At 45.5% G+C, this 123,582-nt stretch overlaps 4 protein-coding genes across 6 annotated transcripts; 2 read left to right on the top strand and 2 right to left on the bottom strand.

Moving 5' to 3' along the window:
* The first annotated feature begins 3,804 nt into the window (after nt 1-3,804).
* On the top strand, nt 3,805-14,269 carry B9D1 (B9 domain containing 1). Its single transcript, XM_054042606.1, has 7 exons — nt 3,805-3,958; nt 4,363-4,431; nt 5,737-5,848; nt 6,552-6,648; nt 7,290-7,352; nt 11,932-11,999; nt 12,193-14,269. The coding sequence occupies exons 1-7, from the start codon at nt 3,884-3,886 to the stop codon at nt 12,336-12,338; spliced, it is 630 nt and encodes a 209-aa protein (XP_053898581.1). The 5' UTR covers nt 3,805-3,883; the 3' UTR covers nt 12,339-14,269.
* Nucleotides 14,270-17,574: 3,305 nt separating this feature from the next.
* LOC128843943 (melanin-concentrating hormone receptor 1-like) lies at nt 17,575-30,008 on the bottom strand. The gene is made up of 5 exons (XM_054041086.1): nt 29,950-30,008; nt 27,527-27,790; nt 26,204-26,286; nt 25,817-25,819; nt 17,575-18,614 (listed from the first exon to the last, which is right to left on the bottom strand). Exons 1-5 carry the CDS (start codon nt 30,006-30,008, stop codon nt 17,575-17,577), a joined length of 1,449 nt encoding a protein of 482 aa, XP_053897061.1.
* A 16,110-nt stretch (nt 30,009-46,118) lies between these two features.
* EPN2 (epsin 2) lies at nt 46,119-107,369 on the bottom strand. 2 transcript variants are annotated; one of them, XM_054041896.1, is made up of 9 exons: nt 107,261-107,369; nt 76,842-77,611; nt 67,663-67,775; nt 65,884-65,976; nt 65,468-65,624; nt 58,528-58,701; nt 55,443-55,535; nt 54,140-54,355; nt 46,119-50,219 (listed from the first exon to the last, which is right to left on the bottom strand). In XM_054041896.1, the coding sequence occupies exons 2-9, from the start codon at nt 77,434-77,436 to the stop codon at nt 49,882-49,884; spliced, it is 1,779 nt and encodes a 592-aa protein (XP_053897871.1). In that variant the 5' UTR covers nt 77,437-77,611; nt 107,261-107,369; the 3' UTR covers nt 46,119-49,881. The 2 variants fall into 2 exon arrangements, with proteins under 2 accessions (XP_053897871.1, XP_053897872.1); XM_054041897.1 differs by lacking the exon at nt 65,884-65,976.
* A 7,004-nt stretch (nt 107,370-114,373) lies between these two features.
* On the top strand, nt 114,374-121,177 carry LOC128844822 (uncharacterized). 2 transcript variants are annotated; one of them, XM_054042843.1, is made up of 2 exons: nt 114,374-115,026; nt 118,768-121,177. In XM_054042843.1, exon 2 carries the CDS (start codon nt 119,398-119,400, stop codon nt 120,781-120,783), a length of 1,386 nt encoding a protein of 461 aa, XP_053898818.1. In that variant the 5' UTR covers nt 114,374-115,026; nt 118,768-119,397; the 3' UTR covers nt 120,784-121,177. The 2 variants fall into 2 exon arrangements, with proteins under 2 accessions (XP_053898818.1, XP_053898817.1); XM_054042842.1 differs by having other exon boundaries at nt 114,374-115,118.
* The last annotated feature ends 2,405 nt before the right edge of the window (nt 121,178-123,582 follow it).

Raw genomic sequence — 123,582 nt, 5'->3', positions numbered from 1 at the left:
TAATAAATATTTAGGGTAAGCTTGAAATCTTGTCTTTCACCAACAGAAGTCAGTCCAGTAAAAGATATTACCTTACCAACATGGCTCCAACAACACTGCAAATAATAAATAGAAGTGAGGCCCTGTCCAGCTTCTATTAAAGTCAATGGGAAAACTTCCATGCAAGTTGGATTGGACCTGTGGTACCTAAATGCAAGTGTGATTCTACATACTGGATAGGGTGACTAGCTGTCCTTTATTTTAAGGGACATCCCTTGTCCATTTTAAATGTTAAATTGAAGCTTGTGATAATTGCATAGTATACATGGGGGCAGAGGAAATGTACACGTGAGAGAAAATTCATGATATGCTAAGGGAAGTGGTATTTACCTAAAATGTCCCCTAAAATAAAGTGGTGTCCCTTATTTTTCATGTGGTTTTCCTTTATTTCCATCCGGCAAGGTGGTCACCTTACTACAGGATAAATTAAATAAACTAAAATCAGAGCTGATTCGCATGTTCACGTGGCTTCATCGTGGTCTAAGCACTCAATGGCATTAAGGGGTGAGGTCAGTTTATTAAATAATCAGATTTCTACACATCAAATCCAGGCTGCCAAGCAGGAATCCTGATGTACCATGCTGTCAGTGGTTAATAGCAGGATGGATTTTGGGGGCCTGGTGAGATAAGGGTCACCTCACTTTCAAGCATGCCACATTTCCGATACCTGAGCCCCAACCTGCAAACTTTCTCTTTCTCCTCCTCCCCCAGCCGACATCCTCCCGCCCATGACACCCACTTTGGTCCATCCCATGTGGTGCACCAGCTTGTTCAGGCTGGGGGAGATCTATCACCGCAGCATGGGGATAACCCCCAAACCATCTTTTCTGACTAGCTTATGGATGGGACTAGACTGGCTGTACCTGGAGAGGAGGAGACAATCCAACAACTACAGTACTACCACCTAAAGCCTGCTGTGATGATTCAACTTCTCCACTGGCCACCAGGCAGCTCAAGAAGTGGGAAACCATCGCAGAGAACTGGTTTGGTTTACAGAACTAGAGAAAACACTTTTTTGAAGTTCTGACCAAAAGGCTAAGACAGATCCCAGATACCAAGAGATTCCCAATTGTCTGGGGTCTCTAAAACAGCTCCTCAGTGCTTACCAGGTATAAAATCACTCCATGAGCTTTGTAAATATTTTATACAGGGCTGGATATTTCTAAATGTCACAGGAACTTTCCTGAAATGTTCAGCTGCAAAAAGTTTTGTTCAGATGAAGAATTAAGCCTCTTCCCTGCCTCAGCTGTGATTTTTTTTTTGGAGAAGAGGGAGGGTCATAACTGCTATGCAGGATCAGATCCATGCCCCACCTAACCCAGTATCCTGTCTCTGACAGTGCACCAGTACCAAATACTTCAGAACAAGATGCAAGAAACCCTGCAACGGATGATTATGGAATAAATCTCTTCCTAACCCCTGACAGTGGCAGACTAATGCATGATTGGAATTTGCCCACACGTGGGGTAAGGCAGTTTATGAGGTATAAAAAACACAGTGCAGGTCAGTGATTTTAAAATCAGGTCATGCCCCTGATAGCCTTAGGGTTGCATTTCAAACTTGTGTGGGGTAACTGTGACATCTAGTGGCCTCCAAGGCTCATCACACATGTGCGTCCCCATGTCTCCGCTAGCCACCTGAGTGGAGCCAGGGTCCCAGGCAGGCTTGGTCAGCCCGTGCTGTCTGGACTTCACTGCTATTGTTATTCAAGATAGCTAGATGAATAGCTCTGGTATATCTACATAGGCTGCAGTCACACCTGTGTGCAGCACACATATACTCTATCTCACTGCTGTGGAAATCGCTTGGGCGAAAGGTACCCTGTTGATTGGAATTTTCCTGGGCAGAGAAGCACTGCACCCAGAGTCAGAGGTGAGATGAATGACAGGGACTCTGAGGTCTATGGAACACAAGGCCCTGGCTATGGTAGAGTAATTGGCACTAGCATAGTGAGGTGTATGGATCTGGTGCAAAATCACCTGATGCAGATGTACCACACCTTGTAAATCAGGTTGGAAGGATTAGATTTTTATCGGTAAAGGTCAGTACCTGTCAATTTCACTGAACACACACAAACAAACCCATGAAAAATATTTCCATGGATAACAATCGAAATTTACACATAGGCAAAGTGAGAAAAATGCTGCTTGAGAACTTATCAGAGTTTGAGTTAAGAATATTTATATGTTGTATATTCTGACGCGCAACGTTGACAATTTGTGGTTTTAACGGGTATAAAGCTTTAATCTTTTCAATCCCAGCATCTACCTCATTAAATAATTACTCTCTGACCCCCCCCCAATAATTTCCTGCAATTGTGAACATTTAAATGGATAAAAAAAGCTTAAACCCCATAATTTTGCGCAACCTGGAAAATTGAAATGGTTTAAAAATAGAAGAAAATGCTTAAAAAGAAACATCAGTTTTATGAAACAAAAAAAATGAATTTCTGCCAAGTCAGCCTGTAGAGTAGGGATCGCGCTGGGGCCCTTTTGGTGCGTTTGCAGTGGCCGTGTCACCATGTGGGTCCCAGGATGCTAGAGAGACACAGTGGGTAAGATAATATCCTTTATTGGACCGACTTCTGCTGGTGAAAGAGACTAGGGTGACCAGATGTCCCGATTTTATAGGGACAGTCCTGATTTTGGGGTCTTTTTCTTATCTAGGCTCCTATTACCCCCCCATCCCCTGTCCCGATTTTTCACACTTGCTGTCTGGTCACCCTAAAAGAGACACGCTTATGCTGAGTGACAGCCGGGGAGGTGCATCAGTGCAGATTGCCCTGCTGTAGCCAGGGCCCCCGCCTGGCACCACCTCCCCCATGCATAGGGTTACCATACGTCCGGATTTTCCCGGACATGTCCGGCTTTTGGGGGCTCAAATCCCCGTCCGGGGGGAAATCCCCCAAAGCCGGGCATGTCCGGGAAAATCGGGAGGCTCGGCCGGGGCCTCTTTGTGCGGGGCCGGGGGCATGGTGCCCGGCCGGGAGCCGGGCCGGGGGCCAGGCCGGGCCAGGGTCGCAGTGCCGGGCCGGTCCGGGCCCGCGGGGCTGGGAGCCGGGCCGGGCCCGCGGGGCTGGGAGCCGGGAGCCGGGCCGGGGTCGGGGAGCCGGGAGCCGGGCCGCGGGGCTGGGAGCCGGGAGCCGGGCCGGGGTCGGGGAGCCGGGAGCCGGGCCGCGGGGCTGGGAGCCGGGAGCCGGGCCGCGGGGCTGGGAGCCGGGAGCCAGCCTGGGCCGCGCCTCCTTCTCCCCCCCCCCCTTCCCTTACCTGCTTCAGGCTTCAAGCAGGGGAGGGGGCGGAGACTTTGGGAGGGGGCGGAGTTGGGGCGGGGGCGGGGCCGGGCCCCCCGGGAGTGTCCTCCATTAGGAGGCACAAAATATGGTAACCCTACCCATGCACCCCCCTCACTTAGGGTGACCAGACAGCAAGTGTGAAAAATCGGGACAGGGGGTGGGGGGTAATAGGAGCCTATATAAGAAAAAGATCAAAAAATCGGGACTGTCCCTATAAAATCGGGACATCTGGTCACCCTACCCTCACTGGGCAGGGGAAAGGGCCCCCCCTTCTGTTTGGGGTGAGGGACTGGGGGGGCTCTCCTCGTAGGGGTAACACCCCCGTTCTCCTGGGGAGGGATCCCTCCCTTTGGGGAGTAAGTGAGGTGGGGGAGGGGAGACCCCTTCCCCTTTCTGGAGAGGCAGGGTTCTACCCTTTGACCTCCCGCCCCCTTCGCGCTGCGCTCCGTGGCAGGAAGTTTGGCCCGGCCGCCTCGCCGTCCGCCGGGCCGGTATCCAAGGCGGGCCGGGAGAGCGGCCCTTAGCAACGGGCCGGGATCGGCCCCCGGCGCCATGGCAGCAGCCGCCGCCGCCGCAGCCCCCACCGTCTTCCTGCTCATGGTGAACGGGCAGATCGAGAGCGCCCAGGTAAGCGGGGGCCGGCCGGGCGCTCGGGGTCTCCGAGGTCCTTTCCCCCGGGCTAGGCTCAGCGCGCTCCCCCGCCCCGCCCCGCCCCGCTTCTCGCCCGGCTGGCGGGATCCTGGCAGCCCCCCAGGCGCCCGCGGAACGAGGCTCTGTGGGCGAGAGCGCGGCCGGGGGCCACGGTGAGGGGCGCGCTGGAGAAGCCTCGAACAGGGGACTCCAGGGAGGATCGGGGGCCTTGGGGGGCATTTCCCGGTGCCATTGCCCGGCGCCCCCTCCCCTGCCTGTCCCGGCTCTGCTCCGGGCCAGGGCGAGCCCAGGAAAGTCCCCAGCAGGCTGCCAGGGTAGGGGGGGCAGTAAAAGGACGGGGCTCCCCCAGGCAGTAACCTTGTCTTCCCTTTCTTCCCAAGTTCCCAGCGTTTGACGATCTCTACTGCAAGTACTGCTTCGTCTACGGCCACGACTGGGCCCCCACCACGGTAAGTGCCCCCCGAGCGCCCGCTGCATCCGCCCTGGGCTGTGCCTCCTGGAGCCGGGGCCCCAAATCCCATACCTCCCGGCTGCGTTGAGTTCAATAGGTTAGGCTTGTGGGTATTGGACATGGAAGCTCCCTGGGGCAGGGACTCTGTTCTGTGTTTGTACAGCACCTAGCACAATGGGGTCTTGGTCCAGGACTGGGGCTCCTAGATGCTACCCTAATACGAATAATACAAATAACTCAGAAAATGCACCCAATAGGATTTGAGGGAGGGGGATGACTACGAGTGTCTTTCCCTTTCTTGTCTTGGAAAGGTGGAGTGGTCTAGTGCAGGGGTTCTCAACCTTTTTCTTTCTGAGGCCCCCCCAACATGTTATAAAAACTCCACGACCCAGTTGTGCCTCAACTACTTTTTTTCTGCATATAAAAGCCAGAGCCGGCATTCGGGGGTAGCAAGCAAGGCTATTGCCCGGGGCCCCACAAAGCGAAGTTGCTCAGGCTTCAACTTCAGCCCCAGGTGGCAGGGTTCAGGGCCCTGGGCTTCAGCCCCACATGGCAGGGCTTCGGCTTTCTGACCTGGGCCCCAGCGAGTCTAACCCTGGGCCTGCTTGGCGGACCCCTGAAACCTGTTTGTGGCCCACCAGGGGGCCCCAGACCCCTGGTTGAGAACCACTGGTCTAGTGAATTGAGCACAGCCCTGGGAATATATCCTGAACTCTAATACCATCTCTGCCTCTGAATTTTGAGCAAGTCATTTCACTTTTCTGTGTTTTATTATTCCCTCATTTAGAAAATGAGACGAATTATTCCTTCCCCACTTCACAGAGGAAGTGCAGAGATCTATTAATGTTGGTACAGTGCTTTGAAAAACTAGAATGCTGTGTATGTGCTGTGTGTTGTTGGTTTAGTTATACTTATCCCTTGTTTTGTGGTTTACATATTCAAAACACTTCTGTTAGTTATTATGAATCCAGTCAATGCTTTTCATAAATGTTGATAAGATTAGCTACTTGCAAATTAGTAGGAATAAGGGTCAGATTTTAAATGGGTTTAATTTTGCATCAATTTGTACGCCCAACCCTGCATTTGCACATGCAAAATATTGTATGTACAAATTGAAGGGAAGGAGCTTTGGTTATTAAAAATGTAAGCTCTTTGGTGCAGGGACTGGAACTTGGCCCTGATGGTCTGTCTGTAAACGTGCAGAGAAGTTTTATATTTGCTATAAGCATATGCACTTTCCACTCTGTAATGTGAGTAAATATCAGCAGCTTGTATTTGTACAATATGTAAGCTCTTGTTTTAGGGTTTGGAAGAGGGAATATCTCAGATCACCTCTAAAAACAGAGATGCACAGCAAGCCCTTGTGTGGAATTTTCCAATTGACATCACCTTTAAAAGTACCAACCCCTCTGGCTGTAAGTAAACCACAAAGAAGATGTATGGCTGAATACAGGTATTTGGTACATGAAGATTGTAGTTCTGGAATGGTAGGCTGAGAGTCCTTTGATGCATCTTCATAGCATATGCTGGCATGACCTTCTGAATAAGGGAGACTATGTTCCAGGAATTGTTGGAGAGTCACAAATATGCATGGTTCTGCATGTCACCTTTTACCTTGTGAATGAAGGAAAGCCCAACATTATAGATTAATTTTTGACTTTTGTTCTATTGAGTCCAGTTTGTGTTTTCTCTTGATGGTGCTTTTAGGCAAATCTTTTTTTTTTTTTTAAAGTTTCCGAAGATGAAATTACTATGGGCTACCCCTTTATCATTTCTGGCAATTAAACTTGCTTGGAATAGATTCTGTGCACTCTGAGGGGTGCCAGATTTCTTTTAATCTTTTAAAATTATCTTTCCTGAATGAGACTATTTCTTAGAAACCAGAAAGCTTTACTCTAATTCAATAATACAGTTAGCACTGTTTGCTTTCTTATACCCACTGGCTTTTAGTTCCCTAATACAGGTAAATAAATACATTTTTGGACCTGCAGTTCTTGACACTTGCTTTCAGGTAATGTTAAATAACAGTAAATTAGGAATGAGTTTAAGAAATTATAGGGCCATCTCCATCCCCTTCCTTGTCCTTGCCCTTATATTAACTTCTATTTTCTTTTTAAGGGCCACAAATAGTGGTAAGTGTCTATGGACCTGATCTTTTTGGAAATGATGTCGTCCGAGGTTATGGAGCTGTTCATGTTCCGTTCACACCTGGAAGGTGGGTTAATGATGGTTATTGTTTTGGTTTCAAATATTCCTCCCAAATACAATTTGATCTCGGCTCCCTCTTGTTGTATTTTCTAAAGTAAAATAATCAGAGCCAAAATAAGTGCCGCCCAAGTGTCTCTCTAATTTGCTTACACCATAGGTATGGAATCTATTCTCTGGCACAAGCCTTGGTCATTGGACCTGAGCCTTGTTGCTTTTTATTTAGTGCAGGTTTAGTTTTAATTTGTGGATGGGGGAGGGCAGTTGAACAAACTGGTCCAGATTCTCAAAGCGATTGAGGCACCAAACCCCCATTGCTTTCAGTGGGAGCTAGGCACCTAAATGCCTTGGAGGATCTGGGCCTGCAAGTCTTCACTTCAGCACTGTCGTGTCTGTCGGGGGGACTGCACCACTTTGGGTTTGAAGGTGCTCCCCTAGCTGGCCTCTCTCTTGTGCCCTTTGGAAGTTCCCCATGCAAGCTGTACATAGGAGAGTTTGAGTTCATTACTTACAAGTTACCTTTTGGATATCTCACATTTTTTAAATCTGTATTTGGACTTTCATTATCATAATAAATACAGGAGTATTGGAAATTGGCATTAGGTGTATTTCATCAATAAGTTCTCTCTCTCTTTATCAATTCCATTTCAGTCATAGAAGAACCATTCCTATGTTTGTTCCAGAATCCACATCTAAGCTGCAAAAAATTACAAGGTAATAATTAAAGGTGTCATTGGTAACATGCGAAAGGACATTTTTGTTTTAATTGCTGGTGTCTCTGACTACTCAGTATGTGCACAGACTTGTGAGTTTTTGTAAGGTTAAAGACATTCCTGTGAGTTTCATGGACAATGTGGCTTTATCCATCAAAGCTTTACTCTAAAATTTAATTTGCTGTATTCCTGCCAAGATAGACCTATGTCTTTTTGAAAAGTAGCCACCAAATGATAACAAGGCAAACAACCACACGTTCCCTTCTATTCTCTGAAGCTTCCAAAAGAAAAAACATTGACACCGATGAAATTGTGCGAGTAAGAGTTCAAAGCAAACTGGCTTCCTACGTAGAACTGAAGTAAACGCGTTCATTTCTTTCTAGAATAGATTTCACTAGTATTACACTTATTTTTCTTCATGTAATTCAGCAACATCTGCTGCAGGAATTACTCCATAATGAAAACAATCATTATGAGGATGCAGAATGTTAAGTACAGCATAATATGTTTTAAAAATATAATTGGACTGTTCCACAAGGGACATTTTTACATTCTAAGAATGAGTGTCTGAATTTATTGGTTGTAGTCAGTTCTTTTTCTTGAACGGTAACTGCCTCTTTTACCTATATACATGAATTTTTATTGTTTTTCTCCATCCTTTTTCCCCTCCATCCTGTCATAAAATATCAGTATTTAAGAGCCAGAACTGGTGGACACCTTGGGCTTCACAGGAAACGCTTGTAGAAAATAGGACATCTCATATCCAGCTGCAGTGGGCACGTGGTTAAGGTGTTAGTCCTGAAACCCATTGGGATGTCTTTGTGCACGTCTGAGTCCTGTCCACAGTAGCTCTGGTTTAGGGAGCAGTGTGTCCTAGTGGGTAGAGCACTGGACTGTGTCTCAGGAACCTGGGTTCTATTCCTGACTTGGCCACTGGCGTGCTGGGTGACCTTGGGCATAGGCGCCGACTCCGTGGGTGCTGCAGGGCTGGAGCACCCACAGGGAAAAATTAGCAGGTGCTCCGCACCCATCGGCAGCCAAGCTCCCCCGGCACCCACCCCCTCCTCACCACCTCCTCCCCTGAGCGTGCCGTGTCCCTGCTCCTCCCCCTCCCAGCGCTTCCCTCCCACCACCTAACAGCTGTTTGGTGGCGCTTAGGGCTTTCCGCGGGGGAGGGGAGGGGGAGAAGTGGGGACATGGCACACTCAGGGGAGGAGGCAGTAAAGAGGAGGGGTGGGGACATGGGGGAAGGGGGTGGAATTGGGGCAGGGCGAGGGTGGGGCAAGGGCGGGGCCAGGGGCGGGGGGGAGTCGAGCACCCACGGGGCAGACGGGAAGTCGGCGCCTATGACCCTGGGCAAGTCATTTCACCTCTGTGTTTCAGTTTCCCCATCTATAAAATTGGCATAATGATGCTTATCTCCTTTGTAAAACACTTTGAGATCTATTCATGACAAGTGATGATAAAATTATGATGATGAGAGCTAGGAATTATTATTTAATTGAAGGGGACCTGGGCATTGAAATCCATTAGGCAGCTATGGAAATCAGCCTTCATGTGTAAAGAATGGGTTTAATTTTAAAAAAACTCTTGAGTTACTTGGAAGTACAAGTCTCATTGACAGTCACTTACGTGCTTTTGAAAATTCCTTGCAATGGCAATAATTTGCCCCATTTTACAGTTGTGGAAATCTAAGACACGGGGACTACAAGACTTGTCCTTCATTGTGCAGCAAATTAGGGTCAAGACTGTCATTAGAATCCAAATTTTCTCTCTCCCAATGTGGGCTGTGGGAAAGGCGGGCCGAGGGATGTGCTGGCCGCCCTTCCCGCAGCCCCCATTGGCCTGGGACGGCGAACCACAGCCAGCGGGAGCTGCGATCGGCTGAACCTGTGGATGCTGCAGATAAACAAACCGGCCCGGCCTGCCAGCGGCTTTCTCTGGCGGGCCACATGCCAAAGGTTGCCGATCCCTGCACTAGACCTAACAATATACATGCTGTAAGAATCTACAATATGCTTGGCTACTGTGCACCTTGGCTACTTAAAAATCTAATCTGTTTGAGTAACTGTATTCCCTTTTGTGCAATAAAATCAGAAGGCAAGATGCCTTCAGTCCATAGCCACTGATCTTGCGCTGCAGATGGTTCTTTTATTGGTTTTTAGTAAATTGTCAGGTGACATCCTGATAATAATGCATTGATTGCTGGAAAAACTCATATTCACTCTCCCTCCAACTGGTTAATTCTGAATTTCTGCTACTGACCAGCTGTGGTGGGTGGAAATTACACATTGAAACAAGCTGTAGGTGATTAGTACATTGTCAGAATTTGGCTTCTTGAAATTGGTGATGAAGTGGGACTGTTAGGGGTTTCTTGAGACCCAATACTACTGCTCCTGTTATAAACTTTATCTGTTCTGATTAACTTATATTAACTATTGCATGGTACATGGAATTTGGTATGGCTTTTTGCAACTCTGTTAAAGGAATGGCTCTTTGAGGTTATGTGCAGCTGGTCTAGACACTGCATTGTGCAGTGAATCCAGATTTGGTCTGTCTGTTCTTCAGAATTGTTCTAAACTGAATTGTCCACTAGTCCCTTCCTCCTTGTGCAGGAAAGGGCCACACACATTGGCGGAATTCCCTCTAGTCTGTCTTAGTGAAGATTCCATCATTCATACTCCAGAAGTAACTGTTTTCTCTGAGCTAATTGAACATTTCAGACAGATTTGTCCATCTATCTTAAAAGCAGTGATCCAGAGGGGAAACATTTTCTAGAGTCCCAGAGTTCGTTTGTGAAATATCACAGGGTCCTGAGTTAAATTCAGCTGTTGTAATGTCTCTGACAATAGAGCTTGAAATATACCAGCCATGCAGGATAGAAACACCTTATGGGATGATTTGGGCTATTTGTTGAATAGGCTAGTAGTGCATAACGTGGAGTTAGGATGTAAAGTAGCAGGGATATAGCTGAGTTTAAAGAGAGAGAGTTGTAATCAGGTAAGGCAGGTTAGCCTCTGTATGTTTTAATAAACACATCAATGTAGTATAATCATGACAGCACTGCAACTACTTCTCTTTTTGCCAGATGAAAACTTCTGGCACCAGAGAACAAACTGTACTGCCTCAGATATGTATATTAAAGAAAGAAAAAACGGAATTCTTCCCAAAGTCTGGGCAGCTTTTTAACCTTCTATTGGCCTATTATATATTGTGTTAGATATTGCATTATGGTAGAGTAGCGTAGAAATGCGATAGATAATGGGGATTTTAAAATATGAGTGAAAGGATCAGGAGGGGAGGCAGGAAAGCATTTCATAATATTTCGATGGCTGAGCGTTTCCTTTATGAGGCAGCTAGAATAGAACCAGCGGTGTGAGGACTTACATTATTTTAATTTGTGATCTGTGGGCAAATTTAAACCCTGGTTTACTGTGGTTCATCAAAGAACTTCCACTGAGAGTAAACACTTCCTAATTTTAGCATGCTAATCTTTAACGATCAGATTGACACCTCAACATTAGTGGTACCGTACTCCACAAGTAAGTAGTGCCATTCATTTCAATGGGACTTCTTGCAGCATAAGATATTACTCTATGTGCCTGATCCAATGCTCAATGAAGTCAACAGAAGGACTTGCATTGCATTCAGTATACAGTGTGAGCAGGTGTATCGCAATCTGTCCTTAAATTAGTCTTAAAATACTGCTGTAAATAACAACAGAGGGTCCTGTGGCACCTTTGAGACTAACAGAAGTATTGGGAGCATCAGCTTTCGTGGGTAAGAACCTCACTTCTTCAGATGCAAGACAGGTTCTTCAGATGCAAGACAGGTTCTTCAGATGCAAGACAGGCAAGTGAGGTTCTTACCCACGAAAGCTTATGCTCCCAATACTTCTGTTAGTCTTAAAGGTGCCACAGGACCCTCTGTTGCTTTTTACAGATTCAGACTAACACGGCTACCCCTCTGATACTTGCTGTAAATAAGTTAGCCAAAGGCTTTTATTTTCTGTAGGCCAGCCAGCCACCCAAAGGATGATCTATAAAGGAATGGTGCAGCATATACTTGCACAAATTTCTCCTGAATGAGGACTCATGGACATAACTTTTTCCCTGTCCAATGTGTATTTGTTATAGCTGTTAGGTCTGTCCCACCCCCGATCCTTAAAATTAGGTGTTATTAAAATATCTTTGACATAAACTGACCCTCCCTAACCCAGAAATAACTTAAACTTAACGTCTGACGAAGTGGGTATTCACCCACAAAAGCTTATGCTCCAGTACGTCTGTTAGTCTATAAGGTGCCACAGGACTCTTTGTCGCTTTTTAAATTTAATAGAATGTAGGTGAAATTAGGAAAAAAAAGGAAAACTGGTCAATAATCCAGAGGTGACATTTTTCTTTGATCAAAGTAGATAAGTAGCAAGGGGAAAAAAATGTATCAAGCTTTAAAAATTCCTACTATGAACGGGGGAAACATTTTTTTTATTTCTGTGCATACAATGAACCTTTCTTATAACAATTCTAAATGCTACCAAGTATGACACATCATTGAGTTGTTTTCTTTTCTCTTTCTCCAAGTTGGCTTATGGGAAGACATCCAGAGTTCACTGACCCAAAAGTGGTAGCGCAGGGAGAAGGCCGAGAAGGTAAATGATCAGGAATTACTGTCTCTAACTCCTCTATGACTATGGACCAGTTGTTGGCCAGTCCGTTTCTTTGTTAATGCTTTAGGAGGTTAATTGAGCGTATTAAGAACAACCACATCCTGGTATTCTGTGGGACATCTAATGACTGTTCAACCAGCTTTACTGGCTAATGGTGTTGTCCTCCTATTTCTAGTGATCATGGTGCGATCCCAAGGCTTTGTGACCATTTCCTTCAATGTGGTGACTAAAGACATGAAGAAACTGGGCTATGACGTAAGCCCATCAGACATGCAGAACACTTCAGTGGTGTCTCTTACAGATGGGATTCATAACCATTGAAAATCTCCCCCCTGCCCTCCCCAATCATTTAAAGGCACACGTGGGAGGCGAGCACCATACTTGTACTGATTTTCTATTTTCATATGACAGCTCAAGCCATAAGGTGTGTTGCAAAATACCTTTCTATCATAACCTTTTGTACATTTTTTAGTTAATGAATAGCCAGTTTACATTTGTTTCAAAAAAATGGTTTCATGTATTCCAAACATCAGTGCAGGCCTAAAATTGTTTACAAATGGTATTGATGTGGTAGTGGGAAATTCAGATTGCAATACCGTCCAAAAGGAAGGGAATCGGAGATTATTTCAGTGGCACATTCATGCACGTTCTTCTGCCAAAGCGACAAAAAAGTGGTTTGTTTTAGGGGGAGGGGGAAATTCACAGAGAGTTAAGTGTTTAATATCCCCTTGCTTCATGCATTTACCTCTCATTGGCACCATTGAGATTTAAGTGCAGCTGTTGAGGGAGAAATAGATCTCCGTGTGAGGATCTGGAAAAGAGCACACAGCCTGAGTAAACAGGACGTGCACTCAGCCATAAGCAATGGGGAATCCGCTGGCCCACCCTGTTACAGATCCCCTCTGCTGTACGGGATTGCCAGGAGTAGCAGTCAGGGCCACCTCTTCCTGGTTATGCAACTTTCTGGAATTTGTGCATTTTCTTTGTAATTGCTGAAAGTACTTCTCCCCTTGTCCTCTTAGCCCAGCTCTTCCATTTGCTTCATTCCACAGTAAGCTAAAGTAATAACTCTGTGATGATGGCAATGAAATGAGTGTGCTATCACAAATCCAGCGTTCTAGTGACAGTCCAGGATAGGCCGTGAGGCAGGTAATTGTTTATATGGGTCCTGTGCCATGGCTTTCAGTAACCAACAAACATGGTAAGGAAAATAACGTGCTGAATTTCAAGTTTGATTCATGAAGGTTTTCCTCACTGTTTGTGTAACCTTAGAAATTGTCATCATGTTGTTTCTTGTTACAGTACATGGCAACAGCTCCAAAGCTAACACACTATTCTCAGCAGGCTGCAGTTTGAGGGTACAAAGAAAGGCCTTCATTCCGAGGATATGTCTACACTGCAATAAAAGAGCAGTGAGCAAGGCCGCAGCTGGCCTAGGTCAGCTGACTTGTGCTGCGGGTCTATAAGGTTGCTGCGTAGATGTTTGGGCTCGGGCTGGAGTCCTGGTTCTGAGACCCTGCAAGGGGGGGTGGGTCTCAAAGCCCAGGTGCCAGACCGAGCCCAAACATCTACGCTGCCAATGTTAGCCCTGCAGCCCAAGCCTGAGTCAGCTGACCCGGCCGCTGAGACTCAGTGCCGTGGGTTTTTTACTGCAGTGTAGACGTACTCTGAATGTCCTCCCTTCCCTGACCTTTCACATGACTGTCCGCTTAGCTGATATTGGAGCTCTGCATTTGGAGTGAATAAACCCAAATAGCTAAATATTTATCTTTTGTGTGCTTTTTTTTCCTTAAGGGAACCATTTATTAGTCCAAAGTAACACAAGCTCTAGTCTTCTTATGATCTTTCCACCATCCTTTGGGTCCAAACTACAGAACTTAAATCCATAGCGAGACGTGATTATTTAGTCAATTTGAGAGACTATATTTGGGTACATGGTTTGCAAATTTTGATTTCAAATACCATGAGAAGACCAGACTTAATATTATTTCACCCTATTTATAAGTCACTGAAACATTAAAAAGCCTTTGGAAAAACAAGCACAAAGAAAAACAAATTTTGAACCACTGCACATCCACAGTAATATTAAATAAAGTGTGCTATTTATAGTACTAGAATTCCTTATGCACGTAAACCTGTACACTATGAACACTGTGTTTTGTAAATATAAATGATGAAGATCTTGTAAAGCACCTTGGAATTTTGCTCTGTTCCTTAATCATTTTGTACTTTTATAAATGATTTTACAAATGTATGGTGTACAAATTATTTTTCATACATTAGCTCTTGTTCTCTATCTTCATTGTGCTTTTTGAATATAACAGTAACACCCATTATAATTAGCTGTTCTACAACAAAGCCACAACCGAGCTCAAATCAATCAGACTATTTTTCCTGTTTATTGGCTGCTGTAGGAGAAAGAGAGAGTGGTTTGTTTTTTTTTAAATAGCTAGTCAGTTACAATGGTGAGGGTAGCCATATAAGTACCTTGATGGACCAGATTTGAAATGTATGAAAAGCAGAGATAAATAATGTAGCACAAGTGAAATATAATACACTGGAGATTTTTACTCACTTGAGATGATTTAACATCCCTGTCCAATTAGAGCAAAACTGCATGATGATTCAATGCATGGTACCCTATTAAACTGAGGGAAAAAGTCCAAACTTCACTCCCACAGTGATACAAGGAGTTTATTCACATCCAACACTATAGGGCATTGTGGATACATGAGCTCGTATAGTTAAAAATTTTAAGGGGATTTCACATACAAATTTCACATAATAGTTTGGAAGTTGCCATTTCTGTTGTTCATTGTTCCCTCCTCCTGTTTCCATCTTCCGCTGTCTTTTCTTGGCTGAGATAGGTGAGGGCTACTTCGGCTAAGGCAATAAGAACGTGCCTTGTTGGCCATGCTCTCCAGGTAAAATCATGTCCTGATGGATTGAAATAATTCTCTCTTGGCATTAATGACACGGAGGAGTTAACCACTCTAAACTGCGGGGAGGGAGAAATATTTTCCAGTTCAATGTATTTTCAAAAAAATAATCTAATCACAATACCTCAGAGACAGTGTCTGCATTTCAGCTGATACTGTAAGTGAGTGTCACATTTGTCAGCTACATTTTTGTTATGTTCTCTATTAATCTTTGTGCTTCTTGAGGGTCCCTCAGTGTCCTGGTAGACTCTTTAAGATCATCCCATTCTTTTAATCCTTTCTTCAAGATTGGTGTCCTTTGCCTTTAGTAGGTAAGCACTTCAGAGCAGGGACATTTCAATGTCTGGTAGTTTGCCTGTTGTGCTGCACCATGTTCGTGTCTTGTGCTATCAAAATACCAGTTACAATGACTCCTGGCAAATCCTAGAACGGCTACTCCTGGGGGCATTCGGCACCAAAAAAATAAAAATTCTGCGCACAATATTTTAAAATTCTGCAACTTTTATTTGTCAAAATAATATGACATAATCACACCAGTTTCAATTATTTTGGTAATTTATTTCAAAATACCTGTCAGCAAGTATGCTTGTAACAATACACACACACACACACAAAAATTCCCCCAGGAGTAGAATTAAAGAAACACTTATGACAACCCAGTTCCTGTTTCTCTGTCCCCTTCCCCCACCCCCAGAGCCCAGCTGGGGGGCCAGACACCCACAACACCTCTCCCCCCAGAGCCCAGCCACAGGGTGCCCCCTTGCCCAGATAACTGCACCCCCTCTCCCGCCACAGAGCCCAGACACCCCCCCTTCCCCCTCCCAGAGCCCAGACATGGTTCTCCCAGCCCAGGGATCCAGAGGGAGAAACAGCCTGATGCTTGATCCCACGCTTGCATGGAGTTTCCTGTGCGCTGCCATCACCTTCTCTCAGGGCATGCTGGGAACTGCAGCTGCCAGAAACCCTCTAGCTCCCCCCCCCCCTCCCCCGGTGTCTTCTATGTGCAAGCTGGGCTCAGCCGGGTCCAGTGGTGGCCAGCAGCACTGCAGCCCATTTGGGGAGGCAGAGGGAATTCTGCACACACAATGTTCATTTCTGCAAAATTCTGCATTGCACAGTGGTGCGGAATTCCCCCACGAGTAACCTGCAATCAGTGTCACTCCTTCATTACCTGTAGGGGGGTCAATACACTTGGCTCCAGAGACTATGTCCATTACCTCCCCAACTTCCTCAGCCGTAAGCCCTGGAAATCAAACCAAGATCGCCTGCATGCATATGCTAAGGCTACATCTACACTACACACCAGCTGTTGGTGTGTAGTGTACATCTCGCTACACGCCGCAGTGAAAAGCAGGCTGCGTCCACACTGCAGTGTGTAGCTACCTGTGTCAGTGAAGTGTGGAAAGGCTTCAGCAGCTCCCCGCTCCCTTCTCTCCGCCCCTCCTGCCCCCCCGCCACCAGAACCTTTCCCTACAGGTGTGGGAGGTGTGGCTTAGGCAAGTAGGGAGCCATGTAGGTATGTACTCAGGTACACATCTACACCCTTCAGGTGTGTCTTTACTCTTCCCACCTACGCAGCTCCTCACCGTTTCCACTCCTGTTTATCCCTATGCCAGGAGGACTACCCATGTTTGTTCTGTACACACTGCTGAACGAAGTCGCAATGTAGACATACTTTGTGAAGAAGGGTACATGCTCCACTGAGGACAGGGAGAGAGGCTTTGTTCTGATAACATAATGAGGATAAGGAAGAGAAGAGACCACACCCCAATGCCCAGAGGGTGACAGAACAGAGTCCTAGACACACACGCATTATATTTAATAAGATAGTTACAGTTTGCGAGAAATCTATTGAGATTTCATCTTTGCAACTAGTACCGGTACAAATTTACTAAATATTAAAGAAGTCTTGTTATAAAAAGGTCACCATACTATAATAGATACCTAAAGCCATTTCGTTCTGCTCCCTCCTCAGTGAGTTGGAACAATGCCAGTGATTTTATCTATTAGATCTGCATTCTCTCTGTCCCAATTTGCTGGTCACCTTACTACCACCAACTGTGGCTGTAACCCTACGCTTACAGACTGATGTCATCCAGACAGTCAATGTGCAGGATTGCTAATTGTTAACCACCCACAAGGTTAAAAATACACATAGCTCGAGCCAATCAGAAACCAGCATGTCCACCCTGCCACCAATGGGAGCAGCATTAGAAAAATACACTTTCCCCAAAGCCAGGTGGGTGTTCAATGAGCTTCAGCTCCATAACAACCGAACCAGAGACCTTAAAGGTGGATAAGAGCGACATTGGCCAGTGCTGAATCCTTCCCTTCAATGTACTCTTGGGTGCTTTGTCAAGTCAGGTTTTAGTGGCAGTGACTCAAGCAATGGGCTTTCCAGTACATCCCTTACACAATTACCATCCCACCCTGGAGCAGGTCTTGCTGTAAGGAATTCTTTATAGTCAGCCTCAATGATGGTCTCCAGTTCACCCCATTACTCCTGGATATTTGCCTTAAGACAAGGCTAACCCCTTCTTTTTGTCTACAACCTCAAAAAGTTTTTACACCTATTTGTACCACCTAGCCATCACTCAGCTAAATCATGCAGGTTACCTCTAAGGAACCATGACCGAGAGAGCGATACAATTGTCTATATTATGAGCGTATGTCATGCTAAGATCGGTCTCCTGATTTGGCCCAGGACTTATTTTCACAGAGGGACTGACTTTCCCAGGGGCATGTCTGTCACCTCTTCTGGCCTGCTGGCCTGGGCAGATTGCCTTCACCAGGTTCCTTTGGAAAGTGTCACTCAATACAATGTATATGAATGGGTTGATGCAGCTGCTTGCGTAACCCAAGCTGATAGCTACATTATAGGCATAGAGGAACATAATGGAGGGCTGGGTGACTTTGAGATGGACCAACTGCAGGATGTAATAGGGCGCCCAGCAGATAAAAAAGGCAGAGCAGATGGTTATTGCCATCCGCATGATCTTCTTAGTTCTGGCTCGGAAGTTTCTCTGGGGCAGCGGCAGCACCTTGCATGAAATGTGCTTCTGTATCTTGAGGTACACAATGCAGATGACTGAAAGCGGGATGACAAAAGCCAGGAAGAACTGGTACAGCGTGTACCAATAGATATCAACTGAGAGGTTGGGTAGGATGATGCCACACCCAGCTTTGCTGCCAGGCAGAACAATGGACTGGGTGTACATGAACACCGGCACAATGGTTAGGAGAGACAGCAGGTAGAGCAGCAAGATCACCAGGGCGGCTGTGCAGGGGGTGCGCATGTAGGCAGAGCGGATGGGGTGTACTGTGGCCAGGTAGCGGTCAATGGCCATTGCCGTGAGGATGTACGTGCTGGCGAACTGGCTGTTGGCATCTAAAGCAGTGATGATGGTGCACATGGTAGCCCCGAAAAGCCAGACCCCATTCCCTAGGAGCTGGTGGATAAGCAAGGGCATGCCCAGCAGGAACAGGAGGTCTGTGATGGAGAGGCTCACGATGAAGACATCTGCAGTGTTGTGGTTTCTCTTGGGTCTTTTGGTGATGGTGTAGATCACAATGCTGTTCCCTACAGTGCCCACCAGGCAAATTATGCCAAAAATGACAGGGAGGACGATGCTACTGTGGTCTTCCATTTCCCTGGTGCCTGCCGAGAAAAAGCACAACATATCATTTGGCCACACGCCTCCCAGGTAGAAGACGGAAGGGTTGTGAGCCATTCCTCTGTGGATCCATCCCGCTACACATACATTACTGGGAATTAACTAGCGAAAGGCAGAATAAATAAGAACCAACCTCAGCTTCCCCCAGAGAATCAAACCAAACCTGCTTTGTGGTTGGAAAATGTTTAGGGAGCCTTTTAACATGATTATTTCTTAGCTGTATGGTATAACAGGCCCAGAAGCAGCAGATACTATTATTTTGGGGGTATTTCCAGCCTTATAGAAAGCAGGCCCTGTTGGCAATTGCATGAGAAAAATAGTTCTTCCTGTCTCCTACCTGGAAAATGGACCTTTTCAAAGGTTACTGCAAGGCAGTTCTCCTGCCCTTTCCCCGCCGCCCCGGGATGATCATCTGCCCAGCTCCCTAAGATACTAACTGTGAGAGCACTTTGGAACTACCTCTGCCCTGGCATAGAACTGCAAAAGTCTATGAGGGCTGTTGGTGAAGTTTCAGCATCGCACCATGAGTGTCCAAGATAAATCTTCCAAGGATGTTCTCAAGGGAGGGGAATATTCAAGGTCAGCTCCTCATCCTTCTAGCCTTAAATTGTTCCTCCAGCAGCAGCAGTAGCCTTAATGGATGGGCGTTCGTTCATCCCCCCCACGCCATGCGCTACTCGCTGGCCGCGCTACTTGCTGGCCACGCTAAGGCACCGCCAGCCTTCTCTGGCTTAGCACAGCAAACGCAAAGTGACGTCGTAGCCTGCAGACACAGGGAGCTAATTGGGCACATCAATGAGCTGTCGCCTTTGAAAAATGAACTTTTGACCGGAGCCAAAATGTCAAGTTAATTAAAAATAAAATGCAAGCTGCATCTGTCAGAGCAGACCCACCTCCAGCCCCGTGTGCTCAGTGCAGACAACACTCCCTGCTCATCAGCCTGACCCATGCTACTCAATCGCTGGTTATTCCAAAGGTGCATGATAGCTTTGTGCCCAAAGGCCAGACCCAACTGCCATTGGAAGTAGCTCCCCAGCCTTTGCTAGGAGCTGGATTGGGCCGTAAACCTGGGTTCTTTTGGTCCTGACTGATTCGCATCTCAAGGAGACTGCACTGTCATCATTTAATGCCTTTCACAGCATCCGTGTTTAATCAGCCAGTAATTATCCTCCATCTGAGAACACTGTTACTTCAGAATGGCTAAAGATCAAAACAAAACAAAAAACCAGAGCTGCTTTTCCTTTTGAGGTGCAGGAGATTAGCGTAAAATGGGCCATCAAGTATTCTGTTGGGTTTTTTTTTTTTTAATAGAAGAAACAAACTGTATTTTCCTTCATAAGTCAAGTATAGGCCTCCTTTAGATACGGCTTTGCTAATTGGGCAGCTGACAACAATAAGGAAGGGGCATCAAGCAAAGAAAACAAAGAGGCTCGGGTTCATTGCAGAGCTTTGGCGAAAATAAACCTAAGAAGCAGGAAAGAGGTGAATTTACGAACCTGCCCACTTTTATTAGCCAACCGGCACAGCATATCTGGGGCCAAATGTTCAGGCAAGCGCTAACCCCTGTGCACTCAGATGACAAGCTTCTAACACCCATGAGACAACTTACACATGCAAATCCATCCAGGGTCAGTGTATGTCAATCCTATGTCCTGTGTGCACAGAAAGGTATTATGGTGACATGTGTTTTGGGCATAGGGATTGAGATGACCCGCTCTACTGTCACCAAGAGGTCATGAAAAAAAAAAACCCTCAAGGGCCACTCTGACTGACGTGATGCACTTTAAAGGGCTTGATCCAAAGCCCATTAAAGTCAATGGAACTTCAGTGGGTTTGGGATTAGGCCCAAAAGATGGGGTCAAATGCTTATGGGACATCCTGAAGCGTTCCCCTTTAGCCTGCATCAACTAAAAACACTGAAAGGCTGGCGCCCACACCGGTAGGAGTGCAAAGCTAGCATTCTAATGCCAGGCGATCCTTCTCCCAGGGGAGCACCATCTCCCTCTGCACCCCAGAGTTTTCAAGGGCAATTCCTGCTTGCTGTGGTTCAAAGCCCCCCCCACCCCCCGCCAATAAACAGCAGCTTTCTAACCCTCTGTTCCATCAGCCAGTTAAAAGCTTGAATTGTGCCATGAAAAAAAGTCACCAACGCATGGATTTGTTCAGTGATTAGGGATGGGGAAATCAACTGGCAATTCATTGGCTACAGCACTTTGCTTTTAAAGGGCCTTTTACACATTAGCTGCCTGGCAGGGCGGAGAAGGGTATACTTGAAATTGACATTGGCCTAGCAATGTCTGGCAGGGGCGTGAAAAATCCACACCCCTGACACATGTAGTTAAGCCAACCTAACCCTGGGTGTAGACAGAATTCTTCCATCAACCTAGGGGAGGTGGATTAACTACAGCAATGGGAGAACCCCACCCACCACTGTCCCGCGGGTCTACACTGCAGCACTCCAGTTCTGCAGCACCGAAACAGAAGCACAGGGAGGGTAAGGGCCAAATCTTCAAAAGTGGCACTCTTTGAAATTCTGCCCTAGGTCTCCAAAGCTGAGTCCCCATCCCCCACCCCCAAAAACCTGAGACACCCCCAAATTAAGGGCCACTTTGGAAAACATGGGCCTAAAGGACACTGCAAGTCAGTGCCAGAGCCAGAGCCAGATGCAGGACCCAGGAGTCCTGCTGCCCAGTCCTTGTATGTCTATCGGTGAGATGGTGAACCAGACCCCCCAAAAAGCCCCTGAATCTGTTAAGTCTGTGAAATGGGTGAATCTCTCCCTTCGGCCATTGTCTCAGTCAGGACACTTGGGCAAACCAGGAGCTAACTTGTGGTGTCAAACACCAGGCCCTGTCCATGCAGCAGAGCATTTTCAGAGGTGCCGCCAGCTGTTTGTGACATGATTAATCACCGTAGTTACATAATTGTTTTTCTTAGTTAGTAGAAACTAATTACATGGTTTAGTTCCGTAATGCCATCAACACTTGCACTAATTACAGTGCTGGGAGGTGCAATTTGGGCCACGAACACTCCGTGAAATGTGTGTGTGTACACACACACACACACACACACACACACACACACACACACACACACACACACACACACACACACACACACACACACACACTTTTCAGCAGACAGGCACCATGGGCCCTGCTTTAATGACTCTTAAGAGCTGGAAGGTCGGACGTTTCTGTATGTTTCCCTCTTTGTGCCCTAACCTCAAAGTTCTTGTGATGCCAAGTTTGCTTGCGTGGGACTGATGTCAGCCTTGTCTGGGGTGGTGGTCCACGTCTGTGACAGCTTGGGCTTAAACATTTGGAGTCTGAGCCAACACCCATTGATGTCAGTGGAAAGTTTCCCATTGACCCTAATGAGCGTTGGATTGGACCCTTGGCAAGAATGTGTATTCACCGTTGGACTATACAAGAGGACCTAGGGTTGCCAACCCTCCAAACTTGTCCTGGAGTCTCCAGGAAGTAAAGCAGTGGTTCACAAACTGTGGGGTGTGCCTCCCTTGGGGGGGGGGGGGGCATAGAGGATCGTTTGGGGGAATGTGGCAGGTCCTAGGCCAGCCCCCACGGTGCGGAGAGCGGGAGCAGGGTGGGAGCACCACCCAGCCCTGCTCTGCCCCCAGCTCTGGTCTGGCCCTGGCCTCAGCTCCCAGCTGCAGCTGTGCTCCCAGTCCCACCCCCCACCCCCTGGGTCCCAATCCGGCCAAGGCTCAGCACCTGGCTGCAGCCCTGGCTGCCAGCCCCGACCATGGCCCAGCCAGGAACTGCAGCCAATGGGAGCTACAGAGGCGGTGCCTCCAGGCAGGGGCAGTGCGCTTCCGTGAACGGCGCAGGGTCAGGGCAGGCAGGGAGCCTGCCTTAGCCCTATTGCGGTACCAACCGGGAGCCGCCCAAGGTAAGTGCTGCCCAGATGGAGCCCACAACCCTCACTCTCTCCCACAGCCCAACCCCCTGCCGCAGCCCTGAGCCCCCTCTCGGAGCCAGAACCCCAAACCCTCCACACACCCCAACCCCCAGCCCTGAGCCCCCTTCTGGAGCCATCACCCCACCCCCCCCATACACACACAACACGCCCCTGCCCCAGCCCTGAGCCCCCTCCAGCACCCAAACTCCCTCCCAGACCTTGCACCCCACACCCCCTCCCACACCCCAACCCCCTGCCCCAGCCCTGAGCCCCCTATCGGAGCCAGAACCCCCAAACCCTCCACACACCCCAACCCCCAGCCCTGAGCCCCCTCCTGGAGCCATCACCCCAACCCCCCCCACACACACAACACTCCCCTGCCCCAGCCCTAAACCCCCTCCAACACCCAAACCTTGCACCCCACACTCCTTCCTGCACCCCAACTCCCTTCCCCAGGCTTAGACCGGAGCCCCCTCCCTCATGCCGAACCCCTCGGCCCCAGCCCAGAGCACACCTCCTCCCAAACCCCAAGCCCCTGCCCGGTGAAAGTGAGTGAGGGCGGGGGCAAGTGAACGACAGAAGGAGGGGGGATGGAGTGAGCAGGGCCTCGGAGAAGGGGTGGGATCTTGGGGAAGAGGGCAGGGCAGGGGCAGGGCTAGGGTGTTCGGGTTTGTGTGATTAGACAGTTGGCAACACTACTCTCAACCCCTGGCCCACCCCCAGCTGTGGCCCCAACCTCAGACCCTGGCTCCCAACCCAGCCACGGCTCCAGTCCCAGCCTTGGCCCCCTCATCCCTGTCCGTGCTCCCTCTTCCACCCCTCCCCCGGGAGCCACGGCCCTGCACCCGGCCCCAGTTCCCGACTGTGGCTCCCGGGGGTGCATTGTGACAAGTTTGGGAACCACTGAATTAAAGTGTAACCTTTAATTAAAGATTAGTTCACGTGACAAAACCTCCAGGAACACAGCCAACCAAAACTGGCAACCCGATGCGGCAGATGCTCTTGTCTGCACGCCCTAGGAGGGGAAGGCAGCCCTGTGGCATGCAGCCCCCTGGAGTACAATTCGTAATATCCTGTGGCACACCATTTCCTACGGTGAGTTAATGGCAGAACCAAGCTAGGGTAACAGGTAAGACTCCGAATCCTGGAGCCAACCCACCCCCTCAGAAACAACATTAGGGGTTTTTGAAATGCTAGCCCACTAAGAGATGGAAATTAACACCCTCCTTGATATTTCCAAAGGCTGCTACTGTGAATAACGCTGGTAGCTGGGTCTGGGTGAACGGCTTGGCCAGGATAGGTGCACATTTCTCATGCCAAGCGAGGCCCCTGGCTTTGACAAATAGGCAGAGGCCGGGCCGGTGCAAGGAAGTTTCGCGCCCTAGGCAAAACTTCCATCTTGCGCTCTCCCCCCCCCCCCCCCCGAGGCACGCCCCCTGTGTCAGCTCCCCCCTGCCCTGAGGCGCCCCCCCCGCCCGCGGCAGCTCCCCCCCCTGCCCTGAGGCATCCCCCCCCCCCACGCAGCAGCTTCCCATCCCCCGGCCCGGGGATCCGTGTGGGGCTCTGACTCAGGGGTTCCCTCCCCTGGGCTGCCGGCGGCGCACTGACCCGGGGAACCCCTGGGCTGCCTGCCGGAGGCTCAGACTCCCTCTCCCTCCCAGCGCAGCGGCCGCTGTAAAACAAAACAAAACCAAAAAAAATTGGGGGCACCGCTTTTTGGCGCCCCCAAATCTTGGCACCCTAGGCAACCGCCTAGTTGGCCTAAATGGTAGCACCGGCCCTGGGCAGAGGAGAATGTCTGCGTGGCAAGCGCAGGACTTGGTTAGCGGGGGGCTGCAGGGCAGGCTTGAGGGATATCAGCAGAGCAGGATGTGGGGAGACCCGGGGGCTCCAGGTCCGGGTTAAAGCGCACTGGCAGAACTGTTGAGCCCAGCACTGGAAACCCGGGGGTTCAGATTGAGGGGCGTCAGCAGAGCTGTGTGTGAGGAGCCCAGAACTTGGTTCCTTGCATTCCTGAAACACCCTTAAATATCAATTAACAGCCACATCAGAACAGTGTTTCCATTCAGCCCCCTGTACTAGCCCACAAATAGAATGAAACGGGAGATGCAGGAAAATACATGGTCACCTGACCCGAGCCTACTTCAGTAAAGCAACTTCTATTGCTGGTTCCTTGTAGCTGATGATTTTGCCAGAGGTAGCGTGTAACCCTTGACTGAGATGACCTGCCCTTCCCCATATGGGTGCACACAGCTTTCCTGCGCCTCCGGAAGGCTTGTGGCTGCTAAAGAAGTAACAAACTGCCAAGCCAGTTGTTTCAGGTCAGGTGACTTCCAAGTTCCAACAGCAAAACAAGCCCTGATATTGTTGCATGAGAGTGGCAGCTGGTTATAGTCAAAGGGTGAACTTCACTCCTTTGCAGAGGGCCTGCAGAAAGACTAGACACCACTTCGCTCCCGCTTTATTGCCCAGGACTAGCACAAACGTAGAGGTTGGATTAGATGTAGATAGCGTGAGACCAAACAAATACAAACAGACCGGGCTCTTTGCCTGACATCCCAGGGTTACTTCGGAATGAGTTGAATTCACAATATTTCGCCGGTTGTTTTCCACTCCTCCAGCTGCCGCCGCATTTCCTGGCTTTGGCTGGGGCTGGGAGCACAAGACACCCCCAAACTACCATGAGAATGTTTCAAACATTTCCCGCTCCCCATTGGGAGGTTTGGATGAGGTTTCAGGAGCATCTGATCATTTGGTCCTTCTCCCAACCAGCCCCACACCTCTAGGTTCAACTCCATTTACTTAACTCCTCCACAGTGTTTGGGCAAGGAAAGACAGCACCTGTGTGATTTGCAAGCAACCCCTGCTTTTACCTGATTTACCTGGGGGGGAGGGGGAATCCATACCCCTGAGCATTGCAGTTAAACTACCCGAATTCCCATTGTAGACAATGCTATGGCAATGGGAGGGCTTCTCCCATCGCTATAGCTACCATCGCTCGTGGAGGTGGAGTATCTATGCTGCCAACAGGTGACGCTCTCCCGTCAGCGTAGGTAGCATCTTCACTGAAACACTACAGCGGGGCAGCTGCATCAGTGCAGGCATTGTAAGTGTGGACAAGCCCTAAGTCTGCGCCTCCACATACAGATGTTATTTGTGGGTGTGTACCTAAACTCATATGGGCCTCCTGGCTGCCCTTGAACAAGTCACTCACTGCTCTGTGCCTCGGTTTCCCCAGCTGTAATATAGGGATAATGAAACTGACCTGCTTTGGGAAGTGCTTTGAGCTCTCCTAATGAAAAGTGCTAGATAAGAGCTGGGTCATGATAGCCAGGGTCTAAATGGCGTTAAACGTGTGACTTAAAATGCCCAATGTCAGGCCACAAGAAGCGTTGAATACAGAATGTTAGCTCTGAGGCAACATTCTGGCGCCAGTGATTGTGGGGCTGCAGGCAGAGTGTGGCTGTGCGTGGACAGCGCACGTGTGTGCAGATAACGTCGCCGATACACGGCAATCTCACTGGGATAGCAGGTAGCCGTGTGAGTGACAGGCCGCAGCACAACGTCCCGCACACAGTGACATGTCAGATATAGAGCCTGGGGGCGGGACAGGAAAGGGAAAGAAACACAAAGCGAAAGGAAGGCCCTTTACCTGTCCAAGGTGCAGCTGTCACGTTGGACTCATTCGAACCCCACAGGTTGCTGAAGAAATCGCTCTTCGGCTCAGCCATCTCCCTAGGATTCAAGAACAAGCAGCCATAGATGAGTCCAGGAGCTGGGAGTCCCTCAGTAACACTACAGGCTGTGGTCTAACATAAGTGCCTGGTCCTTACTCTTCATGCCACTTTCCCCAGAGGACGCCAGACGACTCGGCTAGGATCTATACACGCAGCGATAGTACCCGAGCCATGGTTGACAAGGTGATCGCACCAGTCACGATGGCTTTGTCTACACTCGCACTTGTGTCGCTCACGGGTGTGGAAAAAACACACACCCCGACCGGCGTACGTTTCACCGACAAAAGCACTGGTGTAGCCAGCCCTATGTCGGCGGGAGATAGACCTACTGCCGCTTGTTGGGGGTGGTTTAATTATGCCGGTGGGAGAGCCGGGCTACACGAGAGACCTTACTGTAGTGTAACCATAGCCTAATAGGCACTTACTTTGGAGTAACGTCACCATAGAAAAATCTAAGCACACTAGCGCAAGCCACCTACATAGAAAACAGAGCCGGCTAATAATCCATTAGCTCTTTCATAGTTAACTGTCTCACTGCGCACCGTTTAAACCTCTCTATGTGTGTGTGTTCTTTCTTACTCTGATCTATTGGTTTAAGGTACTTTGAGTCATCACATGAGCCCAGAAACATACTTAGTCATCTTTCCCAGCGATTAAAGGCTATTCTTCGGTATAAAATATATTCTCAACTATAGGGAAGCTTACAAAAGATGGGGTGGAAGGCTACTCGCAAAGAACCAAAGCCACAGTGACCTTCTCATTTAGAATAGTGCTTTTGTCTGCAGATCAATTTGCGCTGAGCTATGCTTTCATTTAAACATATGTAAATAGCTAAAGAACGGACTGATCAGTCAGAAATGATTTGGCCTGGAATAGACACTGTGCTTCGCAGCGGTGAGTGCCTGGGGTATCTGCGGTGCGTGGCGTCGGTGATTTCAATGGAATAGCTGTTACGGTTGGCATGGGCGCTACGTGACGGTTAGCCCCAGTGCTTAAATGAACTCTGCGTGGTGGGTAGCACTGGTGATGACGCGGGTGATTACATGGGCTATACATCATAGTTAGTGTCGGTGTCTGCATGGGATGGATGGCCCGGAGAGCATCAGGCACAGGACAAACTCAAAATGGTACAAACTGCACTCGGCTCCCACCCCGTTCCTAATCTGCCCTCTCTAACGTGGGGCTGTTATCGGCCAGCAAGGCCTTGATTGTAAAGAAAAGAAAGCAATCAGCAATACCTGGGAAGCTGCTTGGTGCGTCCTCCGTTTATTCTCACCAGTGGCCACGGCTGCTGCTCCCCTCCCGATGCCTTGTGTGTCTTGCTGCCGAACAGAGCTGCTTTGCTAGCGCTCCACCAGCCAATAAAATAACAGCTCGGCTGGAGCGATGCTAACACAAACCTGCACAAAGCTCGGTTCCCACTAGTCCGGCAGTGGTTTGCCCCCAGGTAAAAACCTTTGGGCTTGAAACACCCACAGGCCGGGGGTGTTTTCATTAGAGATCTTTAAAGCAACAGGAATAATTGCTATACACAGGCGTCACCGGCAGATCGAGGTAGAGCCGTGGGATGCATCCACTTTCTAGCCCCCCAGGCTGCGCTCGGACCCAGTGCGATCCAGCAGCTGGGATGGGGTGGGGTGGAATACCGTCCGGTAACAGCGCCTTCTCCCCAAGGATGCGAACATGCTTTAAGGGACAGCCCCATCGCCGTGCACTGCGGGGGAGACGTGCAGGCCACCAGCACACCGCACAGCACCTGGGGTTTAAGAACAACGCATCCAAACAAGCTCCACCCAGCGCTGTGTGGCTCCCGACGCGCCCTGAAGGGACCCTCTGGAGCTGGCTCTGGGAGGACCCTTTGGTCCCAGGCCACGTGGCATCACAGGGTCTGTGAGGCCGGTCTCCACCCTCCGAGCGCGGCGAAGCAGCCCCCAATTCAAATCCCTGCTGTGCACGCCTGGGAGCAGAGACTTGACGCCAGGTGTTCCCTATCCCAGGGGAGGGCTGTGACCACCAGGCTGCTGGGTGTTTGTGGGAGGGTGGAGGGGGGCCTCTCTTGTTGAAGCTGTTCCGCTTTGTATTAATCGCTCCTTGCGCTGGAACGAGAGCGGGTGAGTACAGGCCAGCGGTTTGGGTGCTCCCGCGGGAGAATCAGGTCATGTGCCTGCTCCATGGAATAGTTACGTATTTATAGCAAGTGGAACAGCTCAGATGGAGAGAAACCCACCCCAGGCTTACCCGGAGGTGCCAGCCCTTGCTTCTGCTCAGGGAGGCTTCAGTCCTGGCTCGCCCAGCTGAGTGGCCTAGCCCCTGGGCTATTGGTTTCCAGGCTACGCACACCAGCCAACCCCAGAAATCCTCACTCCGTGCAGAGCCCAACCTGGGAAACTTGCTCTGAGACCACCTGCTGGCTCGGGCCCTGCTGTGGAGACAGGGAGGGGACCACCAGCTCTGAGACGCCCAGCAGTACGTAGGCATGAGCTAGAGCTCTGAGCAGCTTGTTAGTGGCAGGACGGCATCAGGACATCAAGCGGCTTTGCACGCTCCTGCCAGCGGAAACGGGCACCTAGGGGTCTCTTTAGGCACCTACAGGGCCAGGCAGCCGCTGAACGCTGGGTTTGAGAACATCGGTGGCCCCTAAATGGTGATTTAGGCGCCTGAAAAGGATCTAGCCCTAGGAGCCGTAACGCTGCAGCCCTTCTGGCCAATGCGGGCCTGTGGCTGGCATGAGAAGAAGGCTGTTGTTGTGGTAGCCATCTTGAGAGGTGTATTTGTAAGCCCTCCATCTCTCCATCACCTGGGGGTGGACTCGCCCCCACAGGAGCTGATGCATGTGTCAAAATGGGCCCCCAGGAGCTGTAAGCAGAGGGTCCAGTCTGGGGCCAGAACGTGTGAGCGGCAGCTCATCCCAAGCCACAGGTCAAACACTGCAATACCTCAGCGATAGTCTGGCCTCATCTCACGCTGGAGGACAATGCTGTACGGCTCCAGTTAAGGCATGTGTATGGGGCATGCCGGGGGGGGTGGGGAGGCTGTTTGAGAAGCCCCACACCTGGGACTTAGAGGGTATTGAAGGGAGACCGTCCTTCCTGCCGCTCGTCAGGGGTGGGAGCTGCCGGTGGGCGTTGGTTCGTTTCTATCGCTGGCCTCTCAAAGCCAGGGCAACCTGCCGGCTGGCGCATTCCTCAGCAAGCAAACAGGACTCCGAGCTAGTCTCACATTAGCCGCACTAGCCACTGGCACTAGGATTTAGTCCATGTAACGTTAGGTGGAAGATGGGGCTCGTAGTGAACGCATGGGCCCAGGAGCCTGGGGTTGTGCCACCGAGGCGTTATGTGATCGCGGGCAAATCACGTCCCCTTTCTCTGGGCAATGAGCCCCGTGATAATTACCTGGCTCAGGGTGATGCATTTAAAACCCTGGGTGAGATTTTCCCCAAATGTTTCTTACCAGCCCCGGTAGCAGCCCCTCCCAGCAGGGGTTATGAATTTAAATACCTGTTCCACTCTGCGTGCCCACAGCTGTTTGCAAACCTACCGTTGGGCTCACTGCAAACCTCACCTTCACCTCTTGCATATCCAGCTGCTTTGCACTAGCTAGCGGCAGAAAGCCGGTGTAGTTGGCTCAGTTTGACTCGCTGCCAACCCCAGTCCCAGCTCACGCTGACCCATCGTTCCCTGTGCCATGCACAGTTTGGCTGGCCCGGAGGATCCGGTCCATGGCGCCCTCGGATCTGCTAAGCACGTCTTGCTATGGCAGTGAAAACACGCTGTGCTGAACTCTACCTGTACAATCCTCCCGCCACCTGAATGGCCTTCAAAGGAGTGACAGGGTTCAGGGCAAACCACCAAGCTCTAGGACCTCCGCTATGCCAAGCTGATGGTGGCCTGTGAGAGGAACTAGCGACACTGATCCACCTCACAAACACACACATGCCAGAGAGACACGACTCAGCCTGGGTCACGTTCACAAGCGAACGCGGCAAATGTCTATAACTGAGGCACTTAGAGCTTCGCTGGCTACGACGTCCTTCTCCAAAGAACGTCCAGATGACGTGTCAAGTGCTCCAAAGGTCTACACGGGGCTTATCGCCTGTCGTTGGATGGGTCCCGCTCACATGCTGCGTGTGTAAGGACGCACCATGCCGGGATTTAAGTCTGAAGCTGGGCACTTGTCGGGTACATAGGGTGGCCGTGGCAGAGTTAAGGTTGGTTGGGTGGCTTTAGCTGTACTTTGCCCTGCTTTCCAAGGGTTGTTTTTATAAGGGGAGCCTTGATTTTTAATTTCCTGTGTTTCTAACATGCTCGTTAACTACATGCTACATTTAAGGCCGTGTTTACAAGCTGAACGCTGCATTAACGTCAGCATACAGAGCTGCCCGTAACCCGTTCCCGCAGCCTCTCGAACGCACAGATTGAGGGCAAGCGAGTTCCCTGGGGTCTTTGCAGTCCCAGCCTAACCCAGGTGCCCATTATCGCTCCTCAGCCTGGCTTGTGTGGCAGGAGGGAGTGGGTGGTAATTTTCATTGACGGAGTGTCGTTAGTCTCACATGTTGCTGCCCAGACTCTGCAAAGGCGCTGAGCTGCGTGGAGCCCTGGAGAACGAGGCCACAAGTGTCCACCCGGAAGACGGCCCAATTCCCGGGCTGGGTTTGCCAACTTTAGTGCATAGCAGGGCCCGAGACCTGGTGCATTTTCTCTTGGGACGTTGGGTCAGTGTCCAAAGCTCGGTTCTTGCTTGGGCAAAGTTCCCAGGGAAGTCAAAGGGGATTTTGCCTGCACAAAGACGAATTGAAAACTGAGCAAGACTTTGTAGCAAGGGTTGGCCTAGCTCTTTGCACACCCCAGGGGCTCCTTGCACACACACACCCCCATGGGATCCCTGGGTGCCACCCTCCCTTCTCCCTCTATTTCAGGAACCCACTGCAACGCCTCCCCCCCCCCCCTCATGCCAGTGGCTGTGTGTGGACCCCAGTTCCCTTACCCCCTATGGCTAGGGCTCCATATGACTCTCTCCTTCCCCCATACCAAGTTCCCCCATTTCCCTGCACCAGGAGCCGTGTGTACCCCCCATAGCAGGGGCTCTTTGTTCACCCCCATACCAGGGTCCCCCAGTTGTCTCCCCTGCCAGAGGTTCTGGCTGCACCAATCCCCCAGTCCCCTCACCTCCATGCCAGGGGCTCTGCATGGTCGCCTGTCCCAAGGTCCCCAGTTTTCCCTTCATGGCAGGGGCTCTGTGTGTGCCCCCATTCCCCCCTGCTCTCCATATCAGGCTCCTCCATTCTCCCCACACACACACACCGCTGCCAGGCGCTGTCTGCTGAGTTGCTAGTCGAATTCAGGCTCCCTGAGGTGCAGTGTCCTACCCACTAGGTCACGCTGCCTCTATGATTAGCAGACCAGGCCCTACAGTGAGACTGGCCGGTGCCGTCATGGCAGCCCTGCATACCGACCCAGGACCCACAAGCGCCGTGGTAACAAAGCTGGGTGCTGTGGGGTAGGCGTGTCGGGGGGAGGGATAGCTCAGTGGTTTGAGCATTGGCCTGCTAAACCCTGCGTTGTAAATTCAATCCTTGAGCGGGCCACTTGGGGATCCAGGGAAAATCAGTACTTGGTCCTGCTCCTGAAGGCAGGGGGCTGGACTCCATGACCTTTCAAGGTCCCTTCCAGTTCTAGGAGATAGGTATCTCCATAAATTAAAAATAAAAGTGTTGCCACGGGCCACGTCCTCCTAGGATCATCCCCTCTCTTGGGTTGCAGAACTGGGAAATCTGTGAGGGTGAGTCCGCCCGGCCTGCTGCTCAGTTTGATGGGCTCAGGATCAACCCAGAGGACCTGTTTTTTTGTACCTCAGAGGTGGCAGCCCCAAGCTACAGTTAGTTACTGAGAGCTCCTGGAAACCGGGTCAGTAGCTGGCCGGGAGCCCAGCAACGCACCAGATCCGTGGCACTTTTGTAACAGGTGGTTGCAAGGGGCTCTCGGCCCTTTCCAAACATTAATGGACTGTCCCGACAGCTAGGTCAGGAAGAGCAGAACACAGCTGTCGTGGCTACTGGGCCTACGCTCCAGCCAGCCAGGGTGCTGCAGGAAGTGACGTGGGTGGCTCAGGAGGGGACAGGCTTCCCTCGGAGACCCTCCCAAGCCACGGCGCTAGGGGGCATTGCACAGACAGTGGAGCTCTCTTTCAGCCCCCCTGCAATGTTCTGCCACTTCCCGGGATAAAACTGGATTCAGCGGCCTGTCCAGAGAACCCCTAACCTCTGCCTGGCTCTGTGTCCTTCTCCAGGCTGCTTCCCGGGAGATCATAGAATCATAGAAGATTAGGGTTGGAAGGGACCTCAGGAGGTCATCTAGTCCAACCCCCTGCTCAAAGCAGGACCAATTCCCAACTAAATCAACCCAGCCAGGGCTTTGTCAAGCCGGGCTTTAAAAACCTCTAAGGAAGGAGATTCCACCACCTCCCTAGGGAACCCATTCCAGTGCTTCACCACCCTCCTAGTGAAAAAGTTTTTCCTAATATCCAACCTAAACCTCCCCCACTGCAACTTGAGACCATTACTGCTTGTTCTGTCATCAGGTACCACTGAGAACAGTCTAGATCCATCCTCTTGGGAACCCCCTTTCAGGTAGTTGAAAGCAGCTATCAAATCCCCCCTCATTCTTCTCTTCTGCAGACTAAACAATCCCAGTTCCCTCAGCCTCTCCTCATAAGTCATGTGCTCCAGCCCCCTAATCATTTTTGTTGCCCTCCGCTGGACTCTTTCCAATTTTTCCACATCGTTCTTGTAGTGTGGGGCCCAAAACTGGACACAGTACTCCAGATGAGGCCTCACCAATGTCGAATAGAGGGGAACGATCACGTCCCTCGATCTGCTGGCAATGCCCCTACTTATACAGCCCAAAATGCCGTTAGCCTTCTTGGCAACAAGGGCACACTGTTGACTCATATCCAGCGTCTCGTCCACTGTAACCCCGAGATGCGGGCCCACAGGATCTCTCTCTCACACACACACACACACTCTCTCTCTCTCCCCACTGGAACTGGCATTTACTTGGCAGCTGATGAGCGCTGTCGAGAACAGCGACGCCATCTCCGCGTCTCCCCCCAGCGCGCAGGGGCCTGGGCTTTGGCTCCTGCGATCAGCCTCCTTTGCAAACCCTCAGTGACAACAACAGAGCTGAGTTTTTAATGACTGGCTTCCCGGAGAGACCGTGGTCAGGGTCCCTCCATTGCTGCTCTGAGGCCCTTGCAGTGGACGGCTGGGGGAGTCCCCGGGGCTCCAGGGTACTTTCTCACGGTCCCCAGCACCATCTGTCTCGGGCAACCACCCACGGACAGCATCAGCTGGAAAACTTCATCTCCCAGGGACCCAGCAGCTGATGTGGAGTGAGCCCTCCCCATCTAGCCCATGACAGAGGGACCAGGCAGTGGTGACTCCTGAGGGGAGCTGTTCATCTGCCTTGGTTATTTCTATTCGGCGGGAGCAAGGCCAATAGCGCACAGACTAGGGGCTGCTGATAAAGTGGATTCCCAGCCAGACCTGGCACAGGGGCACTTGCGAGCAGCTGCAGCTGGGTTTCACACTAGCCAGAGATCGGGGTGGGTTCAAGCTGGAAAGTATGGGCGCCACCGGTGAGTTTGGATTTCTAACCAAGCCAACTGCCAGGGCTGGTGGGCTCTGGGTCATTGGGAGAGGGCCTGGGGGAAGGGGCTAGAAACAGATTCCAAAAATGGAGAGAGGCAGAGCGGAGGGCAGATCTGTGGCCATCTTCCCATGCCACGGCCACATCACAGCAGCGGCAGGCTCCAAGATACCAGGCCCCGAGCGCCTGAGCTGAAGGCGAATCGCCGTTAGCAGTACGGAGCCTGTGACACACAGCGGAGCAGCTCTGGTTCCATGCAGCAGGGGGCAGTGCTGCACCTACCCATTGCTAGATAATCAGATTCAGCAGCCCTCGAGGCTGCGGCTTTCCCTCCCCACCTCTCTTTCATCTGCCTGTGCGTCCCCTCTTCGTCAATCCAGCCCCTTCGGTACTTTGCGCGCTCTGCCCGCCCGGCCAGCACCCACGGCTGGCTGCGTTTGCCCCCCTCACTGCACCATTGGGGCTGGTACTGGGGCTGCGGTGCTGCCCCTGGTTGTGTTGTTCCCTTGCCGCATATGAAAAAGCTGCCTGCTAAAATTGTTCCAGACCATTCAATTATGCACAACCCTAGCAACCCCCGTTTCCATGGCGAGAAGAACATCAGAGGGGCTGCTCGTTGATTTCAACCCTCGGCTCCATTCGGCTGACACCGAGCACCTGCTGCTCCGCGCCATGGGAGCCTGGGGATGAGGAGTGAGGGAGAAAGGCTCAGACCGCTAGGGAGGGCTGCAGCCTGGCTCGGGCGGTGGGATCTGCCTGCAGGAACGGGGGTGAGTGCAGGCCAGGAGCAGAGCAAGGACGGGGCTGGCCCTTAGAGGTGAACACACGGTCCCTACAGCCAGGGCTAAGAGCCCCAGCCCAGAGAGCGCTCCTGTCCTCCAGCCGGCACCAAGCCCCTGAGCTCTCCATAGCAACTAACTGCTTTAACCTGCTCTGCCTGCAGCCAGCCCCGGGGCTGAGCACGTGTGTGCGGCTCGTGCAGCCCGGCTCCCGGCAAAGCCTCCTTCAGCGAGCGCCACGGCCTCGTGTTCAGGGCCCTGCCTCTGCGGCCAAACTCAGGTCACGTTCTCAGGCCTGGGAGCAGCAAGGGGACAGAGCTGGACTTAGCCGTCCGCTTGTAAAGCCCCCGAGGGACGAGCCAAACCACGGAGGGCCCTGCTCGCAGCTGAGGAGACAGTGTCTCATCCAGACACCTTCGCGGTAACACGTGACAGGCTCGTGGGCAAGGCGGCTGCTTCTGAGTTAATCACTGGCTTGTGCTGCCTGGCCTAGCCCGGCCCCTCACCTGCCCCCAAGCAGCCCCACGCCCCGAGAACTGAGGGGCACCCGGTAGAGCCACCAGCGCATCAGCTTCTCGGTGGGCAGGGCTGGAGGAGCCCTCCGGGGGGCGGGGGGAAACGAGGGACACGCTGGGGCTCGCCAAAGCTGGGCAAAGAATTCCGAACCGAGCCGGAACTTGCTTTGAATCACAGCCCCGTTGAGTCCCAGCTATGTCTACAGCTGGCCTCAACCTACCCACGCTACCTCTGCTTCGGCGAGCATGCTACGAACAGGCGGTGACTTGGGAGAGCCGGTTGGCACCTGTACCCACCCCCAGACCCAGTGGGTATGCTCACTTAGATTATGAAGCATTCAAAACTAACAGAGCTATTATTGGCCATAAAGTTATCTGACCTTTTGGGGAAAAAAATCCAGCCTTAGCATTTTAGGTCCTGCAGCAAACAGTTCCACAGATTAACTTTGTAACATTTCCTTTCATTTATATTTGCTTTAGCAGCTGTCAGGGGAGAGGGATAGCTCAGTGGTTTGAGCATTGGCCTACTAAACCCAGGGTTGTGTGTTCAACCCTTACAGGGGCCATTTAAGGAACTTGGATAAAAATCTGTCTGGGGATTGGTCCCACTTTAAGCAGGGGGTTGGACTAGATGACCTCCTGATATTCTAATAAATGTGTGAACAGCTGTTCCAGTAACAGGGGACAGGGTAAAAAAACAGGAGGGCCTGATCTATTGTCATTGTAGTGGTGTAGCAGTTGTATAGTTTGGTTTTCACACCAACATGCTCCACACACAGGATGGGACAGACCATTTGGGATCTGAAGGAAACAACCCAAGCTGATCATTTTTTAAACGGAGGCCACATCTCAAGCTGCATAAAGTACATGTTCTTAAAGGGACACTTTAAAAATGCCATGGATGTGAACAGACTCAAAGGCCTGCTCCAATTCACCTTGCCTTTAACAAATGCTGGCTCACGGCCCTGCAGAGCACCAGGGGCAATGCTATGGTACCCAGAGCGCTCTGATGACGAGGCTGTAGACATCCCACAGCCAGTAAGAAAACACGATTTAATGCCAGTTCATCGCACCCCTTCTTGGTTCGGAGCCTTCACTGATTGCTGGAGCAGGCTGACTTTCCAGAGCCTGCGCGGAACCAGCAGAGATGATGGATCAGGTTGTGAGAGGATTCAATGGGTCACTGGCTTGTTACCACATCATTCGGGATGTTTGCACAACAGACTCTGCTGGTGGATTTCAGGCTCAGGTACTGGTTCAGAACCTGGCCAGTGGCCTGCTGCATAGATGAAGGCCTCCAGGTATTACAGGTGCAGAGCTCATGGGCCCGCTACCTGTGGGCATTTACAAGCAGGAGGTGGGAGGGTAACGGGATGACTGTGTGGCTCAGGCACTGGCCCGGCCACCAGGAAACCTGCGTTCAATTTCCAGCTGTAAACCTGAGAGAGTCACTTCATCCCTGCACCTGTTCTCAAGCTGTAAAATAGGGGTGACTATGCTTCTTTCCTCTGTCTACTGCAAGCTCTTTGGGGCAGGGACTGTGTGTCACCATGTATATGTACAGCGCCTAGCACAATGGGGCCGTGATCTCAGTTGGAGCCTCTAAGGGGTAAGTACTGCTCCCTTGTCCTCAGAGTGATTCATCCGAGGCTCTCCAGCCCTCTACAAACCTTCATTAGCTGAGTCCCAGCAGGTCCAGGGGCACCTGGAGTTCCCATTTTACAGAAGGATACACTGAGGTGCAGAGCAAATCAGTTCCACAGGCCAGAACAGAGCCCAAGAGTCTTTGTGCCACTGCCCATGCTCTAACCACTAGACCTCTCCCTCCCCACTTCATTTCTGCAGGAGCATCGGCAATTTGCAGGTCGCCATGGCATCTTGGGAGGTGGTAGGAACCCCATCCGTGGGGTCTGTGCCATGGGAAAGTGGGTGGAAATCTCTCTCTACACCGTGAACGCTTGTTTCATCCAAAGCCGTGCTAGGCTCTTGACAGGAGATACAGCCATGGCCCCTGCCCTCAAGAACTCCCAGTCGAGACCGCAGGCCTGACCCACCCAAGGGTCCTTTGCCGACCTGAGATCATAGCCCCGACGAGTAGACCCTTTGAACCAGCGAGAAATCCCACAGCTCAGGTTTGCCACAGTGTTTTTCAAGACAAAACGGGAATGTTCCTGTCATGACTAGCGGGGATCCAACGGTTCAGTCTTCTATTTGCAATGTCTGGATTAGGGATTTTTTCTTCGCCCCCTTGTTCCTTCTTATCTTTTCCCACCTATTTTGCCCACTGGAAAAAGGATGGGCCATCAAAAATATCTCACCATGGAGAACGTCCCTCTTCACCCTTATTCACTGCTCCCCCACCCCCGCTACAGGAAGGTTGTGCTGTTAGAGTTGCCAACTTTCTGATTGCAGAAAACTGAACACCCTTGCCCCACCCCTGTCCCCCCCTTCTCTGAGGCCCCGCCCCCTCTCACTCCATCACCCCTCCCGTGCTCGCTCCCCCCCACCCTTGCTCACTCACTCATTTTCACTGGGCTGGGGCAAGGGCTTGGGCTGCAGGAGGGGGTGAGGGCTCCAGCTGAGAGGCTTGGGGTCGGCTCCAGGCCGGGACCAAGGGGTTTGGAGTGCAGGGCATGGGCGCCAGGAGGGAGTTTGGGTGTGGGAGGGGGCTCAGGGCTGGGGCAGGGGGTTGGGGCATGGGAGGGGGTGTGGGGTGCAGGCTCTGGGCAGCACGTTCCTCTGGCGGCTCCTGGAAGTGGCCGGCGTTCTCCTCGGGCTCATATTCAGCAGTGCAGCCCGTGTCCTGGGCACCAGCTCCCCTTAGCCAGGAACCACAGCCAATGAGAGCTGGGGAGCCAGTACCTGGGGCAACACACGGAGCTCCCTGGCTGCCCCTGCCCCTTGGAGCCGGAAGGGACATGCCAGCTCCAGGGTCCCTTTTTGACCAGGCATTCCGGTAGAAAACAGCACGCCTGGCAACCCTACGTGCTGTGCATCTCTCTCTTTCCTTAGCCAGGGGGTGATTGGGGAGATACGTTCACCCCCCTCCAAGCCGCTGAGCCTGCTAATATAGGATCAGGTCCGACAGACATCTGGGCCATGCAGGACGCAGTCTAGGACCACATTCCTTCGTGGGTTACGCCACAGGCCACAGCAAGTAGTGCCAATTTGCACAGTTCTGCTGCCCTGAGCTCTTTAGAAGGGTTGCTTCTCCCATCCGGATACCGTTCAATGGCCCTAAAACCACCACCTCGGCCCCCTGGCCTAGGATCAATGCAGTGTGAGCCGTCTTCTCTCCCTGCCCTCTCTCACCTGTGAATCCTTCCTAGCTGCTAACTCAGAGGTGGGCAAACTACGGCCCGCAGGACCCTCCTGCCGGGCCCCTGAGCTCCTGGCCCGGGAGGCTCGGCCCCAGTCCCTCCCCTGCAGCCTCAGCGGGTTGCGCTGCCGGTGCAAATGCTCTGGGCGGCCAGGCTGTGAGCTCCTGGGGCAGCGCAGCTGCAGAGCCCGGCCCGATGCTCTGTGCTGCGCGGTGTATGGCTGGCTCCAGCCAGGTGGCGTGGCTGTAGCGCCACCAGCCACCGCTGCTCCAGGCAGCGGTAAGGGGGGAGGGAGCAGGTGAGGTTGGATAGCGGACAGGGGAGTGGGGGGGAGGGAGATAGGGGTTGGGGCGGTCAGAGGGTGGGGAAGGGGGGGGGTTGAATGGGTGCAGGGATCCCAGGGGGCAGTCAGGAAGGAGGGGGAGTGGGATGGGGCAGCATGGGGCCAGGGTTCTGGGGGGCCATCAGGGAACGGGGGGGGTTGGATGGGACAGGAGTCCCATGGGGGGCTGTCAGGGGGGGAGAAGCAGTGGGGGGAAGGGGGAATAGAGAGCAGGGGCCAGGCCACGCCTGGCTGTTTGGGGAGAACCTAAGGCTTTGTATCAGAGGCCTGGGCTAAAGTAATGGTCAAAACTTGCTAAAATAAAAGGAAGTTAAATTGTGAGCAAGAGGCAGGCCCTGCTCACAGAATCTGGCAAGAATGGGACTGATTGTAGAAACACACATTCCTAAGTAGTGCTGGGCATAAGAATATATACGCAAACAAATTGCAGAAAAATGGCACCAGCACAACCAGCACATCCCCCAAAGATAACAGGAACACACTGACCCATCCTAAAGGTAAGGTCAGGAGGACAGTGTGATAGAAATGTTTTGATGGAACCATCACGTACAAGGTAACGAGTGATGGTTAGCTACGTCAGAGGGTGGCACCTAACTACGGCAGAGGAGTGATAAGTAATTTGTTGGTATCTGTGTATAAATATGTATCTCAGAGGAAGTGTCTTTGTCCAGTCGAGGGGCAGTGGAAAGTCCCACCACGGACTGAGCTACATCCATTGTCACAGGCATACTCGTGTTAGTGTCCCTATAACCATTGAGCTGGGGCATGAGCTCCCTGCTTCGTTGGCAATAAACCTGACCAAGAGCCTTTGCACCTTAACGGATCTTGTGGTCATTGGGCAGTTCGCTCGAGATCTGCTGTGCCAGCCGTCTGCACAGAGCTGGGGCAGCACACAGGGAGGACAAACATCTGACGCCAGTTAGGAACTCACGCCAAGCGTTAATGCTCTCAAACTCTCCAAAGCCCTTGGGGCAGAAAACAAAGAGAAAGGAACTTAGACACACAAGCTCTAACTAAAGCCTCATCCGCAGAATCTGCCAAGGCTTCTTGCTGATTATTTTAAATAACTAACACGACTAAAATGAAATCAATCCTTTTGGCTAGAACTTCTCAAAAGGGCAAGTGAAGTGTTGCCTGGATAGTGTAACAGTTAAATCCACCTTTCTAGGACAGATCTCGGCAGTAACTGTGTTCCGTCCCTACGTTGTTTTCACATTTGATTTTCTTTTTAGGACGGTGGGTCTTCATGAAATGTGGAGCCCAGGTTCTGGAGAGGCTTCAGCTATACTCATTTACTCCACTAGGGGGAGAGCGTTGTCTCTGGAAAACAACACAGGACAGTTTTAGGGAAGGCTGTTCCAGATCTCAAGCCTTCAGAACAAAGTGGGCCACGCAGGTTAACATACCAGAAACTACTTAATTTAGGCCAAGATTTCCAAACCTTGGGGCCCAACGTTAGGCTCCGTAATCTTTATTCTCCACCCCCAGGAATTAAGGCAATGTTATTTTCCCCATTTCACCGCTGGGGAACTGGAACACAAAGACTCAGCCCTGGTCTACACTGCAGCGTTAGGCCAACATAAGGCAGCTTCCATCGACCTCTCTCTGTAAGCGTCTACACTAAAATGTCACCCCTGTAACTCGCCCACGACACCGACTTAACTCCACCTCCGCGAGAGGCGTAGAGTCAACGTCGACGCAGCTTGATCGATGCAGCGTCCACGTAGACCAGGGGTTCTCAACCTGTCTACCATCGTGGGCCTCACAGGCAGCTGTGTGTGTGTGTGGGCCACATCCACATACTACCACATCATACATACTACCTATAGGGCCCTGAGGATGTCACATGGGCAGCAGCTGTGTGCTGATTGGGCCGCAGGTTGAGAACCACTGCGTTGCTTACATTGACGGGCACTGCCTGTCAGAAGCCGTCCCGCAATGCTCCACACTGACAGTTCAAGCGTGCCTGGTGAGGACCCGCACCGCCCACACGAGGAGCGCAGTGTGGAGCTGCACAAGCAATGGAATTACTGCGGTGGCCGTACGTCGACGTAACTGAAGTCCACAATCTTGCAGCACAGACTTGCCCTTCGGTCCAGCTCCTCAAAGGATTGACTCCAGTGGAAGTGAGGAGGTTGAGCACCTTGGAGGGACTGTGCCTAAGTGGCTTGCCCAAGGTCACACAGGAAATCTGTGGCGGAGCAGGGAACTGAGCCCTGGGGTCTCAACTCCCAGGCCAGCGCTCTAACCCCCGGGTCGCATTTCCTCTCCAGGAGCAGGGCTGGGTTCTGTTCCTAGCTCTGCCGCAGATCTCTTGTGTAGCCCAAGCTATTCAGGCTGCTCTCTGCCTCAGTTTCCCCATCTGTAAAATAAGTTCTAGATTCTGGACTGAAGCAAAGGAAGGGCCCCCTCCTATGCTGCAAACACAACAGCCAGGGTGCCCAGTTCTGTCCCGGGACCTATTCAGGCACAGTTAATATCCCGAATCCGGACAGGACCCAGCCATGCTGCAAGTAGGAACCATAACCAAGGTATTGCCTAGTTATGGAGCGCTGCTGAGGTCCCATTTGCACTGCAAAATTTTACCTGTGCTCTAACAGGACCCGGGCTTGGCTATTTCTGTAGTGTTGATGGGCACTGTCGCTAATCATATTATTCTGCACTAATCGAGAGTTCAAGACAGTCAACGCCTTGTAATATTGCTGTAGCATTATGTGCTTTATTCCATGTCTCAGCATTATCCACAGAGGAATGACAATTGGTGGTTCTAATCCATGGGTCCCAATCCGCTTTCCTTTTGAGTCAGTGCAGAGCCAATATCCAAGCACGGCCCCAGGAGGCACTGTCTTGCTAGACCTACTGGATTTAGGTGAGATTTAAAAGCAAAGGTCCTCACACAAAAGTTAAAGTTCCCATAGCTTTATCCGTCAGCGCAGAGGTGCGAACACTGGTCACATTTCAGGCCGAGCTGGGCTGGGAGCTCAGAATGCTAATCCTGACTCTAGCACTGACTTGTTGTGGCCTTGAATAAATCAAGTTCTCTGCTGATTTTTCCATCTGAGAATGGGAAATCACTTCCCTCATGCACTGAGAAATTATTGAATGTTTCCAGTGCTTTTAAAATACATAATGCTAAAATAGCATCAGGTAATTATTTCCTGCTTACCTGGTTTTCCCCCGCAGTTTCGTCTGTGTTCAGTACTATACTCCACTTCCTGTCCCAAACGTGCTGTGCATTGGTAAATAGCTGCGGCATTCTATTCTAGAGGTGGACGTTACCATCCTTAATTGCTTCTAAAGTATATTAGACTAGTCCACTCAGATGTGCTACATAGAAGTGCAAAGCATTACATGGTTAGCCAAGATTTCAGTAATACATTTGGTTTACAAGTGAAGTGAACCTGGCTCATTCTCTTATGAGAGAGACGGTGGGTGAGGTACTAACTTTTATTGGACCAACTTCTGCTGGTGGAAAATACAAGCTTTTGAGGTACACAGAACTCTTCTTTAGTTCTGGGGAAGGAAGCAGCATGTCTGCGCTAAATACAAGTTGGCACAGACTATGAAGCAGAAGGGGTCACGCACGTGGGAGGCAGGCACTTAAAACTAAGTTTGATCGAGTTTGTACCATCGCAGTTTCAGTACACACACCCAGTAATTGATGCACATGAGCCAGGAAAACTTTTTTCCTGCATCACTTAAAAGCTCTGAAGTTACTCCTCAAACATTCCCTTGAAACTGTGAGGCACAAGAAATCACAAATTGTTTTTTCATCAAATGAGATTTAAGGATTTATTTGGATAAAATATTACAGAAAAGTTATAATTTTGAAGAGGTGGTCACTTGTGCCATGAAAATGGTCCATAACACACTGTTCTATTACAATTATACTAGTGGGAGAAAATCATGTCAATTACATCATTGCATATCTCTAGCAGTTCCTTTCTTCTAGCCTTCCTGGGCCCACCTCTGTTGAGGCTAGAAGATGCCCCATTCCAGTAGCCTCATCTCAGAACTGCTTCCACATTCCCACTCAGGTAACTTGAGAGCAAAAAGTTAAAGTTATATTGTTGCATCTTTGTGATTATAGTTGTTTTAAAAAAACATCCAGGGAATTGGAGATCTGCACACTTTTACATTCGTGTTATCGGAACCTGATTGCTCTGTACGTGTCATTTCCAATTCCCCTAGCCACTTACCATTTACCATTTTGACTTTTGCAGATAACTCTGCTGGATTGCATTGGTTGATTGCCAATCCACTATCGATCCCAGACTGCTGCCTATTAACCAATGCACTGGGTAATTGCCAGGGATTTTTAAAGCACCAAAGGGAATGGGGACAGGGTATTTAAATTCATTGAAACGCCACGTCCCCAGCAATTACAGTTTACAATCAATTGACAGTCGTGCATTACGAGCTGGAATAGTTACAACCATGTACAACATTGGCGGTGAGCTATTTATAATCCTTAGCTCTAAAATAAACTTCCTGTATTTATTAGATCAATAGTGTCTGAATTCAAAGATGTGACACTGAAGTATATCTGGAAGAAGGCTGGCAGCCTACTTCAGAATAAGAAGCTTTTAATCTCAGTGATGTATGTGAACTGGGTTCAATGGTTTCAATGTAGATTGCAATCAGCTGTGAAAGTCTTGCCAAAATACTAGCTCACACAGTCCTAAGGCATTTTCGGTTAGCTCAATGCATACGGACATAAGGATAGGATACCGAATGCAGCAATGCGTCAAATCCAATTTTAAAATCAACAGAACAATGATGCTAATGTCACTGTAAGGGAGGAAGATATTTTAAGCAAGAGAAGTGTTAATGAGGGGGGAGCTTTATGATAGCTCAGGGTGTGCCCACACAGCAAAGGGCTGGCCCGTGCCAGCCAACTCAGGGCTCGGGCTGCAGGGCGGTTTCATTGCTGTGTAGATTCCAGGCTCAGGGACCCTCCCATCCCACAGGGTTCCACACAGTCCCAGTCGGCTGGCACGGGCCATCTGCAGGTGTCTAGTTGCTGTGTAGACAGACCCTCAGCACTTTGCTTCCATTGATAACATTTTTCATTGGCTTGGGCCTCTGAGGTGCTACAACAATACACATGATCACACACCCCCTTTTACAGAAGGAGAAATGGAAACAGTGGGCAAGTGCCTTGCCCGTGGTCTAAGAGCTGGAAACAGAACAAAACTGACCTTCGTTCCATTGCCTTAGCCATTCAATCATGCTGTCCCCAGCAGCCCCTTTGGCTTACAAAGGACTGTGGTGCTCAGTTGCTTTTTTTAAAATGCTCTAAGCCGTCATCAAATTTCCAGTTCAAGCCCGTCCTAAATAACTGGGACATCTCGCCTGTTGGAGGAAAGATTTAACAAACAATTTAAATAGACCCAATTCCTAGCTGATGTGCATCTAAAATGTATTCCCACAGTAGAGCACATGAAAGAAGTATCAGGGGCCGGGATGGGCACCAAAGCAAAACAGCAAACAGTATTCACAAGAAGGGGAAAATGGCCAGGGGAAATATTATGAACACACAGAAGAATCACTGTCCCTAGGAGCAGAAGGTAAGTGACATGTGAGAACAAGCAGCACCAGAAGTGAAAGATATCTGGGCTGTAATCTTTCGTAGCAGATGGCTTGTTCATCGGTTCATTTCACATGCAGAGACTGAAGTCAAATGAATCAAAAAGGTAAGCAGAGGTGCCACAGGGGAATTGCAATGTCACTGTAGTGATGGATTTGTGGAATATTCACATCTACGGGCACAGGTGACAGCGGCTTTTAATGGCCTACCCACTACAAATGTGAGACAAGATGTTACATAGAAAGCTGACATTTCTTCCTCCCCACCCCCGCCCCTTCCTGACAAGAGAATTCCTGACACGACAGCAATTTTAACATTAGCTGATTGCTGCTGATCAGCAAACAGCGACTACAGGAAACATGGAGGGTTTCCTGCCAAAGAGCTCTTGAAACGGCCTGGTAATGAAGTAGACTTCCATTTAGAACATCCCGCATTAGAAACTGAAATCACCAGCCAAATGGAGGCAAGTTCGGGGCTAACAGGTCTGCCAGGCCACTTCAATTAAGGTCATCAATGGGCAACGCCAACACTAAAGACAGGCTAAATACAAAGGACAGCAAACATGGGAAGCACAGGTTCACAAGGAATTGCAGAGCTTCCGACAGCCACCAATGGGAGTGCGCGCCTCATGCCCACCCTTAAATCTCCATGCATTTCTTGCACACTGCGGAGTCCAGTACAAAGTTCTCCTTTGCAGCCTTCAAGATGCTGCATAGACTCTTGCTGAACTTTCCGTCCCTTCTCTACACCCCTCTTGATTTTGCATCTACCTTTGCTTCAACATACACCCTTATTACCCGACCTTCGGGCCTGCTTGATAATACTCCTTTTAATCGCACATCGTGTGTACAGTGCACGCACGGGGAGACTTGGGAAATTTTCTAGGCTATCAGTAAAGTCTCTGACAAATCCAGCAGTTTGCCTCTCTAACTTACTGGTGCCATATCAATCACACCAGTACTCCATCCAAGTCCCGCACCCATCCTCAGCCACAAGGATATGGTACTGGCCACTGAGAAAGGTGCATGTTGTCCCACAGTGGACAATTATGGACTAGCCTGTCCAATACGGGCAGTTTTTTCCTACTGCATGTTGGCTTGTGCCCCTGAAAGATCCCTGGCCCCAATTCTGTGAAAACAGATGGGCCTGAACAAGGCTTCACCAGACTTAACATTTCACCCTTGGCATATGAAGAACTATTTTCACGGCTCTTCTGATGTAACAGGTAAATATCCCTTTGAAAATGTTCTTTAAAAGATGGTGCAATTTAGAATAGCATTTTAGCCACATGGCTGGGGCCAAGCTACCAATATTTCTGTTTTACTAGATTGCCAAGGACTCCATTGAATCTGAACTAAAGGAGGCTGGTCTCTTTAAAAAATACCCATTTTCCCAGGGCTTGCTGCTTCTGACCATGAGAGAGACCAAAACCTGCAAGGGAAGCCAGACTCACAAATCTCAGAACTATTACTCTAAACCATTGTTCAATTTAGCTTGGGATCTGGATTTTTACCTTAGGCCTTTCAAGGTCAGCTCCAACCCATTGGCTTCCATGAATACTGGAGCACATCCTAAAATGTATCCCTTTTAAATAGGATGCGAATGCTACACTTGAGTAGAAAAGATACGCAACTCTAGGATATAAGCAATACAATTTTAATTCTGACCAGTCACCTACAAACCCCTTGTCTTTCCACTGTTCTGATGGCATTATTAAGTATCACATTTGTGTGACGTCGCTAGGGGGAAAAAATGACACGAAGATACAGAATATTATGATACAATAGTACAAATGATAAATTATATTTATACAGTAAATAATGTCAATAGTCAGCACAAATTCATAAAAAGCAGCGTGCTCCCAGTATTATGAAAACAGTTTGGTAAATATTTCAATTGTAACACTTGTAAAGAAAGCAAGTTTTGTGAGATTCTGCTGTGAAAAATAAACCGTCTATTTCTCCACAATTTGTGCAATATTAATACGTACAGTACACATTAGAAACGGCAACAGTAAAGGGAAGATGATAACAAAAGCGGTCTTAGCTATGGGACTTCAAAGAGACTGTAAACAGCACAATCCACTATGGTCTCCCTTCCCGGTCCCCTCAAGACATTTTAGTTTTTACATAGTATAAAACTGAATAAATAACTGAGCTTATTTTTGGGCTTAAAATTATACCAAGATGCTTTTACAAAATAATTAACACTACTTATCTTTGGTCAATTTGACCAGTAAGGCTATTTTGGGATACTAACATTTTAAATCAAAAGCACCGTATTATCTGGGAGAGAAGGGGGGTGTGGAGAAATGAGAGTGTGAATGAGATCAGGTACACACGATGTGCTCCATCAAAAAAGGAAAGAAAGAAAGAAAGAAAATCAGTTTAACCACTATTCAGAATATGACCATGAAATGGATTTAACATTCTGGACACAACCGATGCTTTGATTGGCAAGGGCAGAAACAACCTTTCACTGTTGTTTATATGCCACCGGTATGCATGAGATCTTTGCAGACACAGGTATGCCTGCTATCCAAGAAACAAAAAGGTATTTACCAAACCGGCTGCGTGTTCTCATTTTTATTTGATTTCGTATCTCAACACACACTTCAGGCTGGGGATCTTAAGGTCATTAGCTTCCTTGGCTGAGTGCTCTGTAGCACCATGAGACGCGCTTATCACTGCTCAGACACGGTGTGCCTTGTCATGGTTTCTTGTGCAATGTATGTAAAAAGTAGTATCGCTCTTACAAAAGTGGGCTGGTAAAATCTACAATTTGCCACTCAGGAGCTTCATTCAACCAGGGCATGTAAGCTCCCTACCAGGCCAATAGTAAATGTGTATCACTCCATGAGGATAGCTCATTAATCTGAGCTGCAGAGGGTTTTACAAGAATTACAAGTATGACCAGCTCCATCCTGCCTCCAAATGAAGCCATCTAAAGTCTTTCAGAGGTTGCAGTCAGAACCTGTTGGCTGAATGAATAATGACCTCATTTACTTTTGCGCATACAAGCAACTGACTGACTAAAGTCTGGGAAAATATCAAATGAACTAACTCCATAGTTGAGAAAATTAAACTGAAAACAACATGGAGTGGAGTGATCTTGCCACAGACCAACTGGAAATTATTTTTTTTATTTGCTTATATCACAACCCGTAAAAGTGCCTACTGCTAGCAATAATTATGCTCTTCCTGGCCTATATTGATTAATAACGTCCAAAAAGTCTTTTCTTCCTTATTTTGAAAGACAACATGAATGATTTGGTTTTTGAAGACTTTCCGGGCGTGGACAGTCATTTTTCCTCCTATATAAAATATGAGCAGGTTAATATTCTGAATCCTACTTGTAAACCCAATAGCAACAAGAGGACAGAACAATCTGCATAGAAACACCCATGCATTTAGCTTTCCATACACCGAGGAGATCTACTCCAACGTACATATCTAAAATGTGTGACTGTACCCTAGTTAGGATGGTTTTTCAGCCAGTTTTACTCTGGCAAAAGCATAGAAATCCAGGTCCTCTCACACCAATCCATCCTTCCTTCTTATGGCACACTAATGGGGGCTGTTACAATCCACATATTATCATTACACCAGAATGCCATTAATTTGTTTCAGCTTTTTCGTAATCCAGGGAAAGGCCACCAAAAAGTACATCAGTTCATATGCAGAGATGCCCCAATTGAAGAAGTTACAAGCTCTAGGACATTCCCCTAAATGTGTCCGGTGTATGTCTGCATACCATGTGAAAGCAGAGCTTTTAAAATGTTGCCATCTTCGAGAAGGTCAGGTTTATACCAGTAACACTGACTGAAACCTGTGCACGGTTTAGTGCTGATGAATCCATGCGAGTTAAAACTGTATAATTCAGTTTAAATTAACAGTTGTAAATGGAACCAGTCATTGACGTGGAGTGCACCTGTAATCGGATTTTTTTTTTAATTAATGAGCCACTTTCATAGATTTAAAATTTTTAAAGTTTCAAGAAGTCACTATTACAAAAGAAAAACAGCCTCATGATTTTCTTAAAGAGGGCAGCAGTTCGTCCATTTTGGTAATTATCAGACAATGGGGAGGGAATTAAAGAAAAGGCAGCATTAGTGTTTTCTAAATGTAGTCTTAAGTAATATGTTCAAATTCATTTCCTCTAAAAAGTAATTAGTCATGAGAATTTGTTTTAAATTTCATTACAAAGTCTTAATTCAAAAATAAAATATTTTAGTGTTAAACTTCCCTTTTAAATTTTCTTTACAGAAACAAAGAGCTAAAACCATAAATAAAAGGAGGGCATTCAACCATAAAAATGACATCGGCCAATATCTTAATTTTTCAGCCTGACCTGATAAAAGTCTATCAAAACTAGACAGTTAAATAAGAACCACATTATAAAAATTAGCAAAAAAAAAAAGACTATTAGGTTATTCTGCAAACTCAAACATGAAACTGTACTAAAAACAAAATATGTGCAAAAGTGTACAAGAGTAAATGCATATAGCAAGGTTAAGCCTGAATTAGTTTTAAAGCTTGCCCTGGTGAAACTGAATTCAAAGTTGTCCCACTGTATTTTGTTTTTCTTTCATCTTACATTGTAAGTCAAATAAAAATAAAATACACACAATCACTTCCAAACGGAGTCACTACTGGACAAGCACAGAGCAGAACACTCATTGAGCACGAGTGCAGCATGCCACTCACAGGAAGTTCCTTTATAGTCCTTAGATAGTAGTGTACAAATTCAACACTGCATACAACAGCACACGTTATACTTGACAACTTGAGAATTTTCTTCAACTTTTTTTTCCTTTCGAGACAAGCTTGCTTTCTCAGTCAAACCGCCGATAAAGCGGTGAGATTTTGTGTTGCAATGCTTAATGCGTAAAACCAGCCTTCTGCGCTCTCTTCTAAGAATAAGGACTATGGGTGAACCAACAGTCTAGAACTGTATATACTTATGTGCAAAACCATTCACTAGCACGCCGAGTCTCAGGTCTATCATACGAACAGGGGAAATGATAGCTGTAGAGAACAGTCATTTTAGGATCCAGCACATCATCGGACACCTACAAAATAGCGAACGGAGTTTAAAATGGCAGGTTCTCCCTAGAAAGTGTATTGAAATGGTTACAAAGTAACAAAATGGACATAATCTAACTTTGGCGAAAAGTCTGACATTTCATGTAATGCTCAACAAGCCAAAGTAAGGTACCATCTGTAGCAAAGACTAGATTTAGATTAACTGGTAAGTATAGACAACTCTTCAAAGTTCGTAACTGTAAACTGCAAATCTACTTCCAAGTCGCTTACACGTCATTCAGTCCAAGCAGATCCTGTTCGTTTTTCCCCAAAGACTTCAGCTTGGAAACATGTAAAGGAAGTTCCTTTGATTGGGTCTTTATAGGAGGAAAGGGTTAGTTGTATTTGTGGGCTGGGATGCCGATGGAGGAATTCCCGTACTGTGAAGAGGCTGGGTCATTGATCCTGCAATGCTCATGTTCATCCCCTGGCCCATTCGAGTGATAGATGCCATGGTGCCCATAGCTGGTAACGGCGCCATTCCCACAGCCACTGGTGCCATGGAAGACAGAGGTATTGGCTCCATGCTCATTGCTGGCACAGCATTAAAAGAAGGACTTGTGCCCATCACGGGACTTGCTCTCATCTGATTTAGTGTGAGGGGCTGGGGCTGATTCACTTGGAAGGGGTTGATTGGAGTTGGTGCTGTAGCTGCCCCTAATTTGAAAAGAGAAAAAAAGAATGAAGCTCCAAAAAGGTCAAGGTTTTTCAGGCATGCCATGTACATATGCAGATTTCTCCCTCCCCGCCACAAAAAAAACCCCACAACCCCAAAAGAACAAACGTCACTTCTAATGAAAATCTCTTTTACACGACCCTTGACATATCCTGGGCCACATGTGTCTCTCAGTGGCACAAATTCCATTTACTTCGGTGGCTATCTAATGATCATTTGTCCCACTAGATCTGTATGAATGCCAGCAGAATACCACAACACCGATGGGTAGTTTTCCATTTTCTGTGAGACGAGCTGTACAAACAGAGTCTGAATTCAATCAATCAGGAGTGTGCCTGCACAGGACATTCGGAGGCTATACTGCAACAGATAACTGCAGGTTATTTTTATTCGATTATTGCACTTCGACTACTGTAAATTTGTTCTCCCTCCCTCTGCTCCCAAGATTTCAGCCATTTCACTCCGGTTTAGAAGCTGTTCAGGTATTTGGCTCCGAGATCGGTCAGGAATTCATAATGTAAACAAGCCAGTTCCGAATTACAGTAAAGCTGGGAAAAGCAAAGAACTTTCCCAACATTCAAAGGCTTTGATCCACTGCCAACAATATACATTCTTTACATAGATGTTTAGACTTATTTGGATGGCTCAGTGACCTCTCGTAAACTTGACAGATATGGAGACTTCCTGTTGCGGAATAGTGCTAAGCTGCTCAGAAACATTGTTCATTCGGTTTTCCCCAATCTTTTAAGGAATTTCATAAACAAATATTTTTTTAAAAATATTTTCAGACAAATTACCACCGTTTTAAATAATCTTAACACACTCCGGGTTACCATGTATAGAAATTTCAGTGCACATAAAGATTCTCGTGTGTTTTTTTCTATTTGTTTACCGTGGCACCACCACTTAGTCTTTACCATAAATATATAGTCATAAATGCTACTACAGTACAGGCCTTTTTGCAAGAGAGCTACAATAGCAGATTAGTTTCCAAGTACCCCCAGGGTTTCTTTTTGATCAGATGAGGTTATTTCAGGGAGGACCTATTTATGGCACTGTCTCATCCTCCTGAAATGTGGACTGGAGTAAGCACGAAAGTTTTTTTCCAGGCTTCGCCTCCCCTTAGCACAGTTTGTTTGCACTTTGTTACTACTGGCAGCATTAATGAAAACAGTCAATTCCCACGTCTTCAATAAAATTTCCTGGAGAATGGAACCAGGGCAGGGGGGAGACCCTGAAGACAAAAACAGATTCTGTAGCGAGAAGGCTGATGGTGAAATCGTCAGAAGAGCTTACGGTCAGGTCTACACTTAGAATACTGCCACTACAGCGCGTCAGTGACAACGCTGCTACAGCAGAACCTCGGGAACGAAGGGTGTCCGTAACTTGGAAACGTTCGTCACTCTAAACAAGACACAGCTCCAGCAGTTCACACTTCAGGCCAGGTTCCACAGGCAGCTAGGCATCTTCCCTGCAGGCAACTTATTTCAGGGCAAGCGTGTCCTCCTCCCAAGTGGGGTGAGGATGGGGTGGAGGTGAAAAACAGCATGTCCCGCTCCTGGAGGGGTGGGGGTGGGCAAAAACAGCCTCCCAACCCCCTCCCGCCCCCAGCCAGGGGAGGGAGTGTGAAAACAGTATCCATAGCTTACAGGAAAGCAGTGCAGACCCCAGTGCTGCTTCTGCTCACGCTGCCTTAGAAAAACTGGAGGAGCACAAGTCCATGGGGCCGGATGCACTGCATCCGAGGGGGCTAGAGGAGTTGGCGGATGTGATTGCGGAGCCATTGGCCATCATCTTTAAAAACTCATGGCGATCAGGGGAGGTCCCGGATGACTGGAAAAAGGCTAATGTAGTGCCCATCTTTAAAAAAGGGAAGAAGGAGGATCCGGGGAACTACAGGCCAGTCAGCCTCACCTCAGTCCCTGGAAAAATCATGGAGCAGGTCCTCAAGGAATCAATTATGAAACACTTAGAGGAGAGGAAAGTGATCAGGAACAGTCAGCATGGATTCACCAAGGGCAAGTCATGCCTGACTAACCTAATTGCCTTCTATGATGAGATAACTGGCTCTGTGGATGAGGGGAAAGCAGTGGATGTGTTATTCCTTGACTTTAGCAAAGCTTTTGATACGGTCTCCCACAGTATTCTTGCTGCCAAGTTAAAGAAGTATGGGTTGGATGAATGGACTGTAAGGTGGATAGAAAGCTGGCTAGATCGTCGAGCTCAACGGGTAGTGATCAATGGCTCCATGTCTAATTGGCAGCCGGTTTCAAGCAGAGTGCCCCAAGGGTCGGTCCTGGGGCCGGTTTTGTTTAATATCTTTATTAATGATCTGGAGGATGGCGTGGACTGCACCCTCAGCAAGTTTGCAGATGACACTAAACTGGGAGGAGTGGTAGATACACTGGAGGGTAGGGCTGGGATACAGGGGGACCTAGACAAATTAGACGATTGGGCCAAAAATAAATAAATAAATAAAACCTGACGAGGTTCAACAAGGACAAGTGCAGAGTCCTGCACTTAGGATGGAAGAATCCCATGCACTGCTACAGACTAGGGACCGAATGGCTAGGTAGCAGTTCTGCAGAAAAGGACCTAGGGGTCACAGTGGACGAGAAGCTGGATATGAGTCAACAGTGTGCTCTTGTTACCAAGAAGGCTAACGGCATTTTGGGCTGTGTAAGTAGGGGCATTGCCAGCAGATCGAGGAACGTGATCGTTCCCCTCTATTCGACATTGGTGAGGCCTCATCTGGAGTATTGTGTCCAGTTTTGGGCCCCACACTACAAGAAGGATGTGGAAAAATTGGAAAGAGTCCAGCAGAGAGCAACAAAAATGATTAGGGGGCTGGAGCACATGACTTATGAGGAGAGGCTGAGGGAACTGGGATTGTTTAGTCTCCAGAAGAGAAGAGTGAGGGGGGATTTGATAGCTGCTTTCAACTACCTGAAGGGGGTTCCAAAGAGGATGGAGCTCGGCTGTTCTCAGTGGTGGCAGATGACAGAACAAGGAGCAATGGTCTCAAGTTGCAGTGGGGGAGGTCTAGGTTGGATATTAGGAAACACTATGTCACTAGGAGGGTGGTGAAGCACTGGAATGGGTTCCCTAGGGAAGTGCTGGAATCTCCTTCCTTGGAGGTTTTTAAGGCCCGGCTTGACAAAGCCCTGGCTGGGATGATTTAGTTGGGAATTGGTCCTGCTTTGAGCAGGGGATTGGACTAGATACCTCCTGAGGTCCCTTCCAACCCTGACATTCTATGACTCACAGCTTTGCCTGCGAATCTCAGCATCTTCAACTCCTCGCTGTAAGTGGGTCCCCCTGTGTGGGGTTCGGGGTAGGGGTGGGGACAGGCAGCTCAGACGTGCCTACCTTTAAGATACAATACAGGCACAGTACAGTATTTGCCTTTTTTTTTTTTTTAGTCTCCGCTGTTGCCCGATTGGTTATGTCCAGTTTCACATGGTGTCTGGTTGACCGGTCAGTCTGTAACTGTGGGGTTCGTATCTTTGAGGTTTTACTGTACGCCAAGAGGAGAGCTTCTCGTCGGCATAGTTAATCCATCTCCACGAGAGGCGGTACCTATGTCAATGTGGGATGCCCTCCCACTGACGTAGCGCTGTCTACACCAGGGGTTAAAACAGCAGAGCCAGGAATAGAACCCAAATCCTTCCATGTATCAATCCATTATCTTTCCACAAGACCATGCTACCTTTCCCTCCTAATTGCAACAGAGCAAATCCTGCTGGCCAAACTAGTCTAGGATGGCAAGCAAGCCAGGAAGTACAAGACTTAGATTGCGCTATGTGCACCAGAGGTGAGTAGGGTTTCTTCTACAAGAACAAATTTGGAAGACAAGATATAAACAAAGTTAGATATTGGAAAGGGATGTATTGAGACATACCTGGAGCTAAGAACGGATTCAATGATGGAACAGGCTGTGGTGGCTTAGACACCAATGAATCCAAATTCACCAAAGCTGCATTGGGCCCCAAGAAAGACTCTGGGGTTTTCCGAGCTGCACTTTGTTTGCTTGATGTCATGTTCGTGGACTGAGAATCAAAGAGATCAGGACTTGTTGTACCACTATGCTGGGATGACAAAGTGGAACCGGACTCGGCTGTAACAAAAAGTCAAGAACAATCTGTTAGGTTTACAATGCTAAATGCTACAATTTACTAAAACCAGTTATCTGTCTGTTCACTATGTATTATAATCATGCAAAAAAAAGTCTGATGAAGGAAGCAAGTGATTTCATTCTACCACTAAAAATATACTCTTAAATCTGATTTTATACTATAATTTTGTTTAAATTGCCCAGTATGTTTTACACTTTTAGCAGGTTGTTAAATATATTAAGTCCTAAGTGTAGAACAGTAGAATTACAACTGCAGTGTAATATAAATAAAGCTTCTACACAACTGACCTTGATATCCTCCTTTAGTGTGCTGTGATACAGACACGAATCATAGAATATCAGGGTTGGAAGGGACCTCAAGAGGTCATCTAGTCCAACCCCAATGAATAGCCTCTAGGGAGAAGATATTCATGAGCATCAGAACTGTGGCCTCTGAACTATCATCTTGGTATATTTGTTCATTCAGTGTTAGCCATTCATCAATTAACAGATTTCTTTTAAAAAAAGAGGGACTTGGGCCAACATTGAGCTATGTCACCAATCTTACAGAAGGTGCCCCTTATAAAGAGGTGCATAGTCACAAAGCATTTACATATTTGAAGTCTAGCAGTTTCATTTTCATTAGGTGAAATACAAACTTCCACAAAAGTGAACTTTCAGTAATTCTTTCCCTATTGTTGAATACAAGTGTTTGCATGTCTATCTGACAAACCATCACTCAAGTTACTTTGTCTCCTTGCCTCCTACCATGGCCTTTACCCAGTCACCCGAAACTCAGGCTGAAGATATGGTTTAGTTAAGCAGAAGTTATTGGGCTCAATACAAGGGTAACACGATGAAGTTGTATGGCCTGTGCTACGTGGAGGTCAGACTACACGATGGTAACAACTGGATTTTATTGTTACACTAGCTATAAAAATGGCAACAAGTTTTAAGTACTCCCAGGTTTGAACTTATCCACTGTGAAAGGTGGATCTTGTTTCTGTCATAAAAAGATTAAACAGTTGGTTTAAAAAACTAAGATTACCAAAAAAACTGCCTGTTTGCCAAGTATTCATTTGATCCGTACCTGGTTTTTTGGAATTTCGAAGGTTGTCAAATTCAGAGAAGTCATCTTTAACTGTACCATTCAAATTACTGAAAAGGTCGAACGATGTGCTTCCTGTTCAGGAGAACAAACGACACCTGTCATTAATAGATCTTCAACTGCATTATGTCCAGTGCTATTAAAAGCAATTTCGAAACCACTCACATTACTTGAGAAACATTTCCCTCTGTGTCCTATCATGGCCATTAAGGTTCAGCTGGGGTGCTTCTGCTGTCATTACCCCAGACCAAACTCTTTATGACTAGTAGCAGTGCATTTTCAGTATTTGGCCCTCACCTACAGTATAATCTTCCTCTGACTTTTCAGTATGGAGGGCCTTCAAGGCACATGTGGTTATGTGTCTTTAGGTTGCAGTGGAGATGGTCAGTGATTTTACTGCCCAATATAGAAGGTAGCATATATATTAACCAGCTGTGCAATCAAGTGGTGCATCCAGATGCTGTGGTGACGGGCATCACAAATTCCATGTAGTACTGGAATTAGAAGCATGGATAGAAGCCAGTGATAACAAGCAAAATGGAATGTAAGTGTGGCCATACTTGATTCCCAAATTCAGCTTCTTGTTTCACAGATTAAAGGGACGGGGAGGGCAACAGAAAAGATGTGCTCAGTACCTGGCGTAGATAAGGCGCTAGAGTGCTAAGCAAAGGGGAGCCTAGCTTTACTCTGCAATCAGTGAAGAAGACACATTCACTAGATGTGGAAACACCTTTAGCAAAAAGGAAGGGAAAAAAACCTAAGTAAATAAAGAGTAATCATATTACCCCAAACCTAACAGGGTTGGAATTTGAAAGTCACTTTTTAAACAGTCAGTTAGCATTAAGCTTCATTACATTTTGAATCATTACAATGACACTTCGAGGCAATTAACTCACAGAAATAAAATATGAAGACAGAATGCAAGTAAAGATTCTGTATTGCAAATGTTATTTATCTCCAGCAAAAGAGGAAGTTATAAAATACCTTTAGTCTCATGAATTTTACAGAATCATTTCTAAAATATTCCGTTTTCCTTTGCCCATAAAAAGCTAGATTAGACACGATCTTGACATCATTCCACACTACACATCCTTAGTTCATTATAAAATGTACAGAGATGAATGATTGCAAAGAATTCATTTGGCACAGAAAGTCATGGCACCAATCCAAAACCACCCTGCTATTATGGTTATTGGGAGCAGTAAGAGTCACAAGGCATACGGCAAGGAGTTGCAGCAGCACCTTCTGCACTTCATTACATAAGAATTTACAGAGGGAGCGTTTCAAAGGCAGATAAGCACCAAACTCCCATTTGCGCCTTTGAAAACCTCCTCCTCAGAACACCAGATGCTAATCAAACTCTGAACAGTTTACATCTACAGAGACATCTTTCTGCACAGCAAGTCACCACATTGAAAATGTCAGTAGCTTTGAAGCTTTCAAATTGTTTTAATACTCTTTTTTTGGAAATTACATGTTTAGCTAATTAAAGAGAGGGCCAATGGCAGCAGGGCAGTCACAGGTGCATGGCTGAACTGGGTGGCAGGTGTACATAAAGTAAAGACTGGAGAGGATGTGGAAAGGAGTCTGGAGAAAAGACCACACAAATACAATGCTCTGTCTCAAAATAATGGCACTGAACTGTCTGTTCTAAAGTCTATGATATACTCCTGAGGGCATTCCGTGCCAAACAATTAAAAATTCTGCACACAATATTTTAGAATTCTGCAAATTTTGTCAAATGAATGTGGAGACTCCAGCATGGCATTGGGGAGCACAGGCCACTTGCTGCACAGAGGTGGGAGATCACTGTGCAGCTTCGCCCTGGGACACGGACTCAGCAGTGAGGCTGCAACCAACCCTTACACAGCACAAGGCCTGGGCCTGACCCAGAAACACCCCAGGGCCCTGCCCCGCCATGCCAGATGCACCAGGTGTGGGCAGGCAGGCTCAGCAAGGCAGGATCCAAGTGCAGAGGGGCTTAGTGTGGGGGGAATCCAGGTGTGGGTTGAGAGGATTCTGTGTAGGCCAATCTGGGTGTGGGCAGCTCAGTGGGTGATCCGGGTGCGGGGGTGCATCTGGATGCACCTGGGCTTTTTGGTGGATTCTGGGTCCAAAGGTAATGGGATTCTGCAGGGGGGGGTCCAGGTGAAGGTAGTTGGGGCTCAGCGGAGGGGGGGGAAGGAGGGCTGGGTGTGGGAGGCTCAGTGGGGGTGTCCAGATGGTCGGGGACTGGGGCTTAGTGGGGTTGGGATCCAAGTGCAGCTGGTTGGGGCTCAGTAGGATGGGGTTCTGGGTCGGGGGGAAGGGGGAAGACTTGGCAGGCAGGTCAGAGTATGAGGGGATCCGGATGCACAGAGATTGGACGGATGGGGGAGCAACTCCCTGTATAGCGACCCCTCCCCCTACAACTGAGGAGTGATGGGTGCAGGAAGCAGGGGGGGTGGAGAGGAAGGAGGAGTTTGCAGAGCTTCCTACAGCCATGGGAGAAATCTGGGGGTGGGTCTGACCCAGCCCTGGATGCCGTGCAGGGGAAGAGGAAGTCCCGTCTCCCCCAGCCCAGCCGGAAATAGCAGCTGAGCCTGGCACAGGGTAGGAGCCACCAGCAGTGTCTTCCCCAGTCCCGCCCCCACCCCACAATGATTTACCTCTCTGCCAGCTGCCCTGGGCACCCAAAACATACTGCTGTGACGGGTCACATGACCACTTTTGTGGTTTCCCTTTGCTTCCATGTCAAAAAGTCATTTTTCTGCAGGGAAACAAAGAAATCTGCGGGGGACATAAATTCTGCACATGCGCAGCGGTGAAGAATTCCCCCAGGAGTAATTATAGGTCTTATTTACTTTGAAATCCAGTACTGCAAGTCCTTCAGTGCAACTGTTTCTTTTACCTGCTCCATTTAGCAATTACCCACATCTCACCTTAAATCAGTCAATGAAGAGAGGCTGAAAAAATAACTCCCCTTAGTACAAAACAAACAAAAACCTTTAAAGGCATACACACTTACACCACAGGTTCAGTACAGTCTATTTACTGGAAAAGATGTCAAACGTAAACAGCCTCTTACCAGAAGTGGAAATAGGTTTGTTTGCAGCTGCTGGTCCCCACGGATCTACAGTAGCTTTTGTTGCTACAGAGGATGACTGAGAAGGAGCCCACGGGTCTACATTTTTGGAGAGAGACTGAGTAGTGGATCCAGGTGGTACTCCCCATGGATCAACAGAAGTAGCTGGCTTGGCACCTGCAACAAGAGACAGTTGAACCACAGATCAGACAAAGTCACTTTGAAAAGCTTTTCTAGGAAATTAATTGTATTAAGTTATAAACACTACCCCTGCAAAGTAAGCACTAAGAGAAAATTGTGAAAAATTAGATGCTGCGTTACATCAATTTTGCCATGCTATATGTACAGACAACTAATTTCTGTGGAAGTCTCTTGAATAAAAATAAGCTCCCACTTGAAGATTTAATTAAACTTGCAGCAATTTGCTTTCATGGCAAACTGTCATTCACCATGGCACAGAGTTATTGTTCAGATTGAAAGTGACATATTAAATCACAGGTTACATTTAAAATAAAACTCAAGGGAAAGATCGTTTCTATAAGCCATTATCTAAAAGAAACCAAGAACTCAATGTAAAAACTCAAAGTGTTCAGGGAAAAACCTACTTAAAGGCTTAAAATGAGCCATTTTAAAACTCTCTCCTGTTTCCACCATATTTTAATTTTGTAAAACAAATCCTTCAACTTTCTCTGAGCTACAATTTTTCTTCCTCATTTGTGATCACTATTCCTGCCATAGGTCTTCTCTAAATTGTCCCCATCTGTTTCCAAATCATCCTCTCTGTTCTTTTCCCTATTTTAATGACTACTATTGGCTGTAATTATCCAACACCGTCAATACATATCCCTTCTCTAAGGTTTTATTCGTATGATCTGCAAGTTCAGGGCTCTTATTATTAATGAAGGATACCTATACAGCATGTTTGATCCATCCTATTTCAGTACATCTGATTCTTCACTCCCACAGAACAACCCCCCCCACAAACTATTTATATTTCAGTAAAGCCTAAAGACCCCAACCAGGGGTTGAATCAAAGACAGAGTCCCTGCCCTAAAGAGGTTATGATCTGACAAAACAGACACAAACAACAAAATAGCAGCATGTCCAAAGCAAAGTCAGATTTCTTGCTAGTTTCATCCTCACATGAACCCCTTTCCCTGACAACCTCCCTTGTGATCAAATGCCAGTCAAACTTCTTCACAATCTTTGCTCAGCCCAAGTGTCCTCCTTCCAGCCTCCCCCACCATCATATGAAAACACTCAGGCTCAAATGCAGGCCCCACTGAAGAAGCCAAACTTGGGACTTCAGAGAGGCCGGGGCTTCACCCTCAGTTGAGGGCTACACTTTACAGCTCTACTGTACCAGGAAAGCACTTCTAACGTACACGTAGCTTATACCAGCAAAACTGCACTTTTATCAGCATAGCTTATTCCAGTCCTCTCCCCAAAAGAGAAATAAGCTATATTGGCAAAAGTAGTTTTGCTGCTATAATTGTGTCTGCATTGGAGGTTTTTGCTCTATGCTATGTTGGTCAATCTCGTCAAATGCCTGACTGACAGAGCTATGCCAGCAGAAGTCTGTAGTGTGAACCTGGCCTCAGACTCATTCTAGGAGGCAAAAGCCAAACTGCCAAAAGTCTGAAAGGCCTGCTCTTGGCTGCGTCCCCTCCCCCATAACAGGGGGTGAGGGGGGAAGTGGGAGATTCTGCTCAACCCTAGAAAGAGCAGTATTTCACCACCACCACCATCACCTCCCTCCTCCCACAATCTCACTTGCCCAGATCCAGTACTTGCTGCAGACCTCCTACCTGTCTGCAACAAGCAGTAGCAATCAGAAAGAGCATCCCCAGCGCTACCTTTGGTGTTTCCTTTTGGAGAGGCATTCCTATAGTGCCACACAGGTTTTAACAACGTTCTCTGAAAGCGTATACAAGCATCCCAAAGAGAGCAGTATTTACGATGCAGCCACCTACTCAACAGAAGCACTTCGGGACCTAGGAATCATCTTTATAGTCTGAAGATTCCAAGGAGCATCTCTAATGAAGCAACACTTGGCAGCAAATGTATCAGATACGTGCCTGCACTCAGCATGCCAGTGCGCGAACGGGAACCCCAAACCAAGAAAATTCTACTTACCAGCCCAAAATAAGAAAAGCAAGTAATTTTGCCTTTATAGCACATATCCACATAACCCTTTAAAGTGATCAATTCTTTCCAAGTTAGAATGTGGGTTCACATACACCCTTTTTCCGAAAACTAGATTTCAACAGAGACCAAGATATAGTTGGCAACAGGAAATACAAGTATAAAAAAGAAACGAATGCTTTAATACAAGAACAGGACAGAGCCACTCTTGTAGTAGACAGCTGTATCACCTTGGTTCACCTTGCTGTTTCAGTTTACAACCAAATCTTCAGTTTAAAGAACAGCACCATGAAAGCCAACTAGGAAACTAGGAGATAAGCATACTAGCACGAGTTCCGATTTGCAGAGTCGTTAGCTCACTTTCATCAACAGGTGGCATCTTTTTGTTCCATCTACAGAACAGGAAATGCTGACAGGCTCTATTTGAATACGGCTACTCTCATTCCAGCATACACACTTCCTTCATCTGCATTGTGTGTTGAGTTACGATTGATGATCCCATGCAAGAAATGCTAATGACACTATTCCGGATAAACGGAAGCTTTCAAAAATGTCTTTTGTTCTTTCATAAGATAGATCGCAAAATTAGAACAGTTGTAGCTAAGAGCATTTAGGAAGATACCTTCCCCCACCTCCCTTCCCTCTATTGAAATGTCAAAGCACAGCTAAGCAGGATTAAAATCCTCTATTTTAATGAGTCACTGTTTTACTAGCAGTCAAGATTCATAAACCTGACATCTTCAAGACTATCCTTGGGAGCCAAGTAGCTGGAAAGCAAGAACAGAGAGTTGTTGTACATGGCATTAATAAAGTTGGGAGCCAAGGACAGGAAACTCAACAGCTGCACTAATACCATCCGTTGACAAGTTTTTGCTTGTATTTTCCCCATAAAAAAAATAAAAACAGTCTCAAAACCCCAGAACTCTGATTGACCTTTTCTAATCTCATGTTTTAGTGCTCATCATAGATGAAGATGCAAACTCTGTTTAAAACAAAACAATGACCCAGTGGCTAAGCAGCTGCACACAGTGCTAAAATGAGAAGACATCAATGCTTCAATACTAAACGCTCTCCAACTGATCTACAGGTTGCAAGGTACACTATTGCTATCGGAACTTCCTGATCATAGGGAAGGGAAGAATGAGGAGAAAAGGAAGTGATTTTTCCTACCTGTCAATCAGGTTTTGTCTACCATCATTGAGGTCATATAACCTTCTGTGGGATCTTGAACACTGTGGCAGGATAGGAAGGGGAGACTTTGGCCAACAGGGATATCCTCGGGGGGGAGGGGGCAGGGGGGAGGTTCATATGGAATCTAGCCAACTGAAGAATCTATACATGGGACCATAATCTCTATAAGGTTCACAAGGACCTGGACCAAGGTTTCCCAAGGAGCTGATGGACTCCTGAATGAAGCATTTCCTTCAACTTATTTTACCTCTCTTCTGAGGCACTGTTGTATGGTGTCCATTTGATCCCCCAGGCACAAAATGAACTAGTGGTATCCAGCCCCTGTTCCAGATGATCACGACTTGTACCCATATGTTTGAAAGATCTGTTGGCTAATTCACCACCACCCTGGTCAGGGTGCCCTGATCAGCAAGATATCTATGAAGGGATAAACATGAACTTCCTCATGCCTGAGTGCCCCTATCAGGACGACCAGAATCTTGACAGATAGCCCTTTTTCCATGAGCGTGAGCCAGACTTGTCCTGCTTTGCCCCTTTCGATTTTTAATTGTGTTTCTTAGGAGTCCTGTGTCTCACATAAGCCAAGGAATAAGAGGGATGGTCTTTTCACTTTTTTTTTTTTCCAATTTACAATGGCACTGGGCATTGCCTTTTTTCCCTATCCCCAGTAGCTGAGTCTTCTGGGTCGCATTCAGAATGAGATAGGACACTGCTGGCTTTTTAGGGAGTCTTGGTATTTTTGCTTTTATTTTGTTGGCACTTAGAATCATAGAAGATCAGGGTTGGAAGGAACCTCAGGAGGTCATCTAGTCCAACCCCTTGCTCAAAGCAGGACCAATCCCTAACTAAATCATCCCAACCAGGGCTTTGTCAAGCCTGACCTTAAAAACCTCCAAGGAAGGAGATTCCACCACCACCTTAGGTAACCCATTCCAGTGCTTCACCACCCTCCTAGTGAAAAAGGTTTTCCCAATATCCAACCTAAACCTCCCCCGCTGCAACTTGAGACTGTTATTCCTTGTTCTGTAATCTGCTACCACTGAGAACAGTCTAGATCCATCCTCTTGGGAACCCCCTTTCAGGTAGTTGAAAGCAGCTATCAAATCCCCCCTCATTCTTCTCTTCTGCAGACTAAATAACCCCAGTTGCCTCAACCTCTCCTTATAAGTCATGTGCTCCAGCCCCCTAATCATTTTTGTTGCCCTCTGCTGGACTCTCTCCAATTTCTCCACATCCTTTTTGTAGTGTAGGGCCCTAAACTGGACACAGCATTCCAGATGAGGCCTCACCAATGCCAAATAGAGGGGAAATGATCATGTCCCTCGATCTGCTGGCAATGCTCCTACTTATACAGCTCAAAATGTCATTAGCCTTCTTGGCAACAAGGGCACACTGTTGACTCATATCCAGCTTCTCGTCCACTGTAGTCCCCAGGTCCTTTTCTGCAGAACTGCTGCCTAGCCATTTGGTCCCTAGTCCGTAGCAATGCATGGGATTCTTCCGTCCTAAGGGCAGGACTCTGCACTTGTCCTTGTTGAACCTCATCAGATTTCTTTTGGCCCAATCCTCAAATTTGTCTAGGTCCCTCTGTATCCTATCCCTACCCTCCAGCATATCTACCACTCCTCCCAGTTTAGTGTCATCTGCAAACTTGCTGAGGGTGCAATCCACGCCATCCTCCAGATCATTAATGAAGATATTGAACAAAACCGGCCCCAGGACCGACCCTTGGGACACTCCACTTGATACCGGCTGCCAACTAGACATGCCAAGTAGACTTCAGGGTCTACAGTCTTGTCCTAATGGAGACAGAGGGGCTTGAGGCCTGTAAGCAGGGGATCTGGAGAAAGGAGGGACTCTAGCCCATGAATGGAGATGCCAGAAGTTAGAACTCAGACCTTTGGTTTCAAGTTGGAGAAAAAAGCCAACAGATTTTGTAGCTGGCTGCAGGTGGTAGACCATCTGAATAAGAGCCAGTTGAGTAAAATATTTGGTTAACGGCTGACATTGGAAGAACAGAAGTAGGTGTATAATGGCAGAAGGGGATACCTAACACGTCTCTTACTAGTACTTGGGATTTTTGATGGGTTTGAGCGGTTTAGTTCCCAGTTGGTCTGAGAAGCAGAGGGAGTGGAATAGACAGCGGGTTAGGACTGCAGCCAGGAGCAGTGGCTGTTAGGACGTGGCCCTCAGCAGTTTTACATCCTTTCACAAATTATCTGCTTTCTTCATGCCCAGGGGAAAGAGGATGAAGGACAGGAGCACCTATAGCTGACTCCTAGATCTCTGAGCTAGACTAATTTGGTTCCTGCCCGAGTCATTCCTGGCTGGATTGAAACCACCTCGATGTCCCTGGCTGCAGATTACAGAAAATGCAGAGGCCCCCCATCAATGCATTCAGCGATGAGGGATTTCAAAAGAAGCAATCCTTGGCCTTTCCCTGCTTTCAGGGCTTTTCTGCCATTCCCACACATCTCTGTATTTCTGAACCTCGGCGAACAAATCCCATCCAGAAAGCTTCTAGGAAATACATCCTCCACCCAACTACATAGCTCAGCAAATCAACCCAGATGATATGCGTCAGAAATTCAACTAGTAATTTTTGAGGGTCATTTGTTTTAATTAATTTCCCCCCCCCCCAATGTTCTATAGAATGGAATCCTGTAAACAACTGCCTGCAGCCGAGGAGACAGAACTAAGCTGTCAGGCACTTCAAGGAAAGGAGAAGCTTCTCGCTGCCCATGTTGTCTGGATCTGTCCCCAGAGATGAAGAGGTCTGAAGACTGACTGTAAGGGCTGTGGACTTTCTGATATAAAAGAACAACTCTTTGGACAGCGTGTGTCTCTATGGGCCTTAAAAGCAGATTGCCAAACAGGCCTTGCAAATCCAAAAGGACTTTGCTGGGAGGCAGTAAAAAGAATAGGGAAGACACCCAGAAAATTAAATATGTAGTCTTCTAACATGTGCCGGTTTGGATCGTCCATATCAAATACATATGCATTTGGATTTAGCACTCAAGTCAAGAAATCTTCAGTGTTTCATAAAGGATTAAAATTAAAATAGATTTAAAGTTAGATTTCACCCAGTATAGTTTTGTTGATAAAAAATAACTAATTTAGACAATTTAACTGATTTACTATTGACTGTATGTCAGTATAAACACACTTTTTCATTAAGAACAGTAATAACACATTGTAATTCACTGCTAGTGGATTGCTAATTATAGCAACCTGACTCGGATGCCTGTCACTGCCTAATATAGTTTCTTAATCTATGATGCTGAGCACAACTACAAGTCAGAGTCTGAGTATCTCCAACATGAGACAAGCAGTTTCCGCTGCCAAGGGAAAAATGGAAAATCAGTTACCACCTCCCTCCCTTTGGGGTATGAAGCCTCACTACAATGGCATAAAATCAAACTAAATGGATTAAAATTTCCATTACAGTTTTCTCTTGATGAAATAAGCTAGCCAAAAAATTAACCACATTAGATCAAAATACTTACGTTATGGAGTATGTCAGTCTGCCCACGTATAGAAAATCTTGGACAGAGTCAGCACCATGAAAGTGTTTTTCAGCACTACTTCTGGCAGTGTTTATTCTTACCAAATGATTGCCATGGGTCAGAGGTGGTAGCTGTAGCTGCAGATCCTCCCCAGGGGTCTGTTTGGTTTGCTCCAGCTGTGGGTCCCCAGGTTTCGGTTTTCTGAGGGGCTGGTGCTGATGAGGGCAGTGCATCCATGAGATCCAACAAAGTTGTGTGCTGTGGGGAAGAAATGTTTTTTAAGCTTTAATAAATAGGACTACACTACCCTGAAGTAACATGCCCATCATGTCACAAAGCAATATTTTGTTCTGTTACACACCCTCCTTGATCAGCTGCATGGTCTTTAACCTGCATGGATGAATCTTATCTACCACAACAAAATCCCAAAAGCATATACAGGCCCAGATTAATCTAGATTGGACTGTATTTCATCATTCTGCAGCATAACCAGGAATTTCTTAATTGAAGGCACTACCTCCTTCTTTTTGGGGTTTTTAATTGTGTCTCTGCGACTCTCCTCCAGAGCCATCTGTAATCTCAGATCATCTCCGCGTCGGAGGCGCTCCTCCTGCAAAGGAAATCAACACCGTTGATACTGACTGTTGGGCTAAACTGTGCCTTTAAAATGGCGCAGTTTGCTCCCTCCATGTGCCTAGCCCGCTTGGCAGGCCAGTGCAGGGAGAAGGCCTGCTATAGCCTCAACTCTTGCCAGCCCCCTTTGGAGCAATTTGCACCAAGGAGGTGTGCAGTGGGTTACAAAGGACAGATTGTCCCTTGCATGTGATTTTTTTTTTTTTTTTTAAATGGAGATATCCTAGCTCCTAGAACTGGAAGAGACCTTGAAAGGTCATTGAGTCCAGTCCCCTGCCTTCACTAGCAGGACCAAGTACTGATTTTGCCCCAGATCCCTAGAGTGGCCCCCTCAAGGATTGAACTCACAACCCTGGGTTTAGCAGGCCAATGCTCAAACCACTGAGCTAGCCCTCCCCCCCAATGTGATGAGGGTTCTTTGGGTAGATCTCTCCACTTACGCACAAGCCAAAACAACCTGACCCTAGTTCACTAATCTTAAAGATGAGATCAATAAACCTATATACACAGTCCACTTGAAATCTTTGTTGAAAGCTTGTTTTCTTTATATCTTTCGCAGAATGAGTAAAACAAAGATGGCTTAAATAATGAACTAACAAAGACGAGGGAAAGTAAAGAAAGCAGATATTCCATCTTCAACCATTTCCCCTTTAAAACATTGAAGATTGAGACATCCGCTTTAACTTCAGATTTCCTGGCTTTTGTCAGTCTCTCTCAACATTTGATAGAATTGTTAGGTCTATAAGGAACCAGAGTAGTTCTTCTAGTGAACTCTGCACTTTTTTGTGGGATTCTAAAATCTCTAGGCTATCTCTAATATGTTTATGTCAAACTGACTTTATTTCAAATGATTTCAATTCCATCACCACTTTCTGAATTTCATCTTATTCCCCAATAGTTATATCTTTTCTACTTTTAGTTTAAGTTCATTATTTCCAGCTTTACTGCTAAATGAGAAAAAAATCCTCTTCCTTACGGTATCCTTTTGCAGACAGAAGGACTTTCTGCATAAACTGATGCTTGTTGTAAAAAGACTGAAAATCATTGTGGAAGTGCCTGGCATGATTCCATGATTAAGGGTGAATTTTGAATATATAGCTGAGATGCAACCCCTTTGTTATGTATTAAGAATATAATATAATCTCCCCAATATTACAGCATTTACTGTGAATACAGAATGAATTTTCCGTGAAGTTACAAAAAATACAGTAGACTAGCTTGAGTTAAAATTAATTAAAAATGAGTGATTTAGGAAAATGAGCATTCCAGGTCAGACCATTTTTTCATTTTTTTTTTTTTTGTCCCAAATGATCTTAACAGAATAAAACGCTGTTCAATCTTAGTAGTTTATAGTTACAACTCACTGAAATTTTGTACACTTTTTTTTTTTAGGAATTCATCTTTTGTTGCAATAATTTTTCATAACTGAAAGTTCAGGAGGGACTGATGAATAATGTTCTTCCACAGAAGATGGCTCATTTCAAAATGGCTGCCATGTCTTATTCTCAATGGGTTTGAAGCCACAGCTGCCCTTGTCCAAAATGGCTATTGCTTCACATAGCTCCCCAACTGGAGTGAAACCAAATTGCATTCATGGAAGCTGGTGTTCCCCTTTGCAGTTAGAGCATAGACAGGGAATGATTGTAATACACAGGAAACTCACCTGCTCTGCAACTTCTCTGCTCATTGCTAATGCAAGCTGCAGTTGGAGCTCTTCCTCTCCACTTGTCTGAGGTCGTGCTTGCTCTAGCTCTGAAGAAACTCGAGGGGATGTAGCTGTTGAAGGAACAGAAACATATTGAATATAAGAGTATCTATGAAGCTTTATGAACCTCCTAACATGCCTGATTAAATTCACTCTTCACACTGTATTTCACTTCTATACAGCTGCTCTTGCAAGCCAAGAATTACAAATACTGGGCCTTATCCTGAGAGGTGCCAAGGACTCGCCATGCCTATTGACATCAAATGAGAGTAGAACATGCTCAGCTTCCTGAAAGATCAGCCCCACTTCCATGATGTCAACAAACAAGACAAAAGAAGTTATAAAGAGAGACTTCTGGAAGAATTTGATAGCTTAGAGGAAAACTGTGCTTGAAAAACAAGGGATTAATTTATTAACAAGGAGTATCAAGAAATACTGAGTATCTGACTACAATGGCTGCTATATATAATAATGCCACAGCAAATCAGAGCTTTAGAGATGGGGTCTCTGGTTTCATGAATTATTAACCACACGGTTTAAGAGATGTTTTTAGTACCTGTAACATGTACCAATATTACAGTACAGTAAGAGACTTTGCTGAGAGCTAGCCAGTATGTAGGTAAAAAGGGATACCACCCACATTTTTATAAGCTAATGCCCAATCTCAGTCTAGACACATAAGTAATCTATTCACACATACAGTTTATAAAATAGTAATATTCTCTGCAAAAACATTTCATTCGAACAGATTGGTAATTAAAAAAAAGATTAAAAGTTTAGTATTAAGGAATATCTTAAAAGTAGGGTGCAATATTTCATAAGAAGCCTTGTTTAAAGAAAATGATAGCAGGTATAGATATTTGTATTATAACTACTACAGAAGTCTTCATCTAAAGGTCAAGAATTTATCTGCTGAGAATTAGTTGCAAACCTATGCTGTTATGTCATTATACGGCAATGAAAAGCAATCAAAGATGAAAGACTACATGCTAAAAAAAATGTTTCTGTGTGTCTCAAAGCTGCCTTTTTACAATTGTAACATTTGTATTACAATAGCAACTAGACACGCCGATCAGGTTTGGAACTCCACTATGTTCACTGAACAGCTATTAACTAGCTTTAGTGCTCTGTCACGGATTATTCTGTGTACACTGAAACATTGTTTTACCAAGGCATGACAGTTGCTGTTTAGCATTTGAAATATGAATTGTGATCTTGCATAATCCACTAACATTTTATTTAAAAAAAAAAAGGTAAAAATTAATTGACATTGAAAGCTAGATTACCCAGGTACTAGGAAAAATGAATGTTTTTTCTAAATAGCACAGCTTGGTGTTTAAAAGTCAAATTGCTAAATGGTCATTTTAAACCCAATTTTTAATCACCTTTTATAAGTGTATTACCCCCTCCACCTGATTCTAGCCAATAACATTTCCCGAATTAGTATAAATTTTGACTTTTCACCAACCCTTCTTTCTGGCTGGAAAGTCACTTTAGAGGACGTCTATGCTGCAAGGGAAAGTTAGCTCCAGAGCAACATGAGGCAGTTCCCTTTCCTCCCTACTCTTCGACTCAGCATGCCGCTTCCACTGCATCCCAAATCTAAAGGAGTGATGGATGAATTGAATACCTGAACTATATACTCTGACACTGTACTGATCCTTCGACTTCCAAACCAGTCAGCCAGGCCCACTACTTTGAATTCTAACCATATCTACATTAATTTAACCATTGCAACCTCTGCCAATCTTACTACTTTCTCAGACCTCTTCTCCATATATCCAAGTTTTGTCTGCTTCAAAAGTACCCTTTACTCCCAAAAAACAAGGCCAAAAGAATCTTACACATGGGAAGAACCTCCAGTCTTCTACAGATCTTACCATGCCAATCACTAATTGAGATCTCCACTCTTCGTTTACACATTTCAACACTCAGTTATATATGTACTCAGCTGAATTTCAGGGGAGTTGCATACTTACATCCCTACTTTTGGAGATAAGAACATAATTCCTCAAGATCACTGGTTTTCAACCCTTTTTCAGTCGCGGGTGCCTAAAAGGTTTCGAATGGAAGTGCAGACCTCTTTGGAAATCTTAGGCATAGTTTGCAGATCCCCAGGGGCCCATGGGCCACAGGTTGAAAACCAATGCTCTAGAAAGCCAAAAGATCTGAAGTGCTCTGAAAATATAAAAGGCTCCAAAATGTTGCCAAGTGAATGAATGGCAAAGGGGCAGCAAAAAAGATACTAAGTAAATAACCAGCTTCATTCTTAATCACAACGTCGTTCTTGCTTTTTTCTTTAGCTCTCAGCTTCTGCCTTTTGATGTGTTGCCTGCGCTCTCTTTTGGTTCTCTGGGGATGCTTTGGTAAAGAAGCGAGTCATGCACTGCAACCTCTGCCTCTCTCAAGTTTATATTTGGGCTCTGTTAAATATAGCATGCCGAACAATCGCAGCTGCCGCGGAAGTTCCTGACAAAAGAAACAGTCCCATGGGCCTATCCTGTTAAGGGCTTTGCAGCCCGGTACCAGTATCCTACCAGTGGCTTTGGTGACAAGCAGGGAAACCTGTGAGCAGCATTAGTGTAGTGTGTCGTCTTGAGAATTTTTTTTAAATGTAATACAAGGAAGTAAACTTCTAATACAATCACAGGTAGAGTGAATTACAACAGTCAGCCTCGAGTAGCTGGATACTGTCCCAGCAGGCACGGGGGAAATGGAGTGTTCTTGCTACTCAAAGATGGAAAGCCACTCTTGATGACCAACATCAGTACAGAGCCCAGCAAGGTTTGGCGGCACGCTATCTTGGACTTGGACAGCATCATATGCCCAGGGATAGTCCTCAAAATGCTTCTCTTCTAACTAGCATCAGTCCAGCCTATCCTGTGATCATTTTAAACCAGCTGTTCCTCAGCCAGGGTTTTATTTCCTTCATGTATCATGACAGACAGAAGACAGTTCTGTCTAGGCTGCAGGTAAAGGACAAAAAATGCTGAGTGCTGCCGATTTCATAGCCCTACATAGCTCATGTCTTGTCTTCTCACAACTGCCTCCAAAGGTGGAATATAGGTGTTAAACAGCAGCAGTGACAGGGGCATCAACGCGGCTCTGGGATCCGAAGAAATGAATGTAGGCAGATTGTTAGTACAGGAAAGTGACAAGGAAAATACAATTTTTTTTCTCCATACTGCATAGACTATTAAACCCTTTCTACATTGCAGATGAAAGTATACTAGCAATGACTGCTGTCAGCAAGAATCTAGCTGGGCTTCCCTGAATATTGTGCACAATGATTTTTCCCCTCTACAAGAGTTCTTAATCTGTGCTAGAGAATATCGGGGGGGGGGAGGGGCGGGAGCTGTTGCTAGCATGGCTTCAAAATTATGTGGATGGGGTTCATTACATTAACCTCCTTTATTATTCTCCCCATTTCCCCTAGGAAAGGGATCCTTAGAGCTTGTGTTCGTAGTAATTCCAGCTTGTAGGGGCATACAAGTTGCAATATCCCAACTATTTCCACACTAAAAGCTTCAAGAACGAGTGGAAGAAATTCACTCAACTCTCCCCCTCCTCCCAGTTCCCCCTATCTCTGAAAAAATGTGCTAAAGAATGACAATCTTGCCTTATACCTCACTGTTCCCAATAGTGACCAGTATTCAGCAGTGCCAGGAACTGAACACAACTCTTAACAAGATTAAGCCATATAAAATGGCCTAAACATCTTTTAGAAGTTTCAGTAATTCAGCATATTTGCTTTTATTTTTAAATTAAAACTGCATTTTGGAGTTCCCAAAGTTATTTTGTCTAATTGAAATTCTCAGCTGTGCTTCCTATTAAACACGGATGAAAATTTAACATCTTTAATTAACCCATGTGAGGTGCTTATAATGGCCATCAGCACATTTCTCATCAAAGAATTAAAATAAAGTGCACCGGTGTTATTTCGTATTGACTTTTTTGTCCAGCAACTCCACTTTTAAATTCCTGCATTATCAGAACTGTCCCTGTATATCAGCTGGTTACTGCATAATATGTTTTAGTTGCAAGGATCCAATATAAAGGTTATTGCCTTAGTAACAGTATCTCTGCCACACAAAGAATCTCTTATACCAAAGCACATGACCATTAACTCAGATGTTTATGTAAGATGGAACTGAATAGATCAATTCTGACCTGTTAAGCTCTGCTTTGTTACTGCTTTGAGCATTTTCAGATTCAGGCATCTCTAGGCCACATGGAAACAACTGTGTGGGATATTTGCGGTTACAGTGATAAATGCCGTTGTCCTGCTTTCTCACCAAGTCTATCTACAGTATAAAGAAATAATTTCCAACTTCAGTTAATCACTAAAGCAGGATTCTGTTCTATCATCTGTCTTTATTACCAGCTATGACATCTTTCATACGTATTTACTGATTATTTATTATATTTTGGCTATACCTTTGGAGAACCCCAAAGGTTTCAGTTAATATATTAGAGTAAACAGACCGACCTACATCGATGTAAACAATAACACTGCTGACACTAGTAGAAAATCAGCCACAGCATAAAAATAGGTCTAGCATTTTCACCCAAATACTTGGACTACAATTTTTGGAAAGTATCTCTATACCAAGCCATTTTATATGCTATGGGGAAAAGAGTCTGGTCTCTACCCTACTGCCCCAGGCACTCACTTCACGGTCTAGCTTGATTGTAAAGTCAATGCTATCTTCTGTGATAGGCATTGCTATGATGTGTAGATCATAGAAACTATCATGTAAAGAAAGGAGAAGGGGACTAATGCAAGACTAAAAATTGTCTAATACCACCTGTGCATCATCCTACAAACGGACACCAACCCAGTAGTAACCATACACAGATACTGTATGCTAGTCTAATCAGACAGCAATCAGGTAAACAGAATAAAGAGGAAGTGATACTTCCAAAGAACCAAGATCTAATCTCTCCAACTATGAAATGTAGCATACAAACAGTACGTTCTACGAGTTAATTTATATTCCATGAGTCTATTGGTATAAAAGGGTATTTCAATGCCAGGAGGGGAATTATGGCACGTAATAAAGTAATGTGTGAAGAAGTCAGATTTACTGCACAGTGTCTTCATAATCAACTTTGGACGTTCTCATTCCAGTTAGTGATTGATAGGAGAATAACTGATTTTATGAGTTAACCTTTAAACTTCTCTCATTCAGTATTCAATTTAGTTTTTGATCACTAAAAAAAGATTCATCCACCAAATAGCTCAAACCTGAGACCAGTACACACCCGTCAGCCTTTTTTCAGTTACTGTGGCTCATGAAATACTAACATCCTATCTTTTTTTGTAAAAATACACCTACACGGATACATAGATTTAAAGCGTAACTTCTCTGCTTTGCAAAAAAATAAATAGTTGTTATCCGGTCCATTCTGAGAAACTGATAACTTAAAGTGCATTTTGAAAATCATCTAATATTGAACAGATCCCTACAACTTGTTTCAATTAAGTAGTGATTTTTATATCAGTTCTTTAATCCCCCCTTAGCCATATCTTGAGAGAGGGGTTTAAAGCATTTATTGTTATTGAAAAGTTTGATTACAGTAACAATATTCATCTCTGTTTTTTGTTATTGTGGTACACGAAGTAATATATAAGGGATAATTAAATCAAGTTGTCTGTTAGGCATCACTTTTTAAGACTACACACTACATAATGAGTGGGGTCCCACAGGGATCAGTTCTGGGTCCCGTTCTGTTCAAGATCTTCATCAATGATTTAGATAGTGACATACAGAGTACACTTATAAAGTCTGCAGACGATACCGAGGTAGGAGAGGTTGCAAGTGCTTTGGATGATAGAATTAAAATTCAAAATGATTTGGACAAACTGGAGAAATGATCTGAAGTAAAAAAGATGAAATTCAATAAGGACATATACAAAGTACTCCACTTTGGAAGGAACAATCAGTTGCACACATACAAAATGGGAAATGACTGCCTAGGAAGGAGTACTGTGGAAAGGGATCTGGGGGTCATAGTGGATCACAAGCTAAATATGAGTCAACAATGTAACACAGTTGCAAAAAAAAAAGCGAACATCATTCTGGGATGTATTAGCAGGAGTGTTGTAAGCAAGACATGAGAAGTAATTCTTCTGCTCTACTCTGTGCTGATACAGCCTCAGTTGGAGTATTGTGTCCAGTTCTGGGCACCACATTTCAGGAAAGATGTGGACAAGCTGGAGAAAGCCCAGAGAAGAGCAACAAAAATGACTAAAGGTCTAGAAACATGACCTATGAGGGAAGATTGAAAAATTTGGGTTTGGCTGGGCTGAAGAAGAAAAGCCTGAGAGGGGACATGATAATAGTTTTCAAGAACATAAAAGGTTGCTACAAGGAGGAGGGAGAAAAATTGTTCTCCTTAATCTCTGAGGATAGGACAAGAAGCAATTGGCTTAAATTGCAGCAATGGTGGTTTAGGTTGGACATTAGGAAAAAATTCCTGTCAGGGTTGTTAAGCACCGGAATAAATTGCCCAGGAAGGTTGTGGGATCTCCATCATTGCAGATTTTTAAGAGCAGGTTAGACAAACACCTGTCAAGGATGGTCTAGATCAGGGGTCAGCAACGTTCGGCACGCGGCTCACGAGGATAAGCACCCTGGCGGGCCGGGCCAGTTTTATTTACCTGCTGATGCGGCAGGTTCGGCCAATCGCGGCCCCCACGGTTCAGTGACTTCCTCCTAAACGTCCTTTCAAGGATATTTCTCAATGGCTTGCAAAGTGAAACGTTTACTCTTTCAATGTAGTTTGCTAGAGCTACATGCTCAGACCATATGAGAAGAAAGGATAATACGATAGACATGACTCATCTTCCTTTAATGGTCTAAAGATGGAAACCAGGATTTTCCATGATCTTGTATTTATTTATTTATTTTAAAGCCTAAATTAATTCTACACTAACAGGGAAGACATTAAATTTCTGGGGGTTTGGTTTTTTTGCTCACAATGTAATACTCTGTGCCCCACCATACAATCTCCCACTCCCCTGGTAACAGACACCGCTGCTTTGAAATAGTTTCTGGTTCTCTGGTCATCTGTGGATGTTGCTTTGGTCTATTAAGTTGAAAGGTCTGCTCAATAAAATGAAACAAATTTGTCGTTTGGATTGTTTAAAAAATATTTTTAATACCCAGCAAAATGTTTGATGATTAGCATTAAAGTGTTGGGAGTGCTATAGCCAGAAGCTCCGGAACTTCAAAAACTTCCTTACTAGAGGAGCTCAATCAATCCTTACTGCACAAGTGGTTCTGCAAATAAAGATGTGGAGCACTCAGGTGCACAAGTACAAGACAAATAACGATACACAGGACACTAATATTTTGTTTTGAAAGAATGACCTGAACATGGTTCTGCTATCTAGCACACAATACAATTCCTAAAACATTAAAGGAATAAGAATTCAGCAGGATACCTTCTCCTGAAGCATGAATATAGCAAAAGAAAGTTTGAACGTCTGGTATCTGGTTTAGTATGGCAAATAAAAATGTTTAAATATACTAACTAATGTAACATTTGCTGAAGAATAGACCAAGACATTATTAACATACCGTGGTGAGGATCAATTCAATAAATCAATTAAAGTTAAGAGCCATGATACTTCATCTTAATCTCCTAGCCAAGTATGGTTCAATTACATTAGTACTCTGAAGGGAGACCTCAAAAGAAAACCTAATATCCTAGGGACACAATAAAGATGCTCTTCTTTCAGAGTCAATACTGAAACAATGCTCCAGCATGATAAAAAGAGGTACTCAGCAGTTGGATGTTCCATGGTTTGTGGGGGTTTTTTTAATAAGAGGTAAAACAGAGGTTCTGAGTACTTGGGATCATTTAAGATCCCATGGTATTTTTCACAAGAAAAAAGTATTAGTTTGGTGCCTGATAAAATTCCAGTTTGGATAATGCTGCTTAACGTGCTTTTCTCTGTAACTTTAAATAGATAAAGTATTTTTCACTGCCTATCCTAAACGGTTGTGTAATATTGCTATGTGCTGCTAAATTGTTGCTGCCTTCTGCACAACAAGCGGGTGACACGTCATTGGCTGTTACGGCAATTCCTGTATTTATAACTTGAGAGGTGGTAATAATTTAGGATGAAGGGCCCGACAGATGTAAGATTATTGTTATAACTGACACTTATTCAATTCACCATTGACTCTGTTACAGCACTTCAGATACTGTAAGTGTTCGTTTAACAAACAAACAAAAAAATGAGTTTTCTTTTAGCATTATACCACAACCACTGAGATTTCAGCCAAAGCAGCCTTCAGCAGATCATTACTTATGTTAAGAAGTGCCAAACCAGACTGCATAACAAGTGGGCCCAAGCAGCCATACAAAGAACCCATTCCTTTGGCATTGTATTTTCATTAATTTTTAGAATGAAACAGTATTTAGTACCGATATTTGTACACCAAAAGTTGATACTATAAATGTGTATAGTGAAGAATTAAGGACTGAAGTATTGAACTGTTACAACAGTATTTGTTTAAAAGAACTGTTGAACAATGAAGTAAACTGTTCTGCTTATACTAAAATAAAATAGCAACAAAATAAAGGGAAGTCTGGTCAAACTGATGGATGCAAGGGAATTCCCTGTGCTGATTTTATTAAAATAGAATTCAGAAGGAAACCTAAAAGAATGAAGTGTAAAACAAAACACACTTTTCATCACACACCTCTCTCAAAATTGGAAACGTATGCAGAATATTAACTGAAAGAATCCCCTTTGCTGCTCTGCCCCCGTCAGATGTGTCATATTAAACATTGGAATCCATTCATGGAAATGGCTGGATTTCACCACCTTTGGGACAAGGTACGTAAAAATTGTTTTATAAATCAATTTAAATCAACATATTCATCCTCTCCCTGACAAGGAATTAAGCCTAGTAATTTGTAAAGGCATTAGTACTTCCCAGAAGACGTACAGAGTTTCAGTCACTGCAAAAACCCCTTGTGATCTGTACACTAATATTCTAGAAAGCTCCACTTACTCTCTCATCCAACTGCAAATCAGAATCTGAAAGGTCTGGAACAGATGTAGATTTACAGAACAAAACCACCCTCATTTTTACATGCATTTGATTATTTGTACTTACAGCCATGGTAAGATGCAGGAGAGCCTCCAGATTTGCCATATTCTTGCTCTGAATAGCTAGTGGATAGATTAGGCTGACTGGAACCTCGGCCAAATGTGATCTGGTTACTACCAACTCCAGTGGCCACCTGAGCCATACGCTCTTTGGTCTTCAGGGCTTGGGCCCTCTCTGTCTTGAGTCGCTCATCATCCTTCAGAAGAGAGACCAGCTGCTTGGACTTCTCCCTTACATTGATGCCCTGGTCCTTACCATCTCGATCAATATATTGGAAGTCCTTCAGTGTTTGAATAGCAAAAATATTCTCTTTACATTGCTGTGCCACCCTCTCAGAGCCTGTTTTAATCAGGTAATCTAACAGAGTAAGGGCCTTATACACATGCCGCCAGTTTTTGCCATGGTCATTCAGCCGTTTCCAGATCATGCTCATAATTTCAGAAAAGGCTACCACATTGTAAGTCAGATCTGCTATTTCAGTCATTAAGGAACTAGAAGGACCCCAGGGGTCATTGGAAGTTGCTTCCCGAACTTTTATTTCAGCCTCTGAATAATTGTTCACAATGTTTTTCATTTGCCGTCTAATAGACGAAGTCGTCATTTTTTTCCCCTTTTAATAAGACAAACTTCAAAAACTTCAAAGAGATTAATTTTTTCCCCCCCAATGCACGTTTCTGGACTGTGAAGACTCTGTATCAGTGATCAATTTGAAACAAGTTCTGCTAAGATCATTTCCTCTCTTCAAGAAAAAGGTGCAAGACACAGGAAACCATAACCTAAAAAGAAAAAGAAAAAAAAATTAGTTGTAGCTTTAATTGTTCTTTTGTGAATAAAAACATCCAACAAAATTGTCCAAAGCTTTGAAGTCAACTGAAGGTGCTTTCAAGGTCCCTAGTGCATTTTATGTGAAGAAACCCACTTTTGCTCCTTATCTCAAGACTAAGGCCGTGGCTACACTCAAAACTTCAAAGCACTGCTGCGGGAGCGTTCCCTCGGCAGCGCTTTGAAGTGCAAGTGTGGTCCCGCGCCAGTACTGGGAGAGGCTCTCCCAGCGCTGCAGGTACTCCACCTCCAGGAGGGGATTAGTTTACAGCGCTGGGAGCACGGCTCCCAGCACTGGGGCACTGTTTACACTGGTGCTTTACAGCGCTGTAACTTGCTGCACTCAGGGGTGTTTTTTCACACCCCTGAACGAGAAAGTTGCAGCGTTGTAAAGCGCCAGTGTAGCCAAGCCCTCAGGTAAGATTAACTGCTGGAAATTCACACTATTTAAAAATCAAAAGTTTATTCTAATGCTTTTTTTACAATAAAAAGAGCATGATTATTACTATACTCTGATTAGTTTATAGGTTGTTTTGTCACAAGCATGCACATTGACAATGAGAGAAAGCTAAGCCAAAGAAATTAGTTGTGAATTTAGTTTTGTTGTGAGGTCTGTAGTAATTATCTCATAGGATCAAGTGAGCAAATTCCAGAGTCAGGTTCGGGTCCTTCAAAAGTTCTGACTCCTGCACTCATGAGCCTCCCTCTGTTGGTTAACAATTTCAATGTTCTAGTGTAACATAGCTGTTGTGGGAACTCAGGGTCATAGAGCGTGAGAATTTCCTATAAACTAATCACACTATTTCTAAGGTATCCAGGGACAAATTCATAGGGGGTTCTGAATATCAGGGCAGACACCTCGAACTGGGTTCTATATTCAACTGGAAGCCACTGAAGAGGGGCAGCAGAAGAATGCATTCAAGGCGACATGCAAAGCTAAGCAGATCAGAGGGAAAACAGTTTGTTTACTTTGTATATTTGACAGCACTGTGTGTCTACCAGAGTCACAGTTTCTGCTGCTTGGGAGCATATTTCACATAGCACTGAGGAAGGATGTGTTTTAAATTATACAAAAATTTAATTGTAAATCCAAAATATTGTCAGGGGAACTCAAGTGTAAGCTTTATAAATGCAAAACCTTTTAAACTTTTTTGAAGATGATTAGATTTCAAATTGGCAGAGCCCCATTTATGCTTTACAATGCATTACTCAAGTGAACAGACATTCAGATATTTACGCTGTACGTTTACTATTAATTATATCCTTTGATTTTCAATTTAAAAAAAAAATCATTGCAATGTTTTACAAATTACAAATAAAACCAGTTTAAATACTTAAAAACCACTGATTCCATAAGGAAAAAGTTACCACACTAGCAGAACAAGGACTGTACTTTTAAAAACGTTCTCCAGCAATGTTTCTCCAGACATGTACAAGAAACTGCATTATCAGTAACAAAAGGCGTGGGTGAGAATTACACTGATTGCAAGCTTAACATTACCATCATTCTTCAAATTACTATCATGCCATTTTGAAGGAAGGCAGAATTAAGTTTCAACTTAGACAACTTTTCTAAGTCAGTAATAAACATACAACTTTATAACAGTGAAAGAACAGTACAAAAGAATATGTCCTTTCAAGATGACAATTCTCAGCAAATAAGATCAATGACAACAAGATTGAGACAGCTTAAAAAAAATCTGTAATAATATTTATTCTTGGAAGAATTAAGATAAAAACTATTATAGTTTAAGTATTGCAGAAAATTAAGTTGGCCATAAGACCAGACCTGAAGAAAAAGCTCTGTGTAAGTTTGAAAGCTTGTCTTTCTCCAACAGAAGTTGGTCCAATAAAGATATTACCTCACCCACTTTGGTTCTCTAATAAGAGTTAAAAACAGACTTCAAATAAAATGCATCAGCATAGTGTATTCCTTTACATTTATTTAAATCCAACTCATAGGAAAAGAATTTTGATCTATCATCAGACATACACCAGAAGGAACAGAGCTCGGTAGCAGCCTCTGGATAGGAAATAGAGATGACCCTGCTCCTAGAGGAGTCTCCTCATCTTTGCAACCCCAGAGTATGGCAGAGGAATCCCCATCTAAACATCTGAATTCCACTCCCTCCATAACTGGGGAAAAAACTGGTGACTTTTTTGGGGGGAAGGTTTTCATATCAATGAAGCCAATAGCTTAGCAGCATTCAGAAAAGGCTTGGATATTTACATGGATAACAAGAACAATGTTATGTAAAAATCAAAGAGGTAAATAATAAAACAGCAACAACAAGCAACTTCAACTACCTACATATAAACTGGCAGTGTCACAAATGGACACGGTTTGGAAAAATAATTTCAACATCCATAGCTGAACTACTAAGTAAGAGCAACCACAGCAGAATTAAGTTCAAGTCCCTTGGAGGAGGATTCATATAAAAAACTCGCATTGCTCTGCTAAGCTTTAGAAAGGAGAATTTCAAAGTGAAGTAGCCTTTGAAAAGACCCTTAATTATTGCTGGACTTTTATCATGTGCATAAGAAACCATGTGTCTTGACTCAAGAATGTGCCCTAGACTGAAGCACCTATTTTAATGGAGAGGAAACCAAACAGTCAATCCTATGCCCTGAAACGGGCCAAGAGCAGAGCTTCCTCTGTTGAGTCACCAAGTGCTTAAACCGCAGCATAAAAGTAAAGTGTATATGATGGTCAATCATACTAACAGGAAGACTGATGTAGCCCCAACCTTGGCCATATCTACACTAGGAAAAAACACATTTATTTTGTAGTGACGACAAAGCCCAAGATACAAGTGGGATTTGAAGCCTCTCTCAGTACAGAGGTGGTTTTCAGGGAATCCAAAGTTTGGGGGGAAAGCTGAGACTGAGGGCTTATGTTTTATTTATTTTTGAGTTACCAATAAAGCCAAGCACTAGAAACAAGCGAGTTTGCACTATGTGTATATGCTCTGGAATGTGATGGGAACTCTATTTGATTATAGAGTAATTCTCCCAGTTTGAAGGGGATGCTGCAGTAGCAACAGAAAGTGACATATGTTACAGGCACAAGTGATACACCTGCAGTAGACCGAATAGAATAAAGGGATCTAAAGGGAGCTTTAACTTTGAAAAATATTAAATGGTTTGCTATATTAATAAGTGAGCACACTGAATTAGATGCAACAGAAAGAAAGGTGTTCTTAGCTCTTCAACAAAATTAAAGACTTCATTTGATAATTTTTACTTCTATGGCAATTATAAGATTGCTACACAGTGCAAACTCTAGCAGATACTTTACATATTCATACCTTGAAATAATTATGCAATTTCAATTGCTAATTACATAGCTTAGTTTGATATGAGTCAGCAAAACAGTGCTGAGTCCAGTCATTAACATGGTACCTTTTTTGACCCAAAGGTAAGTTTAGAAATATTTTGCCTCCCTGGTACAGCTATTCCACTTTTTGCTATTAAAAAGCAAACTACAGGATTTTGAGAGACTTTCATTTTATCCTATTAAAAATAGCAAAGAAGAGCTTGGGGGAAGGACCACCTTGTGTTAATGCTCTTTACCTAAAATAAAAATTTGCCAAGAGTTTAATTTCATTTTTACAGCTATTTTGGCACTAGCAATAAATCAAGTTCTTGGGCACTTCATAAAGCAAACACCAAAAGATACACAACTCATCTGCTTCCCCATTCCTATTAAATTAATATTTTACTTGACCTTAACATTTGGAGAATCTGAGAACAGCATTTGAGATAAAAGTTAAATATCCCCATTTGATAAAGTAAGAAAACATTTTAAATTCATGATTAGTTGGTTTCATAGAAAATTATTTTAATAGAAAATTTAGGATTCTTTTAAGAGGCCTGAGTGAATTAACATCTCACTAATGAACTAACACAAAGTACAATATACTTGCAACTTCAGCAAAAATCAGAGTCCCCATTGTAAACAGTACAACTGCAACTGCAGCAAAAAATAAAACTAATTTATTAAAGTTACTGCTCTTTGTAAAAAGCAGCTGCAGGGACCACCAACTTGAACAAATTTCTTAAAAGGGATAGCCGAGGTTTTTTTGTCGGTGGTGGTTTCTTTTTTTAACTGAGACTCCCAAAATTTCATCCACCTAATATTGCTGCCTATCACTGTGGGCCACTTTTTCCTCTGTTTTCTAATAATTTTGTCACCTTTTGTACAAATAGGAATGGAATATGCAATTCTGCAGAGAGAAAACTAATGTTTACCTGTAATGTCAGGAGTAATCTTGGCGGTGGGGTGATGAGAATATCTAATTTCTCAATTTCCTCTATGTTTTATTCAAACACTTTCATGATATGTATAACCCTGAAGAATTCTCCTCATGACAGTTATTCAGATACCGAATGCAGATGGAAGGACACTTGACTATTTCTGCCTATCAGATCTCTACCAAGAGACTAAATGAAATTCAAAAGAGATAAACCACCATCTTTAGTTTGCTAAGACAAAGAAATGAGCCCAATCCAACAGGCATTAATAAAACTTAATTCAAAAGAGAAGCAATATAAATCCACTTAATGTATGGATTTCAACAAAATCCATTGAGTTATTTGAAATGTAAAGCCACACACAGAAGTTTGTCTACACTGAAAAAATAGCCTTCACTCAAAGCAAGAAACAGTAAGAAAATTTAAACAGGGTCAAGTTGAGTATGCAACTAAAACTGAAAAAAAATGCAGGTGTGAATATCCCTTTCATATCAAGCGGACATTAGGGTCAATGTTTTAAATATTACTAAAACTAAAATAGCCAGAACACAGACACTAGATTTTAGCTGGAGGACATATTGGGAAGAAGAAATACACGTACACGCTTGTCATTACTATCAGTAGATATGAGAAAAAAATGCCATTTTTGAACTGCTGGTACTAATTATCACATTACTTCAGGAGAGAGTTATCAAACAGGTTAAACTGCACACATGTCTACAAACAAGATATTTTAACCCATATACAAAAATATCCAATTTTCCCCCCCTTTTCCTACATGAAAGGGAGATCTGCAAGTTTTCTCACAAAGATTTAGATTACATTTATAAAAAGGGATTCAGCCAGACATAGCTAAAAATGTTCATATTCTAGAAAAGTGAAATACACAATGGATTAATAGAACATCTGTACGGTGTTGTGTGTGCAGTTTCAAGTACATGGAAGGAGTGGTTTACACAACTATACAATACAAAACAATACATTTTATTAGTAATATCAGAGATCCTCAAACCCCAGCCCCATTCATTCATTAATTACATGACTAACTCTTAATACAGAAATATCTGTATTACTGTTGAGCCTAGAGGCCACAGCCAAGATCCCCATTGTGCTACGCACTGTACCCAGTGACAGACAGTCTCTGCCCCAAAGAGTTTACAAACTAACTAAATAAGACAGAGGGTGCAAGGGGAAACAGAGGCACAGTGAAGTGACTTGCCCCAGGTCACACAGCAAGCGAGTGGCAGAGATAAACACAGAACCCAGGTCTCCCAACTCTCAGTCCAATTGCTTCATCCACATACTACATCCCGTGAGATATGCCTTATGCCACAAATTTTAACATCAAGCTAGCTGAGTCAAATATAGACCCTCATGTAAGCAGGAGCGTCTCTGATGAAGTTAATGCTCATCTGTTAATATATTATTCCTAAAGTTTCACACACAAAAGCTAATTAGGAATATTACAGTTCCAAAGTAAATTTGCAGCGTTATTGTAGCGGTGTTGGTCCCAGGATATGAGAAAGACAAGGTAGATGAGGTAACTTTTTATTGGACCAACTGCTGTTGGTGGAAAGTACATGCTTTTTGAGCTAAACAGAGCTGAAGAACTCTGTGTAGCTCAAAAGCTTGTACCTTCTACACCAAGAGAAGATGGTCCAATAAAAGATATTACCTCACCATTGTCTCTCTCTCAGTTTCAAAGTAAAGCATTCAAGTCAGGAACTGGTGAAGTTAAGGTTAATTCTTCCTTCCCTCCCACCTCACCCCACCCACTCTCCCACACCACACAGATTTGTGTTTTATAACTTGAAGTAGCAACCTGGTAATACCGAACTGGAAGGACTAGTGATAACATCCACTATGGCAAATCCTATACTGCTATATTAAAATCCATTTTGTAAATCTTCATGACAAGCTGTGTTATTACACAATAACTGCTTAATAAAGTTATTAACATCAGTTGCTAAATTTTGGAACATTGTTTTGCTTACATTTTAATGCTCCCTGGAAGATGTAAGTAAGTTGTCTTATAATTTAGTAGCTACGCTGTGTAAAAAGTCCTCACTTTCCACAGAGAAAAAAAAGACTACCTTTACTTAATACATTAATACATGCTGTGAAGGAGTTTAGTCAGAATTCACTAATAAGCAGGGTGGATAAAAATCAATGATTTAAAATAAAATTAAATAAATAAATAATCTGATTTTTTTTATTTAAATCTAAAGATATAGTTTTAATTAAGATACATTATAGCTCAAAGATATCGCATCATGGAATAGGGATTATAAATTCTAATTCTATAGTATGAGACAATATAGTCATGTAATGTTTAAGAAAAGTTTTGTAAATGAGTTCCAATAGTTCATGGATTAGGTACCCAATCTTATGGGGTTTCAGGGGCATCTGTATAGATTATTTCGATTAATCTTTCTATCTACCCAATGGGACTCAGTGCTCAGTCTAGAAGATACCATCAGAGATGCTTAGTTTTGCAGTTCTCAAACTCTGGATTTGGGTCTCCAGAGATAACATGCTTGTTAACAGCAAAAATGTTTTTAAAATAAATAAATCAATAATATATAGAGATAAGAAATAACAGACCTCAACCCTATTGTCTCTCTGCAAATTTGTGTACACAGAGTCAATCCCTTACCTCTCTCTAAAAGCGCAAAGTTTCAAAAAGTTCAATGAACAGAAGATTGTTGGGGGTGGAATAGATTCTGGACAAGGAGAGAGTCTGGAGATAACTGTGAGAAGGGAGGGATAGGCAGTAGAAACAAAAGTGAAACGATTTGATGAGCATATTCCAGAAATCTTGAGGTCTTTCTCAGTGTAGCCTTCATTGATTTGAGATCTACCATAGCATTCTCTCACTAGAAGGGAAAACCTATAATGGCAGCAGGCCATAAAAAAAGAGACCCAGTTTGGGAAATATATGTTTGCTGATGATGTTTTAAAGAAAGTCACACCAGTGAACTGGTGGAAGTCACTTAAGCACTTGGATTCAGAGACTGTTGAAGTGATAATCTCACTTTTAACAGCAGTATCTCTTCTGCCGGTGTAGAAAGAATAATTCATCCCAAATCATTTGGGACCTGAAAAAGCAGGAAAGCTTGTTTTTCTTTTCCAGATTAGAACAAACAGGAAAATGAAGGTGAAGACGACTGAGTTACCTGCAGAAGCCAATATTTTAAGTTTCTCAGGTTGACCTGGCTGACATAGTCAATTTAATTTTTGTGGTTTTTTTTTAATTTAACTATTTTAGTTAAAACAATTTTAACAAAAACAAACCTGATTTTAAAAAAACTTGAAGGTTTAACTAAATTCAAAAATTCATATGCTTGTTTTGTTAAAATATTATATGCCTGCTGTTGAAAAAAATCCAGAATACAGAATGTTGTTGTTTCAATTAAATACAACCATTTAAATGTCTGTCTAGTGATGTTCTCCTCCTAATACAGCATGGCAAGAAAATCCTCCAAATACTAATTGATTAACCTGTTGAACTGGAGATAGTTCGTCTCCCACTGACTTGATAAATATCTGCTTCTATTTACCTTTGTCTATTTCATTTACCAATCATTCATTTTCTGATAGAGCTGTGTAGCAGGGCAGTTACCCTGCTCCTAGAAAAAAGGCTAGGCTGATTGGGGAACAGCCACAGCTGGGCCACACCCCAATCAGGCCACAGGTGGCCCTGTTATAAGGGCACAGGGAGGAGCTAGATCACTCTCTCTCTAGCTGTACAGAGAGAAGGACCTGGCTGCCTGGGAGCTGAGCAGGGTACCTGTGGCAGAGCAGTGCTGGGGAGCTCCAGCCTGGCAACTCCCCAGGCGGCAGGCCTTGTTAAAGGCCCAAAGTAGGTACTGGGGTTGCAGAGGTGCAGCCTGGGGTTAGGCAGAGGCAGCTAGTCCAACCCCCTTGCCATTGATGAGTGGTCATGATAGACTGCAGTTTGCCCCAGTGAGCGGGACTAGATGCTGACTAGCAGTAGCCACTGAGGCAACATTGGGGATTCCCCTGGGAGGGGAGACCCAGAGCGTTGTGGGGTACTGCAGGGTCAGAACCCTGAAGTAAAGGGTACTAGGGACAGGGAGGGACACAGGGGCCAGCAGCAGGCGAGACACCGGCCAGTATGAGGCACTCTGAGTGCTGGAGAGCTAATTCCCAAGATGACCAGCAGGAGGCGCTGCACCACTGAGGCTTCACTTCACTACAAGCTGTAAAACTAATCTGAAAAGTTTTCAAAATAAATCACTTAAAAATGTATAGTGTGTACCTTCTAAAAATTAAACCTACTATCTCTGAGTAGAGAAGAATATGTATTAAGGTTACAACAACCAACAAGAATGCACTTTTATGTAGAAATCCATGATTAAATCAAGTCTTTTGATCAAGTCAAATTGATTTAAATCAAATCCACCCTGCTAATAAGACAGTTCAGAAAAATGACAGCATGCAAATAATTTTCTAATACTGGATGTATGCTTGTAGTCCTATATGGCTTCAAATATTTTAGATTTCATTCTCTAACCCCACAGCACTTTGAAAGATATCGTCAGGCTCAAACTGATTCTGTTTCACAGATTTGCTTTATTCATAAACAATTCTTACAGAATTAATAGATAACCAAATGGGTATTTCCTAGTCCACATTAAAGTACTTTAATACAAACACTTGTTTCCACAACCAAACTGGAAAAGGAGCAATTGTACTTTGTAATGCCTCAGAGAAGAACATTAAAAGAAGCTATGAAGCTTAGCAAAATGCATAAAAGGGAATAAGTACATATTAGCTTTCCAGTGCTATTGTACAGCAGAAGAAACCCTCCTGATTCATGAGAATAAAGCAAGATAATGAAGGCAGTGAAATTACAGCCAACCCCATATCCTTCTTCAGTCTCTCTCACACATTATTTAAGAAAGCTAATTAGGGACAGGGGTTCACTAAGGGCTCAATTCAAGAGAAAAATCAGTCCCCCTTCTCTGAAATCTAAACATGGGTCATCTTTAAACTTTTAATTTTGGGGGTGGAGGGAAGACTCAAAAGTTACGTTTTGGAAGCTTTCCACTCCCCTTTCACAAACAAGGGGACAAAGCCAGCTTTCATGAAGGACAGGTGGCCAAAGAGTTTCTTTAAAGAAAGAGTTAATGCACAAAGATATCCTTCTCCAAATGTATGCATATTAATGATTTACAAGATTGTTAGATTCCACACTGATTTTTCAGCAGTGCCTGAGGCTCCAAGGAATAAATTAAATCTTTAATTTTTATCACTGTGTATGGAGATCCATTGTGTAGCTAAATCCCTGCCCACATTAATCAGATATTTTATCAAACCCACTTTTCATTACATGCAATTTTAAAGGACCTATCATCTGTTATAATATCTGAGTCCTCTATGTACAGTATCTCTACATACCTTTATAGTTTACTGAAAGGGAAAAAATGAATGGGAAGTTTTGCTTTGTGACTGAACATAAATGAATCACCTGGCCACTTCGATTCAGGACTTGCAAAGTGAAACTTGCCAATGATTTGTATGTTTCCTTCTGCAGCTTGTAACACAACTGCGATTATTGAAAAGAAAAGCAACTATGTTCCAGAATTAATACAGTGCAACGCTCTCTGGAAGAGTAGAGCAGATCAGGACAAATGATCCAAGTCATAGCTACATAGTAGGTCTAATTTTAGACTTACAAGCTTTGGTAGAGTCTCTTTAAAAATAACATATTCCTTTGCCTATGGCTAGGTCAAGTGTCACTGACAGTACACAAGCTTCATTTCACATCTCGCTTTATTTCTCACTTGTAATACAGAGACTACTAGCTAGGTAATGAATAATAGAATAAGGTAGAACTGTGGAAGAATATAGGTCAAGCCATTATGCACTGAGCCAAACATTCTAAATGCAGATCAATGCAATAGTAATAGTACAATAGAAAATACCTACCTGAAGGAGAGCACTTCCGTTTCCCTTTAGTAAAGGGTAAGGAAAATCATCAAAATTATACTGTGTACTCCAAAAATCACAAAAAGTGCAGAAATCTGAAATGAATGCAGATTACCATGTCTACTTGGGTGTTATTTTAGACTGAAATAAAGGTAGAGGGAGACTTTCAAAAGAACACGGAGAGAGAAATTAAGGCATGTTGGGGCTATACCTGCAAGAGGACATTTCCTTTAGAATACATTACCGGTTAATGAAGTGTGCCTGTCATTTCAGACATTAAGAAGCCTGCAAAGCAAAGGTAAGCTTCCTATCAAAAGAAAATGTGAATTAAAGTGTAAACACATTATCTGAAGTATTCAGTGTGCTCACATCAGATAATTAGTTCAAAATTTTAGCCACTGGAAATTATGTATATTTTCTGCTATACATTGGGCTTTCACCATAAAACTATTACTGTTATTTTGAATTGCAGCTAAATCCGGGCATATTGAGGCCTTAATCCAGACAAAAAACAGTTTTTCTTTCTAGATAGGCAAGATGCTAGAACACTAAAGGAGCCTGTGGGTCAAACTTACAACTTCTGATAGTTTCAAGCCAGATTTTGGTTACAGAATTAATGTGATTCACTTGTCTTGAAATTCCAAATGAATAAGACACTGCATAGTTAAATTAACAAAATCCAGTTTCACTGCTGATATGCACAAGCCTGTGGACAGCCAGAATGTGAATTGCAAGAATGCCAATTTCATGCTGCTACTGCTTGAGAAACCTGTAGTAGCGGCAGAGGCAGGCATCGCTGGGCTTCTTAAACTGAGTGGTGGCCAAGAGCTGAATGGAAACCTGCTCTCCAACTCTAGGTTTTAATATATTAGCTTGGCTACATGCAGGAAGCTTGCATTGCTACATCCCACCCTGATCAAAGTTTTCAAAGGTGATAAGAGATTTTTGGAGCCCAACTTGACACTATAAAGGGGCCTCATTTTCAGGAAGTGCCTAGCACTGAGAATGAGACACCTTTTAAGGCACCCAAACTTGAGACACCCCAAAAATCACTCATCACTTTTGAAATATCTTGTCTTGTGTGTACTGGGGACTACAATCTAATATCTTCCACAGGCACAAAATTCAATTAAAAATCCAGCAGGAATCAATTCAGCCTGTCTAACTATTCACTCTGAGTTTTAGATTTCCTTCACCCAGTTCAACTGCTTCACACCACACAGGTATGGAGAAGAGCAGCAGCTTTTATTTGTCAAAGTAACTCCTTCTGACCTGGCCCATCCTAAAATGCAGAGCATAAAGCATGACCAAACTCAAGCCAGAGGACTGTATTTGTGGACAGGAGTTGGGTTGGCAGCAGCACCGGAGTAAAAGCCCAGGCTGACTCCGTAGTGAAGACAAGGCCTGGTCTACACCTAAAAATTAGATCAACCTAGCTACATCACTCAGAGCTGTGAAAAATTTTGTACCCCATGTAACATAGATAGGTTGACCTAACCCCCACAGTAGGCGTGGGTAGGTCAATGGTGTCAGCTTAGAGGACTCCTTTGACAAGAAGAACAGGAGTACTTGTGGCACCTTAGAGACTAACAAATTTATTAGAGCATAAGCTTTCGTGGACTACAGCCCACTTCTTCGGATGCATATAGAATGGAACATATAATGAGGAGATATATATACACACATACAGAGAGCATAAACAGGTGGGAGTTGTCTTACTAACTCTGAGAGGCCAATTAATTAAATAAATTAAAGCTTTAATTAATTGGCCTCTCAGAGTTAGTAAGACAACTCCCACCTGTTTATGCTCTCTGTATGTGTGTATATATATCTCCTCATTATATGTTCCATTCTATATGCATCCGAAGAAGTGGGCTGTAGTCCACGAAAGCTTATGCTCTAATAAATTTGTTAGTCTCTAAGGTGCCACAAGTACTCCTGTTCTTCTTTTTGCGGATACAGACTAACACGGCTGTTACTCTGAAACTTGTCCTTTGACAAGAAAACTTAGACATGAAGAACAAGAGCTGCTGACCACAACTGACAGGATAAGGAGGAAGAGTAAGGAATGGAAAAGCATGAAGCCTTTTTTATTTAAAAAAGAAAAAAAAAAGTTTTCTTTCACTCTCTTCCTCTTGTTCTGGAGATACTCCCAGAGTGTTAATTATTCTCTTAATCACAGATTTGTCAGATTCCTCTGTCAGATTCCTCCTTCTCTAAATGAACTCTCCCTCCTTAGCTGAGGAAGGGGCAATCAAGCTTGCTCTTGTGCTTTTCGGCCATTTTACTCTTGTGCTTAGAGACCCCCCCCCCCCCCAGCATTCCATTACATCTCGTCAAATTGCATAGGAGACTAACCCAGTGATTCTCAATCTATTTGCCACTGTGGGCTGCATATGCAGCTGTGTGTGTGTTACGTGGGCCACATCCACACATATATATACACACTACTTGTATGACCCTGAGGATGCCACATGGGCCACAGCTGTGTGCTGATTGGGCTGCAGGTTGAGAAGCACTGCTCTAACCTCTTGATGTCCATCTACTGGCAGAGGGGCTAGGAATCAGTCAATACTGCCCCTAAATGTGTGGGTACAAAAACATTGTGCTGAACCTGTTATTGACTGCATTTTGAGCTGGTAAAATTCCAGCATCTCTGCGTTAAGCTGACAACAACCATTTCATTAAAGGAGGGGGAATGGGTGTATTAAGATCACCCTCAATTTTGTTATCCCCTTTGAAGTGCTTGGTAGTGTTTCCATGCCAATCAAATCCTTGAAAGAGCTGCAGCAGATGATATCTTTTACCTTAGTAGGGTCGTCAGCCTGCTCTCAAGAAGCTGCCATTGTCCATTTACCTGCAAAGGGTATGGGGGACCATCCCTTTCCCTGCTTGTCAATGTTTAAATCGGATATTGTTAAATATTAAATTGAGGTTTCGGTTTGTAAACAAGAACTCCATTGTTTCCTTAATACAAGGCTGTTGCAAATGTTACAGTGCCTTGGATTGTGATTCAACCATCTCAGATCCGTCCTTGTTATCCATTTTACAGAACTATGGACTGAATCTCCTTGCTATACCACAAGGAGAGTTTTTTCCTAAATGCTAATAAGTTTTGTTAATGCTCTAAACACAAGAGAGCAACTAAACAAACACTTACTTGCTGAGGTTTCAAAAACTAGCCTCACAGAAAGGTAGAAGTACTTTAAATTCACTGTTGCTCTGTCTATAGAAGTGGAACATTAGGATGGGAATAGGAAGGACAGGTTGTCAAAGATGGGAAACTGCCACTGTCTTAAAGGTGATCTGAAAGGGGTGGGGGGAAATAGAGGGAGTAATTGGAATGTTTTTACATTCTGTGTTTCTGCAGGATGTATAAAGATTACCTAGACTGGTCTTCCAACAAAAGCATGGAAGAGAGACTGTTCTGTTGTTTTTTAAAACCTTATAGATGTCAGGAATGTCAAGTCTTATCTTCCCTGGATTTGGCAGAGTACTTCTTGCAGGTCAACCTCAAGAATTAACTACAGTTTCCAAAACTGCTCAGCCGAGCTTATTTCTGTTTACTCTTACTGATATCAGCGTCAGTTCAGCTTGTGCACCACTTATTCAATAAGTAATAGCTTGGGACACATCTATAACCTTGTGTACAGTAAAACCTTGTCTACACTAGGGAAGTTCTTGGGGGGAAAACTGGAAGTACTAAAGGAGTCAGCCAGTGGCTGCTGGCATCATTTTCAGCACCATGCCATCTAACTCAGCTCACAAGAAGACCAATCAACATGGTACTGAAAATGGTGTCAGAAACCAACAGGCTGATAACATTAGCACTCCCAGTGTCGAAACAGGTAAAACTGAACCAATGTCAGCATGAATGGTTAAATTTTCAAGAACTTCTCTGGCACAGACAATGCCTCAGTGTATATGGGTGTGTCTACACTGGCAGAGTTACAGCACCGCTCAGAGAGCGCTGAAGGGAAACCGCTGTTGTGTGTTCACACTGGCAGCTGCCTGCACAATAGCGTGTTCACACTTGCAGCACTATTCGGAGCGGTGCACTCTGGGCAGCTATCCCACAAAGCATCTCTTCCTCTTCTGCTGCTAAGAGTTGTGGGAAGGCAGAGGGGGTCGTGGGGCATCCCGGGTCCTGTCCCAATGCCCCGTAATGCATTGCTTTGCATCCCAGCAATCCCTGTACTTCCGTCCACATTTGGCACCATCTTCATCTACAGTTTGTGTACTGCGCACTCTTGCCTCTTTAGTCTGCAGGAATGGATCCCGCACTGCTCACCAATATGCTGCTCACTCTAACACATCACGAGTGGCAGTGGAATTATTCCTTAAACTACAAAGGCAAGAGGAGTGCGACATTGATCTCGCTGCATGTAGTAGCTACGACACAAGATTGCTTGTGGCATTCACGGAGGTGCTGACCACAGTGGAACGCCGCTTTTGGGCTTAGGAAACAAGCACTAAGTGGTGGGATCACATCATCATGCAAGTCTGGGATGATGAGCAGTGGCTGCAGAACTTTCGGATGAGGAAAGCCACATTCATGGGACCATGATGAGCTCGCCCCAGCCCTGCGGCACAAGGACACGAGAATGGGAGTGCTGCCCTGTTGGAGAAGCGCATGGTGATTGCTCTGTGAAAGCTGGCTACTCCAGACTGCTATCAATCAGTCGCTAACCAGTTCAGAGTGGGAAAGTCGACCGCTGCACTTGTGTTGACGGAAGCGTGCAGGGCCATTAATCACATCTTGCTCCGAAAGACTAACTCTGGAAAACATGCACGACATTGCGGATGGCTTTGCACAAATGGGCTTCCCTAACTGCGGAGAGGCGATAGATGGAATGTATATTCCAATTCTGGCACCAGGCCACCTACACACCAAGTACATTAATCGGAAGGGATATTTCTCAATGGTTCTCCAGGCACTTGTGGATTACCATGGGCATTTCATGGACATTAACGCAGGCTGGTCTGGAAAGGTGCATGACGCACGCATCTTTCAGAACACTGGCCTGCTCAAGAAGCTGCAAGCAGGGACTTTCTTCTCGGACCACCATAGTCAAAATGCCCACTGTGATCCTGGGAGACCCTGCCTACCCCTTAATGCCGTGGCTTATGAAGCCATACATGGGGCACCTGGACAGCAGCAAGGAGCGGTTCAACAACAGGCTGAGCAAGTGCAGAATGGCTGTTGAGAGTACTTTTGGCCATTTAAAGGCCCGCTGGCGCTGCCTAGATGGGAGGCTGGATCTGGCTAATGACAATATTCCTATGCTTATAGCCTCGTGCTGTACACACCATAATATCTGTGAAGGGAAGGGTGAAAGCTTTACTCAGGGATGAACTGCGGAGGCGCAGCACCTGGAGGCTGAATTTGAACGGCCAGAGACCAGGGCTATTAGAGGGGCGCAGCGCGGGGCCAAAAGGATCAGGGATGCCTTGAGGCAGCATTTTGAAGCTGAAAGCCACTAATATTTGTTGCTATGTTTGGGAGTGCAGTGCTTGTAATGCTAGGAGGGGATTGGGATTGGTGCAGACAATGCGCTGTGAAGGTGTAATAAAATTGCCTGTTGCTTTGCAGGGCTCGGTTTGCTTTCAATTCATGGAATAAAGATTGCTTTCAAACCAACACAATTATTTTATTAAAAACAACAACTGGAGGGGAGAGAGACAAACAAAAACAAAAAAACACATCAGCACTGAGGGTAGGGTGACCGGATAGCAAGTGTGAAAAATCGGGACGGGGGTGGGGGGGCGGAAATAGGTGTCTATATAAGAAAAAGCCCCAAATATCGGGACTGTCCCTATAAAATCGGGACATCTGGTCACCCTAACAGAGAGGTTTGGGGGAAGGGAGGGTCCCAGGAGGAGGTGAGTCCCGGGACAGTTAAAGATTTGTGTATGTCCAGGTATCATATCCAACCTTCTCCTTTGGAGTACAGTGCAACCAGGGTGACTACACCGACACCATGGTGCTGTACTCCCGGCGCAGAAAGCTGTACGCCTCTCATCGGGGGGGCGGCCTCCTGGTCATATTCCAATTTATTCATGATGACGACAGCACCTCCTTTGTCAGCCTTTTTGATTATGATGTCCTCCCTACCAGCACTACAAAAAAAAGGATTCTGCATGGACTCCTCCGGACGGTCGAAACAACAGACTGGATTTCTACATAGATTGCTTCCGTCGACGTGCAAAGGCTGAAATTGTGGAAAAGCAACATCACTTGCCACATAACCTCAGCCATGCTGAACACAACGCCATCTACAGCCTCAGAAACAACCCTGACATCATAATCAAAAAGGCTGACAAAGGAGGTGCTGTCGTCATCATGAATAAATTGGAATATGACCAGGAGGCTGCTAGACAGCTCTCTAACACCACATTCTACAGGCCATTATCCTCTGATCCCACTGAAGATTACCTAAAGAAACTACACCATCTGCTAAAAAAACTCCCTGACAAAGCACAGGAACAAATCCGTACAGACACATGCCTAGAACCCCGACCAGGGGTATTCTATTTGCTACCCAAGATCCATAAACCTGGATATCCTGGACGCCCCATCATCTCAGGCATTGGCACCCTAACATCAGGCTTGTCTGGTTATGTAGACTCTGTCCTAAGACCCTACGCTACCAGCACTCCCAGCTATCTTCGAGACACCACTGACTTCCTGAGGAAACTACAATCCATCGGTGATCTTCCAGAAAACACCATCCTGGCCACTATGGACGTAGAAGCCCTCTACACCAATATTCCACACAAAGATGGACTACAAGCTATCAGGAACAGTATCCCTGATAATGTCACAGCTAACCTGGTGGCTGAACTTTGTGATTTTGTCCTCACCCACAACTATTTCACATTTGGGGACAATATATACCTTCAAGTCAGCGGCACTGCTATGGGTACCCGCATGGCCCCACAATATGCCAACATTTTTATGGCTGACTTAGAACAACGCTTCCTTAGCTCTCGTCCCCTAACGCCCCTACTCTACTTGCGCTACATTGATGACATCTTCATCATCTGGACCCATGGAAAAGAAGCCCTTGAGGAATTTCACCATGATTTCAATAATTTCCATCCCACCATCAACCTCAGCCTAGATCAATCCACACAAGCGGTCCATTTCCTGGACACTACTGTGCTAATAAGCGATGGTCACATCAATACCACCCTATACCGGAAACCTACTGACCGCTACACTTACCTACATGCCTCCAGCTTCCATCCAGGACACACCACACGATCCATTGTCTACAGCCAAGCTCTAAGATATAACCGCATTTGCTCCAATCCCTCCGATAGAGACAAGCACCTACAAGATCTCTATCAAGCATTCTTAAAACTACAATACCCACCTGCTGAAGTGAAAAAACAGATTGACAGAGCCAGACGAGTACCCAGAAGTCACCTCTTACAAGACAGGCCCAACAAAGAAAATAACAGAACACCACTAGCTGTCACCTTCAGCCCCCAACTAAAGCCTCTCCAGCGCATCATCAGAGATCTACAACCTATCCTGAAAGATGATCCTTTACTCTCACAGATCTTGGGAGACAGACCTGTCCTCGCTTACAGACAACCCCCCAACCTAAAGCAAATACTCACCAGCAACCACACATCACTGAACAAAACCACTAACCCAGGAACCTATCCTTGTAACAAACCCCGATGCCAACTCTGTCCACATATCTATTCAAGTGACATCATCATAGGACCTAATCACATCAGCCATACCATCAGGGGCTCGTTCACCTGCACATCTACCAATGTGATCTATGCCATCATGTGCCAGCAATGCCCCTCTGCCATGTACATTGGCCAAACCGGACAGTCTCTACGCAAAAGAATTAATGGACACAAATCTGACATCAGGAATCAAAATACTCAAAAACCAGTGGGAGAACACTTTAACCTGTCTGGTCATTCAGTGACAGACCTGCGGGTGGCTATATTACAACAGAAAAACTTCAAAAACAGACTCCAAAGAGAGACTGCAGAGCTAGAATTGATATGCAAACTAGACACAATTAACTCCGGTTTGAATAAGGACTGGGAATGGCTGAGCCATTACAAACGTTGACTATCTCCCGTTGTAAGTACTCTCACACTTCTTATCACACTGTCTGTACTCGGCTAGCTTGATTATCACTTCAAAAGTTTTTTTTTTTTTTTTCTCTTAATTAATTGGCCTCTCAGAGTTAGTAAGACAACTCCCACCTGTTTATGCTCTCTGTATGTGTGTATATATATCTCCTCATTATATGTTCCATTCTATATGCATCCGAAGAAGTGGGCTGTAGTCCACGAAAGCTTATGCTCTAATAAATTTGTTAGTCTCTAAGGTGCCACAAGTACTCCTGTTCTTCTTTTTGCGGATACAGACTAACACGGCTGTTACTCTGAAACTTATATGAAAGCATGTGTGTTTTTAAATCCCTCTAATATTTTTAAATACTTTTCTTCTGACTTTCATTTGCCTTTTTGACACACCCCTATTACCTCAGCAGCTCTTGAAACTGTTTTCTGTGAAACCGTGACATTACAAATGCCACAAATATGTTAATCACCAAGCTGTAATGAGTTTTTTCCTCTCCACTGCCCTCTAGGCTGGGAGTAGCAATGTAACAGCTTTAATCAAAACAATGTAGCAACCTGTAAGTAAAGAAGATATGATTGAGAGGGGAATGCTATTACATCTGCTTAGCATGAAAACAGTGGTTGTGTCAGCAGGGGGTGGAGCTTAAATCCCTCCTATTTGGGTATTCCATGAAGAGAAATCAATGCAAGAGTCACTATTGTTAATAAAAATAATTAAAACAGGGGTTTCGACAAAAATACAGATGAGGTTGATCCTCATGGACCTCATGCATTTAACATCGTCTCTCACGTTTATTAGGCACTGAAAATAAAAAGGGGCTTTAAGATTTTTTTATTATTATTATTATTATTATTATTATTGAAGAGTCAAAACAAAAGCCCTGGAGTATATTTAAAAGTTTTGCTGGTATAACTATGTTAGTTAGGATTGATTTTTTTTTAAGCCAATATGGTTATTCTTGTAAAAGTCCTAGGGTGAATACAACTATACTGCTATAAAGATGACATAGTGGTAAAGTTATTCCCCTTCCCTTATAGGAATACCTATGCCAGTATAAAGCTCCCTTATACCAATATAACTGCAGTCACACAATGGGGGGAGGGGTTTGTACTGCTTTAACTATAGTGTAGAGTTACAGTACAGATTTCTAGTGTACACAGAGGCCCTACCTGAAAATCCTTTTCCCTCCCAACTGCTAGTCGGAATTTTTAATGTTAAAAATCCTCAGAGATGTTTCTGACAAAGATTTCATGTATACAGTGCTGTCATAGAAAACAGCACAAGGCTTCCCTTCCCTATCCTCCAAGTCATTTTTAAAAAAAGAAAGAAACCCCTTCACAGAAAAGTTAGTGGATATGATTTCTGAAGAATAAAAAAGAACTGCAGAAGAATCAAACTTTGTAAACAGACCAGGAAAGGTTAAAAGACGACTGGCTGAACTATCCTGTAGCATTCAGACCAGTTTGTTCAGAATACTCAAGTATATGTTCTTTTATTTTAGCCATTTTGATTCATTATCCAAGAGGACAACACAGGCCCCACTCCAGCAAAGTACTTCCCTTTAAGCATGTGAGTAGTCCCAGGTCAACAGGACTACTTATATGCTTTAAGTTAAGCATATGCTTAAGCATTCTAACGGATCAGGGTCATAAACTGAAAAATATTTCAAAAACACATAAAAATAGGTATTAAAAGCAGCCCATAAAACAATCCTACTCTACATCCTTCAAAAATCTAACTGCTTGCAACATAGAAGTATAGAATTACCTGAACCAGTTATGCTAAGAGAGCATTTTAACCATCAGTTGAAAACAGCATTTTAGTCTATCAAATTCCCAATACTTCATAAATTAGTCAATTTGTAAATTTTAAACATTACACCCAAATATCTGCTCGTTGATGATACCTAGACAATTCTCTGTAGTGGAGCATTTAAAAAGTGATTTTGCCCAATCCTTCTCTTAATTTTAAAAATTCAATACATTTTGGTGTGTTCCAAACTTTTAAACAATCACAGAAAGGTTTAAAACTTCAATTCCAATACAATCATAATTCTGAAAACAAGGCAGAAATCCATTTAAGAATTTTTGCATATTTCATACTCATACCAAATTTATATAAGAGCTTAAGCACAAAAAATAACTCATATTAAGGTGCCATCCTAGTAAAATGATTTATAATGTTGATAAAAACAATTCCTCTTCCTTTGCAAAAAGTGCCCCAAAAAAGCAGGCTGCACCATTATAAAGTTTACAGCAACGAAAACTAACAACCTTCTGGATCTTCTGAGCAGCGTGCAGCTATCATGTGTATTAAAACAGATGGGAGTACACTACAGAGATTCTCAGAAGTAATGGTTAAAGTGTTAACTACTAATGATTTCTGGTCTACATTTGCACAGTCCTAATGAGAAAGGTACTTCACACCTACTTTATTGTTAATCTACAAACATTGAGGGGAGGGATAGCTCAGTGGTTTGAGCATCGGCTTGCTAAACCCAGGGTTGTCAATTCAATCCTTGAGGGGGCCACTTAGGAATCTGGGGCAAAATCAGTACTTGGCTCTGCTAGTGAAGGCAGGGGGCTAGACTCAATGACCTTTCAGGTTCCCTTCCAGTTCTAGGAGATAGGATATCTCCATATAAAAAAAAAAAAAAAAAAAAAAAACTAAGGCATTATCTTTACCTTCTGGGAAATGCACTACAAGGTTAGTAAACTGAACGTTTAACTTATGTGAACTTTGCACAACCAAAAAAATGTGTTGTTTCTGACCCCCATAACAAAAGCTTCAAAGCCTTTTAAAAAGTCAGTGCATGAAACACAACACTAGTTAGCAATCATAAAATAAGCCAGTTCATGCTTTAGGAGGAAAATATTTCAGTAAATAAGAGAACAGATGTCAGTTGCATACTTCCAACGGGTTATTATGCAGAGAATATTTTTTTAAATGATGAAATACCTGGACACCGGTCCTTTTAAGACTCACAAAAATTCTATTTGTCTGACTTGATGGGTAGGTGTAAGATTCATACATCTCCCCCTCTTCCCAAACAGCCATTCCTATTCACACTCCTGCAATATCACAAGCTGGTGAAGTGCTTTGCTGATTAATTAGCTATCGGAATAATTAAAAGCTTTAAAGCTCTGGATTTCAAGTAATTATTTCACTGCTTTCCTTTACATATATTCCTATGACAGATCACCTTCTCCATAGACATTTAATACAGAATATAGCCATACTGAAAGTACTGTTATACTCATGTTTAGAAGTGAAAATCAGGATTAATGAATGGCCAATCTTGATCTTTTAAAATTATTTTGACATTAATTTTATATGGATAGAGGCCTCCAACCTACCCTCTCCTATTTCTGCCTTCTTGTTGGTGCAAGCCTTGCCCCTGCCCAGATAGCATTGAACATAGTGGGAGGGGGGGACAACTGGGGCAACAGAAGCTGCCTGGAGAATCACTGCTGCTTCAAACAATAGCACCCTTAAGAAAATAAGGATAAAAAGGCAAAGCTTCTGTTCACCCAGGTGCTAGCTGATGCTGCTTTTGCCCAGCTAATGACATACACAACTGCACAAATCGGGGCAGGCTTTCTAACCACAAAAGAAAGAATTAGAGTATGTCCCTATGCATGTGTCTGAGGGAGGAGGATAGACATAAAATTAAGATAAAAATATTGAAGATTAAGAATGGCTATTTACTGGCCCTAAGAGCAATAACTCAGAAAAAACAAAGTTCAGCCACACCATGTACTCCTGTTCTTTTTGCGGATACAGACTAACACGGCTGCTACTCTGAAACCACACCATGTAGTGTGTTTTTAGACATTTCTTGAACACTTCTTGTGTGGGGAGTCCAATGTAGAAAATGTGAATAGATTAAGAACTGATTCAAGAAGAAAGAAGCCACCTCAGATATCACACTATTAGAATTTGGGAGACAAAAATCTGAAAGGAAGACAACTTTAAAACACACTGGTTTGCCCCTCCTCATTGAATAGAAGAACTGCATAAATCAAGTCCTTGGAATTTTTAGTATTATACCCCTTGCAAATAAAGGTCTCAATTGTGAATTGTGCAATCCATACTCAAGCTGGTGAGCAATTACTCATGTGAGTAGTCCCACAGAAGTTAAAAACTATTTGTGAGGGTAATTGTTCACCAGCATGAGTAAGGGTTGCACAATTAGGATAAAGGTTATTAAGTTACAAAACAAACTCAGAGTGGGATGACAAAAAACAGAAAAGAAATAGTAAATGAGACATTTTTATTTAAGTGTACGGAAGTGATTTAAACAGTCAGGAACAACTGTACTAAGATTATACAATTCTCTGCAAAGATCCTACTTAAAATGTTTTGTTCTAACACTATAGCACTTGTAAATGTTCAGAAAACTACACAACTGACCATAAGTCTCAAAATTAAGATTTCTAATGCAGTACAGAAACAACAAGAAGAATTTAAATATCATGATTATATGCCATCCTTGATGCTATTTTAGGCTAATACAGATACAACAAATCACAGCGAAGTCTTTCAGAGTGGGTAACTAACAGCCAAACAGAACAGGCCCAAGGGACAAACTCATTTTCCTTTTTATGTTCAGCTTCCAAAACACTTAAGACTGATAATGTAGTGATTTCTAAAACTAAGTTATGTAAGAGAATATCTGGAGAATTTGGAGAAAAGCTTATTAGGTCAAAATGAGGAGTGGGGTCATAAAGTAATTAGGTGAATTAAATGTTGGGGCAAGGGGGGAATTTCTTCAGACCTAAAAGATGGAGATATGTCATCTACTCCAAGATCCTCAGGCCCCATGTCTATCTTTATACAGTCACTTTAGAATCACACACATGGTAAAAATGACTCTGCATTTAACTATCACCACACTGGACTCCTAACAATGCAAACTGACTTGCAGATTTACCAACCTGATGGAAGAAAAGATGCAACATCTTAGGGAGGTGCCTAGCACACTTTTGAGTGCAGTAAAATGATAAATAGAACCTAAGATAATCTAGCAAAAGAGTTTTGAGAGTTGCTAACAGTGAATGCATTGATATAAAAAAAACCAAATGTTGTGCTACAGGCTAGAAAAATTAAACATAGGACCTTAATGTGCAGCTAAGTAGACTTATTGTAGGGTACCATGAGAGAGGATTTCTGTCAAGACTTTGGATCTAGATGCTTGGGGTGATGAAGTTTACAGGAAGAGGAAAAAGCATACCAGAACTCACTCAGGTGTCAAACTTTAATACAATTCAAAAACACATATATGTATCCAATTGTACAAGATGTAGTATGATTGTGGAGGCCAAAGAAGTAGAAGGAATAGGAGATCTGGAACAAAGACAATAAAATCTTTTTGTACCCTACTCTGTCTGGGAGTTGATTCAACTCAAGAACTCCCCCTACAGTATGGCTTCTGGAGCAAAGCCATCCTATACTTACTATGCTTTGCAACAGTCTGTATTTATTAAAATAAACCTACATTTCAGGGGACTCAGCAGCTGCAGGCAACTCTAATAAAGCTAACTACAAAGGCAGCATTGGGAGCACAGAAAGGAGCAGCTGACAATCTACAGGGAGAATAATGCAACATCAGAGGAAGAAGTCTGATATGGGAATTGGGACCAACAAATATTAAGACGCTCAAGGAGAACAGATGATCTATTTCTAAAACTTGAGAAGATTTATTTTGATGAAAACAAAAGGTTATATATCTAGGAAAATGAACTGTGTTAGACTTTGGACTGTTCCGCTCTATGTGCCTATCACCACCAGGAAGCTAGGATGCTATTAGAAGGGATCCAGAGAATATTGCTTGAGAGACTTAACTAGTTCAAACTGTTTGTGCTTTTAATATATGACATAATATTTAGAAGGAAATCCTCACAATTTGGGGCATGTATTATATAGTTAATACATTGATATGTTTGACAAGTATCTTTCCACATAAAAACACTGTAAAGATGGACTACAACCAAAATTAAAATACTACTGGATCCACAACTGCAAAGCAATCTGGAAACACACAAAAATAGCTCATAACATTAAATTGTCTCTATTTACCAGGGCCCCAATCATGCACTTATATACATCAAGTATCAGAGGGGTAGCCGTGTTAGTCTGGATCTGTAAAAGCAGCAAAGAGTCCTGTGGCACCTTATAGACTAACAGACGTATTGGAACATGAGCTTTCGTGGGTGAATACCCACTTCGTCGGATGCTTATATACATGTTTCACTTTACATGTGAGTAAATTTGAGCACATATGAGAGTTCGCAGGATCACAGCTCAGACATGTAAGTTACTTACAGTTAAAGGGAAACCACTTGAAATGTGGTGTTAAAAGTAGTTACAGGTATTACACATGCCTAAGTACTCACATCAATGTTTATGATTTTACAAAATCACATTTGCCTATTATTTGTAATATTCTCTCATCAGCTGAGATGTGAAAAATCAGTACTAACAAGGGGAAAATAGCTAATGCTATGGGGCAAAAATTAAACTGACCATACACACAGTGCTGCCAAATGCACAAAGTGAACGAACTGAAAAGATAGAGAATTCTTCCCCCTAATCTTTCAGTTATGCTTCTCTAAGCTTGTCTCTACACAGAGTTATTCAGGAATAGCTAATGCACTTCAAAAAGTCACAACCTACTTTAATCCAAATTACCTTTCAAATGTAGACAAACCCTAAGGAGTTACTTGTAACACTAGTAGGGCAAAATATTTTCAGACTGAAGCCTAATTTATTTTTTAAGTTGGTGCGCTTTTTAAAAGCAAAAGTTGATAAACATTTAAGCTTCGATATATGGACAAAATACCAACATTTACATTCCTTTTATCAGTCTGTCATTTCAATAAATTGATAAACAATGTTTAAAAGGAGCCCTTTTACTCAGATCAGTCTTGTTGAGAAGAGCAGCTTGATGGATGGGTTGTAAAAGCCACTTTTCTAATGGAATTTTTAGCTAACTTTAGAAGTTTAGTTAATCTCACAATCTCTCCATTTATCAACACTTTAGAAACATTATCTAATAAAGCCAACTGAAACCTAGAGCTCTAAATCCGTTACAACTGCAGTAGTAGAATACCAGAACAAAAGAGTTGGTGCTTGCTTATTTTTCACCCACGCTGCCCTCTTTGCTAATGGGCTCAATTTTTAAAACTGTATTTTAGGGCAGGATCAAGAAAGCTGTGGTCATTGAATTCACATACTGTCTAACAAGTGCGTGGCTTGAAAAGATTCTTTTTTCACAGAACAGGAAAAGCAATCTTATACCAGCAACCCAAAAATCATGAATTCTGGGAGTTTTTAAGTATACTATGTAGCACCCACTGATACTATAGCCCAATAAAAGGATATTATCAAGGTTGGGAGGCATAAAATTAGACCTATCCATTTTGTTTTACAAGAACATGCACATTGTTCCTCTCCACTTGTGCCTGTTGCCTTCTTATGAGCTGGCAAGGTATTGAAATATACTAAAATCCTGCTCTTTGAAGCACTTAAGACAGCAGGATACTAGTACATTTTGATACCTTGCCTGTCCACATCAAAACAAGGCAAAGCAGAAAGACAGCATTACTGCACTCATACAAGCCAGACACACTGGATTTTCTACTAGTGGGTCAGCCAAGAGAGTAGGTGGCATTCTGTAACTATGGTTTTGGAAGGCTGAAGGGTTATTGTTTTTTCTCTACATTAGAACTTATCCTAAAACCTTTAATAAACTATATTTGGGACCTAGCAAGCCTGGCAGTGACCATTACAAATCTTAACATTTGTTTTCATTTGTCAGTATCTTTAAAAGTGGCTTAAAATAATCAGTCTTATCTTTGCTATGTAACACCATATAGCATGTGATATTCCATATTAGCGTATGATTCTATTTACTTTATTATATATCAGTCAGGCAAACCACAGTCGGCAACAGTACCTATGTATAGGTGCCAACTTCGTCACAATGCTTTCCTGCTAGTATGAAATCTAGCTAACCTAGGGACGTTCATATTTAGGGATAGTTTAAACCTTGGTAGCTTTGAAAATTTCATTAAAATATTGATCTATACTTGAAAATTCGTCAGCCTGCTTTACCAACAGCTAAAACTTTTGACCGTTCACTGGTATATGTTAGTGCTCTTCTGTATGAAAAGCCAATGCAACAAACATTTAAGATCAAAATAAATGAGGACATCTGAGTTTGTTTGAAAATAATTTATTGCAAAATGAGTTGAAAACATAGCATTTAGGAAGTAGGAGTGTAATGATAGTATTCATCCATTACAGAAAACGTATTACAAAAGATTTACCTTTTTCTATTTTGCCCAAACTAAGCTGTAGTCTAAAAAAAGGTAAAACTGCATGCAAAGTTTTAAATTATAATAAATTAATGGAGATATCCTATCTCCTAGAACTGGAAGGGACCAAGGGTCATCGAGTCCAGCCCCCTGCCTTCACTAGCAGGACCAAATACTGCTTTTGCCCCGATCCCTAAGTGGCCCCCTCAAGGATTGATCTCACAACCCTGGGTTTAGCAGGCCAATGCTCAAACCACTGAGCTATCCCTCCCACCCCATTTTACATTTTACGGTGTTCTAACATCCCAATTTTCTAAGACCATGGTCTGCCATACTTTACACAGTATAAAATCATCCAAAAGAAGCTCCATATTACCATAAAAGAAAAACATGTTTGGGCAGATACTCATTACGCAAAGCTCAAACTAAAAGAATCAGAATGACTAGCATCCTGAGCCAGAAGCCCCAGTCTACACAATTCATGATGTCTGCAATATATCTGAAGAGTCAGAGCAAATAGTGATACTAAAATAAACCCTGTATATCTTTGCTGAAAATACAAGAATAATATCAGTTTCTCAAAGAGTTGAAAAGAAAACCACAAGTGTAACTAATTTTATACTTTATGTGACTAAGTGGAAAACACATAGCATACTGTTGGTGCTACCAGAAACAAATTATCAATCAGTAATATCAAGTAAACTATATATATAACCACACTTCTGACCTAAGAGACTTTCATCATTGCTAATATGCAATAATCCTTTATTTAAATGACAATAATAAGATTGAACATAGTTGTCATTGAACTAACTATGCACACTGACTACCTACAACTAATTTGCAGCAACAAGTCCACCAAAACTGGGAAGGGAGAGGGGGGGACAACACTCAACACCTTTAATACCAATCTATCCAGAAAAACATTATACTGCTGCCACATTTGACAGATTTAAAAATTCTATTAAGATGACGTTAAAAAAAATAGTGAACAGAGTCTGAGCATAGAAGTTTCTGGTTATCAGGGAATAACATACAGATTATTGAGGGTGCAAAGTTTGGTTTAAGATAAGGTGGCATGAGGAATACATAATCTTCAATATCCCCGATTGGGGGTAAAAGATTGATGGGTCAAAGTACAGACATTGAGATATGAGGGTATGAAGTTCATAAAGTGGCTATGTTCGGGTGTGGATAATAATGAGTGGATATGATGATGGGGATGGATTGACTATTATCCATACATCTAGAAATGTCTAGAGAACATGACCTATGAAGGAAAGCTGAAAGAATTGGGTTTGTTTAGTTTGGAAAAGAGAAGACTGAGAGGGGACATGATAGCAGTTTTCAGGTATCTAAAAGGGTATCATAAGGAGGAAGGAGAAAACTTGTTCATCTTCGCCTTTAAGGATAGAACAAGAAGCAATGGGCTTAAACTGCAGCAAGGGAGGTTTAGGTTGGACATTAGGAAAAAGTTCCTAACTGTCAGGGTGGTTAAACATTGGAATAAACTGCCTAGGAAGGTTGTGGAATCTCCATCTCTGGAGATATTTAAGAGTAGGTTAGATAAATGTCTATCAGGGATGGTCTAGACAGTATTTGGTCCTGCCATGAGGGCAGGGGACTGAACTCAATGACCTCTCCAGGTCCTTTCCAGTCCTAGAACCTATGAATCTACTTCAGCAAACAAAATACAGTTTTCAAAACTTGTCTCCAAAACTTGAGAATTTTTTTTTTTAAATGGAGTAAACTGCTGTGAAGTTAACCCAACAAAATTCAAGTGAAACCTGTAGCCAGGTAAATTTAAAACATGAAGTTTGCATTGTGGCATATGCAGATGGAAACAGAGGCTCCAAACTTTAGTTTGGAGATTTATGGTGAATCCCTTCAGGCAGTTTTTAATCAGTACCACAATATACGCTATACCACAAAAGGAAAACTAAGAAAATAATTTCCCTGGTAAATCCTAACTCTGGTTAATCCTAGAAATGCTCTTCCAAGTCTGAAATCTGTGATCACAGGCTTAGCTGCCATGATGGGAACTAGTTGTTGTTACCATCCTAATAGAGACAACAATGGCTACTTAGAACCCAAAGGGCATTCATGACATTCAAACAAACCCTACAAATTACCCCCACAAATCGCAGACCTCCCTCAATACCAATACCCTTTCACACACACACACACACACACACACACACACACACACACACACGATCCAGCCACACACCCTGCAGGCCCAGAGCTACATACAGTACATCCCAGTCACACCCTTAGGCACCACCACTGCTCTCCAGACACACACACAAAACCCCAACCTCCCCCCAAAACACCCACAACCTGCCCTCTCCAAATACACACCCATACCCCCAACCTGCCCCCCCCGACACACTGAGCCCCTAACCTCCCCCTAGCCAACCACACCCCACAACCTCCTCCCTCCAAATACACCCCATGATTCCCAGATCCCCCCCAAACTGCTCCAAACACCCTATACCCCCAAAGTCACCCCCCCTTCCAGATACACACCCCTACCCCCTCATCCCCAGACACCCCCCAAACTGCCCCCAAACACCCTATACCCCCAAAACCTCCCCCTTCCAGATACACACCCCTACCCCCTCATCCCCAAATCCCCCCAAAATGCCCCCTCCAAACACCCTGTACCCCCAAAACCTCCCCCTCCAGATACACCCCACACCCCCTAATCCCCAGCTCCCCCCAACTGCCCCATCAAACACCCCATACCCCGGTCAGAGACACAGCCCTGCCCCCCCCCGGACCCACGCCCCTCAGCCCCCCTCCAGAGACACCCGAACCCCCCTAGCCCCTGTCGGGGTCCCGTCAGCCCTGCTCCCTTCCCACCCCCCCGGAGCTGCCCCCATGCGTCACCCCGGGGGGCGGGGAGCTGCCCCCATGCCCGGGACAGCGGGGGCACCCGGCTCCTCACTGACCTGCTGCCGCCTCCGCCGCGGGGCTGGGAGCGGGGCCCGGGGGTCTGGCTGCCCGGCCGCCGCCGCCGCCTCTGGCTGGCTTTGACACCCACACGCACCAGCCAACATGGCGGCGGCTGGGGGAGGGAGAAGGGGGGGGGGGGGAAGAGGCTCCCGACTCCCGAGCGCGTCCCCGAGGCCGCCCTCCCCGCGGGAACGCGCGGGCGCGAGCGCGGAGAGCGAAAGGCGGAGCCGCCCGGCCAGAACCGCCGCCTTGGCCCCGCCCCTCCCCGAGCCCGGGGGGGGGGGGGGGCGCTCACTGTGCGGGGGTAACGGACCGGACCCTCTCCCCCGGGGGGGGGGTCACAGACCCTCTCCCCCCTTTTGGGGTGCATGGAAATCCCAGATCCTCTCCCCCCTTTTGGGAGGTGGAAATCATAGACCCTCTCCCCCCTTTTGGGGGGGGGTCACAGACGCTCTCCCCCCTTTGTGGGGTGCATGGAAATCCCAGGCCCTCTCCCCCCTTTTTGGGGGGGTCACAGACGCTCTCCCCCCTTTGTGGGGTGCATGGAAATCCCAGGCCCTCTCCCCCCTTTTGGGGGGGGCGTGGAAATCACAGGCACAGCCCCCTCTTTTGGGAGGCTGTGTGGAAATTACAGACTCTCTCCCCCCCACACTTTTTTTTGGGGGGGGGGAGGCGGGATTTGGAAATCCCAGCCCCTCTCCCTTCCCAGGGATCCCACTCTGTTAATGCACAGATTGGGCAGGGGGAACCCAGTCATTTTGCAGACAGGCTTGGAAAGTTCCCCCAGAGACCACGGCAAATAACCAAGTCTCTCCTTCCTCAGGGCACCCACCTCTGATCTCCCCCCACCCTAATCCCGCCTCACACATAGCTCCCAACTCCCTTAAAGAGCCAAGGGTCCATCTCCCCTCTCCCACCGCAGTAGGTGGCTCACCCCTGGGTCCTACCCTAGCTCCCCATCCTCATGGAAGTACACTCACCTGGCGAGATGTCCCCCAAGGGCCATGCATGGCAGTAGCTTTAAGGCAGATTTTTAACGTGTCTCCCTTGTGTGAGGAAGGCTTTTGCTGTATGTGTTCCGAGAAGACATTACAAATGTCACTCCCACAGACTGTCACATCCTGACAGCCCCACCCTGCCAGGGGAGTGACCGAAAACCACCACAGTTCTTAGTCCCCCCCCCCCGCCCCAAAACCCTACCACACCTACTCCCAGGAGTGACTGAAAATCACTCAGCCAATCAGTCCCCACTCACCACAAATCTCTCCCCTCTCCCCTCCAGTCCCTGCCCCCACCCCAGGGACTTGAAAACAAATCTTTTTCCACTGACCAAATTTCCTCTTTTTTCAGTTGGGGGAGAAAAAAAATTGATTTTCGTCCCCTGCCCCTTTGTCTCTAGTGCAGCAAACACCAAAACAACCTGAATTGTGATAAGATTGTGGATCAGCAACATCCTTGACTTCAGGAGACACATCCAAGTGGAACAGCTCTGAGAATATTGTTTGTTAATTAAAAGCAGGTGCCGGGGTTCTGTTCTTCTACATGAATTCTTATTTCCTTTTAGTGCTGTGGTGTCTGTGTCCCACCAATGGATGGAATTATATCAAATCTGTTAGTCTACACTAGACTTTTCCCTTCATATTGCCCACTGGTGGAGGGCTAGTGGAGACAAGGCACCGGCAGCCACCATCATTCCTCACAATGCCATCTGGACCTGCTCTGAGCTAGGTTAAAACACTAGCTCTATTCCCTGTGACTAGGGTGACCAGATAGCAAGTGTGAAAAATCAGGACGGGAGGTGGGAGGTAATATAATGAGCCTATATAAGACAAAGCCCCAAATATCGAGACTGTCCCTATAAAATCGGGACATCTGGTCACCCTACCTGTGATACTGCACCAGTGGGAACTCAGAGGAAGAAAGTTCTAGGGTAGATACAGCCTTCATGTCTGTGTCAGTTCCCTGGCCTGGCCGAGCTCCTCGATCCCTGGGCGAGAGGCCCATGTTTTGGGAGCCGAAGGTCATAAGTTCTATTTCCAGATGCTACAAGCATGCAAGGACAGCTCTGGTATTTGCAGTGCATTGGGTGAAGGAAGATATGCAGGATATCAGACAGACTTCTGTTAACCCACATAGCACATCTGGGAATGAAAGGCTGGGCAGCTGGGTGGTTCAAAGAACTGGGGATGTCTGCCAGGAATTCCAGAGGGTTTTAGCAACTCGGCTAACTGGGAGAGGGACACAAGGATTTCATCAACTAGGGAGGAAGAACGAAATTGGCAAGGGGAATAAAGCCCACCCCATGGTTTATTTTTCAAGCTAGGCAGTTCATGGCTGGCCACTAGGTGGGTGAGGTCCTGGGTGTAGGGTGGGAGGGCAGGGCAGGTGCTTAGTTGACTAGCATAGAATCTGTATACATGGAGTTTTGGATAAATCCACATGATCTTCCTTTTCCTGTGCTGAGTTAGTCAGTACAAACTAATGGTGTTATGCATCTGGGAAGAGTTCAGAATAACAATAAGAAGCTTCTATTAGACCCCTGATTAGTGCGATGGCTGCTCACTTGAGGAAATGCTCAAGGTGCTTTGACAGTTGTCTAAATATGAGCCGAGCAACGTAAGGGGGTTAAAGCACCTGACTCTCACTGCTGAGAATAATCCTTGCCCAGGATTACAGGCCCAAGGAATTTAGAAGTCTCATTTTAGTCCTCTTTGGACCTTTGTTCCCATCACCAAACCATTAAACCAGGGGTTGGCAACCTTTCAGAAGTGGTGTGCCGAGACTTCATTTGTTCACTCCAATTTCAGGTTTCGCGTGCCAGTCATACATTTCAGCATTTTTAGAAGGTCTCTTTCTCTAAGTCTATAATATAGAACTAAACTATTGTAGGTAAAGTAAATAAGGTTTTAAAAATGTTTAAGAAGCTTCATTTAAAATTAGATTAAAATGCAGAGTCCCCCGGACCGGTGGCCAGGACCCGGGCAGTGTGAGTACCACTGAAAATAAACTCACGTGCTGCCTTCGGCACGCGTGCCATTGGTTGCCTACCCCTGCATTAAACAATTCCAGGCAATTGGTCATCTCTGGCAAAGGCAGTGCTAGCCCATTGGGGGCCCTAAGCAGGAATATTTTGGGCCCCCACATACATAATAAAAAGCAAATGGGGGTTCCCTGGAGCTGCTTGGGGCCTTAAGCAATTAGTCTGTTTATGCCTAGCATTGGCTCTGATCTCTGGTCAGCAGAGAGCCAGGGCTGGTACAGATCAGTAGTGAAGTGCATTAGCAGAGCTCTGCCTCCTCTACGTCTGGCTCCAGCTCCAGCTATTAGTCACTCACAAGAACCAAATTCCCCTAATTCTGGGGGGGAAAAAAAAACACCTTAGAACAAAAGTCAATTCGAAGGTGTTGTTCTCCCAGCGACCATCACAATCTTCAGTGCAAACGTGGGGCCCAACCCTGCTTTCACCAACATCAATGGCAAAACTCCCATTGGCCTTCAGGGTCGACAGATCAGTTCTTAGCACAAAGGAGCTGTATCTGCTCTGAATCACACAAAGAGTGAAATGTTCTGAGAGGCAGTCTGGTCTAGTGCAGTGGTTTTCAAACTTTTTTCCTGGCAACCCGGTTGAAGAAAATAGTTGATGCCCACGACCCAGTGGAGCTGGGGATGAGGGGTTTGGGAGGGACTCAGGGCTGGGGCAGAGGGTTGGGGTGTGGGGGTGAGGACTGCGGGGCGGGGCCAGGAATGAGGGGTTCAGGGTGTGGGAGGGGGCTCTGGGCTGGGGCAGGGGGCTGGGGTGCAGGAGGGGGTCAGGGCTCTGGGTTAGGGGTGCAGGCACTGGAGTGGGGCCAGGGATGAGAGGTTTGGGGTGCAGGGAGGGGCTCCGGGTTTGAGGGGGCTCAGAGCTGGGGCAGGGGATTGGGGCGTGGGCTTACCTTGGGCAGCTCCTGGTCAGTGGCGCAGCAGGGGTGCTAAGGCAGGCTTCCTGCCTGTCCCAGCACTGCGGACCACACTGTGCCCCAGAAGCGGCCAGCAGCAGGTCTGGCTCCTAGGCAGAGGTGCACAAGCAGCTCCGTGTGGCTCTTGTCCACAGGCACCACCACCCCAGCTCCCATTGGCCGGGAACCAGCCAATGGGAGTGCAGAGCCGGTGCTCGGGTTGGGGCAGCCTGCGGAGCCCCATATCTTGCCCCACCCCCTGCCTAGGAGCCGGACCTGGTGCTAGTCACTTCCGGGGCATAGCGCGGTGTCAGAACAGGTAGGGACTAGCCTGCCTTAGCTGGGCTGCACCGCCGACGGGACTTTTAATGGCCTGGTCGGCGGTGCTGACCAGAGCTGCCGTGACCCAGTGCCTTACATTCTGCGACCCACTACTGGGTCATGATCCAGTTTGAAAACCACTGCCCTAGTGGTTTGAAGTTGGCTGGGGAGCCAGAAATTCCTGAGTTCTGATGCCAGCTGTGATGCTGACTCTCACAATGAGACCTTGAGTGGGAGGTGCTAAGCACCATTAAATCCGGAACAGACAGTGACCTGGGTGAGAAAATAAAATGTTTAAAATGATGAACCGTCTCTGAAGGAATATGTCCCATTTTTCTTCTCTAGAAACACTAGCAATGGGTAAATGGAGGGGGAAGCTCAAGGTGTGTGGAAATCGTATATTTTTTTGCATGTGAATTTGATGCTATTGAAAAGGACCTGTGGAATGAGGTCCTCCATTAACAGAAAATGTGAAGAAAAAGTTTCCTCGTGATGCCTTCTCCCCACCCCTTCTTCCTCCACTCTGGCCTGGAAGGACCACCTTTGGGAACAAGAGGCGAGTTCCTTCTCCCTATCTAATTCAGTCCTTAATCGCTCTACTGAATCTGCCAGCATGGGGGCCACTTGTGGTCAGGGGCGGCTCTATGTTTTTTGCCAAGCACGGCAGGCAGGCAGCTTTCGGCGGCGCGCCTGCGGGCTGTCCGCTGGTCACACGGATTTGGTGGCATGCCTGCGGGAGGTCCACCGGTGCCGTGCCATCAGTGTCCCCGCCGCCAAATTGCCGCCGAAGCCGTGGGACCGGCAGACCTCCCGCAGGCATGCCGCCGAAAGCCACCTGCCTGCTGCCCTCACAGCGACCGGCAGGCCACCACCCGCGGCTTGCCGCCCCAGGCACGTGCTTGCTGCGCTGGTGCCTGGAACTGCCCCTGCTTGTGGTGCTTGTTTAGTATGATGGGGACACCCATACTGAGAACAGAGCTGAGCCAGCCAGACTTGTTTCACACAGCTGATTTGTGGCCCCTGTTGAGTAGGAGCCACATTTGGTCCCCACTGCCCTAGGCTAGGATCTGGACCTGTGACCTAATAGTGAAAGGCTTTCCATCCAGTCCTCCTATGTTACCCAGCCCCCCATTGGAAACATGTGGGAACTGTGCTTAGTAAGTTGCTGGGAACACTCTATCGGATACTGGAGAGTTCACAACTTTTCAATGATGCAAGAGTTGGAGAGTTAGAAGCCATTCTTTACAACACCAATTTCTCATCAGAACCAATTTATCACCTCAGTGTCTGTCACAGCCCAAGAGCAATCCATGCGTGTGCAAAGCAGGTTGAGGGCGGAGCAAATAGACCTCTCCAGTTACTCTACTATCTACAGAATTCTAACAAAAGGCATCGCCATGCAATGTACCATGCGGAAGAGAATCTCCTAGCTAAGGAAAAGTGGGTGTAGATCCTACTGGCTCAGCCTAGACAAGGCTCCTAGCCTAACAAAGTGGCTGCCAGAAAGCCACAAAGGGGCCCTGTCCCTGATGCCAGTGATGATATGCATATTGCTCACACAGCAAGTGCAGCCACACGGGGCTGGGGGCCAGTCACTAATTAGCTAATGAGTCTGTTTTAGAGTGTCTGGCCAGGCTCAAATGACACAACAGGAACACCGCCCTGAAAGCATTTCACAATAGGAAGTGCATTTCCCCCCAGCTTAGCATTAATGAATAGGCTACAAACAACAATGCTCTATGGTGATCTGATACTCTGGCCATATGTCAACCAGGCCAGAAAAAAACCCTGTAAAAATGCTAAGGAAAACTTGATAAATATAGCCCTGCAGTTTGAAATTTGATTTCCGCATTCTATTGTTTCCCAGTTCCTGAGAGCTGGCTTGGTGGATCACATTTTCTTCTCCTGTCTCCAGGCCTTGCATCCAAACAAGACTGAATCTCATTATACTGATGCATGACTCTAGCTGCATGCAATTCAATCTCTAAATCACAGTCATTTTGCTCGATTACTGGTTTGCTTTCCCCACTCCCAGCCTACAGGTCATTAAAGGAATCAATTTAAAAACAGAGGCCAACATTGTCAAATGTAGGTGCCTAATGCGTCTGAAGAAGTGGGTGTTTTACCCACGAAAGCTTATGCCCAAATAAATCTGTTAGTCTTGAAAGGGCCACCGGACTCCTTGTTGTTTTTGTGGATACAGACTAACACGGCTACCTCCTGATACTTAAACCCATATTTATGCACCCAAATAGAAGCCAGCTGATTTTTCAAGGTGCTTAGCATCTTTAGCTCCCACTGAAATCAGTGGGAAGGGAGCTGGGGCTGGTCAGCATGTCTGAACAACGAGGCCCATCTAGGTGCCCAAAAATGGATCTAAGAGCCTAATTTGAGGCCCCTAGGTTTGGAAATTTTGAGCAAAGCTAATTAATTAAAATTGAAATAACAACAAAATGCTGCTAACTGTGACCATTATCATTAGAGCTGAATGAATAATTTGCAAGGAATTATTTGATAAATGCAGCCTCTTTTTGGCCTTCTGAATTATCAACAAGGTGCTGACGAAGTTATTGAATTGATTTAGTATTCCAGGTCACTCACAACAATTTCCACCTCCAGTTTGTTCTGTAAATTGTTCACAAGCAGTTCGTTGCAAGTGGTCACTATTCAAAATCTGAGCTATCTTGTGGTTAGTTTCAATTGGACACACCAGATCCATATGGTATTGTTCCCTTTCCCAAACTGGATGAGTTTAACTCTTAGGCCCTTGTGTACATGTAACCAAAATACATATATCCGTTGTTATACACATCCTTAGTTCTTTTGGTTTAAGTCGACTTATAGACCTTGTTAGAATAAAGGCCAAATACTTGCCTATTATCCCAGCTGTTTTTCCCATATATAAAGGTATAGCAAGACAATCAATCAAAGAGGCCCAACAGCAAGGAGGCCCAGCGGATGTATCCCATTACCCCTACCCCTGGACCCTGGAAAGGCAATCAATCAAGGGGACCCAGACAGATGTATCCTATTTACTCCTAGAAAGGAATTTAAGATTCCATAGGTCAGCAGAATGTATGCACGTTAAGTCATTTGTTACTGGGTATAAAAAGGCTTGCTCTACGCTTGTAAGGTGTGTTCCTCCCTCTGGCATGAGTCGAGGGGGACACCCGCTCAGCTGACTGATCAATAAAGAACTTGAAGCCGTCTTCTAGACTCCCGTGCCTCCTTGGGGTAATTGGGCAGCTCCAGGGGGAAACGAGCCCATTTGGCTAACAAATGGCGACTCCGCCGGGACTTCTCTCCCTGTAGAGGGCACTGACCGACGGCCGAGGGCGATTCCGAGGAGTGGCCACCTCGAGCTGTTGCTTTGCTCGGGCCTCGGATCGTCACAATCGGCCGGGGCGGCTGTGTCCTCTCTAAAGAGAACTCTGAAGGACACGGAAGCAAGACGGCTTCAGAAGAAGGGGAAGTCTGACTGCCGGACGCGGCCACTTCGGGCGGTAAGTGCGTTTACCTCCTGGGTTTGAGGAATAACGCCCCCGAGGTGTGGGTTGGACAGTGGAAATCCCCTAGGCAGCCTGTATACGGGAAGGTATGTTAACATTATTGTAGCTTTGTAAATGTCTTGTTGTTGTGTTTTTGGTTAAAGGGTAAGCAAATAACGGCCAATGAGTAACGTAACTAACTCCACAAGTCCATGGGCCGTTTTTAACAATTATTGGGACTTGGAGCAACCTCAGGGATTACTCTTGTTTATAGGAAGGGTAATCTTGTTTCTCCTCTTAATGGTGTGTTGGAAACCGAGATTGTAACTGATTAAAGGATCTTTGTGAAAGATGAATGAGTGCTGCTGACAGGTCTGAGGCTTAAGCTGACTTCAGCCGCCCCAAGACTCCTGCGAGGGGAAACCCGATGACCAGGATATCTTGATTGCAAGGGGGGTCAGCCGAACCTCGTGACCCAGCGGATATCTGAGTTAGAACTAGATCTATACCTCTTCCCCCTCTTGATATCTCTGTCTCGGAAAACTCTGGGTAAAGCATAATGGGGTCCGGACAAAGCACCTTCTCCTGGACACCCCTGGGATGTATGCTGGATAACTGGAAGGCGTTTAGACGCCAGGCTAATTATGGAATTGTATTATGTAAAGACAAGCTTGTAAAATTCTGTACTCTTGAATGGATGACATTCGGGGTGGAATGGCCCGAGGGAGGGACGCTCAAACCAGGGGTTGTACAAGCAGTACATAGCATTGTGACCTGGGATGGGCATTGGGACCAATATCCCTATATAGATATTTGGCAGGACCTTGTGGCCAATCATCCCCCATGGTTGCAAAAATGTAGATCACAAACTATTAAAACCTTAATGGCCCGTGCCCCTGTTAGGAAACCCTGTTTCCCTGTTAAGAAATCTTGTCTGCGGGCTGTGATTCCCTCTGCCCCTGATCCTATGCCCCCTCCCACTTTGTATCCTGGCCTCCCGGCTCCGGTACCCTCAATTGAAATCCCCCCCCCCACATCTCTGAGGATAATGCCTCAGCTGAAAGGGGGTGAGCCAAGCAACCAGGATTTTTCCAAACGGGAGCCCCCTCCGATCTCTCTGAGCTCCCCGGTGTCTAACCACACCAGGAGCAAGGGTGGCCCGGTACTCCAAGGGCCCCTGCAACAGAATTATTTGTGTCCACTGCGGGAAACTGTAGCCCCTGAGGGTAATCTCACTATGGTATATGTTCCCTTTACCACTAGTGAGCTATATAATTGGAAGGGGCTTCGGGCAAGAATATAGAGGAACTTTTAGAAATAGCCATGAAGGTTTATGATCGGAGGGATGATGAGGAGCGAAAGAAAGGGGCCCGTGTTTTGGCCATGGCCCTGAGAGAAGGATATGCAGAAAGGGGGGACAAGGTTAAGGAGAAGCCAGGGCCACCTGGGAGGGGACAGGACCCCCGCCTGGGTCGAAACTAGTGCGCTATCTGTAGGGAAGAGGGGCACTGGAAGAATAAATGCCCCCGGCAACAGGCTATGGGAAAGGAACGTAAAAACAAAACCCGGTCCTTCCCCTCCTTTACAACAACACGGGACGTTCAGGGGAGGGATCTTCCCCATAGAGAAGCCGAGGGACCCAGCGGCCCCTCCTGACAGCACAAGCTGCCAGCCTGGATCCCACGGTAAAAATTAAAGTGGAGGGCCGCCCAATTGAAGCCCTTATTGATACTGGGGCCACTCTTAGTTTGCTCCCCCTTAATAAGGCCCCCCGAGATAGAGCTCGGGGACGTGCCATAGTCCAGGGGATAGAGAGACAAACTACAACTTTGGGGAAAAAAAAAAAAAAAAAAACTTTGCCTCTCCTAGTAAAAATAGGGGACCGTCAAATTTACCATCAGTTTGTTTGCAGTCCCTCCTGCCCCATAGCGCTGCTCCGACGAGATATCCTCACTAAATTACAGGCGGAGATCTCATTCGATAACGGGACAATGGAAGTCAGAATCCCTAAGCAACAAGCCTCTAATTACCAGATGGCTCTCATAAATGCTAGAGATCACTCCCTGGAATGTAAGGGAAGTGATGGAAGCCAGCTGCCGTGGGATGGGGGGGCTGAATCCCAAGGTCTGGGCGGAGGAAGGAGGCGTGGCCCGAGCCAGGAATGCTACACCAGTGCATATTTCCCTTAAGGAGGGAAGCAGCCCAGTCCGAATTCGACAATACCCCCTTAAGTTAACCACTCGGATCGGGTTAAAACCCCTGATTCAAAAGTTTTTGCAGTGCGGGTGGTTAAAGGAAGACACGTCCCCATACAATACTCCAATAATGGGGGTGCCTAAGCCTAATGGGCAGTATCGGTTGGTCCAGGACCTAAGACAAATTAACAAGTTAATAGCAGAGACTGTTTGCCTTTGAGTGGGAGGACCCAGATACCCACTACAAAGCTCAATACCTTTGGACCGTGGTCCCACAGGGACTTACCTGTGCACCCGAGATTTTTGGCAGCCAGTTGAGAAGGGACCTTGCCCCATTCCTGGCTAGACACCCCTCATGTAACATAGTCCAGTATTGCGATGATTTGCTCTTAAGTACTGAAACAGAGGCAGCTTGTAAAGAGCAGACTGTAAAGCTCCTGAATTACCTTGGGGCACAGGGGTATAAGGTCTCAAGGGAAAAAGCACAACTGGTTAAGCAGCAGGTCACTTTCCTTGGGTATCATTTGTGCCAAGGAAGTCGTAGTCTGGGTAAAGAAAGAATCCAGGTTATACTTAATAGCCCTCAACCCCGGCACCCCCGAGAATTAAGGGCTTTTCTGGGACTGACTGGCTTTTGTCGGCTCTGGATCCCTGACTACGGGGAAGAGCCAAACCACTGTATGAATCCTTAACTAAAGAAGGTCTGCTCCATTGGACGTGGACCAAAGAGATGGAAAAAGCATTTCGAGAGCTAAAAGAAGCCTTGGTTCAGCCTCCTGCTCTAGCCCTCCCCGACCCTCGGAGGCCGTTCACTCTATACGTTCACAAGAGGGGAGGGGGGGCTGCTGGAGTTCTATGCCAAAGGTCGGGACCAACCTGGCGACCCATTGGATACTACTCAAAGGTGTTGGACCCTGTCGCCAAGGGGTGGCCTGCCTGCTTACGGGCCGTTGCAGCAACTGCTCTTCTTGTACAAGAGGCTGAAAAATTAACCCTGGGAGGGGACACTGAGGTTGTGGTTCCTCACGGGGTGCCTCAAATACTGGGGACAGGCGCTGGGGAAAAGCATTTAAATCCCAGTTGACATACCAGATATAAGGTAGGGCTCTTGCTAGCCCCTAACTTAACCTTTAGGACAGTTAGCTCCCTCAACCTAGCTACCCTATTGCCTGACCCTTGGGTTTCCTATGAGACCAGCCCCACTCATGACTGTATTGAAGTCTTGCAACAGGTGTCCCAGGCACTCGGTATACAATGGAAGCTACATACACCCTGGAGGCCGCAAAGCTCGGGTCAAGTAGAAAGAATGAATAGAACTCTCAAGGATACCCTCACTAAACTATGCACAGAGTCTAGTTTAAAGTGGCTTGATGCGTTACCACTCGCCCTTAACTGCATTCGAAGGGCCCCACGTAAGGGTCTTAAGCTTTCACCATTTGAACTGGTCTTTGGGTTCCCTCCCCGAATACTTATCCCAGGATTCCGGGAGGATGTAACCTGGGAAGTGGGAAATGACTTACTATGGAAACAGGTTTCCGGGTTGCAATCTGTTTTGTTACAGCTGCATCGACGCGGCGCCATTCCAGGCTCTCCCCTTGGACCAGACCGTGCATCCGTTCCGGATCGGTGACCAGGTCCTTGTCAAGAAGTGGAAACGCGACCCCCTTACGCCAAGGTGGGACGGTCCACACACCGTTTCGCTCATCAGCCAGGCCGCAGTTAAAATTCTCGGGAGCGACAAATGGACACATCACACCCGGGTAAAGCGGTTTCTGAATCCTGACCAGGGAACCAATCCCACGGAAGAGGACACCGGCCCTCTGCCCACCCCGGCCCCGGAAGCCCGGGGTGGCACGGGCGAAGACACCGTCTGGGAGTATCAAGGACTCAATGGGCTAAAAGGACTGTTTAGGAAAAAGCAATAATGAACTCATTATTGATATTTCTGTTCATAGGTGTCTATTACGGCTATGGTTGGGAGAATAGGTTTATACAACTGGGAGAAATAATAGCGAGTTCCTTCAATCTTAGTAGCTGCTGGGTTTGTGGAGGTCCAGGGGATTGGAATGAATGGCCTTGGGTAGCCCAGCCAGTGCAAGCTAAATGGTGGATCAGTAATTTAAGTATAGTCCACAAAGGAACAGAAGTTTGGGATGAGGATAGTAGCCCTTGGTGACTCTATTCCTCTGAGATGGGGATCCTTTGTCTAAACCGAACAAAACAAGAAGGGGTATATGTGGGCAAAAGCCAATGTGACTGGACCCTATCTCTAGGATTTGACTGCTATGATCACCCTAGTTGCCATACGTATGACTGTTCTAAATATCAGGGACGATGGAACCAAACCCACGTAAAACTCACTAATCATAGCTGGGTACAATGTTCCTACCAACAGCATACTGGTGAAGGCTGTAAGGCAGTTGGACAAGATGGATTCTTTGATGCCCTCTTTCTAAGTTGCCAGCGAGATAATACCGACAGTAAGGATCACGTGGTACGCTGGTATCAGTGGGCATGGCAACATTCTAATGGAACTCGGATGATCCATTTTAACCATTTTTGGTCTACTACCAATAGCCCTAAATTTGGTTGTAATTGCGCTTGGAAGGAAGGGGCTGGGGCCTGGAAATGTGACTATTGTAATCCTGACGGTACATCTATTGTATTAGGGGGGCCCCTGGAGATGGGTAACTCTTTGTATTACGAAGAACTGGGCCCCGAGGATTACCCCGAAGCCTGGGATGGCCCCTTTGCGAATGGACAATGGGCCCTAAAAGGCCATTACTGGATATGTGGGCAACACGCTTATCGGAGATTGCCTCCAAATTGGTCAGGAATATGTTATGTTGGGTACATTAGGCCCTTATTCTTTTTACTACCCCAAATACAGGGAAATAAGTTGGGAATTAAGGTATATGACGATTTGATTAGGGAGCGGCGGTCTGTTGATTCCGCATTAACAGCTGGAAGCTCCCAAAAGTGGGGAGCTCAAGAGTGGCCCCCTGAAAGAATTATACAGCATTATGGTCCAGCCACATGGAATCCTAATGAGTGGATCTCAGGGGCAAGGGAGCCCATTTACAACTTGAATCGGATAATTAGGCTGCAAGCCATCTTAGAAATAATAACTAATCAGACGGCTGCAGCTCTTGATCTCTTGGCCGATCAGTCCACTCAGATGAGGAATGTGCTCTACCAGCACCATCTAGTTCTTGATTATTTGCTGGCAGAGGAAGGGGGAATATGTGCAAAATTAAACGGATCCAATTGCTGTTTACAAATAGATGATAATGGAAAGGCGGTAAAACAGCTAACAAAAGAAATGAGGAAACTAGCCCATGTCCCGGTCCAAGCATGGGGTGCGTGGAATACGGACTGGTTCACGTCCTGGTTACCGCAACTGGGATGGCTTCGAGAAGGCCTTCTTCTCTTTGTACTCTTTATTACAACCCTATTATCCCTAGCTTGCTTTGCTCCCTGTGTAGTTGCATTAGTCCGACGAATGGCTAATCAAATTGTACGCCAACGCATGATGGCACTATATCAACCAGTTAAAGTTGAGGATTGGGGGCCATAGGGCTCTCAAAATGCTTTTAAGGGGGGAGAACCTTGTTAGAATAAAGGCCAAATACTTGCCTATTATCCCAGCTGTTTTTCCCATATATAAAGGTATAGCAAGACAATCAATCAAAGAGGCCCAACAGCAAGGAGGCCCAGCGGATGTATCCCATTACCCCTACCCCTGGACCCTGGAAAGGCAATCAATCAAGGGGACCCAGACAGATGTATCCTATTTACTCCTAGAAAGGAATTTAAGATTCCATAGGTCAGCAGAATGTATGCACGTTAAGTCATTTGTTACTGGGTATAAAAAGGCTTGCTCTACGCTTGTAAGGTGTGTTCCTCCCTCTGGCATGAGTCGAGGGGGACACCCGCTCAGCTGACTGATCAATAAAGAACTTGAAGCCGTCTTCTAGACTCCCGTGCCTCCTTGGGGTAATTGGGCAGCTCCAGGGGGAAACGAGCCCATTTGGCTAACAACCTGAAGGCCAGAAGGGACCATAATGATCATCTAGTCTGACCTGCTGCCCATCGCAGGCCACAGAACCTCCCCCACCCACTCTTGTAATAGACCCATAATCTCTGGCTGAGTTACTGAAGTCCTCAAATCTTGATTTAAAGACTTCAAGTTACAGAGACTCCACATTTACTCCAGTTCAAACCAGCAAGTGATCCATTCCCCACACTGCAGAGGAAGAAGAAAAACCCTCAGGGTCTCCGCCAATCTGACCTGGGGGGAAATTTCTTCCCAAACCCCATATGGCAGTCGGTACTGTTAGACCCTGAGCATGTGGGCTTGGGCATGGACTCCCTTATTTCAGTATAAGGGTGCCTTTATATTGATTAAGGTCTGGTCTACACTACAGACTTATATCAGTATAACTACATCACTCATGGGTGTGAAAAATCCACATGCCTGAGCAACGTAGTTATACCAACCTAACCCTTTCTTCCCCCTGTGTAGACAGTGCTATGTTGGCAGGACAGCTTCTCCCGTCAACATAGCTACTCCCTCTCGGGGAGGTGAATTAACTATGCCAATGGAAGACCTCTCTCCGGTCGACTTAAAGCGTCTTCATTAAAGCAGTGATTTAAGTGTAGACTTGCCCTTGGTTAAGAATCATCCCAAGTTCTATCAAAATAGGGCATTTTATACTGATATAATGATTTTGGTTTCATTCACAATATAGACAAGCTCTTGGAATCCTTCTTCTAGTGCAAATATTCATATTTACAAGTTCCAAATTCATTCTCCTTAAATATTCTCTAACGGTCACTTAAAGTGCATGCTTTCTGCACCCACTCATTCATTAGAACATTGATGGGAAGGGGCATGAGAACACAGTCCAAGCAAATTGGGTGTTTTTCTTGGAAGGAATATTCACCAAAGACATTATGAGGCATGTACCTAGTTCTAGTCATAACCAAGTGTAACCTACACACCACCAGGGTGTGGTGCTCTGTCCCATCTAGTGGCACCGAGACCACTTCGAGAGAAATAGAGAGATTAATGAGTCTGCTTAACACCCATGTGGTCTAGAGGCTCATGCACTAAGCTCCAGAGATCCCAGGTTCAATCCCGCCCGATGACGACCGGGGTCTGTCGGCGTTACACAAGCACTGTGCTTCTTTAGAAGAAATAGGGACAATCTGATCTATGGTTGTGCCACCTTCTCTTATTCCTTCCCTGTAGATTCCCTTCGTACCCCTCCCTGGATTAAATTCGCCTCTGTGCATAAGGCCAATGCATTACTGTACTTACTATAAGTCCCACTTAAGCCCCATTTTGAGAGTTTAAGTGGGACTGAAGTGGTGCATGGTGGGCCTTATGCTGGCCCCGTACTCAGGGTGACTTTGAACCCTACCACCACAGACTTGTTCTCCTTCCCTGATCCTGCTCCCTGAGTCACAGGGCCGCAATCCCTCCCCAGTCCACAGTGCTCTGGGCCTTTTTCCTTGTTGCATCACTGGTGTGAACGGAAGTCACTTGCTGCTTCTAAATTGCTCAGTTCTGCAGCCCTTATACACACTGGGTAGCACCCACCCAAGCAGTCTCATTGGGCCTGTCGGCATCAATAAAAATTGCAGAATCAGCCCAAAAGTATTTAGCAAAGATTGGGGTCACTTAACGCCACCCTACACTTCAATGGAGGAGAGGAAAGGGAGGCAACTCTGAGTCTCCATATCTGCTCTAAAGGCATAAAATGAACTTGTGGTTTCTGGAGTTCGCACCTTCTAGAAATAAGACTTCTTGACTTCCAGCTTCCCAATGCTCTACACCCAAGAGAGCTTCCAGCCAGCAAGGAGGGCTGGACACCATATCCTTCAGAGCTTCTCATTGCCAAAGAATGTCTCCTGAGCGTTGAGATGCTCCTGCCTTGCCCTGGGGCTGTCCTCAGACTGCTGCCAGCTCCTCCTCACCTTTGTAATGAGGGACTAAGCTCAAGATGACCTGTTTTGTTCCACAGGTATCTCACGTGGCCACGGATTATGGAACCATAGAAATGTAGGGCTGGAAGGGACGTCAAGCGGTCAGCTAGTCCATCATCCTCCCTGGCTCCAGATTTTTCTTTCAAGAAAGACAGAAGCTCAGTATTAGCGAAAAGTCAGCAGAGGAAAAGGAAGAGAGAACAGAACTCCCTGCTGCGTAGCACTGCCTCGAAATCGATCTCTTCTTACCTTGGCGGGCTGGCGACTGTGCTCATTATTCAGTCTGGCATGAAGAGGAATATGGGAGGCTTTATGCAGGGAGGGAAGTGAAAAAGAGCATGTTTGACTGACAAGCAGAAGAGCTTAATGAACAATCAATCAAAGC

The sequence above is a fragment of the Malaclemys terrapin genome, chromosome 10, assembly GCF_027887155.1.
Source record: "Malaclemys terrapin pileata isolate rMalTer1 chromosome 10, rMalTer1.hap1, whole genome shotgun sequence".
Taxonomy (NCBI): Eukaryota; Metazoa; Chordata; order Testudines; family Emydidae; genus Malaclemys; species Malaclemys terrapin.
This window is presented reverse-complemented; position numbering and strand designations above follow the sequence as displayed.

What these genes read in the sequence shown, in the direction of transcription:
- B9D1 (XM_054042606.1), top strand. Translation starts at nt 3,884, where the DNA reads ATGGCAGCAGCCGCCGCCGCCGCAGCCCCCACCGTCTTCCTGCTCATG. An exon ending in GGCAGATCGAGAGCGCCCAG is followed by an intron (nt 3,959 to 4,362) that starts GTAAGCGGGGGC and finishes TTTCTTCCCAAG; the next exon opens with TTCCCAGCGTTTGACGATCT. An exon ending in ACGACTGGGCCCCCACCACG is followed by an intron (nt 4,432 to 5,736) that starts GTAAGTGCCCCC and finishes CTCTTGTTTTAG; the next exon opens with GGTTTGGAAGAGGGAATATC.
- LOC128843943 (XM_054041086.1), bottom strand. Translation starts at nt 30,008, where the DNA reads ATGGACCGGATCCTCCGGGCCAGCCAAACTGTGCATGGCACAGGGAAC. An exon ending in ACAGGGAACGATGGGTCAGC is followed by an intron (nt 27,791 to 29,949) that starts GTGAGCTGGGAC and finishes GTTGCTTTAAAG; the next exon opens with ATCTCTAATGAAAACACCCC. An exon ending in CGCACCAAGCAGCTTCCCAG is followed by an intron (nt 26,287 to 27,526) that starts GTATTGCTGATT and finishes CTTGAATCCTAG; the next exon opens with GGAGATGGCTGAGCCGAAGA.
- LOC128844822 (XM_054042843.1), top strand. Translation starts at nt 119,398, where the DNA reads ATGGGGATCCTTTGTCTAAACCGAACAAAACAAGAAGGGGTATATGTG.
- EPN2 (XM_054041896.1), bottom strand. Translation starts at nt 77,436, where the DNA reads ATGACGACTTCGTCTATTAGACGGCAAATGAAAAACATTGTGAACAAT. An exon ending in CAAACCTATTTCCACTTCTG is followed by an intron (nt 55,536 to 58,527) that starts GTAAGAGGCTGT and finishes TCTCCTGAACAG; the next exon opens with GAAGCACATCGTTCGACCTT. An exon ending in TCGAAATTCCAAAAAACCAG is followed by an intron (nt 54,356 to 55,442) that starts GTACGGATCAAA and finishes TTTTTGTTACAG; the next exon opens with CCGAGTCCGGTTCCACTTTG.